At 38.8% G+C, this 144,179-nt stretch overlaps 3 protein-coding genes across 4 annotated transcripts; 2 read left to right on the top strand and 1 right to left on the bottom strand.

The window, feature by feature from the left end:
* The first annotated feature begins 52,907 nt into the window (after window positions 1-52,907).
* si:ch211-142k18.1 lies at window positions 52,908-95,573 on the top strand. Of its 2 annotated transcripts, XM_047388549.1 has the most exons (4): window positions 52,908-52,942; window positions 82,316-82,387; window positions 93,706-94,232; window positions 95,365-95,573. In XM_047388549.1, the coding sequence occupies exons 3-4, from the start codon at window positions 93,712-93,714 to the stop codon at window positions 95,501-95,503; spliced, it is 660 nt and encodes a 219-aa protein (XP_047244505.1). In that variant the 5' UTR covers window positions 52,908-52,942; window positions 82,316-82,387; window positions 93,706-93,711; the 3' UTR covers window positions 95,504-95,573. The 2 variants fall into 2 exon arrangements, with proteins under 2 accessions (XP_047244505.1, XP_047244504.1); XM_047388548.1 differs by lacking the exon at window positions 52,908-52,942 and having other exon boundaries at window positions 82,179-82,387.
* A 1,855-nt stretch (window positions 95,574-97,428) lies between these two features.
* On the top strand, window positions 97,429-112,743 carry chrna2b (cholinergic receptor, nicotinic, alpha 2b (neuronal)). Its single transcript, XM_047387635.1, has 6 exons — window positions 97,429-97,987; window positions 105,244-105,395; window positions 105,934-105,978; window positions 106,091-106,200; window positions 107,648-108,815; window positions 111,081-112,743. The coding sequence occupies exons 1-6, from the start codon at window positions 97,921-97,923 to the stop codon at window positions 111,204-111,206; spliced, it is 1,668 nt and encodes a 555-aa protein (XP_047243591.1). The 5' UTR covers window positions 97,429-97,920; the 3' UTR covers window positions 111,207-112,743.
* A 1,778-nt stretch (window positions 112,744-114,521) lies between these two features.
* On the bottom strand, window positions 114,522-141,505 carry ptk2bb (protein tyrosine kinase 2 beta, b). Its single transcript, XM_047387634.1, has 31 exons — window positions 141,358-141,505; window positions 129,522-129,757; window positions 129,081-129,259; window positions 128,884-128,971; window positions 127,505-127,584; window positions 127,342-127,404; window positions 124,965-125,019; window positions 124,704-124,844; window positions 124,512-124,586; window positions 122,858-122,959; window positions 122,620-122,737; window positions 122,473-122,515; window positions 122,358-122,389; window positions 122,215-122,259; window positions 122,026-122,123; window positions 121,854-121,935; window positions 121,665-121,765; window positions 121,427-121,542; window positions 120,044-120,144; window positions 119,827-119,916; window positions 119,472-119,676; window positions 118,910-119,018; window positions 118,751-118,810; window positions 118,554-118,676; window positions 118,288-118,440; window positions 118,013-118,048; window positions 115,868-115,892; window positions 115,753-115,787; window positions 115,497-115,631; window positions 115,280-115,360; window positions 114,522-115,122 (listed from the first exon to the last, which is right to left on the bottom strand). The coding sequence occupies exons 2-31, from the start codon at window positions 129,717-129,719 to the stop codon at window positions 114,904-114,906; spliced, it is 2,988 nt and encodes a 995-aa protein (XP_047243590.1). The 5' UTR covers window positions 129,720-129,757; window positions 141,358-141,505; the 3' UTR covers window positions 114,522-114,903.
* Between the last annotated feature and the right edge of the window lie 2,674 nt (window positions 141,506-144,179).

Genomic DNA, 144,179 nt, shown 5'->3' with positions numbered 1-144,179 from the left:
TGAAGCTACAGTAGCTCTCATATGGAGTCTGAAGGCTTGTTGGCCAAACACAAAGCTCTCAGTTTGGAAGCAGAATATTTCTTTTTTTATTGACTGGTCAGACAATTAACTCCCCACAAAAAAGAAATAAGGCTCCATATTCATATAGTAATAGCAGGTTTTAGAAAAAATATATATTTTCATTTGTGTAGCACTTTTCTTGTCTAATTTGACTAAGGAGGAACATGTGGTAATAAAAGATGCTTCAACTACAGTGCAGAAGTTATTCAGTTTCCAGTGGGCTCTGGAAAAGAAAAGTGAAGCAGTTCAGTTGGCCATAACAGCAGACAGGAGAAAATGGTGCAGGGTTGCATTTGCCTTTTCATTCGCCTACTTCAGCTTGTTGCCTTGTCTACCAGCTGTCAGGATTTGGAGTCAGTAATATTAAAAGTCAAGCTGAACAAGCAAGCATAAAGAAGCTACATGGATGTGCTTGCATCTGCTGAGAGTTTTTCATAATTCCCATGTTGCATGAAAAATAACCTCCAGTCACAGAGACATGTTAATTTTACACAGTGGCCTCCACATTATTGGCAATTATACAACAAGTACACATTTTTTAGATAAACCCATGAATTATTACAGCGGTACAATCTCATACCAAAAATATTTTTAACCTTTAGCCTTTAATTAAGGTGCATTTATTAAGCGGAGAAAAAAAATTGACCTTAGGAATTAATAATTTTGAACAAAATCACTGGTGCAATTTCTGTGAAATAAACACAACTGAAAAATGTATTTATGTACTTTAAATTCTTTGGAGATAATTATAGTGCAAATAAAACTTTTAATTAGTTGGTGACAGAAATTGTTTGAAATATAACAACTCTTGCAAATGAGCCATTTAGGACAGGTACATTTTGATCCCGTTTAGTCAGGAAATGATTCTAAGACAAAATTATTCACCACCTTTCAGATTTTTTCTGTTTTTGCTTTGTTTTGTGACACTTAAATGTTTCAGATCATCAAATAAATGTTCACATCAAATAAAGATAGCCTGATTAAATAGAAAAAAACTGTTTTCAAGTGACCATTAATTTATGAAGGTGAAAACAAATTAATCCAACCAAAGCTGGATGACAAAAAATAACTGTCATTGAGTATTTGAAACAACTGACAATGAGGCCATAATTCCAGTGGAGGAATTACAGGCCCGTTTAATGTCATAATATCAATCAGAAGCCTTCCTGATTTTAATTAACTTACTATCATTTGCAGTATGCAAGCAAAGCTAATTTATTGTCTTAAAATGTTGCAACTCAGATTTTATTCCACGTTAAAGTTTCTAAAAAAAAAAACTAAAACTTTTTTATGCTCCAACAGGCTCTCAAAAAGTCTGTCCAGCCCACTCTGTTTTGGCTTACTGCCATATACGGAGTTTACATTTGAGTTCCTCAATAGTCAGTCAGTCAGTCAGTCATTTTCTACCGCTTATTCCATAGTGGGTTGCGGGGGAGCTGGTGCCTATCTCCAGCAGTCTATGGGCGAGAGGCAGGGTACACCCTGGACAGGTCGCCAGTTCCTCAATAGTTTAGACTATATATATTTAGGCTTTATTGTTAGCTAGAGGGCCTTCGAGGGGGCTGGGAAAAACAATCTTCCTCACAAGGCAGGCTCAGCTGGAAGCAGAGGCACCACCAGGGACTTTGGGCCCCATGACAAGAAATCTTACTGGGCCCCCCCATAGCCATTGATACAGTTTTACATTAAACTATACATTATAATGATATTTTTGGTTATCTTGACCTGGCTCTGTAGTGCACATGACATACGAAAATTATATAGCATTTTGTATATTGTAATACCATTTGTAATAGTATAATCATTATTTCAGGTGGCCTCTCATCATTTTGTTTTACTTAAAGGTGTTTTTGGTGATTTCACCAAAAATAACATAGGGAAATGTGATTTTTACTACACCACTGATGGCTGGACCTTCTCCTCTCTTTATGATATTGTGGAAACAAAAAGAAGTCATTGTTCCATTAGTTATGGCAACAGTCCAGGTCGTGAAGTGATGTTCTTTTTTGAAATGATTTGTTAGTTTTAAGCCACATGTGAGGAGACAAAACCTTTCTTCCAAAAAATTTCGCTCTTCTCCTGTAAGTCCCAAGAATATGTTCCCAAAAGTTTTGGGGATCATCAAGATATTTTTAGGCCTTTGTGGTCTTTTTCGTCATTAGTGGTTATTTGACTTGGAACCTTCCCAATGAATGACAATTTTGCCTATTCTCTTTTTATTGTTGAATTCTGACGCTAAGGGAGGCAAGTGAGGCCTACAATGGATGTTGTTCTGGGTTCTTCTTCCTGGATGAGTCATAGATGGGTTCTTATTTTTTTAGGCAGTAGTGGCCTTTATTTTTCAATTTTTTATAAAAAGTGAGGAACAGGAATTGAGATGGAGAGAAAGGGAAGACATGCAGCAAACATCAACGGCAGGGGACTCAAACCAGTGACAGATATTTCAAGGGCTAAGGCCTCCATACATGGGCCACGCGCTTAATTCCTGTGCCACATCTACGAGGCCACCTTGACCTCGTAGATGTGTTCTTGAAATAATTTTGGTAGACCTGATCCCATAGAGAAGGTTCACCACTGCTCCATGTTATTTTCCATAGATAAAAGGTTTCTCTGTGGTTTGGTGGACTCCCAACATCTTAAAAATTACTTTATAACCTTTTCTGAAATGATAGATGTTGTTTACTCCCTTTCTCATCTGACCTTGGATTTTTCTAGATCTAGGCATCATGTGTTGTTTTTTGAGGTTGTCAGACATGTTCCATTTAAGTGATTGTTTGATTCTGTGGGTCCAGCAGCAATTGGACCTGTGTGTGGCTGGTGGAATAGAGCTCAGCTTTCCAAGAAAATTCGCTCACAATTAATGAAATGTTTAACAGGGAATGTGGAATATATTTTCATGGTTGATTTTATTTTGATCATTTATTTATTTCCTGAACATCAGAAACTGAAGTACTTTTACTTTTGTGGTTGCATATACTAAAAATGATTTATTTTGGTTGTTACTTTTATAACAATCATACTCCACTACCACTAACCAAGCAACAGGAAGTAATGGTCCGCCTCCAGGGTGAAAACTGAAACTGAACAAGTTGCCTCTGTAACTTAAACTCATTCAAACAAGGACTTCCGGGATTTAAACTCGGGTCGCCCAGTCGAAGTCTTGTACTTTTTCTCACTTCCGAAAGATGAAGATAACATCCCAACTCAAATCTCAATCCCCTCGAGCACATTTAATTCAAAATGTTCAAACTATTTTAAAAGGTTTATAGAATTTGAATCAACTCCTTACTGGACACCTCTTACTGCTTCACCATCATAATGTGGAAAAAAAGAGCAACTTGTATTCATAGAATGTTTTATTATAGCTGACAAAGCCTCTACCTGCTCCCACAGCACATTATACTGTCATTATATCAAAGGCAAATTGTAATAGATATTTAAAGCTCTGCCTACAGAGAAAAAGGTTTGGCATGGCTTTTAAATCTAAAATGAACTTGATTTAGCATAAATAAATTTAGCTCATCTGGCAGGCAGCTCAGTGTGGCACAAAAGCCGAAATTGTCCGTTTTCAGTACTGAAAAAAGGCACAGGAGAACTGAGCTCCCTGTCCTCCTTTTGCCAAGACTTGTTGGCACATTTGTTGCTTTTCTAATGGGGGTACTTAAACTAAATGCAGAGCCATTTCAGGGACTGAATCTATTATTGGCCCTTGGAGGCTATTAAGAGAAGAAAAATGCTTAACTTTGATGACTTGACAGGAAAGCAATAAACTAAATAAAGTTATAAAGCATTTGGCTCTGATTTAGGAGCTAACCAATTAGGGTTTTCACTAAAATTAATAGGCATGAATAATTTTCTGTACAGTATTTGTTCTTACTTATTTCTTTTCTATTCTTTTATGTACGTATCTGGGCAAGAGAAATGCAAAAATGTCCAACTATGTTTTAACATTGAAGTGAACTTTTATAATGATAAAGACATCACTTAAAATAAGTCTAGCATGCATAATAACAAAGCTGGTTTACATGGTGATGAAAAAAAGAATGAGAGAAAAGTTTAAAAAAAATCAAACAATAAACACAATGGTCTTTAATTAAAAAAAAAAACAATTTAAACAACATAGAGAGGATCTCATAACATGCTAATATTAATGGTTAATATTTGGATGTTATGGTATATGTGTTATGGTTTGCGAGATATAAGACCCCAGAATGCAGACGAGCAGGCAGCGTGATGGTAAGTGAAAAAGGTTTAATAACAAAAACTCACTCACAGCAGGAGGCAGGAACAAAACAACAAACAGGCAGGCAAGACAGGCATGGCATGATCAAAAAACAAGACTTGGTTTGAGAACAAGACATGATATGAGAAATGTTTCCCCCCCGAATGACAGAACAGGTGTGTATTTATGGAGTGTAAACCAGGTGGAGCTAGGAGACAGATTAGTTTGGAGCAGGTGAAATGGATAAAGATAATTAACAGAGAACACAACGTGACAGGAGCAAAACATGGCTTGAACAGAACGCAAATCCAAGGAAACAAACTAATAGAACTACAACTAGAAAAACATGAAACAAAAGCATAAACAGGAAAATAATAAACAGAAGCATGATTCAAAACTTGAGCAGTGAAAAACATAAGGAAAAAACCCGAAACCAAAAACCAAACAACCCCAAATCATAACAATATGACTGGTTTTACAATGATCAAACTATGTTCTTTAAGTTGTAAGAATTAAAAAAAAAATCTAACAATCAAATAATTAGTTCTGAGTTCTTAAAAAAATTAAAAACAAAAACGGTGATTGTATTGTTCGGTTATTATGGAAAAGGTCTCCAGTCTCACTTCAAATACCTCTGTTCAGGTATGTTTAATCACTTCTACTGAAGAATCTCTTAGAGATTCACTTTGAGCACTTAATTAATCTAAATGACCAGAAGGAAGGAAAATGGAAACATTCATACTTTTCTGCTAAATCACTGGTGGCACCATGGGCTGACCACCGTTTTCCAGGTTCTCCAGTTTTTTTTGCACAATCCAAATATTTGCATGTCAGGTTAGTTGGAGATGTAAAAAATTCCCTTTTAGGTGTCACCAGGTTTGTAAAAACTCAAGAAGCATGAATGCTAAAACTGACGCAGAAGGTGGTTTAACAAAGTTTTACTTTAAGGGTATACAGATTAACACAATCAGGTTATTGCAGCTTTTAATTTGTTTGCTTTTACTTAAACTGTATCGGATATATGTCAGATTATGGCCGTTTTAAAAGTTTTCTCAAAGTTTTCTTTTTTTAAATAATATAAGGGCATTTTCAAAAGGCAAGTTTTAACTTTTATGGGTGTCTGCAGATAATCTTGCAGATTCAAGCATGTAGCTTTTCAAAAGGCAGGCAAGTTAATGGAAAATAGCAGGAATTAGCATAGTTGATATTGACACTAACCTGTCTAAACAATTTGCGTAATACAGGATTAGCATCACTGTGATGTGCCTGTAGACAAATGTAATTCAATGAAGTTGGGCTCAAGGAAAGAAATTAAAGCATTCCAACACAACAAAATAGAAAAATAATTGAAAAAAAACAAAAATAATTTGAGTCATGCCCCATTAATGTTTTTTAAGATGATACTGCTCTGGCCAGTTTCAATGTTAACTTTAGCTGAGGTAAAAAACTGAAAGATGCTCATTTGAGCTGACAGAATAATGTGACTTTACATATAGACATACATTTCCTATCACTCACATCTCCCTTTGCCTAACCCAATATATTCACTTTCTGATTTTAAATACAGAAGCCACATCACTTCCATGTGAGGAATTCATTGGAGTGGAGGGTAGTGTAGTCTTCATTAATATATAATTATATAATTTAACACTTTACTTGAAAAGATGATTGCAGCACAGTCCTAGCTTTTAAAGTAACCATTAAGTAGGCCAACTTGATAGCTGGCTCCCTAAAAGTTTATCCTTTAGCTGAATAAAACATAACTTTTGGTCTAATTACACTAATAACACAGTGTCATGTAATATTGAGCAATCAGCATGATGTAATCAGAGTGAAATCAAGGATATTGTGACTCATCAGGTCTGTGCAAGAGTAAAATTACAAAGATGGTGTGAAAATCATAGCCAGGTTGTTAATGTGATAGTTCATAATAACACTTTGTGGAGAGTATTTATACATGATTTGGGTCTACACAAACAGCAAGTGTAATTAGGGCATGTTGGTTTAAGTTATTATGGGCGGCTTCTTTTAATGTATAGCCATTATCATAGCTATGACCACTAGTATTAATGCCGTTATTAACATTGTCTCCATGTGGGTCTGTAGTCAGTTTAAATAATGGCAAATCCGGATTTATCAGTGCTTTGAATAATATATTTTTTATTGTGCATTTTCTGCTTTTACAGTAGAGGCTGCAGTGGTGACCTTTAGGTGACATCCTCACTTACATCGGAATGTGCAGGAAAGACCTGGGTTCTGAATCCCAGGTAGGGCTTTTTGACGTTTCAGTGTTCTCCTCATGCATGCATGGGTTTTCTCTGTGTGCTCTGGTTACCTCCTAGAGTCAAAAAAGTGCATATTAGGTGAATTCCCATCTCTAAGTTGCCCTTGGGTTTGAATGTTTGTTTGTTTAGTTGTTCGCCCTTTGTTTCTCTGTGTTGTCATGTAATAAACTGGCGACATGTCCTTGGTGGACACATGTCCCTGCAAGGATTTAGCAGGTGCACATTTTTACCCTGCCTGCCTTGCTCTAGGAAAATATTTTTTGGTTTAGATTCTATGTGGAAATATGTGTTCCCAGATCGCAGCAGCCCTCCTGCAGAAGGACGAGTGGCTCACCATCCGGTGATCTAATCTACGTAAACAGCCGTGACCCAACAATGGGAAACACACCCAAAACACAGCCACGGTAGATAAAAAGCTTCTAGCACCCTTTATTATTATGGAGGCTGAATATTGGCTGAAGATAAGACATTGCTGGTAAAAGAGTCATGCTGATTTCTTAGACAGGTTCTCCTGCTGCTCGGATGTTAAACATGAGCTCTTTCTTTGGGAACTATATGTAGAGAAACACAATTTAGTTTCATTATATTTTTGTATGAAATTAAAAATTACTCACTTGTTGCTCTTTTTCCTTTATAATAAGACATTTGTTGGCTTTTTTCAATTGTTAATACATTTGAGTGTGACTTGCTTGTATCATCTTTAGATGTATTAACTAAAAAAAATAAATATTTAATTTAAAAACTATTTTTTCGTAATGTCTCTGAACCAACCAACATTTCACAGATTTGTTGCAAATTTGATTAGGACTGAAACTGCATCAGAATTCTAAGGATACATTCACTTGGGGTGATAAATGGTGTCAATATTTGATAGGTGGAGTGATAATAGGTCAGCAAGTGAAAAACATCTTTAAATCATCTGAACTATGAGAGGACTAGGTTAGAGATCCAAACTGATTGACAAGATCTTAATTCAGCAAAGTACAGTTATTCTTATGGTTGTGCTGTAATCTCCATCTGTGTGTAGGCCTGACTGAAACTTTACAGTTTGGATAATTCAAATTTCATTAACTACTTGATGTTATGATTCTGGACTGTTTGTCTGTACCGTTTCTGTCTGCCTGCTGATCATCTCTGTGCTGCAGCTATTAGGAGGATTGCATTCACCTACTCCTTCCCAACCAGCTTCCTAATTACTCCTCACCTGCTCCACCTGTGCACCTGGCTTCATAAGCAGCACAATGGCAGACAAACAGCACCAGATTATCAAATGCCTTTGTCTGAATAAATGGCCAGCGGTGCTTTCTTATCTGCCTGCCTGATCCTTATCTTGTTTTTGCCCCCAGGATTTCGCACTCTGCCTTACCTACGTCGGATATCTCACTGGCTTCTGAATTCTGGACATCGACCTTGCTTCTGCCTCCTGACTACAGCTTTCTGCCTAACCCTTGGATCCGTCTGCCTGAATCTCCTTCCTTGTTCGTTACCATACTTCTGTGCCCCGACCAAAGATTAAAGCCTCTCCCTTGGATCCTGTTGCCTGATTCTGCCTTCCCGGTTCTGACCCAGTTTCTGTCCCCTGACCATTGCATTCTACACATTCACTGGGTTTACAAACTTGAAAACCCGTGTGACATAGTCCTGCTGTCACCTGACGATCACACTGAGGAGCCGAAATTCAGTTTCCTGAGTCTCCGACAGATTTATAAAAGGTTAGTGGCTTTATCTCTGAGTTTGGGATTATTCTCAGTTCTCTGCTCAGCCGCTAGCCTGTCTGTCTGGCCTCAGAGGTTCCTGAGCCTGCCGCTGGTGGCTTCCTGTTGAACGTCATCCAGAGATTTCAATAAATCGTTTGAATCTAATTTGATATGTCCGGCTGAAATTTCTGGTCATCTGCACTACCTGTTACACTTGATCGCTCAACTAAAGAAGAATAAAGATACTGAATGTCCATGTTTTTACTAAAATAGGCTCACCATTAAGAAAAACTGATCTTTTTATAATTAGCTTGTCAAAAAAGAAAGGAGGCTTGCCTTAAGTCACTGATGTAAATTCTTTAATGATATAAGTTTAACCCTGTACATTTCTGTAAAACATTGCGCTATATTTAGGATGAAATACAGACTCAACATGAAAATACAGACCCAACAAAAAGTCCAGCCAATTAACTCGACAGAATATGCACTGAATCCGACTAATGCATTACAAAGTCTTATATATTACATCCATCCCCCACAACATCCGCACCAATGGAGATTTATCACTCCATAATCCCCATTGTGGAGATGGGAACTCAATTCAATCCTGCTGCTGATTTAACTGTTTGCCCACAAAGCTTTAACTCGCAGAAACAGTCGGGTTTTATTTCAGAGAAAAAGAATGACATCTAATTCTCCTCGATTGCCCAGTGGGGACGACCTTAAGCTGCTTTGAAAGGACACCGCCCTAAAGAGCTTCTGTGCTAAGGCTTATTTTCTGGTTTTCATCTATCTTGTGGTCACTGAGGTTCTCCATAAAGGGTTTTGTACATTGTTTGAGTTGATTGACCAAGCACTACGCCCTCTGTGTATTATATCATGCGACTCTAAGTATGCAGAGGAAGACTTTTTTTCTCGTTGACTTCTCTGAAATAAAGTCATATAAACTCTCATTTTGGCATATTTATTTCTCCAAGGTAAAAAACTAAAATGTTAAGCCAGGCTTCTTCTCTCTCACATAAACGTACAGTATTGCAAGCCTTAAGTTTTCTGCTCCCAAAGCAACAGTGGTGACAACAAAGTCTCTATAACTTCCACATGAATGAGAGCTATGCTTCTTGTAGTGAACTCATGCATCCCCAGGCCAAACCACATCAATGTTGTCAGCAGGTACAGCAAAGGCAAGAAAGGCAACAACTTTCCTGCAGTACACATATATTTTCTCTTACTCTTACAACGTAATTGATCAAATTTTTTTTTTCGACGGGAAGACAGGGTAAAGGAGAACCCTCTTGTCCAGATGGGACGTTCTTCTCTGGATACACAATGGATTCTTGGCAGCAGTAGAAGGTTGTGTGCCTGACTACGATGTCGGTCGCAGACATAGAAAATGTGTACATACTTGGACTTTTGATAACAGGATTTCTGCTTTTTGGAGTTGGTGGTTACCTGGCTTATCGAGTGATTCGCAAAACGTGGGCAGCTGCTCAAAGCTTTCCAAAGCTGCCTACGATGTTGGATGGAGTCTGTAGAGCGATCAACACTCAGACTGAAATGTTAAGAGAGCAGAATCGCAAGCTGGACACGAGTCTTGAACAGAATTGCAGCCTGGCAGCGGTTGGACTCAGAGGTTAAAGGATATAATCTTGGAGAAGTTGTATGCTCGAGATCTGTGGAAAATACCAGAAATTTGGCTATTTGGATTCGCAATTGAGACATACCAGTAAAACTCTTAAGGTGGTTGGAAATTCACAACTGCCTGAGCCACAACATTTATTGTTTTTCTAAATCTGTCGCCCCAATGTGGCCTTGGCAACTTCTGCTAACTGAAGTTGACCAGATAGTGCCTCTATCTGTCACCGCCTGTTAGCAATCTGTTCTATCAAACATTCTTTACCTTCCCTTTCTTTATCTTAGAGTTCTTTACTATAAAACCCTTTTTTCAACAATTACTAGCAACAATAATAGAGAAAAGTACACAATTCAGGTATACGTATTTTAGATTGAGGAATGCAGTTCAGGTTATTTATTTTATATTCATGATTACAACTTAATCTCCCTAACCCTAACCATTTCAGCAATCTATAATTTGCTCCAGGAAAATGGCTAAAGTTGCTGTCCCACTCTTTCTAATCTAGTATAGTGGAATCTAAAAATATGTTTTACATGGGTGTAATTGTAGAGAAATGTAGAGAATGTTACCAGTGGCCTGGTTGATATCCTGTCCCTCTGTGGATTGGAGGAGGAGCTGATAAAGGCTTGAAGTGTGTTGCGTCTGTTGATAGAGTTTATGCGTGTGGCCATGTGACGTATAAAGAGAATGTTTTATATCATCCATTCAGGTGCATGTAGAAATGCTGTCCTTGCTGAGTTGAGGGCCTGTATCCTGCATTTGCAAGATGCTGTCCTGATTCAACAGACCTGAATCAAATGAATAATTATTAGCATACCTGTGCAGAGATTAGTGACATACTGAGAAGGTAATTCAACCAAGCAAATCAACTGTTTTCGAGCGAGGACAAATCTAAAACATGCAGGATACCAGGCCTTGAGAACAGGAGTTAGACACCACTGGTGTAAATTGTTAGATCTTTTGTAAGTTTGTCTGGCCTTGCATGGCCAGTTGATGACAATACATGGGAGTGTGTTATGTAATAGTGGACTATATATTTTCTTTTGTGTTTTGTTTAATCTGTCTGATCACTTCCCTATTTTTTTACCACAGTTTGTAGCCTCAACACCATATCTGAGACCTGACTCTGCTGGTTGAATTAACACAGGAAGCCATTAGTGATAGGGAGGTTTGTCATGTCAACTGAGGTGTACTGCATAAAAGGTTTGCTGTGATGACTACATTTTAAACTGTAGTGCTATTCCTTTACGGTTGTGTCATGTTCTCATTTGCTCAGGATACTGTGGAGGATGTGACTTTTGCCAGCTGCAGGAAACAGCTCTTAAAGTGCCTTGATTTGATGATTTTTAATTGAACTGCAGAAAAAACACACTTTTCTTCCATAAAACATACTGATTTGACAAAAAAAGACTAAGAATCCAAATAAGACTTAGATAAATACTATTGAATGTGTTTCACAGAAACCAGTGTACATATAGAGCAGTAAATTACACTCTTCAACAGATAACCCTTATTTCTACTTCTTTAGAATTAGTTTAAACTGTTTTGTGTTTAGTTTATGTTCATGTTTAAATAGTAACTTTGCTTTTGATCTCACTTTTTTTTAGAATTAGAACAGTACATATCAATAATTAAAAGGTAAAAGCAAAGCTTTTTGAAGCTTCTCCATTTTGCAACTGAGGACAATTTTCACACACAGCTATGATTTATACCAAATAACTGCCTCATTTGTTTTTTTACAGCTGTGCTCGAGCTAATAAAAAAACCCTCTCTTCCACTGCAATTTAATTAATGTACATTCTGGATTTGTCAAGAATGTTACTTTATGTGGCTCATAGTAGCCTCACAAATATTTAATCACTGCTGTCTTTTCAAAGCAGAGACTTCAGATATGACAGCTTGAGGTTCAGTAGGGTAAATGCTAATCACTTGACTGCAACAATATATCTGACATGAGATTCAGCTTCTGTCATCCTATAAACGTTAAGAGCTCAACAAGGACAATGTATTGTTTTATCTGACCATTTTTTGTATTAGTATTGGTTCTGGCTTTGGCAGAAGTGGACAGTACTTCCAAACTGACTAACAGGTTTCCAGAAGTGGTGCTAGTGAGCTTCTGCTTCTCAAGCACCTTCCACAATCAACCATCTTCTTCTGACAGGAGAAAGGTGTGATCTCTTAATACACACAACTTCAAACTCTTTGTTTGATCACGAAAGGAGTGCACTACAACAATCAGTGTCTGACATGCCCACCTATTCTATCTTGGGTTTATTTCTATCCCCCCATGACAATGATTATGCATCGCCTTAAGTTAGACATTTGCTTCTGATGAAAGTTGTGGCACTGATGAGGTTTGTTATTTTGCTTTGTGATGTGGAGCTCCCTGCCTGCAGGACCTGATCAAAGCTGAGGCCTGTAAGACCAATTAGAGTATCCAGTAAAAACACTGAGCGCAGATCAAAGCGGAGGCTGCCTTACACAACAGCCAAAGGAATAAAAAAAAAAAGAACAGGATCACATTAAGAGTATGAGCACCTCCACTAAGATATTCATTATTCTTATTCCTAGGTGCTCCTGGTTACGCACAGGAGTGTGTTTTCCTTTTGCCTTGCAAAATGCTGTTTTGCTGTTAATATTTCTATCCAATGCATCACACAGGGACAGGTGCAACACATCCTGTGTTGTCATCGTACACGTCATTGTGAAAGACACAGCAGGTTCAGCCAAACAACTGTGCTACTGTGACATCACATTTAGTCGATGCGCACATTAGTTGACGGATGGAAAAATTGTTTGAGAAAAAGTCTGTAGTATTGTGAGAGAGTAAAATGACAGATGAGAGCAAAACACAAGAAGGAGCAGAATGGATTTTAGGGAACTGTTCTGCCTTGAAGCAAACAAACATACCAGTCAAATACATGAAGTGGTAACAAAAGAAGAATGGAGCAATGATCATATCGGTTTACTTTTGTTTGGACCTCTTTGGCTTCATTGTTCCATTTGTATATAGTGTACAGGTGATGACACAGCATAGTAATTTAAAATTTTTGAAACTATTTTATTCCATTTGACATGTAAGCCCTAAAGTATTCAGACCTCTGGCAGAATTAGATTTAAAGTTATTTTCAGTCATTGAAGAAGTTGTTTTCTGATTGGAAAAAAGTCAAGCATCTCCAAAAATGATTATGAGACAATGGGCAAGGGGTATCATTATGGGAAAAAAATATATATATATTTTTTTAACATTTTAATAAAAATTATTTATACCCTTCTCAATAAGAGGAAAATGTCTTTATTTATTATTACAGCAAACAAATAATCTAATCTAATAAAAGCTTTTCGCACATATCAGTGTTTTCTTTGTTCATCCATCTTTTAAGATAAGCTGGAAGTCTTAGAGATGAAAGTGCCTTTTTGCCATCATCCTAATGTTTAGCGTTTCTTCACAGACTCTTTAGGATTGAAGTCCTGACTCTGAATGGGCAATTTTTATATTTTTTGTCAGCTAAACAATATCAGCTAACTATTTCTTCACCACTTCAAGTGGCAGTTGAAAGGACCGCAGTGTAGTGAGAACTTGAACTTGAACTGGCATTGGCGATGCACGGTTCCTCCTGGTATCCCTCTGTAACACTGAGACCAGCTCTGTGCAGAGCTCCAAAATAATTGCCTTGGGCAATCTAAACCGGCTAATAAACCATGCATCATCATGTGCCAGCAGGTCAGTACGATCTCTGAAAAAAAGCTTCCTCTGACCTCTTCCATCAGCAATGTCCTCCAGCAGTGCCAAAAGCAACATCATTCCACAACGTGGAACGTGCACCTTTATGCAACTATTTATGGACATCTGTGATTGTCTCCAGCTTGTCCACCTTAGGAATCCTCACACGTAACTTAGGAATTAATCTGCTGATCCACCGTTTTCTTTTTCAGTGAGAATGAAAAGGTCCCCTTAGAAGATTCACATGCATTTTATGCTCCACTACACACAGACAGATGCACATTTCTATCTACAGGTGAAAAAAACAGAGGATGTTCCACAGTTTTTATACGACTGAGGTTGTTTCCATCATTTTCTGAGGTGTGTTATGATATTGTAGGAGGCTAAATGTGATTCAGTTTCATTTCTCGAGTTTAAACTATAAAATTCTTTCTTATCTAAAATTCTTGAGAAAATAGTTGCTAATCAAATGTGTGAGCATTTACACAACAATTACCTGTTTGAAGAGTTTCAGTCAGGTTTCAGAGCTCATCATAGCACTGAAACAGCTCTGGTGAAAGTCACTAATGATATTCTTATGGCCTCAGATAATGGACTTGTGTCTGTACTTGTCCTGTTAGATCTCAGTGCTGCATTTGATACAGTCGATCACAATATTCTCTGAGAAAGGCTGGAATATGCTGTAGGGATCAGGGGAACAGCGCTAGGCTGGTTTAAATCTTATCTGTCTGACAGATTCCAGTTTGTTCATGTAAATGATAAATCATCTTTAAACTCCAGGGTTAATTGTGGAGTACCACAGGGTTCAGTACTTGGGCCAATTCTCTTTACTATATATATGCTTCCAATAGGTAAAATTATCAGGCAGCATAGAATACATTTTCACTGTTACGCTGATGACACTCAGCTTTACTTATCCATAAATCCTGATGAGCCCAACCAGTTCAGATAGACTACAAGCATGTCTTGAAGATATAAAAACTTGGATGACTTTAAATTTTCTGTTTCTAAATTCAGAGTTGTTCTAAGTTCAAGTTGTCGTCTTTGGACCGGAGTCTTTAAACAAGAAACTGCTTAGTCAATCACTTAGTCAATTGCATTTGTTACTTCAAGGCTGGACTATTGTAATTCGTTACTATCAGGATCTCCACAAAATGCAGTTAAAAGCCTTCAGCTGATTCAAAAGGCTACAGCAAGAGTTCTGATGAAAATTAGAAAGAGAGATCATATTTCCTGTGCTTTAGATTCCCTTCATTGGCTCCCTGTTAAATCCAGAATAGAATTTAAAATTATCCTCCTCACATATAAAGCCCTTAATGATTTAGCTCCATCATACATCAAAGATCTGATTGTTCCATACGTTCCTAACAGAGCATTTGGTTCTCAGACTGCAGGTTTACTGGTGGTTTCTAGAGTCTCCAGAAGTAGAATGGGAGGCAGATCCTTTAGTTATCAGGCTCCTCTCCTGGGGAACCAGCTCCCAGTTTCAGTCCGTGAGCCAGACACCCTGTCTACTTTTAAGGCTAGGCTTAAAACTTTCCTTTTTGATAAAGCTTATAGTTGGAGTGGTTTAGGTTATCCTGAGCTATCTTCCTTATTTTTTACCTCCGTCTTCTTCCCTCCCTGTTGGATGGAGTAAGGGGGAGTCAGGTTTAGCCTAAACCGGCTCAGTTATGGTTGAGGTGCAAACACACGCTCCATTTCTGCTACCAGTATGACCCCCTCTCTTTTCCAATGGTTATGGTCAATCTGACAGAGAGAGGTATCCCAATCATTGTGGTTTTTAGTATAACAATGGCCATCAGTGGGCTCTAGATGGAGAAACTGTCTACTTTTAAGGCTAGGCTTAAAACTTTCCTTTTTATATAGAGCTTATAGTTAGAGTGGCTTAGGTTATCCTGAGCTATCTCTGTAGTTATGCTGCTATAGGCTTAGGCTGCTGGAGGACATATTGACCACTTTCACCCTCTTCGCTACATTCTCACACTACTCTCCAATTTTGCATTATTTGCTGTTATTTCAGCTTTTAACTTTGTTCTCTCTCTTTTCTCTTCCTAGAAGCTACACCTGGCCTGACTCTGTGTCTACCTCTGACACCTTTCTGGAGAGGAGCATCGTCCAAACTTCTGCTGGCCACAACTTCATGCTCACCCTCTACCGATGACCCACATGGCCCTGTCTTTCAGTGTTTAACCCTTTCTCTCTCCTAGACATGGCAATTGACTGAGCTTCTACTGTGACTAACTCTATGTGCTTTCTTTCAGACCTTGAAAACTGGCTCAGAGTTTATCTGTTCTTTCTTTCCGCAGGGAAGATTAAAAGCAGAGAAAAGAAGTTTGTAAATAGGCTATGAATTAAGGCCGAGTAATAATATGCCGAGAGGCGCAATGCGAGGTGATATATATGCCGTTTTGGCAATGCAAGGTGATAGATATGCCGAGAGGCGCAATGCGAGGTGATAGATATGCAGTTTTGGCAATGCAAGGTGATAGATATGCCGAGAGGCGCAATGCGAGGTGATAGATATGCCGAGAGGCGCAATGCGAGGTGATAGATAGGCTGTTTTGGCAATGCTTGATTATGCTTAGAGAGTAGAACAAGGTGATAGATACGCCTTGTTGGTAATGCAAGTGATGCAATGCTTGATGAATGCTTAGAGAGCAGAGTAAGGTGATAGATATGCCGATGTAGGCAATGCGTGATTATTTCAAACTTTAGAGAGCAGAGCGAGATGATAGATATGCTGTGTGGCAATGCGTGATTAGAGGTATATCCGCTCAGGATTTGAATAAAGAGATGAAGTTATGAACGGATCAGCTAGTAAAGAACAGATAGAACGGGTAATGAAGGAATAAAAAGATGAAGGATGAAGAAAAATTAGATGAAGAAATTACGGAAAGCTCGTACTCGTCGTCTTCCGCTTATCCGGGACCGGGTCGCAGGGGCAGCAGACTCAACAGAGACGCCCAGACATCCCTCTCTCCAGACACCTCCTCCAGTTCCTCCTGGGGGAGACCAAGGCGTTCCCAGGCCAGCCGAGAGACATAGTCCCTCTAGCGTGTCCTGGGCCGTCCCCTGGGCCTCCTCCCGGTGGGACGTGCCTGGAACACCTCCCGAGGAAGGCGTCCAGGAGGCATCCGGTATAGATGCCCGAGCCACCTCAACTGGCTCCTCTCAATGTGGAGGAGCAGCGGCTCTACTCCGAGCCCCTCCCGGATGGCCGAGCTCCTCACCCTATCTCTAAGGGAGTGCCCGGCCACCCTTCGGAGGAAGCTCATTTCAGCCGCTTGTATCCGGGATCTCGTTCTTTCGGTCATGACCCAAAGTTCATGGCCATAGGTGAGGGTAGGAACGTAGACCGACCAGTAAATTGAGAGCTTTGCTTTTCGGCTCAGCTCTCTCTTCACCACAACGGTCCGGCACAGCGCCCCCATTACTGTGGCAGCCGCACCGATCCGTCTGTCGATCTCCCGCTCCATTCTTCCCTCACTCGTGAACAAGACCCCGAGATACTTAAACTTCTCCACTTGAGGCAGGAACTCCCCTCCAACCTGAAGAGGACAAGCCACCCTTTTCCGGTCGAGTACCATGGCCTCGGACTTGGAGGAGCTGATCCTCATCCCAGCTGCTTCACACTCAGCTGCGAACCGCCACAGCGCATGCTGTAGGTCTTGGCTAGAGGTGGCCAGCAGGACCACGTCATCTGCAAAAAGAAGAGACGAAATCTACTGGTCCCCAAACCCGATCCCCTCCGGCCCTTGGCTGCATCTAGAAATCCTGTCCATAAAAGTTATGAACAGGACCGGTGACAAAGGGCACATCACGGAAAGCTATGTGCTGAAAATGCCATTAAAGAAATGCAAATGAAGATAAGAAATAAGGTTAAAATAAAGATCTATGATTCGGGGTTGAGTAATTAGAGAACGACAAAGTAAATGCAGGGAGTAAAGTAATTGCACAAAGCATGAGAAGACAAGGAATAATCAGCCTCCAATTAAGGAAGGGCGAAACAAATAGAAGTACTTTTTGAAGAACATAGGTGAGCTAGAGCGAGGGAGAAAATTAGACAAGACTGGCAGGTGCTGAGGGGAAGAGACTTGCACAGTAACATGACGATTGAACAAAGCCAATGATGGATAAAGGCCAACCAAAACCAGGAATTGTTGGGAGCTCTTACTTGAGAGCTAATAAAACATTGAGCAGATAGAACAGTATGGAAATCTGGGCGAACATAGGAAGAGAAGAATGAAGAAGACCAACGACCCAATTGCTGGAGAGCGGCTGAGGGAGAGACATTGGGTCACTGCAGTAGTGGCTGCTCCTATTCTGAAGGAATGGCGTGAAAACTGGATGGGGCGTCATGCATTGAACTGGGACATGCCTATAATATTGGGGAACAGGATGCGGACATGGGGCTCCTTCTAGCGTGAGAAATGGGGCATGTGAAGGAAAAGGATTTGAATGTAGAAAAAAGGTTAAACCTGATAAATAATAGAATGCAGGTTGATATTAGCAAGGATGAAGAGGTGGAATCAATCAACCTTAGACTTTAAAAGAGAAATTGTAATAGACTGATGGGGAGAAACAACAGAAGACCTAGGAACTAAATAGAATAACCTGGAACATGATGGGCAGGAATGATGAAGTTATGAGTTATGGCTTGCCAGGATGCACAGGAGGTAAGGCATAATGCCTTAAAGGACGAGCGGCTTTGACTAACGGGATTGACCACTGCTGCATTATCAGAAAAGCGGCGATGTGCTTCTTCCAGAAATGCCCCAAATGCAGCAGGCTATATTGATGGGATGATCTCATAGAAAACTGGGGATTCAGAACAGGGAAGAAAGAAGACCTTACAGCGGAAACGAATTACCCTGAGAAACCCCCCAAAACCTACGGACGGAGCTACATCCGTGTAAATAACCTTGCTAAAAACTGACTGTTCATAAATTGTTTCATAAGAGTTTGTTAAGCTGCTGTGTCAGCAGCATGATTAGTGCTTATGTTGAAACACATAGTCCGGGGAGATGCTGTAAACCACTGAACAGAGCAGCGCCATCCCTGTGTGCAGAGAGAAAGTGTGCTTTACAATCATCACGGGAAAAGATAGTTATGATGAATATCGTAACAGGAAATAGTTTTAGCGCCTGGTTGATAAGGGAACAAGGTTGAAATTTTATAATAATAATCCCTGACTGGCTGCTTGGGGTTCCACCATCAGGAGATAAGGGTCGGTAGCCAATGAGAGGCACATTGCTTAACTCTACCCCTGGCTGGTCATATCCACTTGTTCGCAGGTTACGGTGGAGCATGGTGCCAGTTGCCACAGACAGGAAGAAAGAAGAAATGTTCAATGATCTCTTAGACATGCACTAAGGAAACATCTCAACGTGTTACTCAGATGATAAACACCTAAATGAATTTATAACTGAACTCTGCTATTAAAATGACTCTCAAATCCTTTTGGGAATAAGACCATTAAGACGAGCCTTTCTCGTCAACTAAAAATCTGGCTGCTTCCGGCAAAAAAAAAAAAAAGTGCTTACATATTAAAAGCTGCGTCGAGGACAAAGATTTGTTGCTCAAGTACAATTTCCTTTTTGTTGAGTCACAGAGAAGGCTCTTCCTTTACAACTCTGTTTTTAAATGGAAGACAAACAGAAGAGAAGGAGTGCAGCAAGGTCATGTGCTGAGCTTATTTGACATGTGAATACCAAGTTGCATTATTTAATCAATTATTTTTTTTTTTAGTAGAGGGTGCCAATTTTCTTAGTACGGTATGCATGCTTAATCGCAATACGAAAGTTTATTAGGTTCGATATCATAAACTAAGTAAAGTCACAGACAGTTGAAATATATATTTTATATCATTTCATGGCACTGGGAAATATAGGGAGGTGAGAAATTTAATAAATATATGGCGAAACGAGTAAAAGCACTCAAGGGAAAGATTGTCAAGGGCGAAAGAGTTATAATAATTAAAGATAAATAAGTCTTTTATGGTAAGGTAATGAGGCAAAGAGGTTAAAAGCAGCATAAAGATTGAGTTATTAAAAGGCATTACATTCTGCATATCCTTAGATCTTACAATGTGATCACATGCAAGGCTCTTTCAACCAAAGGCTTGTGAATCATCTGCTGAGAGACCTTCTTTTAGACCGGGACGCTACAGACTGTAAAACTTAAGACGAGTCAGCCGATTGAACGGCGACGCTGGAAGAGAAGGAGATACCGTTCCAGTTAGAAAGGAGACTGGAGCGGAAAGCCCGGCAGAAGTTCTGGAAAAACGAAGAGAAGAGAAAAACACTCTGATGGTCAACCAAGCCACTGGAATCAGAAGGTGGCTTGCAATATAAACGTCAGTGGAAAGAACAGCACAGCCTAAGCGGGCTCTTGATTGAGCGAGGGTGGATGCAGCTAAGGCTGAGAAGGGCTAGAGATACTGATGAAAAACGAGCAGCCAAATAAGAAATAGGACAACGATGAGGGACAGAAGTATTGAATTATCTATGCTCGGGTGAAACTATGCAGCTGGCGACTCTGAATGCCTAGAGACGGCTGAGTGCCAAAAGAGGATCCTAAGAAATGTTAGGGAGAATCTTTAATAATATTAAGCATAGCGGATTTCGTCCATACATCCCATAAAGATAAGAATACATATCGACAAGCCTATGGGGAATAAATGTCCTAAGGTTTTGACATGAATGACTTGTGGCTGGGGCAATGGTTCTTTTAAAGGGAGTAGCCGATAACTGTTTAATTAAAATGCAGCAGCACACTTAGATTAAAAATGGACACCAGCTACTACACAACCTATCAGACAGACCCGGCAATGATGGCACGTAATCTCCTGATAAACACTAGGGAAGTGCACATCTATTGCTTTGGAGTGCCAGATAAAACCACGTGTGATCTTCTTTTGGGGCTCTTTGTCAACCTTTCACATACGGCGATGATCCGAGATAGGAGCCTCAGCGCTGATCTCTTTAATCATTCCTCTGCTTAATTTAGAATAAAAGAGCAGAAAGTTAGAAGCTGTTTGAGAATCGTCCTTTAAGAGCCAGTGTTAGATAGAGAGTGTGATCGCTTCTGGGGACCAAGGACTGGAGGAACTCCGAGAGGTCTGACCGACAGCAGGTTGCGGTAGTTCGGACAGAAAACCGGGGATGAGATGATTTAAACGAAGCAGAAAGTAATCAGAGGAAGCAATACATTTAGACAGCCTCGGGAGATGGTAAAATGAAAGAACCAGATAATAAGCTGCCTCGGTAGGATTTAGAGCTGAGCCTGAACAAGATGGTAAAATACATGAGAGTAAATGATCAACCTGAATGAAAAGAGGGGTGGGAAACCCCGCATGCTTGAAGAGCACATGAATGAAAAAGATAGAGAAGAGAGAGTGGAGTGATACATCTTACCTAGAGGCAAGCTAGGCTGGGCGCTAGCAAGGGCGAACGGTGGTGGGATGAGCCGAGGAGCAGGCAGCTACGATGGAGCGGGAAGGGGAAATGCTGATGTGGCAGAGATGACGGCGAACTCACAGAAGGTGAGTAAGGGATGACGTGGAGCGCTGGGGGGGAATCCATGAACAAGATGAATGAAGCATGTAAATTTGTAGGATGATCAGTTTGAGGGATGAAGATGGAAGGAGAAACTGCTGGAGAAACCAGGCCGGGTGACGCAGCGGCAGGAGCCAGTGAGGAGGCAGGGCTACCTCGGCGATGCTTAGCAAGAGAAGTGTAGGAGTTCTTGATGCGCTTTCCGCTTGCCCAGAGCTGAGACAAGGAAGAAATGAGCCGTGAAGCGAGGCAAGCGCTCCTATGAGCCGTAGGGGAGGAAGGAGAGTTTGTTACGAACAGTGCGAGGAGGCGTCAGAGTCATAGATGAGCTCAGCTGACAAGCGAAGATGAACACGGTAGAAGCTCCTTTAAAAGCAAGGCGTCAGAAGGTGATTGGATGGAGAATCAGACGGACAGGATACTGATTGGAAGGCCGGGAGACGCACCGAAGAGTCATTGAAAGGTGGAGGTGGTGAAGGTGAGTCTTTCATTCTGAATTTTCGTCGAAACTCCATTTCATTGTATTTAGGTGACTTTTAGCTCTCTGTAGTTTATTATTGCCGACTGAAAAAGTTTGTGTGGCTTCCGCACATTTTCATGGCATGTACAAAATTTGCGTGGATTTAAACACACTTTCATGCAACGGTCATTTTTGTACAAGACGAGTTTGCGTAAAACATTGTGCCGTAATGTTTTTGTGTGTAGGCACGCTTTATAGATGAGGCCCCAGGAGCCTTCTTCATTGCCCAAACGAGATTTTGCAAAGGTGGAGCCGGCTTTTGTGTGCAAAGTAGAAGAAGTGGTTTCTACTTGGTCTGCATCCATGGAGTCTAGCAGTCTGCTGTGTCCATGGGACATTCTGCCTTGAAATGTTGCCACAGGCATTTTTCAGGATTGCGTTGGTGGTGATGCTTTGATTGTCTTTCTTTGATTCTCTCAAGAAAAATATGCAGTGCAGGCGTTCCTTTTGACTTTGTGGAAAGTCTTAACAACAATTTGTACTGTGGCCACTGGAAACTGAAGAAATTTAAATATGCTTGTGTAGCTCTTTCCTGAGTTGTGAACAGCCACAACATGCATTTGCAGATTCTGACTGAACTCTTTTGCGTTATCCATGACTTGCCACAAACTAACTGCAGAGAGCTGCCGTTTTTCATCAGTTGAGTTCATAAAAGGTTTTTGCCAATTAATTAGGGTAATAGTCCGTGCTTTCCTAAGGCATGGACTATTTAGGATAAAAAACAACCTTGAATTTTCCACAGACTCCCATAATCTGCAGTGTGTGTGAATATTTTTGAGCATGTGCTTGTAAGTCAAACGTAAAATATTTATACGCCGTACTGTTGTCATATTTGTTACGCACATTTATGTTCTTTCCAGTCAGAATAAACACGTTGGTCAAGGTAAAAGATTACATTAAATCTAAAAGATGAGATTATGAATGATTTGTGTTTTTTTCCCCCCCAAACAATTTTTGTTGGCATGTATGGCAACTTCTAGTTATTTAATTCCTGTTTGGTATGGCAAAGCTGTATGGATAAAAACAATAACCATGGCGGATAAACAGATGGTAATTACTATTGTAGCAGCTTCTTTTTCTGATGCAGACCAGTGATGCATTAAAATTAACATCTGGCTCCATCATTAAGTTTTACACACAAGTGACAGAAAGAGAAAATAAGACAGCCAAGTCAAAGTTGTTACAAAAACTGACTGTGTCAAAATATACAATAAAAAAGGTCCAAGCTCATCACTTGAATAGTCCAACATCAGAAGAAAACATTTCTCATCTATCATGTCTGTGATGCAGTGACTGCAGCAGAAACATAAGCATCAGCATACAGAATGGTTTGTTGAGGTGAAAACTTCATGTTTTTGTTCAGCCAAAGTAAAACTGTACATTGCTTTTCAGGTCTCCCTGTTGCGGTTTTGTTTACACTTCACATTCCTCGCAAGTTTTAAACAATTGTTTTGCAAGAATTCATGTCAATTATTTCAGTACATTGCTCAGAAAGTAGAACAACCTTACATGGTTTTATCAACTATTCTGCTACGTTGAGATTACCAATATTATTTTATGGTGATTTCTCTTTGTACTCGAATGTCGGATTTTCAAAGTTCACAGTCAAAAACACAACAAGAATGCCCCCTAAGAACAAAACTCCTGATGGCTAAGTTAAAGCTCTCGGAGTAGATTTATCACCCCACTGTGTTTAACGGTAAGCAATTAAAAAAGTTACATTTAAAAGACAAAAGTGGTGACAGGAGAAGTTATATCTGGTGTAAAAGTCATATGGTAAAACAGTATTATCAATGCATTCATTTTTTATGAAGTCTTGATAAGTCTCCTGTAAGAAAAACATTCAAGTGCATTACAGGACCAGTACATCAGAGTAAAGCCAGGCTCTTTTCTCCTTGTCTGTTCTACTGTCTGCTCATCCTCAAAGCCTGTGAGATGTAAATCTTGTCACCTGTACCCACTTGCTAGAGTCCTGGCAACACAGACTGCGGCACATTATCAGCCCTTAGAGACTGTACTGAAAACAATATGTCTCTGAGTGTAATGTGGTCAACAGCAACATAAATATGTGAACCTGCTTATCTGTAAAGTCTAAGCAGCCCACATTCAGAGATATGAAGAGGTATGTCAGAGTCTTAAGACAAGCAAAGACTGAGCTATGGGTGTTGTGTATATCTTTCTTTCTTTGGAACAAAATGACAACATCATGCATAGTCCTTTCGTTTTAGGAGGCTTTATATTCTAATATTAGGATTGTAAATGATTTCTTATCCAGGGAGGATTGAATGTTTGCTTGCTTTAGAGGATTGAAACAAAAATAACTTGTGCATCATGTCTGTTTTATTGGGGAATTATTTAGACATAAAATGTGAACAATTTCACTAATCTTCAAATTGTAGCTGGAAGTTTAAGGTAAATCATTTTTCCATACTTATGTAGATTATGTTGTCACAGCTAATAGACCTAATTTGTCTTCTTTTTGTAGAGCTTTTTTTGTAGAGCTAACCAGATCCCTTTTATATAAGCCCCTAAATTAACTGAGCCAAATTACAAAGAATCTAATTTTTTTTATAAGGGCTTTGGTACTGAAAAGATTAATTACTTCAGTGACCTATATATATTCAATGCTACATTTTAAGAGTTTGTGCACTGTGATTTAGTGCCTGCTCATTCCATTGTTTCAAAATAAAAAGTAAGAAAGGGATATTTAGTAGCTCCAGTACAACCCCAAATAGGCTCTGTGTATGTGAGATCAAATAGTGAGTAAGAGTCAGCTTCAAATAATGGTCGTTCAGTTTGAAGAGCTCTGGCAGAGCCTGTGACAAGTCCAGACTGCCAGCACATCAACTGGCATGAAACACGCTGGCCACACTTAATGCACCACAGCCGCCACAGTCAGGGCACTGCCAATCAGACTGAGAGGTCAGAGGAGCCCATGAAATCTGAACCTTTTCAAGTTTCACCCATAGACAGTAATTAATAATGAGATCCCAAAGGAAATGTATTCCTCAATCAGCCTCTATCATTGTGTGGGGTTTATGATGGATTTGTCATCAAGCGACCGTGACCAACCATCCAAGGAGCATAATTACAATCGAGGGAAAACAACCTTTTGTTTTGATATGAACAGCACAGATGCTCTTGAAATTCAGAGGAGAAGCAACTGTCAGATCGGAAATTCCCACATTATTCTGTATCTCATAGTTTTACAGGAATCAAGCTGTTTTAAGGTGGAGACAATGATGGTCTTTACATAGTGTTGCTCATGGTTTTTTACACTTTATAGTTTTTTTCTGGAAAACAATTAACAATTTTGCCATTTTAATTTGAAATCTTAATTTTAGATTTAAATATATGTTCTTTGAAATACAAAATGAAAAGTTCACTAATTAAATTTCAGCAATTAAAAATAGGTTTTAATATGAAAAAAAAAAACATCCCATAATTTTCTTTATCAAAATGATTCCATTAATAGACCCCTTTTTAGTTGGTAAACATTGTGACGTATTTGTGTGGGGAGGGCATTCCCCTGAGCACTTCAACAACAGTAGTGAGCAAGTTTTACTAGCTTGTTTTATGTAATAATGGCTGTAGAAAATCTGAATTTATCTGAATATGTGTGGTTATTTGTTTTCCAGGATTGCAATAGTCATTTTACAGATGGAACCAGATTTGTCGACCCAATGGATGGACGATTTAACAAAATTACCTCTGGTTGAGTGGCCTGACATCTACACCTACCTGACAGAGAAACCAACCACCATTTGATATTGAATAAAAAAAAAACAAAAAAAAAAAAACCCACATTTGTTGTTTTCAGTTATGTTAGTTATCATTATGATTTGTTAGCTATGTTGGTAGGTTGTGTTGAACCATTTGTTTGCTGAATATTGGACCATTTGCATGTTGCTGGACGCCACTATGCATTCCGGCGTCATCAGCCATTTTGTACCCCAGGATAGTCCGCTACTATAGATCCCAGCGGACACCGCGGCTGATAGGACGGGGCGTCGCAGCTCTGATGTCACAGTGGGCTATATAACATACTGAGACTGCCCACCATTGCTTTTCACGCTGGAAACCGAGACGCGGTTACCACGCAACTGGAGCATCATTCTGGAGAAGAAATCCCATGTGGACTTTCATTCATTCTCCCCCGTTGGCCAACGAGAAAAATTCATGAAAGAAGTTTCTGGGATAAGAAGACCAGAAACTTCACTTTACCGATCGAGGGTGTGGATTTAACACGTAACCAAAAAACCACGGAGTTTTGAAGGAGACGCAATTTTTCCTCTTTGATTTTTTTTTTCCAGTCGACTAGTGACGGTCCGTCATATTTTTCACCTTTCTGCCAAGGAGGCCGAAAAGGACGAAGACAGACCGATCTCCTGAGTTACCCACGGACGCGTGGAAACTCTTCCCCCCCTCTTTCGCTCTCCCTCTGCTCAGAGGAGACAACATCAAGTAAAATCCGTTCTTTATTTTTATTTCTTTATTAGAAATAGCTTGGGCAGGATAGAATCGGTTTTTAGGGCGATTTAGAATCGGCACTTATAGTCTAATGTGTTCAAAGTGTATTTGCATGCCAAGTGTTATTGAATGTTGATTATCGCTGGACTGAAGCCGCCGAGCTTCTCAAGTTGTGTTTTTACTGTGTGACACCTGGCGCAGGTGCGCTGTAAAACTGAACTGCTATAATAACCTCATGGTGAAATTCACCATTTTCTTTGTCTTCAACTTTACTGGGTTTACTGGTTTGCCGCCGAAAAGTTTATGATACTTTGTCCACTGAGTTTACAACTTTGGGGGAGGGTTTATGACCCTGTGTGTGTGTTACACTGAGCTACATTCTGGCGGGCCGCTCCCAAAGCTTCATTCAACACCATATTCCCCTTGTATTTTTGCCATTACTGCTCGTTTGATTTCATACACACACAATGCTGTTTTATTTTGTTTAGTTAGATATTTTACCCTTTTGTGTAGAACTTTGCATGTTTGATTAGGTGAAGATTATTGAATCGGAAGAGCGAGTTGTATCAGGGCGGTTGATTTAATAAATATTCACGTAGATAAAGAGAAGGCGTTTGTGTTTATTTTGTGCAAGAGTGATTTGTCAGTCAAAATAAGGTTAAAGGTCCCCACGTTTCGGCAGAAACGGTTGATTAAACAGTGACATCTAATAATAGTTATCAACTATTACTGAGAATTTAATAATTGTAATTATCAAGGGCTTTGAGCCATAATTACAACACCAGAGGACATATCTGGTTTCGATTCATAAATGAGGATTTTTGGTTAAGAAATTCATTTTCTCAAATTATGATTTTTAATTATAATTTTTGATAAATATTAATTAATCAATAATCATAATCCCAACAATTGGCATCCCTGTGAAGTGTGTGTTGCATACACAAGCCTTTTTGATGATCGTTTCTGTTCATTGCACTTGTTTTTTGCGTTTAACCACAGCGGTCGTCGTCTTTTTGTCTAGCAGAGGCAGCAGGTATGCAATAACATTTCAAATTGCCTGTACTCCATCAATTCTGGCAACCAACAACACGATGACAAGATGACATAAGCTTCTTGCTGACCCTGTGCTGGTTTGGTTTGACGGCCATCTCCAATTGTCATTTATTTTCCCTCCAGCAAACGCTGTGACATAACTGTGATGTCATACAGTTGTACATAACTATTGTACATAACATTTTACACTTTTTTTTTACCCAGTGAATTTTAACAATGATGTCTTGTAATCACAACAAAATCTCTTTCACTGACTGATTGTAGAGCTCTTACCTTAGCCTATAGTCAGTTCATTGGATTATTTATTTGGATTGTAGTATTTTTCACACTTTTCTGGAAATTGAACTTAGTAAGCTGCTGTTACACTGTGTGTTATCTTGCCAGGTATGTGATACAACAGTGAAGTGCATTTCTTTTAGTTTTAGTCCTGTCAGTGCTATGATATGTGTCTGTAATGGTTTGGGATTCTTTTTGGAGTTCTTTTAAACAGGAATTTTGCAGCTCTGGAATTGGGACCTCAGGAACTGTGCACAGATCTGAGACAGAAAGGAGTGACTCAGATAAGAGAGGTTGGTGGTCTTGTTCAGATCAGGATTGACTAATCTGGCAGGGGTTATTCCAGAAACGAGAAGAAAAACCCAGGCGAGATCTGTGAGCAGATGATCTTTGGGAACTTGTAGAGCAACCAGTGAAACTTTGCAGGTGAGTAACTACCCCAGTGGATTACACTGAAGGGAAAGATAAAGAGATGGTTAAAACTCCTTTCACCATACAGCGACAGGGGAGTTGTGATCAAAGAAACAGTCCAGGTTTGGTTAACAGGGGGTCCACTGTTTGCCAGGTTCAAATCCAGCAGGCAAAGAGGAGTCAAAACTCAACTGAGGGTCAAAACTCTTAGATTCAAGTACAGAGATTCCAAGAGTCCAAGATTAACCAGGCAGGGGCAGGCAAAGAGCAGGGAACCAGATGGCAGAAACAGGGTTGTATTATCAATGACTTGGCTCGACAGGAAAATGCTGGATTTTGTCTGCATGAAGCTTCAGACAATCTGGCACCTGTGCTGTGACTGGAAGGGGCTTTCATCCTGGAGAGCACAGGTGGAGATAATTAGACAGGCACAGGTGAGCATGGTCAAGTGATTGAGTAGTCATGGGTAAGAAGTGCAGTGAAATATAGAAAACCATTCATAGAAACAATCAAGGCGTGACATGAAATGAAATCAGCCAGGAAACATTAATCATGGCAGTGTCATTTATGATGCTCCTATTAACTATATTTTGTTTGTATTGAGATAAAGGTTAAAACATTCACTGTATACTACCATAAAAGGACAGAGTAAGTAATGTCTTGCTGTCACTTGTTTTTTGGGTTTTCTTTTTCTTTACTTAACTGCCTGGTCATCTTGGGCTGAAGGTTTAATGTTTTTTGAACAGTTTAAGAATTACTCAGAAGAAAGGACCAACTCCCTCGCTATGTCAACAACGTTCCACATCCCAAGGAGAGTGAATCTTCAAAAGTACAGAGAGAGAGTCTGCAAAGCTTAGCATGGGATTAAATATTTTGTCAGGTTGCTACAACATTTATATAGCATTTTGTAATTTTCACAGCAATGGCCCTAATGTGAGTCTTGTGGTTGCTATGTTCCGGTCATTAAAGTTTTCAACAAGTCCAAACAATCTGTGTCTGCCTGGTTTAGCTGGAGATCACATTATGTATTTTAGCATCTAGCACACTACTTAGCACATAGCTTGTCAACAGCTGATACAACCATATGATAAATTTGTTTTTATTGTGTATGTTGTTCATTGAAGCTTTGGTCATGAAGCGCATAACGTGGTATGGCTGAAAAGTTTTTAAGTGGCGATATAAGTTATTGCTGGATTGGTTTTTATGTAAAGTTGAATTTTTTCATATGATATAGAAATGCAAGGTAAATATGCAACGGTGTTAGACTGGAGTCGGCAACTAACTGGCCATTTTTATAAATGAATGCCATCAGACTCAAACAAACATACACTGTATAGGGGCAGCCAGTAAGCAAATTGTAATTAACCTAAACATTTTAGTTGTATTTCTTTCTTTCTTCTGTCCTAACTTGTGCTTCACATGAAGATAGAACCAATTTCTTGTTAACTTTTGATAGCTTATTGACAACAAGATCTTATTCTTTTAGACTTGGGTCACTTAGTATTTATCTCTTGCTATAATTTCAACTATAAACTAAAAATGTTTGAATAATATAGCATTGCTATATTGACCCTTGTTTTCAAAAAACTGAGTGAATTCCAACACTTTTTTCCACACTTTGATAATCTCAGAGGACAAGTGTCTCAGCTGTGCAATGAAAGTACTAAATTTAAGTAATTTATTCCTCATTTCACCTGTATCAAGCCATCCATAACACAGTCACCTCCTATAAACACCTTGTCCATCAGAAGGAGTGAAGGGAAGTCAGGTTTATCACTCTCCATATATTACTTTCTTTTACTTCTATTATCTGAACACATTAAATTAACAGTGATCAAGATCAAATTAATCAAATTCACCCAGCAACATATAGCAAATCATTGCTTTTGCTAAAAATAATCTAAAGTTAAAGCAAATTACAACAAATGAGGAAGCACTAACAAAATCTGCAATTATGTCAAGTAAAGAGATGCAGAAATAAGAATTAAATTTTTCAAATAAAGTAATGAGAATGCATCTGGAAATTACATAATATATAGCACCCCATCAGTTCCAAAGTACAAATCAAATTCATTGTGTATTGTGTATTTTTATATGTTCTGTCTGAGTAAATTATTTTCTAAATGCGCACTGAGTATTCGGATCAGATTGCTTTTGTTTCCTCCACTTGCAGGATGTTTTATGAGTGTCACTTTGATTATTTATAAATCATAAAGATTTGCTTTTGGCTTTCAGAAGGATTTTCATTCCACACCAGTAACAACTCTGCTCTGGGTTGCAATATATTTTACTTCAGATAATTTAACCCAAATAGAGTTATTACCTGCTCCAGGGGGAGTAGGTATCAAATAATTTACTGGGGAGAATAATAATAAGTCTCAAGTGACTTTGAGACATGAATAACTTCCTTATTTGTCAACACATAATAAAGGCAAACCTTGGAGCTAATGGTGAAAGAAATAATACCTTTGTCCCAGTAGGTCTTCATAGATTGAATTTGTTGTAGACGTTGACATTTTGATAAGAATCTCTTGGACACATCTTTTTTGCTTGTTTTGTAGAACACATACTGTTTTTTCTGTAGCCTAAAAAAACAGAAATGATTAAAGTACATTCCCTTTAGGAATTTTAAAGGCTTGTTTCTTTTGTTATTCTCATAGGCATCATCTGAGCTTGTTCTGTATCACACATTTATTCATCTTGCTATAGAAGATACAGCTCATGAAGCGAAATAGCAGAAACCTTTCTGGTTTTACTATATGAATCAGTAAACAAATTAAACATTATACATTTGCTGCATCAAATAGTCATTTAGTCATGCAATAAAATGATACAACACTCATCAAGTAACAGTTGGACATCAACAAATGGATGGATGGACTCCATTAAAACACATTAAGCCCAGTAAAAAGTTCCAATGTAATGTTAATTAATTTGCCTTGCAAAACTATTCATACCCCTTAAACATTTTTGCATTTTGTCACATTACAACCACAAACTGTATTTTATTGGGATTTTAGGTGATAGATAACTCAAAGGAATACAGACAAGTGTAGTGATATGTCATTTTCCTTTTATTTAAAACATTTATTAAAAGTCTGAAAAATTATGTGTGCATTTGCATTCAGCCATCCACAGTCAATGCTTCATAGAACTACCTTAGTCTATTGTGGTGTGTCTCCACCAGCTTTGTGCATGTAGAAGCTGAAAATGGGCTACAAAATAGCACAAACTCAGTCAGATTCAATTTAGCCCTGGAATATGACTAGGCCATTTTAACACATGAATATATTTTGTTTTAAACCATCCCATGGCTCTGGATGCTTGTTTAGGGTCAATCATTGGCCTAGGTCTTTTGCAGGTTCTAACAGATTTTCTTCCAATATGGCCCTATGTTTATCTCCATCTATTTTCCTATCTCTTCCAACCTGCTTCCTCCTGAAGAAAAGCAATGCCACAGCATGACTGTTTCACCACTGTGTTTCAAAGTAGGGATGGTGAATTCAGGTTGATGTCCAGTGTTATTTTGGCCACTCATAGGTCTTTACATAGCTCAGAAATTTTACTTTTGTTATAATCTTCCATGTTTACTGTGTCTTCTACATTGTTTCTAGTGAGCTTTTAAGATACGTCTTGTCATGATCTGCACCTATTTGTGTTCCTATTAATTACACCCACCTGTTTCTGTGGCTCCTTTCACATGAGTTATATTTAAGTTTCTGTCTTCTATCCCTTTGTTGCCGGACCGTCTTTTGTAGTCTCTGTTGTCATCAATGTCTAAACCATGACAATTCCTATTGATGCTTTACAATATTAACTTACTTCTTACTACTTTTCCATAAAGACCAGATTGTCGGAGTACATGAAGCTGAAGAAGCTTTTATCACTCTCAAAACAAGCTTATCCCAAGCTGCACACTTGGCACACTCCGACTACACGCTCCCATTTTATTTGGATGTTTCTGTAACAGCACACACAGCCAATGGCGTGCTGTTTCAGAAAAAAGGGGGAATAAGAACAGTGCTCATGTACATAAGTGTTATACTTGACAACATGGAACAAAGGCATCACGAATGCACCAGACATGCAGCAGGGATGGCTAAAATAATCCAGAAAACAGCCCATGTAGTTATGGGACACTCCTTTCATATTCTCACATCACATGGAGTGGTGGCTTTTGTGAACTCAAAGACATTCACACTATTACCACTGAGACAACAGAGACTGAGCAGGGTGCTGGAAGCTCCTGACATCACATACACACATGAAGGCATAAACATGGCAGACAGAATGACATCAGGAGAACCACATGTCTGTGCAGAAAAAGTTGAGTTTAATGTAAAAATCAGACCAGATTTACAAAGCACATCTCTGACAGATGCTAGAAATCTGTATACAGATGGTTGCTGTTTCAGACATGACACAGAAGGACTTAAAGCAGCTTATGCAGTTGTGGAGGACACAGGGACAGACTTTGTGACAGTGAAAGTGGAAAGGCTGACAAACACACAATCAGCACAGAGAGCAGAAGTTTTGGCAGTGATAGTGGCCCTAGAATTAGGAGAAGGACGGAAAGTAAACATTTACACAGACTCAGCATATGCTACAAGTGCAGTGCATGTTGAACTAAAGCAATGGTTGAGAACAGGGTTTAGAACAGCAGGACAGAAACCCATCAAGCATGAACAGGAAATGAGAAGGTTGGCTGAAGCATTGTTACTACCACATGAGGTGGCAGTTATTAAATGCAAAGGACACGACAGTAGCAACACCAGAATAGCACAGGGGAACCAGGCGGCCGACCAGGCGGCAAAACAGTGTGTTGGTTACCAACCTAGAAACATATTGTTGTGTTCAGAGGTAGGGTGGACACCGGAACCCACTCTGGAGGAAGTAGTGAAACTACAAAAGGGGGCCTCACCAGAAGAAAGGTCAGTTTGGAAGGCGAGAGGAGGCAGTGAGGACCAAAATGGACTTTGGAGGAGTCCAGACAGACGTCCAATCCTGCCACCAGGACTCACTACAGCAGCCCTGGAAGAAGCCCATGGCATGGGGCATGTAGGGACCACACAAATGATAAAAAAATCTCGAACACTGGTGGCATCCTTATTTAAAACCAATGGCAGTGCATTGGATAAACACATGTGAAATTTGCAGACAGTTCAATGCTAAACCTACCCTGAAACCAGCACCAGGGAAATTCCCAGTGGATCCTATTGCAGGGAAAGAAATCATCATTGACTATACAGACATGACTGAGAGAGTGAATGGGTTCAGATATCTGTTGGTATGTGTGGATGCTTTCACAGGATGGCCAGAAGCCTGGGCTACAAAGAAAGAAGACAGCAAGTCTGTGGTAAAGTGTTTGATAAATCATTACATTCCCAGACATGGTTTTCCAGCTAAAATAAGATCAGATAATGGCACTCACTTTAAAAACGAGCAACTCAGAGAGTTGGAAAGGTTTTTGGGACTTAAACATTCCTTTGGGACAGTGTACCATCCACAGTCCCAGGGAAAGGTGGAAAGAATTAATCAAACCCTCAAAACAAAATTTGCTAAAATCTGTGCACAGACCAAAATGAATTGGGTCACACCCTTGCCATTAGCCTTGATGTCTGTAAGAAGCTCTGTGAATCAGAGGCATGGTCTGACTTCACACGAACTGCAGACCGGGAGACCATTTCCAGGTCCCCAAACCAGGCTACCTTTTCTAAATGAATGTGAACAATCTATGTCTCATCGTGATTATTACAGATCTCTCCACAGTTTGGTTGCAGCCTTCTCAAAACAGGTTCCAGAGAAACCAACCGAGGGACCCCGGCCAACCACGTCCGACGCTGAGTGGGTCCTGCTGAAGGTGATCAAAAGGAAGTGGTCAGAACCCAGGTGGACCGGTCCATTGCAGGTCACAGACAGAACCTCACATGCGGTGAGACTCAAGGGTAAAGGCGACACCTGGTACCACTGGAGTCAGTGTACAGCGACAGCAGAGATCCCTCGATGAGGTCCAGGAAAACCTGAGAGAGAACACGACAACAGAAGAGCCACCTTCTCACCCTACAGAAGGGGCAGAATAATCCCCTAGGGGTGAGGAAAAGTCATCATACCCATAGGTTAGTCTACACCTTGGGTTCAACAATCTGCAAAAGTATTCATACCCACATAGGGGCAGAATAATCCCCTGGTATGAATCCCAGGCTCCAGGTCAGTCTACACCTGTGAGTTGAAGACCAGGACAGCATACAGCAGAAGAGGCGGAAGTGATTGAGCTTCCCTCTCACAGGGTGGTTGTAGATGCTCTTCCACCCAGAACAGAACTGAATAAAAAAAAAAAAAACTTTCTATTTTTCTATTTACAGGTTTGTTCGCTCATTGTATATTCCAGGACTTGTATTAAGTACTTTGATGAAAGTATGAGCCAAAAGGCAAAAACCCTACCCCATATGGGTTGGATTTGGTAGGTTAATGCATTATTTTCTTTTTTATTGTTACATTGATCTTAAAAAATAACCTGTGGGGCATTTTAGGGTGAAGTCTTATTAAAGACTTCAAAAGGGGGAAATTGTTGGAAAATATTAATGCTATGCTTATAGGATCTGTATTGCTATACTCAAGTATGTTTAATAATGTGTGAAATAAAATGTATTGTGTAACTTAGAGGCCTGCTAACAGGCCTCTCTGTGTATATGTCTGCGAGATTTTTGCCTTGCAACAAGAAGATATTTCTGTATGTAAGATTTCTGCCTTGCAACAAGAAGATATTTGTGTATATGTCTGTAGATAAAGGTCAAAAGTGGAAAAACAGGAAGTGCTGAAAAGGCAGCTGAATGTCAGAGTGCCAGACAGTTCCGGATAGGAAATCAGACATACATTTGTATGTTTTTTCTTTGTAATGTACACGCCTTGCTTTTGAATAAAAACTGCTGTTCTGGGAGTAGTATTCAGAGGTTTTCAGAAGTATTTGGACGAGCTTCTCCCTGTACAGGCATCTAAAAGCTGTGCAGCCTCCGTGTTCTTTTTATTACTTTGTTTTTATTAGTAACAGTATAGGATGTCTTAGCTTTACCAAACAAACGAGCACGCAGGGGTTTAGGGACCAACTCCATCACTAGTAATTGTCCTGTCAGATTCTTCCACATAAGCTGTGGACCTCTGCAGCTTCTCCAGAGTTACCATTACCCTCTTGTCTGCCTCTCGCATTAATGCTGTTCTTATCCTCCCTGTCAGTTTAGGTGGACATCCATATCTTAGTAGGTTTGCTGTTATGCCATATGACATAACAATTTTAGATAATGGATTACACAATGTTCTGTGAGATTATTTTATAACGTAACCCTGCTTTAAAAGTCTCCACAACTGTCACAAAAGGGCTCTTGATGTAGGACCCAATTGCAGACAGGCTGGCGGGAGCAGTACGGTGAGTAGAAAAGATTTAATGAAAAACAAAAAAAGAACTTACTAAAACAGCCATGAGGCGAATGAGGCCTGGGGCTAGAGAAACATGGTCCGGCTTGGCATGGCAAACAGTATGTATCCACAAGGAGTAAATAGAACAGCAGAGTATATAAAAAGCACAGGTGAAATCAAGGAGACTGATTGGCAGGAAACAAGTGGACCGAATCAGGCTGATAATGGTGTCAGTGGCAGAGAGTGGAAACAAAACATGATTGGAGCTAAACAGAGATACAAAGACACAAACACCAAAGGAAAATTCGTACAGATGTAACAGAACCAAATGCACCGTAAACAGAAATACAAGAATATGCAAAAATCTATGGAATGAATTATAACGCACTACATGGGGAGCATAAACAATAGTGATCAGAGACAAAAGCCAGAACAAAACTCAAACATCTGTAAATGATAACAGCAACTTCGTCCCTGCTGTGTTTTTTGGTCTCCATGATGCTGTTTGTTTACGGATGTTCTCTGACAAACCTCTGAGGCCTTCACAGAACAGCTGCATTAAAATAACACACACTGGTGGACTGGATTTCATTAAGAGATATCAGAGGAAATTGGGCTTAATACAAATGCTTACCACACTTGTGTAAGTATTTGTGTTCGTAGGCGGCTCAGCAAGCAATTTGAATGTCTGAATGTGTGTGTGCGTCTTTAAATTATGTTGTTTGGGTCTTGACTTCCCTCCTTTTTTACAAGAAGAGAATCTGATAGAAAAATAAAACAAGGACAATGCAAGGAGAGTAGGGTCCCTTTTGTTTGCCATTAAATTGGAATGTGAAAAAATGGTAGGAATTTAAACTATACGGTTCAGCTCTGCCTGTCATTCAATCAAGGGCCATGGTTGTTTGAACAGCAGCCTCATTTGGTGGTCCCCTTTTCAATTCAAGCACAGACTGTGCTTTTAGAGGCAGCCAACTGGGTTGTCACTTTGAATATGTTTATTTATTGTCATCTCAAGAAGAGTGCAGGAACATGAAGACAGCTGGTTCAAATTGATTGTGCCATACAAATGCATCCAGAAACAGAACGGGAGCAAGCCAAGAGAAAGAGCAGCAGCTGCATGTTGTGGTGTGTTAGATTTGCAGCTCCACACTGATTGAAATCCTGTGTACAATGTTTACTTTTTGATTAATTTTAGTGATTATATAGAAGAAAAGTGCATTGTAAAATGCAGTCTAAACCTTGACATAAGAACATGTATTTATGATTTTAAAAAATCCATTCCTACTCTCTCTGATTAAAAAATAGATTATCATCATTTTGCATTGAAATATTTTGTCTCTGTTTAATTAACACAAGATAACCCTTCACAAAAATGTGTTCATTCCTAAATGTAGGACTGATATAACTGTATTTCTATTCTGATCTCTGACATACTACAGTTTTCCTCCTAGCGAAGAAAATACAAATCTGAAATAGTGACTGAAAAGCTTCCATTCAGAAAATCACAGTAAGTGTTTAAATTAGACCTGTTTGTCTTGTCAAGAGAGATGGCATCTGTTGTAAATTGCCTCAGTAAATTAAAATATGACTAAACCTTCATTCACATAAATTAAAGGCAATGTCTGTGTTTTTTTTCGCTACTGTGTAAAGATTAAAGGGACTAATCTAGATGCCATCTATAGCTAGAGATCACAGCAGCAGGGTGCAAATGCTTTCAATTTAATGGTGAAAACATTTCAATATTGCAGTTAAATTACAAGCATGAAATGCATGCATTATACCAAGAACTGATTCCAACGAAGTATCAGTAGTGTCAGTTATAATCCAAATATAATGTCCTTTGTGACTAAGTCCTTGAAATGTGTCAGTTTACAGAGGGCTTGATGCTGGAAATAAATCTTTTAGTGACCACAGCAATTGTCATTAATGTTTATCATTCTGTTGTCTCTGTGGCTTTTATTACTATCCTGCTCTCACAACCACTGAGTTTATAGTATCGTTATTCATAAATCATGACTAAATATCAATGGAAGTAGTTAAATTATATATATTTACCGATAAATTATATAAATATTGCCAGTTCATGGACACATCTCTCGTATTTATATCGATTATGATGGGTTCAGTTGAATTTGTTACCCCATTACGTTTTTTAACCTGGATTGATATAGTACTCCTTTATTTAGGGATAAAAAAGGTAAAAAAAATTAAAACCAGTGTAGATGTGAGAAACATGTTTCTTCCAACTACAGTGATGTCAAAAACTATTAACTCATGAGCTTTTTTTTGTCTAAAAGTTATTAAACAGTAAAAGCAGTTTTTGGACAATTTCATTAATTAAGGAGAAAAAAAACTATCCAAACAAACTTAGCCAACCATGTGAAAGTATAGAAATCCGTTAAATAGGACCTGTCTGACAACACGAAGTGGGAAAGACGATCTCAAAAAGGAACACATCATGTCCCAATCTAAAGAAATTCAAGAACAGATAATAAATAAAATCCCTTATATCTATTAGCCAGCAAAGGGCTACAAAGCCATTTCTAAGGCTTTGGGTCTGCAGTGAAGCATGTTGGGAGTCATTACTCACAAATTGAGAAAACATGGTGAGTGGCCGATCTAGCAAAATTCGTCCAAGAGTGGATTGATGTCCAATCCAGGAGGTCACAGAAAAACACCCAGAACATCCAAAGCCCTGCATAAATCACTTGTCTCCGTTAAGGTCAGTAGTCATAATTCAACAATAAGAATGACAAAATTGGAATCCATGCTAAAGTTTCAAGGTTATACACACTGCTGATCAGAAATATCGCAAAGGCCAGTCTTATATTTTCCTAAAAACAACTTGATGATCCTGAAGACTTTTTGGAATATTCTGTGGAATGAGGAAACAAAATTGGATCTCTTGGAAAGGTGTCCCAAGGTGTTTCAGTCCCATTAGATCTGGAATAAAACTATTTCAGCTATAAAAACATTTCAGAAAAATTAAATTACACAGCTAGTTAAACATGGTTGTGGTATGGTGATGTTTCAGGGTTCCTTTCCCAATGCAGGATGACTCGCCAAAACTGGTGGAACCATTAATTTTGCTTTACACCAGAAAATCCTAAAGGAGAATCTCTGACCATCAGTTTCTGACCTTACGCTCAAGCACACTTGAATTGTGCAATATGGCGATGATCCGAAGCACACCACTAAGTTTTGGAGAGGCCAAGTCAAAATCCAAACTCCAATCTGATGCTGTGCCAACATTTTTTATATAGATAGAAATGATTCCCTGTTATTCCAAACACTTGATGACTTAATGATAAAACTGACCTAAAAGAGATACAATACAACATTGCAAAAAAAGTTAGTTTTATGACAAACCTTTAATTTAATATTTAGCTTTTTCTCTATACATAAAAAGCTTTAAAGCAAAAAGTAAAACTGAACTGTGAAAACACATAACTGATTATGCACAACAGACTTAGCTTATTTCACTCTGCGAACTCAACACACTTAATACATTTCATGCCATGTCAGTGACTCAGCATGGTGTCTCCTGCTCAAGTGCATGTGTCTTTGTGTGGGTCGGAGAAGGCAAGGCATAAAGAAACAGGGACAAACAAACACATGTCGATGATTCAGGTGCACACAGACTGCTAAGTTACTGTAGCTTGAGGCAATTATTGATTACCTCCTGTAGTTACTCACTGAAAATGACCAGAGCTGTCAGTGTGTTAAGACAACCCACAGCAATAAATAACATGAGGTTCATTGAAAATTTTTGCATCATTACCTCCTCCCAATAAAATACTAATACCCCCCTTTTTTGCAACAATATATATTTTTAATTAACAGGTCAGAAAACATTACAATAATGAAATTATGAAAGCATAATAGGTCAACTATATCTCATCTAAGCATCAAGTATTTGGTATTTTTTCCCCCAAATTACTATAAGTTAGAACCAAATCATCCCTGCTATTATGTATTATGCATTGTGTTTGCCTAACAACTTTTATTTCAGTTACAATGTTTACACAGACTCTTGCAGAAAGAGTTTGTGTGATGTGTGAAATTAAGAAGAAATTAGCTTCACACCAACATATGATGACTGGCTCTTATCAGGGTAACAAGGTTGTTCATTTATCTTTGTAGGTGTTGCCCGACATTCAGGTCACAGGTCTTCAACACGTTCACTGTGATCTTTCAAACACTAGTGTTTCTGTGCACAGCTAAAGACAGTGACCATATGTCTGCATTATTATCCCAACACTGTTGAGCACTAATAACATATACTCTATATCTTTCTACTGTGTACACCAAGCCAATTAAATACAGGTCCTTCTCAAAATATTAGCATATTGTGATAAAGTTAATTATTTTCCATAATGTCATGATGAAAATTTAACATTCATATATTTTAGATTCATTGCACACTAACTGAAATATTTCAGGTCTTTTATTGTCTTAATACGGATGATTTTGGCATACAGCTCATGAAAACCCAAAATTCCTATCTCACAAAATTAGCATATTTCATCCGACCAATAAAAGAAAAGTGTTTTTAATACAAAAAACGTCAACCTTCAAATAATCATGTACAGTTATGCAGTCAATACTTGGTCGGGAATCCTTTTGCAGAAATGACTGCTTCAATGCGGCGTGGCATGGAGGTAATCAGCCTGTGGCACTGCTGAGGTCTTATGGAGGCCCAGGATGCTTCGATAGCGGCCTTTAGCTCATCCAGAGTGTTGGGTCTTAAGTCTCTCAACGTTCTCTTCACAATATCCCACAGATTCTCTATGGGGTTCAGGTCAGGAGAGTTGGCAGACCAATTGAGCACAGTGATACCATGGTCAGTAAACCATTTACCAGTGGTTTTGGCACTGTGAGCAGGTGCCAGGTCGTGCTGAAAAATGAAATCTTCATCTCCATAAAGCTTTTCAGCAGATGGAAGCATGAAGTGCTCCAAAATCTCCTGATAGCTAGCTGCATTGACCCTGCCCTTGATAAAACACAGTGGACCAACACCAGCAGCTGACACGGCACCCCAGACCATCACTGACTGTGGGTACTTGACACTGGACTTCTGGCATTTTGGCATTCCCTTCTCCCCAGTCTTCCTCCAGACTCTGGCACCTTGATTTCTGAATGACATGCAGAATTTGCTTTGATCCGAAAAAAGTACTTTGGACCACTGAGCAACAGTCCAGTGCTGCTTCTCTGTAGCCCAGGTCAGGCGCTTCTGCTGCTGTTTCTGGTTCAAAAGTGGCTTGACCTGGGGAATGCGGCACCTGCAGCCCATTTCCTGCACACGCCTGTGCACGGTGGCTCTGGATGTTTCTACTCCAGACTCAGTCCACTGCTTCCGCAGGTCCCCCAAGGTCTGGAATCGGCCCTTCTCCACAATCTTCCTCAGGGTCCAGTCACCTCTTCTCGTTGTGCAGCGTTTTCTGCCACACTTTTTCCTTCCCACAGACTTCCCACTGAGGTGCCTTGATACAGCACTCTGGGAACAGCCTATTCGTTCAGAAATTTCTTTCTGTGTCTTACCCTCTTGCTTGAGGGTGTCAATAGTGGCCTTCTGGACAGCAGTCAGGTCGGCAGTCTTACCCATGATTGGGGTTTTGAGTGATGAACCAGGCTGGGAGTTTTAAAGGCCTCAGGAATCTTTTGCAGGTGTTTAGAGTTAACTCGTTGATTCAGATGATTAGGTTCATAGCTTGTTTAGAGACCCTTTTAATGATATGCTAATTTTGTGAGATAGGAATTTTGGGTTTTCATGAGCTGTATGCCAAAATCATCTGTATTAAGACAATAAAAGACCTGAAATATTTCAGTTATTGTGCAATGAATCTAAAATATATGAATGTTAAATTTTCATCATGACATTATGGAAAATAATGAACTTTATCACAATATGCTAATATTTTGAGAAGGACCTGTATTCCTGTTCAATAGAATTCAGAATAAAACTGTAAAAGCAAAATATATAATTTATCATTATTCCAAAGGCAATAAAAAATGTGGTCAGCAGTGTTGTAGTTTAAGGCCACTTCTGGAGTTTTTCCTGAGTTTTATGGTGAAATAAAAGTTGATGCAGCCTGGTCTACAGTCACAGCCCTTGGCTGTATAATTATAAGCAACATCTGGGTCAACTGCTGAGGTGACTGAAGGCTGAAGCCTGACCTTGGGGCTAAGCGACTCTTCAGTTCATGTGACCCTGGCATCACTGATGTGATGGGTTATTTGTGTGCAGGCCATGGTGTTCCCAGGACAACCTCGACACCTATTTTTCAGCCAGGAATGCTCTGACAACTATTATTACATGCTCAAGTATTTTCTAGGTATTTGTCACATCTCTTGCCCCATTCAGATAGAATGGAGCAGCAAATAATACGTTTTTGAGTTTGTGGAAACAAAATTTCAATAGACAAATTTTAAATAATTTATTAAATAATACATTCCAACATTATCAAATGTGTCTTTGCAAAAGTTTTATATGTAAACTTTATGTTTTATTATAAAATACTTTTTCTATAGAGGAAATTTAAAATGTTAATACAAAATAATAAGACAAACTCATTAGGTAATTTTTTTCTTATATTATTTGTCATAGACAAATATATTCCTGGAGCATTGCCATCTCCTCCAATTTATGCAACTGTTTTGCACCTGCTATTTGTTATATTTCTGTTTTGGATTCATGAAGCAGATTGTACTAAATATATATAGAGCCAAACATGTCTGCACAGGGGAGCAATTTGTATCTGTTTTGAGTCAGTTTGCAGTTGTTTTCTCTTCAGCCATAAACACAGAAGGTGTGGAGAGGATGAAAAAGATAGCCGAATGAATGGTGTTATTGGTATTTTAATTAAGAGATGATGAGGTACTTCTAAAAACTGACTCAACATCTGACTCAATGAATAATGTCAGAACTGTGTTTCTAAAGCAGAAAGTGATTTATACTCCTCCACCACCTCCACTTCTTCTCCCATGATAGGATTACAATAGGACTTTTCTTGTAATTGACAGACCCTGGTAGCCTCCTGTTAACACTGATGACATATTTCTTTCCCCAAACAAGCAGGTGTATTACATTACAAGTGGGAATATGGCTCTGAATGAACAGGTGGAAACAGAGATAACTTCTGTCTTGAGCAGCCTGGCTCTGTGATTAATACTGGCTCTAGCATTGGTCTGGGTTTAGAAGATATTGGGTTTAACACAGTTTCATCTATTAAGGATAATTGTTTAGCGAGGACCTTTAGATCTCACAATGTTATTGTTACATAGTAAAATAAGTTTCTTAAAACAGAAGAAAATTATTTGAAAGTGTTTGAAAAGAAATGTTAGGTCACAAAGCCCAGGAAATTATAAATCTACCCCTGCCGGTTTTTCTCCTTTTTGTGACAGTCACACTGTAACACAGCACAGAGTCATTGATTGTCCTGTAATATACAACTCTTCTGGTTAAGCCATCGATTACTGTCTCAGCAGAAATGTGGGTGCAGGATAAAATATGCTGTCATCAACATATTAATTACTTCATCCTAAATGACCCTTCTCTCATTTAAGCAGTAAGTCACATCATATCTACCTCTCACAACTTCACACTGCTGACACTAACTGCAAACAGCAACTGCTTTTAGATTGATTATTATTTTGCCCTTTATAGGTTTACACTAACAGGTTTGAAGAAGATGGGGACTATTGTATAACTTGCAAAAGCATTCATAATAGATGAACATTTTTCTGCTTTGTCAAATTACAAAGACAAACATCAGCGTATTTTATTGGGTTTAAAGAGATTCAAGGGAATATTGTTGTAAGCTATTTTATTAATTAATGATAAATGATTTTTAGAGTATGTAAAATTGACAGCACTGCTCATAAATTGTGCTGGCTATAAAAGTTTAAAATTTTGTTTTGCAAGGTTGAGCAGGTTTAGCTTGAAGTCTCTAATTTTCTTTTTCTTGTGATTCATTTTCCTTGTCAGCATTGCAAACAAAAAGATAGCAAAACATATTTTGCTCTTGCAGGAACTGCAAAGGGCAGCACTTTTTTGCATATCCTTTATCCTGTTATGTTGTAATTACCACACAACCTCACCTCATGTGATGGTCGCTTGATAAAACAACTGTTGACCAATATAAAAGCTGTCTGGCATCTGTGACGATTAAACAGAACTGTAATTATTCTCCATTTGACCTCCAATTGACCAAAGCTGTCTGCATGTCTGATAGAGGTTGTTTTGAAATATAAAATATTCCCCTAGTCTATGTGAAAGCAATAAACATTAAAGGGGCTGGCTGAATTATTTAAGAGTGCCCTCTGCCAAGTGATGAGGAAGGGCAGACTGTACATCAATCATGTCTGTGACTGAAGCTATAAATTTGTTTGGATGCAACTTCAAGATGTCTGACAGCTGGGAGCATTTATAACAGGTCTTGCCATATTTAAATAATTTAAATAAAGTGTGAGAAATAATTGACATATCAGTGATGAGATGGTACCTTATCCTCTTCCGCTCCGCAGAAGTTAAGAGATTTGTGATGCAGTGATTTACAGATCTGTCATCATGCAATTTTAAGGGGGGAGGCAGCTCTCTATGCTACCCTCTATATGCCAATAAAAAACAAATAGGCAATAAAATGACAGCAGACAATACAATGTGAATCAGAAAACTACTACATTTACTTAGTCCATCTTATTTTTTGCAATTCAAATGTTAGGTTTTTTGGCACTTTTTGGATTTTAAACCTCACTTCTTTTTTAGAGGTTTTGTGACACCAGTGGGCTGTATTAATGAGTACCTGGACAGGAAGATTTACAGAGATAGAAGAAGAAGACATGGGCTGGGGCCAGGACTCAAACCCTGGACAGGTGCATTTGACATCATTTTTGACACTGATCTGACCCACATGCAGAAAGAACACAAGTAGAAAGCATCAAATGGTGAAAAGAAGTTTATTATTTCTAAATTCTACACGGGGATGACAGGGATCTGGTCTCTCCAACTGTACGAGAAAAAAGAACTGATAAGAAAACAGGACGGCAATGTATATATAAATATATAAATATAAATATCATGAATAATGATAAATGCTCTTACTAGAGAGTGAACGGAATCCGCCAGGGGAGACGGGGTTTAGGAGAACTGAAGTAGAGCTCACAGCGAAACGTGCTTTCTGTGGAAAGCGAGCGGAAGGTGAAGCAGGAGTTACGTAGGAGGGTGGACAGGTCTGCAGGAGAAGTACGCTTGTCGTAATGTAGCACAGATCCAGTAAAAGGTGAAGATTGCTCAGTCCAGAAGTGTACGTAGAATTCCAGACAGGTAATCCAAAAGGCTCCAAGCGCTCGAGGAATAGTTAGAGGATCGATGCACATCGAGGTTACTGATACCTAAGGCGAAAACACAAATGTCAGAAAGGAACAGAGCAGATCAAAACCCAAAAACTGGCTCGAGATGGTTACCACATAGGCTCAACACTCAGGCGATGAGTAGCAGGCAGCCACGGCTTAAGTAGCGTACACGGCGATCAGAAGATGGGAAACACCTGTCCACATTCTTCCTGTAGCTCGACACCCTCTGCTGGACGAATAAGGTTAGCAGCAAGCAGAAAACAGACAGGCTCCCAGAACCCGACAGCATTGAGCACTATAGGTTCTGCAGTCCTACTGCTTCACCAATAAGCCATGTGGAGCCCCAAAGCTCGCTCCTTTGACCTCTTGGCATCTCTGTTACCAAACAAGCTAACAGATGTTTTAATTATATGAGCATTAAGTGTCCTTTTTTACTTTTGAATTGATGAGTACTTTTTGACACTGAAAAGAGCCTGTCCTTTTTTAAAAGACAAAACAAATTAGTTATCAACTAACAATGTCAGATGGATGCATATATCCTGCCTGTTTGTACTTCATCAAAGGTTTTTAACCTTGAAGCCCAAGAAAACACACAACAATGCATAAACTAATGACGAAATTCTAGACCATTTAGCACACATTGAAAAGTGACTACTTTATGTGTGTTGAACATAATTTTTATCTTTTCTATTTTACTGAGAACAGAGCGGTATTTGAAGAATTAAACCTGTGTGATCATTAGATCAGTCTTTGTATGTAGGATACATAAAGTATCAGATTTTGAGCATGGTGTGACTTGTGGAGAGGAAAAACAGTAAGAAGGGAGAGGGAATGGGGAAGAGGAAAAATGATGTAGAAAAAACAGTAAAAATTAAACTATAAAAAGATGATGAGAACAAAAATAACAAAAAGAAGGATGAAAAAGAAAAGACAGCACAGTTTTTTAACAAAGGCATTAAACTCTCAACTTTTTTCCTTTCAATTTCTGATTTATTTCCGTCTGACCCAGTCAACCGAAAGGCACTGATGTGACCCAGAGTAATGTCACTCAGCCATGTCTCTGCGAAGAAAAGACCTTTCCATTCCTCACTAAAGCTGTTAGCCTGTCACTTTTATTGTTCAGCAATCTAATGTTCTCAGAAAAATTAAGCTCTTATCTCCTTTTCCCTGTCAGGCTCTGTCGTGTGGACCAAGTCCTCCTTTTCAGATTTCTGTTTTTTCCCTCTGTTGATTCCTGTGGGAGGTACACTAGTTGTTACACTCCTAATGCTGGCTTTATCAGCATGACGGCATGAGTGCGTCTGAACTGAAAACTCTGCAGGGTTGGTCAAAAGATAAATTGAATTAAAAAAAATAATAATAAAAACTCAAAAGGACTGGAACTTGCATCAGTAATAAGCATATGAGAATTGACTTTAAATACATCTAAGATTTTATCTGTCATGGTTTTACATTACTGTCACTGAACCCTTTATATTGTTATCCTCTACAGTTTTACACATTAACATGGGGTGTTTAATGGTAAAATATGATTTTGACACTTGTTAAGAATAAACATCACAAATTTTAAAATAAAATAAAAAATGACTTGATGTGGAGAGAGATGAATCCAAAGGGTTCAGATGATGTTTCATGGTGATGCAGGCCCGAAAGGCAAGCATAAATGCAAAATGGCCTTGTTAATGGTTCAGATCATTAAATAAACTTTAATAACATAATAACCTAAGCAAATTCAAGATGGAGTTTATGAATTTTTTTTTTTCAATTTGTCAGGAAAATAGTTATAGCTATCCAAACCATCTTTGACCTCTTTGTGAAAAAAAAATCAATCTAATCCTAATAACTAGTTGTGCAAATGTTGGCATCCACAACTGCCATCAAGTAATAACCAAAGTAATAACCAGAAATATTTTTTTTATATTGCTCTGGGGGAATTTTGGCCCCCTGTTTGTGGCAGAACTGTTTTAACTTAGCCATACTGGAGGGTTTCAGTATAAATGATCTGTTTAAGTTCATGCCACGGCATTTCAATCTGATTTAAGTCCAGAATTCTACTAGGCCATTTCAAAGCCTTCATTTTGTAATGGCCTGATAGCTGAACATCCGCCTTTAGGATTTTCTGCTAGAGAGAATAATTCATGGTTCCATCAATTATGGCAAGTTGTCCAGGTCCTGAAGCAGCAAAGCTGCCACTTCCACCACTTAACGGGACTCACAGATTTAACACTCCAAAATGTTTCACCTTTATCTCATTACTCCAAAGAATATTTTCCCAAAACTCTAGGTATCACCAAGATGTCTTCTAGAAAATGCAAGACAGGCCATCATGTTATTTTTGGTAGGCAGTGATTTTCACCTTCATTGATGTGTTTTTCGCCATTCTCTCTTTCTTATTGTTAAATCAGGAACACTGACTTTAATTAGAGAGGATTTTGATGCACTCTTGAAACAATTTTGTTTGGCGAGAGTGTATCCATGTAAGATAAGGCTGTTGTTTTGTTTTTGACTCGATTCCTTCTGATCTCGCTGACTGTAACCTATCTGAATGTACTATCAGTGTGAGCCGATGACATCTTTTTGTAGCATTTGATAAGTTATGTTATGTACATAATTATTCAGCATCATTATCAATCTCATAATCCATAAAAGTTGTCTGAAGTGCGAGATTAGGATCTATTAATCGATCAAGGATAATTAGACCCCAGTTAAGGAGGACATGAAAAACCACTAGGAAATGGTAATTAACATAATCAAGAATAAATTGTATTATAAATCTCATTAAGGACTACTTCCCTATGATTTAATTAAGTAGAAATACACACACAAACAACACTTTTCACTCTCTCAACTACTAACAGCTAAGAAAGCAAGTTTTTTTATGCTCTTAATAATATCTAACCTAATTAATCTATTTTTTATCAACAGCTCCCAGGTGTTTAAAGAAAATAACTTTAAACTGGGGAGAGAGTTTGGGAGGGAAAATAAAGATGAGAAAATGTAAAGCTTCTGAAGCAACTTTTATCCATTAGTTTATTGCACTAGAACAGCCAACAGTGGACAAGGATAGCACAGTGCTTACCTTGTGGATCAGATATACAGTTTTTTTTCCCTCAGAACCAACCATTGTTTCTGCTTCAAGGTTTTGTCACCTCCAGCCCTTTCTTGGCTGGAGGGATAGTCCACTTTCGCTCCAGCAGTGGTTCTGTCTGCCTGGAAGATTCCTCAGAGCTTGGTTCAGTTGGCTCTGTTGGCTCTGGTTCAGTTTACTTGAAATACCAGGTGCTTCCTCCCTTTGGAGTTAGAAACAGGGATGATAAGAAAGAAGCTAGCAGCTTTAGGGGGAAGAGGTCAGCCATGTCACACTGGACGTTAAGAAATTCAGATTCTATTGTTATATTTTGCAGTTTATGGGGTATTCTATGTTAAGCACTCCTGGTAGATAAAACTATGTCATGCTTGGAGCTTCTTTCACATTCAACCTTTCCAACATGCAATCATTGTATTGAATAGAAAGACACACTTCCACATTCAAAATTTACCACATTAATCAATATTTAAGGTTGGATTTTAAAAAATTCGTTCAGAATTTCTAAATTTGTAAAACAACCCTTTTCTGACCAAAGCACTTGTCGAGGCCATAAAATGTTATGGGTGCCATCAGCATTGGAAAACCTAAAAAGTACATCAAAGATTTTTTTAAAGAACAAGTGAAAGCAGTTCTTGTTGGTGAAAGGTCACATCTGTGTGTTTGTGCTCACTGCACTTTCATTCAGTCAATGAAAGAGTAGCTCTACTGCATGAGAGACTTGTGAGAAGCTAAGGAAAACGTACAGCCCAATAAAAATATATTGTAAAAGGTTTAACCTATTTAAAATGCAATAAACCTTTAAATATATGTTCATTCTTTAGGCTTATGGCAATTTTCCTTTGTTTTCTGTTGGAAAATAGTACATAATCTTTTAATATTTTAATAATCTGAACTTTTGAAAAAAAAAGTTAGAACTGTGTGCAGATAACAAGCATGTTAATATTTGTACATTAGCTAAATTATCTTTATTCAAGCTAGTCTGTTCCAGGGTTTTAAACAAGTCTAAAGCTGCAGTAGAGGAAGAAGCAAGTCAAATTTCCTAGAGAAAAGAATTTTCTACTCTAACTGATAAATGTCATAAACTGGTTGACTGAATTATGAAGTGATAGGAAAATTCAGATTGTACATCAATCATGTCTAGGTCAGCTGAGAAAAATGTGTTCAGGTCAAACTTAAAGATGCTGGAGATAGCTTTTTTTTTTTGCAGTCGTTATGAGGTAGCAATAAATAATATAGGTGGTGGTTGGAGTAATTGACATGTCACTTATGAGAAAGGACCTCATCCTATTTCTCTCTCTCGTAGCTAAGAAATTTATAGTGCACTCATTCAGGAATATTTTAAAGGTTTACTGTTGTCTACCATCAGGTATTGGCTCTACTCTGACCATGCTCCAAAGGCAATGTCCCACAGAGAATGTCATGCAACCAAATTGTTGTCAGACAAATGTGAGCAAAATGTAATTTTATTTCACAAGTTTCTCTCAAGATGGGCATTTAAAAGCAACCAGATTAACGCCACTCCTGCAATACGTTGAAATCTTGCATTCATGGTAACAAATAAAGCTTCCAAAAAGTCTTTGTCCTCTCATTTTACAGTCATTTTAATTAGATGGGCCCTTTTGGTGAGGAAATATCTGCTGACTTTACGTCCTTGTTTGAAATACAAAACCAATGAGTTATTCATTAACAGTATAGCAGCATGTATGTGTGTGAGCAGACATTCTGCACTCTGCCTAAAGTAAAACAAAAATCAATGTGATGAAAGCTATTATAACCTTCAGATCTGACAAACCCATTATTAAGTATGATTAGAAAACTATTCAGTGTCCACAGCAGCCATAAAATCAATTGGGGTAATGTCATCTAACCATATGACTGGAAAATATGGCCTTTTTTAATTATCCTGAATACTGGGTAGAACACATTAAAACTTTTAACTATAATCAATGCATCCCAATGGCACATAAAAGAGAAGACTGACATCAGGATTTAATGTCTAATAAAGTAAAATTACTTGAAAGTTTATTTATTATACACAACAGTCTTGGCTTCAGCCAATGCAGCACAGCTCCTATGCAAAAACAGATTTAAAGGATCACTTTCAAAAGACATCATGGTATGCCAGTACACTCACAGTAAAGGTTTTACACATCAAGACATAATGACAATGCTCAAGTTGTTCCTCAAGTGTACAGAAACACAGAACAGATTGTACACTGGTATTATTTACCATACATACGTGGCACATATTACAAGATTTGCAATAAATTTAGACAAGTAAATGTTGCTGACCATCTATCTGGGATGTTTTCTAAAGTATTTTTAAACTATTTCAAATGAAAGTCTCTCATTCTACTAGGATTAATGTTATTTAAGTGTATTTAATTTAAAACCATTCCTTCAGGAATGACTGTTGCAGCTAATTTACCTCAAAGTCAGACTGTGCAAAACACTTATCTCAGGCTTCTATGTTATCTTGACTTTTGTTTGCAAAATTGCCCCTAAATGAACCACAACACCTCTGGAGAAATATGTTTTGTAAAGATGAGACCAAAGTAGTGATGTTGTCTATAATGACCAGTACTACGTCTGGCAAAAACTAACGCAGAAAATCCCCACAAACACTGATACAAATTTGAAAAAGGGTGTACTTTCTTTTTTGCCATGACTGTATAGCAGCTGCTGCAGAAATGCGATGTCCATACCTGCCACAATAGATAATAATCTGTGCTTCTTTTGTGGTAAGGTGTAGCAACAGGCCCTCGACAAACTATTTGGCACCCCTCCTGTTCACACTGTTTACAGCACATCTTCATTGTTTAAAGAGGATCTTTTCACTTTTCCACTCTTTGATTGTTTTTATTATTCCATTTGGGTCTCTAATGCTTCTTCAAACAGCTCAAAACGAATATTTTTTTTATTATAGAAAATGCGTGGATATAAAAGCTGTGTATTTGTGATGTCACAATTACACTGAAACCTAGCGACGTTAGCTGAGTCCCGCCCATGACTAGCAACTGAAGTAGAGCTCCACCCTCTTGATTTTCAGTAGTGGATCCCGTCTCGCCAGCTGGTTTTACCTTACACGCGCTTTACAATGGCTACCACCAAAGGCAGACGTTCTGTTGTTGTCTGCAAAGACCCACATGTGTCCATTCATATTCTCCCGCTGTCAGATAACAGAGATTTGTGGTTTTATTTTGTATTTGAGGCAATGTTCCAGTCACACTGCAGAAGACAGTACTGATTTGAGCGGATCACTTCACCATGGACTGCTTTGAGAACTCACATCAGTACATGTCAGGATTTGCAGAAAGACTGAAGAAAAATACAGTCCCAACTGTTCATGGGAAATCTGCAGATGACAGAAATGTAAGTACTGTTTTTGTCTTATTATAAGTTTGTATGAAATGCTTGTTGGGGGCGTGGCCAGATACCGCTAATTTGCATAAAAGTGACAGAGCCCTAAAACAGCTAATTCTGAAAGGCGCTCAAAAAAGCAGAAACTGAGGAGGTGAAATCTCATTATCTGAGAATGATTTTGTGTGAAAAATGCAATTAACATGTGTTGTATCACCTATAGACATATCCCAAATGTTTGAAAGGAAGCATAATAGGTCACCTTTAAATAGTTTCTCTTGGTTGAAAAATGTGGTGCAACAAAAGGGTTTTTTGATTTTATCTCTTTCCATTCATTTAAAGAAGTGCATGTTTCAGGTTATGCTCCAGATGCCACTAATTACACTGCATTGCAGAATCACCCCAAATAAATTCTTATATCCTTCTGTTTATTGAAATTTTAGGGCAAATAACTTACCTTTGCTGTTTAACATTTTTGAGCACATTGTAATTTCTTTTATTTCGAAAAAAAAAGCACTTTTTTGAAGAATTCAGTCTTGCTTCAAATCAAATCATAGTACTAAAACACCATAGTATTTTTAAAGACCTTTTAATTGTTGATCCAAGGAACTCGAATAATACTAATCCCACACTGTGAATCATAATATTCTGTTATCAAGTGAATATGGATTAAAGGGTGTGCCCTATAGTGGTTCTGGTCTTACTTTACAGACAGTACTTTCACAGTCCAGAAAAATGTATACTCTTCAGCTGAAGCACCTTTTGCATCTTTTTATAGTAACAGTGGCTAATGTGGTGTAGGAATTGTTTGTTTTACTCATTTTCAAGTCAAATTGAATTATTTCCGTTTAATCGCAGGATTGTTTTTCACACTTTCTGTTTTCAGTCATATCAGGTGACAGCATTAGCAGAATAAGTTGCCCTGTAGCAAATATGAAATGTCATGAACCACTGTCTGCCTTATTACTAAACTATGAACTGTATTTATAATGTATAGATGTATAAAGAACCTGACTAAGACTGGTATGTTTATATAATACATTTCATTCAAAAAGATTAACTGAACCATGGTAACTCCTCTAATTCTCTGTTTACAGGAAGATATTTTGTACTCTAGTAGTCCTGATACAATATCTCACCAACTGACCTCAGTTTAAAGAAGCTTGAGTTGCTCAGAGATGATCTGTCTCATATTATACTGCCTAGAGATAACGACACTTTCGACAAATAAGTAAAAAATATTTTTTTATACAAGTTACCTACTGCAGCTTTAACACATAGGCAAGAATCATGTCCATATGGCATTTTTTGTGAGTTTGCATAAATCATTTTTATGTCATTCAGACAGTGTTAAAACATCAATATTAGTTTGCAATAAATTTTATCCAACATCTTTTGTTGACATTTGGAGTTAGCCATGAGTGCTACCATTCACCGTCATGAACATAACCAAAACAACAATTTAAAATTACATGAAATATATGTATGTTTTTCGTATTATTCTTTTTTTGTCCTTGACCTTACATGGCATTTATATCTTCTTTTGTCTTTGTCAAATAAACCTCTTCCTGGATGTTACATTATGGAAATATGGACCTTTGGTCTCAAACTACGGTTTGCAATATGTCAAGCTGAGAAATGGCTCTGAAACAGCACGTTGTCATTTCAGCTCCGTATAATAATATTATGTAACTTCTTTTTTTCCTCCTGAATGGTAATTATTTACTTGGAAGCTGTGTTAGTAATGGAAAAGACCCCCTGCTAATGAAAAACTGCTCTTGCCATTTTCCGTCTCACTGCTTGAGGTCATATTAGATTGGGTAAGTTTATGACAATTATGGGCTTTATAATTCCTTGGGTGTTTTTATTTTACACTTCAAATCACCTGACTGTAATAATCTCTAACTTTTTAAAACTTCTATTCAACTTTCCTGTGCCAGACTTTTTGCTGATTGGATATTTTAGTGTTTTACGGCCATGAAATTAACTGTATCATCTATAAGATATGAAGTTGCAGATAAATGAAAAGGCAATCAACAAAGCATTTACATTTTATTGAAGCATCATTCATGCCTACTAAAAACTTGCTGTGTTGGCAAAGCAATGATTGTATTGATCTTTGAATAAAACAGGCTAAATAAATAATACATATTTTTTGAATTAAAATTGTATTCCTATTCATGGTAAGGAAATTAAGCTTCAGCTTTGTTTTGTATTTTATGCCTGATGGTTATGGTCACTTCTCTTTTTATTTTTTATGTACAAGCAACAGAGAAAAATAAATGGTTCAGAAAAAATGGGTTTTAATGGTCTCAGATCTATATTAGAGAATACACAGCTTTTCTTGCATGTCTTATTATAAATGTGTGAAGACTCAGGGAAAGGCTCAGTAATGGAGAAAGCTTGCAAACTATGTCAATACAACTATTTCTATGCTGCTGAGGTGAGAAGATGTAGACCCTATTTAGTGACGTATATGCAATTAAAATAAAAATGTATTTTTATAGCATATTTAAAACAACCTCAGCCAATCAAAGCGCTTGACATAAAGTTGATTCATCATAGATAAAAATAGGTATAAAATGAAATAGGGAATAAAATGAAATTAATAATAAAATGAGTAATAAAATAAATGTGAAAGTAACAGAGCAAGATATACTCCATTTGAATTAAATTGCAATAATTTCCCAATTCTGGCATCAATAAAGTAAATCATTCTTATCTTATTTCAGCTACTGTTAAAGGCCAGGGAAAAGAGAAATGTTTTCAGTGTGGACTTAAACTGACCTAAGTACTGAGGCTGTTCCACAGTCTGGTAGCTGCTACAGAGGAGGCCCTATCACCTCTGGACTTTAGCCTGGCTTTAGGAACAGCCAACAGAAGTTGCTCAGCTGACCTTCGGGCTGGAATATGAGGCTGCAACAGCTTACTTAAAGGAGCCTGGCTCACAGAATTTAAACACCTAAAGGCAATCAATGAAACCTTGAATTTCACCCAAATGTTGACAGGAAGCCAGTGAAGGGTGCACAAAACAGGTGTGATAGATTCACACCCCTTTGTTCTGGTCAGCAGATGGACTCCAGCATTCTGGACGCTCTGTAGATGCTGCAGGGAACCCTGGAACAACCTCATATACAAAGAATTACAGTAATCCAAACGCAATGTATAAATGTGTGGATTGCTCTTACATAGTAAGCCCAAGAAAGATAAGATCTGAAGCTGAAAAGCTGGCCTTGATGACAGCGTTGATATGCTTGTCAAATTTAAACACACACTCCTCGCCCTACTCTCACAGTCTTAAAGGCGCAAAGTCCCCTTTTACCGTTGGGAGCTAAATGCACTCCTAACTCTTTTGTTAATGTACCAGGAACGGTGACCATGCTGGACTAGACTGTCCATCAGTAAGAGAGGAAACAGAGAAAAGAATTACCAGAATGATAAACAATTTCAGAGGAAATTGAGTAGCAGATATGATAGATACACGAACACACAATAAATTCATGAAATATTTACAATTTCAGATTTCCAATACAGCAAAGAAGGGGGATTTTAATGGAAAAGAGGGTTATACAAGACTAACTTTAAAAGTTAGTTCAGATTTCAGAGTTTTTACTCTTCAGACATTGCAACTGGATGTTTAATCAAGTTTCTCATCATGTTGAGAGAAATAGTGCAGAATTTCTTATTGTTTACAAGATCTGTAAGATAACTGTATCAGGTCCTGATTCCCAATACCTACGGTTCCTCTTCCCAAGCCTAGAGAGATGTGACTGTAGTACCAAATAAGAGCACTAAAAAGTTTGTGATGGAAAAGATGTGTGTTCTATCTTTTGGGTTGTCACTTCAAACAATAGTGGCATGTTGCTGCAGATGTTGTTGACCTTGTGTTAAACTTTCCAACACTTCTGCTCCTGTGTATGCCTGCACTGCCCAGTGGTCTGAGTTTATCTCTCATTTGCAGCAGTACACACACAAAGCAGCAGTGAAGCCTCCTGTCTGGCTGTTGTGCGATGACCCCAGTTAGATGGCCCTTAGTGTGCTGAGTAATCAAATCAATACGGCTCACATCACTTCACATTTTTCCAAATGCCTGTGTTCCGTCCACTGAGATTCCTGCGTGAGGGTATAAGCTCAGGTTTGATCATATTTCAAGAGTTCATGTTCCACAGAACAGTTCTTACAGTGTCAGTGGTTATTGTTGCAATCTTGGGAATGCTTTTGGTTGTAATTTCAGTGAGTAGTCTGCAAAGTGAAGTATTTTCTGGAAGTTGCAGTCTGTCGGTCCTTATAGTTAAAAAGTGAAGAGAGATTTCTGTGGGGGCACTTCTCATCCCCTCATCTGATCAACACTGGCTCATTTCAGCCAGACTGACAGCTGAACAGACCTTGCCAATGTGCTGTTTCACTACAGATAGATAACACATGGGGCGTCTGCAGCTCACAGGGCACAGGAGGAATGTGAAATTACCCACACCACCTGCCCATGGTCTTTGCCACGCTTGCTTTCAGGATAATGAATTCCTGCAGGCAGACTGAAGAAAGCACCACTTCACCACGCTGCACAGCTGCAGCCCTCCAGCAGCAGAAGGATTTCTAAACAGGCTCATTTGGCATAGGTACTGAAAAAAATGAATCATTTTGCCATGGCTCTTCAGAGCAACCTTATCAGAAGAAATAAAAATTAGAAAGGAGAACATTAAAGAGATTATTCAGGGAAATGTTTTGTGAAGTCACCTAATCTTCTTTAATCTTGATAATCCACACTAATCTTTCTTCATTTTTGGACAAATTTTGTAACTAAGAAACTCCAAACATGGCTAACCAATGACTTTGATTTTGCTACAGAAGCTGAAAAAAAACACTGTAATTAAACTGCATTTCTTTTTTTACTTATTTAACCAATAAAACATACTTCTGTTCATTACATTGTTACACAAGTAAACCTTTTCTCGTCCTGAGTATTTACCAGCGTATCTCTACTTACCTGCCTGTCTGCCCTCCAACTATACACCATCTGAAGATCAGTAAACTTCACCTAAACAGTAATAGCCATCAAGTCACCAACACTTATTCAACTTTAACCACACTCAGCAACTCTTGGACCCATGATACCTCCCCAGAGTTGTAATGACTCCACCTGCAACAAACATTTAATCTCTTGATTCACTCATTTCCTTCAGACTAGTTGGTTCAGACAGCTTCAATATTCATACCTTTTCTAAAAACATCATCATAGTTCAGTTCAACAGTCTGATTCCTGTTTGGTTTGTATATCACAGTCTATATCCAAACATGACAAACTATATGAAATCCCTTTCTATGCTGCACATTGGTTTGTTGCAGGCCCACTGACAACACTCAGTAGGAGTCTCTCAAACCTTCTGAATTTCACAGCCTGTACCCTGTGAAAATTGATTACACGCTGAGCCAAAAACAATCTGCATTAAAATGTGTGCCAGTGCCTCAGTTTCTCCATTTATGTCTTAGCCCTTTTAGGACAGATAACACAAAGCCTCAAATGCCTGCTTTGCTTTGCTATAAATGTTGCTTGGTTGTGGGAAATGTCTGCGTGTGTGTCTCACCCATTTGGATTGTTGAGAAACATCTGTATTAACGACAAACAGCAAAGAGTATTAAAAGGGTCAGTCACAAGCAAGACTTCTGGGCTAAGATCACTTTTATTCGAGCCCTATGGTTCTCAACACAAAAGAAAACAATTGTCACTCTGCCACGTCTTTCCTTGAAGTTGCATCTGTGTATAATTAGCACCTAATAGGTGGATTTGTCACACCAGATTAGTCATAAGGCATTTTATAGACTGTAATTAGTCTGTTTTCGTTGAATTGGAAGACTGATTTAGGACTGATAGTGTCAGTACAGTTGAAGTTAGTTTCATAAAAGCTGCAATGTCACCACTGTCAGTCAGTCATTTTCTACCGCTTATTCCATAGTGGGTCACGGGGAAGCCGGTGCCTATTTCCAGCAGTCTATGGGCGGGAGGCAGGGTACACCCTGAACAGGTCGCCAGTCCATCGCAGGGCTGTCACCACTAATACATTAATTTACATGTGACATTTTCAAACTTTTTTTATGACCTATTGTATTTAAGCCATTTCATTTGGACAGTTCTGGTTTAAATTGATTCTTTATTTTAAAATTGAAGTCTTTTACACCTGCTGCTGAACATAGTCTAGCTAGTTCTTTTTTAAATGACTGTTGCATCTGGTATAACATCATTGATATATGCTATAAGCTGATCGATGAGCCAGTTCTGATAGCAATCCAGTTTAATAATGACCAAACAGACTGAGGGGCAACCATGGACACTCACCTTAATACTTGAAGCTGTCATAATGTTAACTGCCGACCTGACCCACATGCAGAGAACAACCAGAGACAGATGAGATTAGTGAATGTTTATTTAAACAAATGATCCTGGGAACGGGAAACAAGACTGGAACCGTCTGGCCGCGGGAGAAGAGGAGAGTTACAAACTGGACCTCAGAAAACGCACCAGAACTGATTGTGCAGTTTGTTGAGACGGGGCCGACAGAAGGTGCTAGGAGGGCGGACAGGACTTGCTTCGCTGGTGGCTCACAGAACAGTCAGCCCGAAGGTTCAATTCGAGACTCGGTTCAGACCGATTCTTTAAATCTCTGGTCAACTGTCGGATCCAGAGGTATGGCACCTGAAAGTGTCAGGACAGGCAAAATCAGTGCAAGTTTACAGAAAATTTCAACAATAACTTTCATACTACGAGAGTAGATTTCAGGGGAGGCCAGTAGCTGTACCGCAAGGGCAAAACGCTCAGACAACGAAGTGCAGGCACGGCCTCTTCATATACTGCCCAGTTGATAAGCCTGATGAGCTGCACCTGTCCCTTCTCCAGCACCTCCAGGCAATGGCACCTGGCGGTAAAATGGTTAGCTGCAGGCAGACACACCACGGATTTTGACAGAAGCTAATTTGTAATCAAGTTTTAGCCTATCTCACCTTTGCACTGTGCTTCTGTAGTGTGTTTTCCACTGTGAGTGGAAACGGCAGCACCCAGAAAAAGCATACACAGACACAGAGAGAGCAGGCAAAGTCCAAATAGAAAAATCACAGTCAATGAGCAGGTGTGAATTCAGGAAGTTTTACCAATAAGTTTACATTGCTTTAAGATTTCTTCATCCTCAAAATACTTGGGAAGCAATTGCACAGGAGTTAGACTGCTGAATGTGTTAAATATTCAGTAAATAAACATGTTTTACAGCCTTCAAAAGTAGAGATTTGGACAGTTAACAAAATTAGAGCATTTTGTGATAGCCTTGGTTGTCCCTAAACAAGCCCCTATTATTTTGCATTCAACAACTTACATCAGTGGTGACTGGTCTCTGGCTGAAATTCAAAGGCACGATGCCTAGTGATTCTTATTCAACCTGTTCTATTCTTAAGAGAAACTATTAATTAAAGATTCCTAATATTTTCTGTGCCAATGCATTTTAGTATGATGCAGCAATTGGTGAGTTTATTTTTGTGCTGTACTGTGACGCTCCTGATTTGCATTGCTCTTTAGATCTCATCTCAACTATTCTGGATATTTTTCTACAAATGTTACAAAAGAATATCAAGCTCCAGTAGGTAATTTCTGTTAAAATGTATGTTTTACATATTTGTTAAAACTGTCTTTATGGTCCTGACAGTATAACATGAGACAGATGATCTGTGAAAAAATCAAGCTCCTCTAGCTCCTATCAGTGGTCTTATGCCATTTGCAGAAATAGACTGATCCCTTTCAGAAACAACCAATCAGAGCCAGGAGGAATGTCTTAGCACTGTCAATCACGCCTGTGTACGCCCTGCTCACACCCTTCTCCCGCACAGCGCATACCTTCGTTCAAGCTCAAGATTGCCGGAGTGCTGCAACTGTGCCAATTGCAGAGAAACAATCTAATATTACAGGAAAACTGCCAATTTCTCGAGTGACACCTGCTCAGAAAACAAAGACAGGAAAACAGAAGAAGACCGATGATGTTCACAGCAGGCTCTGCTGTGGGGGAGGATCCGTGGAGGGAGGACTGTAACACAGCAGAGAGGAAGTGGGAGGGACCTGTAAGGTGTGCTTGTTAAAATTTTCCAGCTAAGTCCACGGTTTTCCCAGAACTCCCCACTGGAGTTTTAGGTCAAGATGAATGTTAACAATAGCTTTAATTCATAATCTGAGAACACTGACGAACATCTTCTCTCAGTAATGAACTTTTTCATTACCATTGTATAAGCTTAATTGCTTCGGGATCGGTCCAAATCTTAGCCAACATGAAAAAAGAAAAAGTTAGTTGTCACAACAGTACTGTTGTTGTCTTTTCTCATACATTGTAAAGCAAGAAGCAATAGAAAACACACATGTAGTCGGCTGCTTAACGTTGCTGTTTTACGTATGAAGGATGCAAAAACAGGAACATTTGGTTACCAAAACATCTGTTAGTAATAATCAGGGCTTCTTCAGGGGTCTCTGGAATAATTATCCCCTTTGCCAATTTGTACCCCCATTTCATAGCTAAGTATTCCAATTTTGTCCCTTCAGACTTCCATTTCTATATCCGTGAACAAACAATTACATACCATTGTGATCAATTGGGTGAATAATTATAAAATAACTTAAATGCTATGTATAATACATTTAAAAAAAACTTCATTTTAAAGCCTAATTTCCATTTATTTTGGCTATGATCCCGGTTTGAATTAACTCACACCTATAAAATATGACAAACCAAAATAACTAAGCCACCTTGTGCTGGTTCATTATAGCTATAAACCAGATTTTGTTAAAGTACAATATGATGAAGGTATAGTAATGTACTTTAAATTGTCAGAATTAAAACGCTCTCCATCCAACCTCACTGAGCTCGAGCTGTTTTGCAAGGAAGAATGGGCAAGAATTTCAGTCTCTCGATGTGCAAAACTGATAGAGACATACCCCAAGCGACTTGCAGCTGTAATTGCAGCAAAGGGTGGCGCTACAAAGTATTAACGCAAGGGGGCCGAATAATATTGCACGCCCCACTTTTCAGTTTTTTATTTGTTAAAAAGATTTGACACATCCAATAAATTTAATTCCACTTCACGATTGTGTCCCACTTGTTGTTGATTCTTCACAAAAAATTTGAGTTTTATATCTTTATGTTTGAAGCCTGAAATGTGGCAAGAGGTTGACCAGTTCAAAGGGGCCGAATACCTTCGCAAGGCACAGTACATAAAGAAAAAAGTAGTTTATGAAATGTTTTGTTTGTGGATATGAAACAGTCAGAAATTGGATTGAAATGACAAAGTAAGTGAACAAAATTGATGTTTAATGCGATTTGAAGGCATAAGCCATTTCATAAGACATTTGTTTTGCAAGCGCTTTATACCTGATAAAAAATTTTTTTTATCAGAACAGAAGTTTATATTCTTATTTTACTTTTTTCTTTGACTAGTTTATTGCTTGTGTTTAAAGTTCTATAAAATAATTTGATAAAAATGTAAACTTAGCATAAAAACTGTTTTAAAAATGTTCTTAAACTACTTACCTAAAAAGAATATTGAAAATGAGCAAATATAGCAAATAAAATGTTATATATCAAAGCCTTTTAGTACTCATGGTTGCTGTAATTACTTTAAAAGCAGGGAGGGTATCAGGCATTGAGTGTCCATCTGGAGCTATTAGTGGCTGTAATTTACCACTGTTGGGAATGTAAAGAGAAAGCTCTAACAATTATCGAAATACTACATATTAAATAACACTTAGACCAGAAAGTACAACATAAGAGAGAAAAGAGACTGAGAATTAGATTTCCAGTTTATTATCAATTAGGTCTGAGATTTCAGTGATATAGATTTATTACATCATTCTGGTATTAAAACTGAGACAGGAATGCAGTCAAGTATTGATCCAAAGCTAAAATCATAGCCAGCAAATAGGATGCAATTTTGGAAAAGTGATTTATTCTGTCCACCAACTGTCTACTAGCACTGACCTATTATAGGAGCTAAATCATAGGTGTCTGCAGTGAAATGAAATTTGAGATGCATAGACGAACAGCTGTGTTTGACCCTGACTAAAGACATGCCATCAGCTTGTTTTGTAACCAAGCACAGTAATGTGAGAGGAACAAAACACCATTGTCCTAAGCAGGGACCCTGGCTTCGGAACACCAGAAAACAGTAATGCAAAAGTGCAAAGAAAATAAAGAAAAATGTCTTTTTGAATTAACTATTATTTTATCAATAATTCTTTTCACATAATTTCTTTCTTTCTTTGCAACAAATTTACAAAGAAAAAAATCTAAAGACAAACATACAGTTTGTTGGGGTCATCCATTTTGGTCGCACATTTTGACATGCGCAGCTCAACAGACGTCGCAGCTCTGACATCACTGGGAGCATAAACCGGCTGAGATGCAGAGTTTCGTTGCCATTTCCCACCTGTCTCACAGGACAGTGCAACGGAGGCGCATATCTGGAGACAAAAGCTCGCAGGCGAACTTTTGCTCCACAAGGCCATTCCGGAAGAGCTTGAAAGCTGGACATCTTTCTGATACACAGAGATCAGCAGATTTATTCACCGATCGAAGACTGCGCCGACACCCGGCGCAGGTGAAAACCTACAGAGGTTTTATTTCCAAGGAGATGAGTTTCCTCCTTGTTATTCAGTCAACTAAACGATTCCTCATCTTTTCTCCTCCTGGACGGATGAGAAGTTACCGTTCGTTTTTTTTTTCTTAATTTGATCACGGACGCGTGGTCCCCCCCCCCCTCCTTTTCTTCAGATCTGATCCCATCCTCAACTGGTGGAGAGAAGAAATCAACGTCAAAGTAATTTCGTTCTTTTTATATTAAACCAGATAGGTGCATTTAGAGGTCTGGCCAGGATGAGGCATAGTGAAGCTGATTTATAATCACAAGTAGTTAATCCAAGGTATCAACTTGTTGCATGCAATACTGGTTGAAGTGTTTTATGCTGAGTGGTGTTTTGATTTGCTGCGCAAGCGCTGCTGAATTGTGTGTGGTTAATGTTTTGTCCGGCTGATCTCAAATCAGCCAGGAGTTAGAAGTTGAACTTTTAAAGGTTTTCATTCAAAGCAACTGCGATCTGTACCTCGTGGTCTGACCACTTTTGTTCCAGTTTTATTGCTGGAGATTTTCCACTTAGTTCCCGCCTCAGAGTTTTATGACCCTTTGTCCGAGATTTTGTGCGATCAGCTGATGTTGACTAAGAGCACACAGCTCATCGTTTTATCAGCTGACCGCTGGAATCGAGACATCAACACACCTGGAGGACTTCTCTTTCCATTTAATCCAAATTACACGTTTTGTCCATAAAACTGCTGGATTGATCTTCATAGACTCTAAATGCGCATATATATTTTTCTTTTATTATTATTGTTAGGTAGTCATTTTTATTCCCTTTCTGTAGAACAGTGTTTGTTAGTTAGGTGAAGGTTTTTGGACCAGAATAATGGTATATCAGGATTATTTGGCTTCAATAAATCTTCATATATATGTATATATAATTAAGAGAAGCGTTTGTGTTTATTTCGTGCAAGAGTGATTTATCTGTCAAAACAAGGTCGAAGATCCTCCATCTTCGGTGAAGTGGTTGAATAAACAGTGACAGTTTGTGGTTTTGGTTAATAATTTGTAATTATTAAAGAGCTTTGAGCCCGTAATCACAACACCAGAGGACATCTCTGATTTCTATTCGTAAGTAATGATTTTGGTTAAGAAATTAATTTTGTTTTTAGAATTATGATTTTAAATTATAATTCTTGATAAATATTAACTAATCAATAATCATAATCCTTACAAGTTCAACTAAGATCAACATACAGGAACTGAAACCTATTTGTCCATTTTCGATGGAGATTGAAAAATTAGATTTAGTGGGGAAGAATCTATCCATGAGAAAGGTGACCTGTAAAATCTTTGCAATTAGGTTGACGATAGGGCTTACAGTGACCTCGTGATGACAGGGCTTACAGTGTGCCATGTGTTCAATTAAATGTAGAACTTTACTGCTTTAAATTAGTAATCGAATATACCATATAACAAATTCAATCTTTAAATTGGTTTTGCATCTCCCCAGCTGTTATCTTTTCAAATACTTTTTTTCTGGAAAAGAAAGCATAAACAGCAGAGTACAAATAGTTATTTGTGGTTGTAGATGGTTAATGCTTAACCTTTGCTTATTCATATTTTGCCATGTAATAACAATAAATATCTCTACTTGAAGCACAAGTTGAATGTGATTTTCACAAAGCCAAATGCAAATGTTTGGTTCCAACTTTTAAATATTCACTTTGAGGGAAAAGTGAATTGCAGTTTTAAGAGTTTGGTTTCAATGTTTTTAATTGAACTCACTCTATTGGAGAAAATGTAATGGATGTGTGTGTGTGCAATAACACATTTATGAGCGATGGCTAAAGGCTAAAAACTAAAGTTGAATGCTGGAACCCGTCATTAGGTTAAAAGGCAGAAGAGGTTACAGTGCAGCAGAAACTGTCGTGCAATCTGTGGGAAGACCAGAAGATGAAGTGTTCGGATCATTTAATTAAATGCTGGTTAAATCTATCAGAATATGTCACCTTAAATTAAATTACTCCACAATTCATATTAAATTTCAATGATACCCAAAGCTAATTTGACCATTCATCTTGATAAAGATAAGATTGATTAAGATAAGAGAGTTGAATCAGACTTTTAAGCTTTAATATTAATGTAACACTCTTGCCACATAAACACTCTTGACCCATAATCCAGCTACTGCAAAAATCACACACTTCTTTTGTTTTGGAAAGGAAAATAATGTTCTGTTGTTTGTTAAATTTTCTTTTGCAGATAAAAAAAACCCAACTAAATAAGTTAATATTTAAAACTTCGTAAACTATGCTTCCCTCCTAAACCTTTTCACATTATTTGATATTATAACCACGAATTTCAAAGTATTTTATCGGGATTTTGTGAAACTGATCAACACAATTTACCAAATAATTCTAAAGCAAAATGGAAATGATACTTGGGTTTCAACATGTTATACAAATAAAAACGAAAATGTGTGACATGCATTTGTATTTAGCCCCCCTTTACTTTGATAATGGTTAAAAAGGAGCATTATCATTGGCCATCTTTTCTCCAGAAGTCACATAATTTATAAATCCATTTATCTCTGTGTCATTTGATCTAAGTATAAATCCATCAGTTCTGTGAAGGCCTCAGAGGTTTGCTGGAGAACATTTGTGAACAAACAGCACCATAAAGACCAGGAACACATCAGACAGGTCTGGGATAAGCACTGTTCAATCAATCATTGCAAAATGAGTACAGCGCAATTGCAAACCTATCAAGGTGTGCCTGTTCAACAAAACGGACAGGCAGAGCAAGGAGAACATTAATCAGAGAAGCAGCTAAAGGACTCATGATAACTTTGGAGGACCTGCAGAAATTCACAGCTAAGGTGGGATCTGTTCATTTGAAAAATATTAGTCATGCACTCCACAAATCTGACTTTTATGGAGATAGGGCAATTAAAAAGACATTGAAATAAAGGCAAGTGTCAATGATAAGCTGGATGGAGCTAAATACAGGGTAAGCTTGTAAGAAAACTTGTTATAGGCTGCAAAATACTCCAGACTGTCATGATGCAACATTTTGGACTTTGTTGTGGTCTTGTGTTTTCAACCGTTTATTTGGTTTGGGTTTTTGTAGTCATGTTTGTTTGTTTCCTTTTGGTCCCTGTTAGTTTTGTTCCCTCTACCGCCTCCTAGTGTTTTGTTGTTTTCTTTCCTTTTCGTTAAGTTTTCTTTATGGTTGCTTTCTTATTGCTTTGTATGGTTTTCTTCTTATTATTATTATTATTATTGTTATTATTATGTTTTCCTATTTCTTATGGTTTTCTTATGATTATGACTATTATTATATTTGTTGCTATTCTAGTTCCCTTGTCTTCCTTGTAGTTTCTAGTTTAGTTTCCCATTTAGTATCTCTGTGTTTTATTTATGTTTTGGTATTTGTTCACTTGCGCTCTTTTGTTTATTAGTTTATTTTCTCTGTTCCTCCTCGTCCTGGTTTCCTTTCTGTGGTTTAGTTTTTGTTTATTTATGGTCAGGGTTTCTTTATGGGTTCTTTGTTAATTATTAGGTTTTGGTGTTTCTTCTATTCTCTCTAGTTTCTCAGTTTACTTTAGCTAATGATTATTCGAGGTTCTTATGTTTCTTTTGGTTTATTATCTTCGTCCATAGTTTTGCTTAGGTCTGTTTCCCTGAGTTTTGTTATTTATAGTTTTGTTTTTGTAGTCAGGTCCCTTTGGTTAAGTTATTGTCTAGCTTCCCTCATGTTCCCTTTTGTCTTCTAGTTTGGTTACTTTAGCAACCACCCAGATTCCCTCAGTTCTCTATAACCTGGTCCACACCTGATTTCCATTCTCATCTGATTACCTGCCCCAGTGTCTCATTGGTCCATACCTCACACCCTCTGTTTATTAGCTCTCTGGTTCTCATTGTACTTCGCTGGTTCCTTCCGTTCACAACCCCATTCTCTACCCTTGGCTATGGTCTAAGTATTACCATGTTTCCTGCTGAGTCTACTTTGTAAGTTTTGGATTTTGACTTATTGATTTCACCTGCAGTGCTTTTGCTTCATTTTTGAAACCCTTTGGAATAAAGCTGAAGATTTTTACATGCTGCTGCCAAGCTCTTGTCTGCGCTTTGGTCAACCTAAACCTCAGAACTCGACACAGACTGGGTTGAAGGTTTTTTTTTTCAGCAGGACTATAACCCTAAATACACGACCAAGATCACAATAGAAGGGTTTAGATTAAGAGTGTATTCACACAAAGAAAGTCCTTTGGTCCACTTGTTTGGTCCAGACCAAAAGCTGACTTTTTCTTTTTCTTTCTTGCAAGTGAACTATACTGTAAAATGAGCCATGCATGTGACAATCATTGCTCCCATTGGAGAGAAATGACTAGGGCGGGACAGAGCACAGACCCGGAAATGGAGGAAAACTATCATGAAAGTAATGCTTACTGCTTTTTTGTTTTGCATGTTTGGCCAGTTATTACTGCTACAGATTCGTTGTGAGCAACTCATTCAACACAGGTTTCGTTCTATTTCTAATTCTGCAACGGCGAATGCGTGCTTCAAACCAAAGGAGACGATGTGCTCTCCGTGCCGAGTCTATTTGTCAGAGTCCAGGGTCTCGGTTCGGTTGTTTGGTCCAGACCAGTGTTCATGTGACTGTATACACACCTGCACAAAAGGTCTGAAACAAGGGATAAAACATGTCCAGACCAGAATACTATCAAGAGAAAACTTGAAAATGGTTGCTCGCAGAAGCTATCCTTTCAATCTGACTGAACTTGGGCCACTTTGGAAAGAACTAGCAGAGATTTCAGCCTTTATTTGGGAAAACCAAGAGGACACATATACTTGGTGCCTATTGTGAATGATCACATGGAAAGCACTGTAAATAACTACCTTATATATGAGAATTTTCACAAAAAAATACTATAACATCTGCCTTTGACTTTAATTTGGATAAAATATATATGTTATGTCAATGTGTTTGACTCATTTTTATGCTTTTACCTTTTCAATCTGGAGAAGAATAAGCTACTCAAAATGTCAAAGACTGTTTCTCCAAACAGAAGCATAGAACTGGTCTGAAGTGTTTGGACACAGCACCAGCAGCCCATCATCATTTGCTCTTTGCACAGACAAAATTATTTAACATTACAGAGGGGAACTAAACCTGAAAACAATGCTGGGATGTAAAAGATGCAGGGACTATAGGCTCAATAAAGCATGATATATTGGTTGGTTTAGACTGAATGGGGATAATTTACATCCCCATTTCACATTTAAAAAAAATAACAAATATAAACAACTCTGGAGATTGAGCATCTCTTTAAAATGCATCACATAACTTTTATGCAGCACATTTGGAATGCTGTAGAATGTAACCAATGTCCATGTGTTAATGCGATCACCGTGCAAATTCAGCCGCTGCCTGGTTTCATAAAATTTTGTGTCAGCAATGATTGTGAAGCTGTCAGTGTGTGCATGTGGGAAAAGGTGAAAGAACAGGACTGGCGAAGGAAATAAGGAGGAGGAACCCAAAACATAGGAAATTCCAGACCCAGCACGCAGTTACATATTAGCCCTATAAGAGTTCAACAGCAGGACATTTACAGTAAGCAGTTCACAGATCTGGTGAGACCACAGCTCATGTCTGAGCTAGACTGAGATGCTGTGTGAGTGTGTGTGTGTCAGCTCGCTGTGAGCAGCATGATTTCCTGACCATTACACGTGTCTAAGCCAGCTTTTCTTTGGCAAATTCTAACATTTTAAATTCAGTTTTGAAACCACTCACACCTTATTCTGGAAATATTATTCTTCCCCATTAGTCCCCCACGAGATTGAATGTTAGGGGTGAAAATCCCATTATTAAGGTATATTTGACGAGAGCCTGAAGGGCAGCCTGATTTCTTCAGAGGGCCGTCTTGAATGCATTTGGCTGGTGTGATCTGAATGCCAATGGCACATACAGTTAAGCGGGGTGCCTACTTGAAAGTACATAAAAAAACATATGAAGGAAGACCTGAATTTTGAGTGTGTTTTTGGGTTTTTTTTGGCTTTTTATCTGCCAGTCTGTACTTTGAATGTTACTTTTGAAGTTTAAATGAATGAAACCGTTTTTTTTCTTGCAAACCTGGAGTCAAATTATACAGAACTAGAAGAGCAAAATAAATAAATTTTTATTTTTCATTTTAAGTCAGCATCCATAAACCCCCGACACACCTGGAACCTTGGTTTAATTTCACACCTTAGACTGACTGGATGTAGGTGACCCTGACCCTCACTATTTTCAACATGACTTTTTAGGGCTATTTAGGGTATTGATTAAGAGTTTCTATCAGGATGAGGGCACAGCTGGGGTCTTGATTCTCACATTTCTCAGATTCACCTTCTCTGTTTCATACGTTGGTATAGAGACACAGTTTTTACCTCTCACAGGGGTTTCAAAAATGCTTGCTTCTAGAAAGAGTATACACAGCCTGTAGGCTTGCATCTTTTTTGGAGTCATCTGCTATTTAAGGTGGCTCTAAAAGGAGAAATCCTTATTTATGTCAACATCACACTGACAGGATCATGCTAATATCGACTAATTTCAAATGTAAAATATTTACAATAGAAAAAACACTCTTTGCACACCTTCAGATCTATCAAGACATGCCTATCAACCTAAAAAAAAACAGCATGGCAAGGGGAGTTTTAATGAGAGAAGCGCCAAAGAGGCCAATGGTTACTCTGGAGGAGGTGCAAAGATCCACAGCTCAGGTAGAAGAATCTGTCACCAGGTTAAATACGATTACAGAATGGTGGCAAGAAACCAGCAGCCACTGTTGAAAGACAACCAAAAGAAGTACAGTTAAAGTTATGGAGGACACAGCAATCATGTGGAAGAAGAGGCTCTGGTCAGCTGAGGCCAACATTAAGCATAATGTCCCACTTGCAAAACACTATATGTTGAGAAAGACTAGCACTGCACATCACTGTAAACCATCGTCTCCACTTTGAAACATGGTGGTGGCAGCATCATGATGTGGGGATGCTTTTCTTAAGTAGGAATGTAGAAGAAGAAGGAGGGAACTGAATACAGCACAATGCTGGAAAAAAAAAAAAAACTGAAGATGCTGGAAAAGTCTTGAGAATGGGACTGAGCTTCATCTTCCAGCAGAAAAAAAAACACCAAACCAGAGCTACCATAGAATTGTGGCCTAGTCACACTCCAGAACTAATGTACAAAGCTGGGGGAAATATAAACCTGTTGCTGTAATTTCAACAAAATGTGTTGTTACAAAATATTGATTCAGGGAGGCTGAATATAAATGCACACCATTTCAAAAAAAAATTTTCAGAATCAGAATCAGCTTTATTGCCAAGTTCGTACATACAAACAAGGAATTTGACTCCGGTACACTTTGCTCTTTGGTTTTATTTTTGCATTACAGAATATACATATTTACAATGTACAATATACACATATATAAATAAAAAGGTGCATTTGCAACATCTGTATGCTGTTATTTTGTACTTTATTGAATGTTCATCAGAGAAACAGCCTGGGGGAAGAAACTGTCTCTGTGGCGGCTGGTTTTAGTAAACAGTGCTCTGTAGCAGCGGCCTGAAGGTAAAACTCTAAACAGTTTATATGTGTTACTTTGCATTGGCCGGTGCTTTTGAAAGGCGCTGTTTAATGCATTCTGGCAAAATAGCACCTCTACCATTCTTTTCTGTATATATGTATAAGTTTTTTTCCAGTTTTATTTTACTTACATATTTCTTTGTTTTATAACTGCATCATATAACCTTGGTGGTTTTGTCAAGGTTATTGTCAGAATCTAATGGATGCTCATGTCTAATCTTTGCATATTTTTCATTAAATTTGATGTTACAATAAAATAGTTCTTACTTTAAAAGAGAAATTACTTGCAAATCTTCCATTTCCTTCAGTGCAACCATAAAATACTATTTATATGTATCATTAAATTCTAAAGTAGCCTGTTCTGATGGGTGACAACATAGCATTAAGAGGATGGCATCAAGCAGTGACTTCCATTATGTAGTCATCTACTCGGTCCTCGTGGTCTCTAGGAAGCATACAAACTGACTAATTATGTTTGCCTGATTAAATTTTGGCCCGCCTTCTAACCACTTATCTTCTATTTATCCTGGAATAGTTAATTACATTTCACGTCAGCAAAGAGAACTGGGATGTTAAGGAACACTGCCTTAGATGCAGTGTGTGCAGACACTCTGATGTCAGTTGGTCTAAATCAGTGTCAGTCTGACTGATCAGTGTTCTCAATATCCTTTGGCTGGCTTATTTCCTGATCTTTGACTTATTTAACGAGGTCTGGAGGGAGGTCCGGGTTTCCTTTTACAGGGATGGTATGTATTGTGAAACACATAATGACAGTCTGTTCAGAGCAGTCTTTTTTCACTTAACTGCACTACAGAACCTCTGCAACAAAGAGGATTTCAGTTTCCACTTTGCAAAATACAAGTTGTGAAAACCTTCCAAAGTCAATGGAAATGTTGGACACTTCCACGTTTTCCTCATAAATATAAAATTAAAACTTGTGTTTATGATGTAGCTTTACATAACAGATAAGAAATAAGAAATTCGGATGCATTAGTTGAACTGAACAAAATGTAATCCATACCCTATGAGCTTGTGTGATTATTTATAAATACTCATGTAACGGTTGTTTTAGACATCAGAAAAAGCGAAGCAATTCGAAAACATAAACCCATTTAAAAATGTGTAACCCTAGCTCGGATCTATCTACTCAAAAAATAAAAAAGAACTCCTTCATAAAGATGTCAAGATGCAGCAGCAAGAGGACAATTAAATTATAGAAAGAGAGTAATACACTGCTAAAAAAAATAAAGGGAACGTTCAAATAACACATCCTAGATCTGAATGAATGAAATATTCTCATTGAATATTTTGTTCTGTACAAAGCTGAATGTGATGACAACAAAATCCCACAAAAATCATCAATGGAAATCAAATTTATTAACCAATGGAGGCCTGGATTTGGAGTCACACACAAAATTAAAGTGGAAAAACACACTACAGGCTGATCCAACTTTGATGTAATGTCCTTAAAACAAGTCAAAATGGCAGTCGGGGACAGTGCCTCTGGACTGGCAGACTGGGGTGGTGGTCCCCCTTCATAAGAAGGGGGACCGGAGGGTGTGTTCCAACTACAGGGAGATCACACTCCTCAGCCTCCCTGGTAAGGTCTATGACAGGATATTGGAGAGGAGAGTCCAGCCAATAGTCGAACCTCGGCTTCAGGAGGAGCAGTGTGGTTTTCGTCCCAGCTCTATACCCTCTACAGGGTGCTCGAGGGTTCACGGGAGTTTGCCCAACCGGTTCACATGTGTTTTGTGGACCTGGAGAAAGCATTCGACTGTGTCCCTCGTGATGCCCTGTGGGGGGTGCTCCAGGAGTATGGAATTGGGGGCCCTTTATTAGGGGCCATCCGGTCCCTGTACGAGCGGAGCAGGAGTTTGGTTCACATTGCCGGCACTAAGTAGGACCTGTTCCCGGTGCATGTTGGACTCCGGCAGGGCTGCCCTTTGTCACCGGTCCTGTTCATAACTTTCATGGACAGGATTTCTAGATGCAGCCAAGGGCCGGAGGGGGTCGGGTTTGGGGACCAGTGGATTTCGTCCTTTCTTTTTGCAGATGACATGGTCCTGCTGGCCCCTAGCCAAGACCTACAGCATGCGCTGTAGCGGTTCGCAGCCGAGTGTGAAGCGGCTGGGATGAAGATCAGCTCCTCCAAGACCGAGGCCATGGTACTCGACCGGAAAAGGGTGGTTTGTCCTCTTCAGGTTGGAGGGGAGTTCCTGCCTCAAGTGGAGTTTAAGTATCTCGGGTCTTGTTCACGAGTGGGGGAAAAATGGAGCGGGAGATCGACAGACGGATCGGTGTGGCTGCCGCAGTAATGGGGGCACTGTGCCGGTCCGTTGTGGTGAAGAGAGAGCTGAGCCGAACAGCAAAGCTCTCAATTTACCGGTCGGTCTATGTTCCTACCCTCACCTATGTACATGAACTTTGGGTCATGACCGAAAGAACGAGATCCTGGATACAAGCGGCTGAAATGAACTTCCTCCGTAGGGTGGCCGGGCACTCCCTTAGAGATAGGGTGAGGAGCTCGGCCATCCGGGAGGGGATCGGAGTAGAGCCGCTGCTCCTCCACATCGAGTAGAGCCAGTTGAGGTGGCTCGGGCATCTATACCGGATGCCTCCTGGACGCCTTCCTCGGGAGGTGTTTCCTCCCACCGGGAGGAGGCCCAGGGAACGGCCCAGGACACGCTGGAGGGACTATCTTTCTCGGCTGGCCTGGGAACGCCTTGGGCTCCACCCGGAGGAGCTGGAGGAGGTGTCTGGGGAGAGGGACGTCTGGGCGTCTCTGCTGAGTCTGCTGCCCCCTCGACCCGGTCCCGGATAAGCGGAAGACGACGAGTACGAGTACGAGTACGAGTACGAGTACGAGTACGAGTACAAGTCAAAATGAGGCTCAGTATTGTGTGTGGCCTCCACGTGCCTGTATGACCTCCCTACAACGCCTGGGCATGCTCCTGATGAGACGAGGGATGGTCTCCTGAGGGATCTCCTCCCAGACCTGGACTAAAGCATTCGCCAACTCCTGGACAGTCTGTGGTGCAACGTAACGTTGGTGGATGGAGCGAGACATGATGTCCCAGATGTGCTCAATCGGATTCAGGTCTGGGGAACAGGCGGGCCAGTCCATAGCTTCAATGTCTTCATCTTGCAGGAACTGCTGACACCCTCCAGCCACATGAGGTCTAGCATTGTCCTGCATTAGAAGGGACCCAGGGCCAACCGCACCAGCATATGGTCTCACAAGGGGTCTGAGGATCTCATCTCGGTACCTAATGGCAGTCAGGCTACTTCTGGCGAGCACATGGATGGCCGTGTGGCCCTCTAAAGAAATGCCACTCCACACCATTACTGACCCACTGCCAAACCGGTCATGCTGAAGGACGTTGCAGGCAGCAGATCGCTCTCCACGGTGTCTCCAGACTCTGTCACGTCTGTCACATGTGCTCAGTGTGAACCTGATTTCATCTGTGAAGAGCTCAGGGCGCCAGTGGCGAATTTGCCAATCCTGGTGTTCTCTGGCAAATGCCAAGCATCCTGCATGGTGTTGGGCTGTGAGCACAACCCCCATTTGTGGACGTCGGGCCCTCATACCTCCTCATGGAGTCGGTTTCTAACCGTTTGTGCAGACACATGCACATTTGTGGCCTGCTGGACGTAATTTTGCAGGGTTCTGGCAGTGCTCCTCATGTTCATCCTTGCACAAAGGCGGAGGTAGCGGTCCTGCTGCTGGGTTGTTGCCCTCCGACGGCCTCCTCCATGTCTCCTGGTGTACTGGTCTGTCTCCTGGTAGCGCCTCCAGGCTCTGGACACTACGCTGACAGACACAGCAAACCTTCTTGCCACAGCTTGCATTGATGTGCCATCCTGGATGAGCAGCACTACCTGAGCCACTTGTGTGTGTTGTAGAGTCCGTCTCATGCTACCACGAGTGTGAAAGCACCACCAACATTTAAAAGTTACCAAAACATCAGCCAGAAAGCATAGGTACTGAGAAGTGGTCTGTGGTCCCCACCTGCAGAACCACTCCTTTATTGAGTGTGTCTTGCTAATCACCAAAGATGTCCCCCTGTTGTCTATTCCATTTGAACAACATCATGTGAAATTGATTGTCAATCAGTGTTGCTTCCTAAGAGGACAGTTTGATTTCACAGAAGTTTAATTTACTTGGAGTTTTATTGTGTTGTTTAAGTGTTCCCTTTATTTTTTTGAGCAGTGTATTTAACATGATGTAACAAGCAGCAGAAATAGTATAGTATGAGAATACTATGGAGATATACCTCCTGAAATGCATGTGCATTAATGTCTGTCACTACCAGAGATAAAACTCAGGCTACTTCTTTTTGAGTTAGTATTTTGACAGCCAACACATAAACAAAAATGGCTAAGACAACTTACGTCTGCCAAGTTTACATTAACTACCCTATTTCATACACTTTAAAAATGTAATTGGTTTCCTGAAATTTTTTGCATTTATCTGTCAAGAAACAGTGAAAAACAGGACCCAAAAGCAAGGAGACAGTAGGCATAGATAAACAATTTCACTTAAAAAATTAAAATCAAAAACTCCCAAAAACAAACGTCCAGGGCGAAATAACTAAGTAGTATTTATACTGGACAGCTTGAGTGGTAAACAGGTGAGTTAATGAGCAGATGGGAGACAGCTGGGGAGTGCAGGGAGCTGAGACACTGGGGAAAGCAACTGGATAAATCAGGGAACAAAGAAAACCATCACTAACAACACCAACAGAAGTAAACACTAGCAGGGATGCAAACCTGGGAATACACAGAAATTCAATTACTAAAGATTGTGAATCAAGCGGTGACAACGAAACAGGAAATGAGGAACAAAAATCTATAGAGAACAAATGTAACTAAAGACTGTAACTCAGAGCAGAATATAAAAAATATGAAATACTAAAGTAGAGAACAAAAGCACAGGGAATTTTAAAACTTAGGAATGAACTAAATATGAAAAGCAAAGAGACACAAATCCTAAAATAAAGCAAAACACAAAAATGTTTCAAAGATTTTTAATTTTTTTATTTTGCAAGGCTGAAGTGCAGTGCATAACAGAAAGGGCTATATTGTAGCTGAGCTAATCATTAAGTCAAATGAGGATGAGTCTATTAATGTCTGTCTTCTTCTTTCTTTCATTTTTCTTATTCCTTTCTTTCCCTTTTTATTGCTTTTTTCTCTCTGTGAATGCCTCTTAGAAAAGGAAGGATTTGGGTATCCTGGATGTAGTGACAACATAGATGTTATAGCGTTCAAGAATGTTTGGTGCCCCACAGATATTAAGAAAGAAAAGAAAATTCTCCAATATCTGGATGCTGAAAAGGAGGGGGCCTTGTGTTGCTGTTTGTGATTTGTAGTGACAGAGTTCTTTGTGCACCTTTTTTTATCATTGAGTTTTTATTTTGTATTTTAAACAATATTTGTGTTGTTTTTGTAGAAATGTTGAATAGGGGAAACTGGGAAGGGTCTGAAGAGTCAAGACAAAGAGTTGAATGAGAAAGGTGTGAAAGGAGCATGTAGGCAGAGGTCGTCAAGAGCAAGTTTTTTGTTTGAATCAAATTAAACAACATTAATGCTTAAACAACATGCTTAAATTATTTTATAGTTTTCATCAAACATATTATTATCGTTTTTTTGTTTTTTTTTATCTTTCAAACTCTAAACTCATTTTGTAGACTTAAGTGTGAGAAGCATTTCAGAAAGTAAAACTATTTTTTTCTTGTTAATTCTGAATGCATTTCAGTCATCAGGAGAGAAACTTCTGCATTTATCATAGCTATTTTATAACATGCATGGCCAAATATAATACTCAAATCTGCATGTCATTCCAGCATGAACATGTGTTTTAAGCTGTTGTTTAAATGACATTTCACCAGCAGCTTTATATTGGTTCTAGTTACTTGAGGTCACCTTGTTGTGTCTGTTTTATAAACCAGACTGCTATAGTGTTGAAATTTCACACGACACCTTCAGGGGAAGATTTATTAATGACAACACAGAGTTTGACCAGTTGTAAATTTTAGAGCTCAATATTATCACAATTCCCTGCCTGTTAGTCACAAAGCAGTGCAATCTGTGCAGTTAAAGGAAAACATGGGACAAATAGGAAAAGCGGCCTGATTCTGGGCACTGAGAAAAGCCTAAACTGTATTTGGGTCCCAGAGCGGATTTGCAGAGTTTATCAGCCCCAGCACAGTGTGGCATGCTTTCCTCGTGCACAGTGCTGTGGATAAGAGGGTTGGAAGAAGACTGGGTCTGTCCTTGCCTTGGTCAATAAAAGCCCTAAGGGTGCACAAAGTGCTAGTCAGTTAGAAAACGCTCAAACAGTATTATTATTTTTTTTTTGATACATCCACAGCCACGTTTTGATTTGCAGTGTATTTAGTGAACACTAAATTGTATTATTTTGATTTTAAACAGAAATGTTGTCATGTAGCTGAAGCATGGAAAAGAATTAAAGGTAAAAAGGATTCAGGGTTGAAAGTAAAACAAACCTTGAGTTCTTTATTGGTTAAGACTGACATTATCTCACTATTATTTGCCATTGTGTACCTCTGTGTTTCTTTTTTAAATCCAAAATTGATACTAAGCATAAAACATTTAACTTCACTTTCAACTTTCTCCCCTAAAATGTTGTTTAATTTCTAGATAATGGGCTATAAAGTCATACACTTTAAACAGCTTTTGCTTTAAGAAAGACATTTTTTCTCACTTTATGACATAAACCTTTGCTGACCTAAAATTTTCCTCTTTGGGGCCAGTTTTTTAGGAAGTTGCATTTGAATAATGAGAATATTTTAAATTTTCTTCAAATTTTACCATTTTATTGGTAGAATTGCCTACTTAACTGTATGACTTGGGTCACACATTTTGGGTCTCCTTCCACAAGCTTCTCTCAAAACCTTGCTGGAATTCAGGTAACTCCCAGGCTGATGTCTTGAGATGTTGTTTCAGTCTTTCCACACAATAATATTTCCTCATGAGACCATCTATTTGTGAAGTGCACCAATCCCCCCAGCAGACGAATACCCACACAGTCATGATGCTGCTACCCCTGTACATTACAGTCAGGATTGTGTTCTCTGGCTTGCAAGTTTCCTCCTTTTACCTCCAAATGTAAAGATGGCCAAAGACTTTTAGCCAGATCACATTCCCCAAAACGTACGGTTATTGTCAATGAGCTTATATGCAAACTAGAATCTGCCTTTTTATGATGTGTTTGGAGTAATGGTTTCTTCCATGGTGAGTGGCCTTTCAGCCCATGTCAGTATAGGACTCTTTTTGCTGTGGATGACAACTCTTTCTAGCAATCTTCATGCAGCATCCTCACAAGGTCTTCTGCTTTTGTTCTGGGGTTGATGCACGCATTTCAAACTCATTCATTTCTGGGGCACAGAATCTCTCTCCCTCTTCAACAGTATGTCTGGACACGCTGTTTATATTGCCTATCATTATTTTGCCAGCACAACTTGGTATGATCCTTTATCAGGAAACTGTACCCAAGGATGACCCAGACGTGGGGAGGTCCACAGTTCTCTTCTTGATCTATTGGCTAAAAAATGTTCATTTTCACATTATGTCATAGATGGAAGCAGAGTTTCGGATGTAGGCCTACAATTTACTGTAAAATAAAAAATTTTAAGCTTACCAAACAATGATATTAATAGGTATAGGCTTTCCCAAATTGCTTGAAGGCAAAGTAACGTTAATGTATGTAAATGTCTCCAAATTTTCAAAAAAAAGTAATTTAAAGCTAATCCATATGCAACCCCAAAACTATTTTCATTATATTTTATAAAATTACTCTGCAGAAAAAGATAGTGGAGGAACAAATGTACTCAGCTGAAAATAAAGCTATTTTCCTTCACATTGAAAGGATTCTTCAAAGAACATACTTTTGTTACGTACTTTTTGTTGTCACTTTTGTTATCACCCAGGGCTTCATTAATGGAAAGAAAACTGCAAAAAGGTCTAGTTATAATAATCACAGAAAGCTTATTTTTATAAGATGCAAATGCAAAGCCTCATATTCATTCAGCCTCAGAGTGTATCAAGTCAAACTCTGAAGGTCAAAACAATGCTATAAAATTTATTTTCTTTCAGTGGTCACAGTTGTAATCAGTTCATAACTATCGTCTTTGCTTTGCAGGTACAGAACACTTGTATTTTATTTAGATGGCAGACTTAACCTGCGCTGGGAAAGCTGTGGTGGGGTTCGGTAGGGGAATTCAGTACGTTGCATCTCTCCTTGTACCTCCCTGACCTGTGGGCTGCAGCTCCTGTGTTTCGCTGCCTGGGGTTGCTTCAGGAGCCGAGACTTTCTGACCCTTGATGCTCTTGGGAAATGAGTGCTGTGAGGTTTCTAACCTCCTCAGCATTGTAGCATTTTTGCAATTCCAGGTGACAAATTAACAACATATGCATACATGCATACATATAGTATGTTCATACTCACACAGCCATAAATGTAATCCAAAAGGCTGAACGTCTCCAGTGATCTTTTTAGAAGAGCAAGGCTGTCCCGGCACATGTAGGCAACCAGCTTCCTAATGTGCTAAAAATGCCTCTACAGGTGACGTGAAGAAAAAAAAAATTATTCTGTCTCTCAAGGTGGCCTCTTGGTAAATTTGTAGCACTTACAAAATCATAAAACTGTAACAAAAATTCAGGTATTGACTCCTGGTTTGATAGGATCATTGATACCGTTTGATAGGCATGGATCTTCTTGTATTTTAGAGGCACGGCAACATCAATCTCACCTATGTTGTAAAACTAACAGCTACATTGTGTTTCATTCCAATAAAAAAACGAGTGAATAGTTGGTGCAATGGGAATTATTTTTGAAGAAAAGGATCTACATATATGATGCAATCTATTTAGATAGAAAAAAAAATCTAAACTAAACAAAGTAAGCTAATGGGAGCATTTTATGACAGAGGAGCAGAAAAGATACTTTAAACATGTTAAACTCAAATACTAAGTCCCATAGGCTGCATGGTGGCGCGGGTGATTGCACTGTTGCCTTGCAGCAATAAGGTTCTAGGTTCGTGCATGCGTGGGTTCTCTCCAGGTACTCCGGCTTCCTCCAACAGTCCAAAATCATTACTGTCAGGTTAATTGGTTTCTCTAAATTGCCCTTAGGTGTGAATGAGTGTGTGCATGGTAGTTTGTCCTGTTTGTGGCTGTGTTGCCCTGCGATGGACTGGCGACCTGTCCAGGGTGTACCCCACCTTCCGCCCGTAGACTTCTGGAGATAGGCACCAGCTTCCCTGTGACCCACTATGGAAGAAGTAGTAGAAAATGACTTACTTCCCAAAGCTCATTATGAAAGGTGAAGTTAGAAATGTTTGATTTTTATGTTTGAAACAGACACAACTACAGTATTTCTCCTATTCCACTTTGTAGGTGTGTCAGAGTAACTAAGAACTTCTAATTAGTTATCAATGACTTCCTGTTTATTCCAGTGTATACATGTGATCTGACCCACAGGGCATTTCCCTTAGCCACTGTTTAAAATAGGAAAAACAATAACACATGCCATTCAAGTAAGACAGCTGTGCTAATTTTGAAAAGTCAAGAAATAGCTGCTAAACATGTCCATATCTAAATTAGAGCAACACTTAAAAGTTTAAATCTGGAAAAAAAAAAAAAAGGTTTATCCTGCCACCACACAAGGATGGTAAGCATGTAAAATAAAATATCTAAAGAGAAGTGCAGAAAAGAGTGACATTGCGGGGGTCACGAAATCTATGTCACAGCAAATTATTTTGAGGGTTTTATACACATCTGAGGAGTGCCAAGTGTCAGTTGCTTCAAGTCTGAGGCCATGGTTTTTACCAGGATGTATGGCTGCTTCAGGTTGGGGGCAGTCTCTGCCTCATGCATAGGAGTTTAAAGTCATAGTGTCTCGTTCACATGTGATGGTTGGATGGTGCAGAAGATGGATAGTGAAGAAAGATCTAAAGCAAAGATCTCGATTTACCAGTTGCAGCCGCCCTCACCTACAATCATGAGGTACCGATCATGACTGAGAGGACAAGACCCTAGCAGTTAAAATGAGCTTCCTCCTTAGTAAGGGTTGACACACCCTTAAAAACTAGATGAATCAGGATTAGTGTAAAGCTGCTGCTCCTCCATATTGAAAGGTGCCAGTTGAGTTGGTTCATTCTTCTGATCAGGATGCCCCCTGAGCGCTTCACTCTGGAGGTTTTCTGGGCACATTTCCCTGAAAAGGGAACCTGAGGAAGAGGCAGCAATAGCTGGAGGGACTATATAACATTTCTATAACCTGGGAATGCCTTGAGATCCCCTAAAATTAGGATTTCTGGGTTTTGTTCCCGAAACTGTAATGCCATTGACCTAATTGCAGATAGGCAGACAACGATGGATGCTAGGAGGAATATTGCTTTGTTTATTTCTTTTAGAAAGTCTGTCATGTTTCAGATTGGCAAGGACTCAAACGCAGAGGAAAACAAACTGTTGTAAATACGAGTATTTTAATGATAAATAAAGCAAACTTACAAAAATGGTCTTGCACAAGGAGAATAGATGTAAGCTGAGAAAACACGGCAAGGACACAGGCAGGCAAACAGGAGAATCCAGCAGTTAACGATGAAAACCAGTGAGTTTAAATACAGAGGCAGGATGGGGAAATGACCAATGAACCAGAAGAGCTAATCAGATGTAATGTGAAGCAGCTGAGACTAATCAAGGCACAGTGAACCGAGAGAGAGAGAGACGAGTTAATGAACAGGAGCTGACAGAAAGGCAGACAAGAAAGAAATCTAACAGAGAATATCTAAATAGTACCAAGCACAAATATATATAGAAAGAAGAAAGCAATGAAAGGAACTAAAATGGCAACACCAAAAACATAACCAACAGGGAAATGAAGAAACAGAAACATGGAAGATACTCAAACACTGAAGGGTCATATCATTCTAACCCTAAGATAACTTTGTAACCTTTTGTGCCTTGATGGCGCTCAGTTTTTTATGTCACATCCCCTGAAAAAGACACACAAAAGAATCTCGTTGTGTGTCTTAATAGATTTTCACAGATCCGACTTCGTTTGCTTCTAAAACAAAATATCATGCTTTCAGTACAGCACAAACCTGAGCATAATCTTATCTCAAAAGGTATTTGTTTATATCGTGTCTTTTACTATGTAAAGAAAATGTTGTGGACCTGAAGTATGAAAGTTGTAAAAGACAAAAAGAACTTTTTAACGTGCCACAAAAAACTCAGACCCACATGTATTTAATATGGGTTAAAGAAAAATAAAACTTCCCCTGCCAGCCAAGAACATGAAAATATTTTATGTAATCTAATCTTTAGAACTATATTCAGAAAAATGCTATAAAAGTGTATGTACAGGGGTTGGACAATGAAATTGAAACACCTGTCATTTTAGTGTGGGAGGTTTCATGGCTAAATTGGACCAGCCTGGTAGCCAGTCTTCATTGATTGCACATTGCACCAGTAAGAGCAGAGTGTGAAGGTTCAATTAGCAGGGTAAGAGCACAGTTTTGCTCAAAATATTAAAATGTACACAACATTATGGGTGATATACCAGAGTTCAAAAGAGGACAAATTGTTGGTGCACGTCTTGCTAGTGCATCTGTGACCAAGACAGCAAGTCTTTGTGATGTATCAAGAGCCACGGTATCCAGGGTAATGTCAGCATACCACCAAGAAGGACGAACCACATCCAACAGGATTAACTGTGGACGCAAGAGGAAGCTGTCTGAAAGGGATGTTCAGGTGCTAACCCGGATTGTATCCAAAAAACATAAAACCACGGCTGCCCAAATCACGGCAGACTTAAATGTGCACCTCAACTCTCCTGTTTCCACCAGAACTGTCCGTCGGGAGCTCCACAGGGTCAATATACACGGCCGGGCTGCTATAGCCAAACCTTTGGTCACTCATGTCAATGCCAAACGTCGGTTTCAATGGTGCAAGTAGCGCAAATCTTGGGCTGTGGACAATGTGAAACATGTATTGTTCTCTGATGAGTCCACCTTTACTGTTTTCCTCACATCCGGGAGAGTTACGGTGTGGAGAAGCCCCAAAGAAGCGTACCACCCAGACTGTTGCATGCCCAGAGTGAAGCATGGGGGTGGATCAGTGATGGTTTGGGCTGCCATATCATGGCATTCCCTTGGCCCAATACTTGTGCTAGATGGGCGCGCCACTGCCAAGGACTACCAAACCATTCTTGACGGCCATGTGCATCCAATGGTTCAAACATTGTATCCTGAAGGCGGTGCCGTGTATCAGGATGACAATGCACCAATACACACAGCAAGACTGGTGAAAGATTGGTTTGATGAACATGAAAGTGAAGTTGAACATCTCCCATGGCCTGCACAGTCACCAGATCTAAATATTATTGAGCCACTTTGGGGTGTTTTGGAGGAGCGAGTCAGGAAACGTTTTCCTCCACCAGTATCACGTAGTGACCTGGCCACTATCCTGCAAGAAGAATGGCTTAAAATCCCTCTGACCACTGTGCAGGACTTGTATATGTCATTCCCAAGACGAATTGATGCTGTATTGGCTGCAAAAGGAGGCCCTACACCATACTAATAAATTATTGTGGTCTAAAACCAGGTGTTTCAGTTTTATTGTCCAACCCCTGTAGTAGTTTCCTTTGTGCTATGCACCCCACATGCTTGTACTTGCCATAATTCGCATATGTGAAGTAAATTATGTCCTTTATTTCCCCTCTGCCCATTGCAGAGAAAAGAAATCACTCATTTTCAACCTTTTCTGAAAACATTCCCCTTCCTTATAATACTCCACCCAGCAGACACGCAGAGGAACGCAGGCAACCAGACTTTCCAGACTCACTGTAATTGCATTTGCGTGTGTCTGCACTTTTCTTTTTCTGACATGAAGGGGAAAGCTGAGTTATTTTTTCTCTCTGCTTGTAAATGCTACTCTTGAAGATCCGAGTGGATCCAGTGCACTAAAGGAGCAGAAGTGGCAGAATCCAGAGGAGCAACAATTACTGGAATTAGGTAAGTCTGACATGAGGATTGAAAAATACTTTATATACAGAGTATACTCAGGTTTCTTCTCACATATTCCTCAGCTAAGGAGAAGATATTTACATCAGTTGCACAAACTTTTTATAAGATGTTAAGTAAATGCATTTCTGGTTTTGAGACACTTGTACTGATGTAGATGTTGTCAGTTATATTTCAAAAAATGGGATACATACTACACTATTACCATACACACTGAATTGTTAAGAACAATCCAATGTTAAATATTAATAATAACGTTATTTGCAGTCCTAGAACAAATACTTTTACAAGTCTAAAAATGGTAATTTTTGGGGTTAAGAAAAGTGTGTTACCAAAGGATTTATGAGGAAATATTGCCCCATGTAAGAGTTGAACTAACAGAAACTATAATAAATTTTCTTTAAGGCAGTTCATCAACATAAAGATGTAAGGTATTCCCAACTTTGACTAAACTACAGAGTAAATACAGTGCAAAGAATGTAAACAGGAAACACAATTAGACTATGGAAAAGTGAAAGGAGTGAAAACTTTAAACAATATAAAGTATACAATGCCACCCTGCAAGAAAAAGGAAAGTAAAATAAATCTAAAGCAATTAGAAGTAAACCTGATTTAATATTAGACCATGAACTATAAGAAACGGACAGACAGTGATCATTTTCACATACAGAAAAGGCAAATATGACCCATAATTAAGCCCTAAACAGAAGAAAAGGTGATTATCATGTGCTTTAGAGAAGCAGGCACGGACTGTGGCTCATTGGATGGAAGTATACATGGGGCACAAAGATAATACTGCTTTTTTGGTACAGGTTAAATGAAACATATAAAAATGAATGCCTGAAGAAAATCAGAGAGTTCAGACTGGGATTCTGAACATTGTTTTTCATGATTGGTGAAGAACCAGAGGAGAAAAGGGTTAATTCATCCACAGTAAATGTATATAACATCTTCATCACACTATTGCATATCTGCTTTGTGTTTCAGTGGTATACAAAGATGCACCAACATTGCCTTAAACATCTGATACTATGGAATATTTATTTTGATCTCCAGCCAATCCAGGCTTACATTTTCATGAACATACTAATTCAGAGTTACCATATAAACAGCACATGTGCACCACTGCTATGACATTCACATGCCACTCACTTGTTGCAGCAACGTCCCAGTAGTGACAATACCTACTCTCATGCTTCGCTATGCAGACACTCTGTGTGCACTGAAGAAAATGTATTCAACTCTGCATGTCTGAAGCTTGAGGGGCTACAATAGAAAAGCAGTTCAACCTATTTTCTAATTAATTCAGCTAATACGTCATACACGGTATATAGAAGAGTTCAGTGTGGGATTAACAGGCAATCAGGAAATATGAAAAAAAGGAAAACAGCATGTATTTCACAACCCTTATTCCAATTCACTTGCACAATAAAAAACAAGGGTACATCAAAAACGCCATAGACACTTCATACATGTGACAGAACTTGATGTTCTACAAAATGCACTTCGTTTCAAATTTTTCAGACCATCGAAGATGACCGTACACTACAAAATAAGTACTGATAGTACCTTAGGTTTTAGAACCATTTTTATATTCCATCTATTGATTGGAAGCTCAGTTATTGATGCCACCACTCTCTCAGACCTTAATATGCTTCATGATAGTCACTTGAAAAATGTTGGACATAACAATACTCCATCAAGTTGTCACCTGTTACATGACAAAGTTGGAATTTGATGGGTGAATATTGTTTGTCAATCTCTCATGCATGAAAGAAAAAAGCTGTCATGAATCAAAGGGGAGGTGCACAAAGTCCTACATGTAACAACTACATCTTTGTTGGAATTATGATGATTGATTAATTAATCTTTATCAATAATTATAATTAAAAATCATAATTTGACCAAATTTATTTCTTAACCAAAATCCTCATTTATGAATCGAGACCAGAGATGTCTTCTGGTGTTGTAATTGTAGCTCAACTCCTTTGATAATTACAACCGTTAAATACTCACTAATAATTAATAACTATTACCAGAGATGTCACTGTTTAATCGACTGTTTCTGCTGAAATGTGTGGAACTTCAACCTTATCTTGACTGACGAATCACTCTTGCACAAAATAAACACAAAACGCCTTCTGTTTATCTATGTGAACATTTATTAAATCACAGCCATGATACACTCGCTCTTCCGATTTAATAATCTTCACCTACTCAAACATGCAAAGTTCCACACAAAAGGGGTAAAATATCTAACTAAACAAAATAAAGCAAAACAGCAGTGGGTGTGTATGGAATCAACCAGCAGTTATGGCAAAAATGATAATATGACAAAGGGATGTGGTGGTGAGTGGAGGTTGGGGCGCAGCTCAAACTGTAACTCAGTTATACTCAGCCATAAAACCTCCCCCAACGCTGGGCGAGGTGAGCAGACAAAGGGTTATAAAACTTTTGGCAGCAAGCTAGTAAGCAGTAAGGTTGAAGACAAAGAAAATGGGGAATTTCACCATGAGGTTATTATAGCAGTCCAGTCTCACAGCGCACCTGCGCTGCCTCTCAGGTGTTCAACAACCCCGCAAAACACACACAAAGCTGGGTAGCGGCTTTCTGGCATCCAACACGGCACATCAAAGTTTCAATAAAAAGGTTACATGCACATAAAATTCAGAACACATTAGATTAAATAGCAAATCTCATCGCACTAAAACCTCCTGTACCCTGCCCAGACTTTCTAAGAAAGAAATAAAAATAAAGTTCGTCCTCTGGCCTCCTTGGCGAAAAGGAAAAATATGACCTGACCATCACTGTTTAGTTACGTGTTAAACTCACGTCTTCGATCGGCAAAGTGAAATTTCTGGCCTTCTTATTCCAGAAACCTCAGTTATGAATTTTTCGTTGGCCAACGAGAGAGAATAAATGAAATCCACTCGGGACTCTTCTCCAGGTGATGCTTCAGATGTTGGTCACTGTGTCACGGTCTCCAGCTGAAGGCAAATGGTGGGTCGTCTCATCCTCTGTTATATAGTTGACGGTGGCCTCAGGGCTGCGACGCCCCTGTCTTATCACCCGCAGGGGCCGACGGGATCTGTAGGAACGGAGTGTCCTGGATACAAAATGGCCGAAAACGCCAGGAGGCCTGGTGGCGTCCAGCAACGTTCAAATGGTCCAATATTCAGCAAACAAGTGGTCCAACATCTTGATTGATGTTTTTATATTTTATCTCTTACATGACCTTAAAAAACTGCAATCCACTAAAATTATCCCATGTTAATTATTTGACATGCATTCCATAAGGTTAGCCTACACCTAAAGCCTTTACAGTTTTATCAGTGGATGTTATTTGTCTGAACAGTCCCATCAATCTAAAGGGTGTATTGCCTTCTAATATCCTGTATTTGCAGGTCTGGCCCAGTTTATACATCAAGCAATGTCCAAAAACTTTCAATTACCACTATAGAGCAATGGTCAAAATCTCTTCAGTCTTTTAGGTCCCCAATCAGGTACGTCATATAATACATTTCCTTGCACCATGGTGACACCTAGTGGCATAAGTAAGACCTTACACAAAACTCTGAAGGCTCCTCCTGTTATGGTATGACATCCTTGGACTTGGTTTGTGTTTTTGTATTACCCGTTCTTAGGTCTATGGTTTCCTTTATTGTTAATTAGTTCCACCTGTCCCTTATGCCTCCATGTCTCCTTGCCACACCTGTTCTTAGTTTCTGTGATTACCTGCCTTTGTTTTCTCCTTGTATATTAGTTGGTCTGTGTTCTTTGTTCCCCGCTGGTTCCTCCGTCACTATTCCTCGTCACACCCTGGTTTAGTCTTTTGTTTTTCTATGTGCCTGCAGCAGTGAACTCTCATGTGAATTTTTTGTCTGGGCTTTTGTGATACCTGAAGTGACTTTTTGCTTAACCTGGAAATTGATAAATAAACCTCTTAACTCATTTAATCATGCGGCTCCCAAGCTCTTGTATGCGTATTGGTCCGATCCAAACCCAGAACGTGACATTTCCATTCTTTTCGAACCAATATCATTTGGAACCAGCCATAAACAGGACCAAGCAGACAGAGCTAAAGAACTTAAGATGTGGATAAAGCAGCAAGAGGAGACGCTACAAGCTATGTATGGAGAGGGTGTTGAGATTTTACCCTCGCCTTTGTTGCTGGAGGAGATGGAGTGTCTCGGTGTATCTGACCAGGCCTCCATGGATGTATTACCGGATCGGAATCATACCTCTCCAGCTTGTTCCTCCTCCAGGCGACGTCCTCCTCGCCGCAAGCTCTCCACCCCAGCTACAGCAGCTCCGGCCGAGCTCAACCTGCCCACAGCTGCTTTGCCAGAGCCATCCACGTCTGCAGCGGCACCTGCTGCGGCCAAATTCCCCGCTGGGTTCAACTCCCGCCCTGGACGACGTCATCGCCGCGGAACAGTCGCCATTGGGGAGGTTCGGATGGGCGCCTCCAACCCTTCTACGGAGGGTCCATCCGCCATGGCTTCCTCGCAGCTGCTTTCCCCGGAGTTGGTGGGTGGTCACCCAGCGCCCTCTGCAGGTCACCAGTCGCCGGTGCAGCTTTCAGCCCTGAATTGAGTTCAAGCCAGGCTGGAGAAAATGAAAGAGGATTTCATGAAGGGACGTTGCTGTGATTTTGTGCTTCGTCTAATGGATCATCCAGAGGATCTGAATCTGGTGCACTCTGTTCTATAGGCCGAATTCATTGCGGAGGGATGGCTCAACGCTCCAGCTCCTCTTTCTGCTGGAGGTCCTTTCGACCCTCTTCTTGTGGCCGTTAGAGCAGCACAGAGCTCCAAGGATTATGAGCCACAGCCGTCCGCCGTCAAGCTTCATGAGCCCCAGCATGCAGCCAAGCCTCTGGACTCACACCCTGCAGCCAAGCCTCTGGACTCACAGCCTGCAGCCAAGCCTCTGGACTCACAGCCTGCAGCCAAGCCTCTGGACTCACAGCCTGCTGCCAAGCTACAGGACCCAGAGTCCAGAGAGGGGTTCAATGGAGAGCTGCCTCTCATCCTAGTTCCTGAGTTTCCTGAGGGGTCCGAGGACGGACCGCCTCTCATCCTAGTTCCTGAGTTTCCTGAGGGGTCCGAGGACGGAGCGCCTCTCATCCTAGTTCCTGAGTTTCCTGAGGGGTCTGAGGACGGACCGCCTCTCATCCTAGTTCCTGAGTTTCCTGAGGGGTCTGAGGACGGACCGCCTCAGATCTTGGCTCCAGGACCCATTGACTGTGCTCCCGAGCTGACCTACTGTGCTCCTGGCCAGACTGACGCCAGGCCCAGGCCTCTGCGTGCCCTGCCTGGGCCCAAGTCTTTGCTGCGGTTCTGGCTTTGCCGCAGACCTCAGAGGCACCTGCTTCCACGTCGTAGACCGCCTGACTCCTCGCTTTGTGGGCCTCCTAGACGCCTGCATCTCTGTCGCCGCCGGCCTCCTAGACGCCTGCATCTCTGTCGCCGCCGGCCACCTAGACGCCTGCATCTCTGTCGCCGCCGGCCTCCAGATCGTTGGCCTCTTCGCTGGCTACATCGCCGCAGACCTCCGGATCGTCGGCCTCTTCGCTGGCTACATCGCCGCAGACCTCCGGATCGTCGGCCTCTTCGCTGACTACATCGCCGCAGACCTCCGGATCGTCTGCCTCTTCGCTGGCTACATTGCCGCAGACCTCCGGATCACCAGCCTCTTCGCTGGTTACTTCGCCGCAGGTCTCCACGGCTTCACCGCCGACCACTCAGAACTCTGTGGTGCAGGTCCGGTCGCCCGCCTGAACTCTGTGCCTGCTGGGGACGACCTCCTAGTCGCCAGCCTGAACTCTGTGCCTGTTGGGGACGACCTCCTGGTCGCCCGCCTGAACTCTGTGCCTGTTGGGGACGACCTCCTGGTCGCCCGCCTGAACTCTGTGCCTGTTGGGGATGACCTCCTGGTCGCCCGCCTGAACTCTGTTTTTTTTTCTGGCCCTCCATCCGAGGCCCCCCTCCACCCACCCTGGTTGGAGTATTTTTGTGTTTTCTAGTGGTCGTCTGGGATCCGACCTTGAGGGGGGGGTTATGTCATGGTATGACATCCTTGGACTTGGTTTGTGTTTTTGTATTAACCGTTCTTAGGTCTATGGTTTCCTTTATTGTTAATTAGTTCCACCCGTCCCTTATGCCTCCATGTCTCCTTGCCACACCTGTTCTTAGTTCCTGTGATTACCTGCCTTTGTTTTCTCCCTGTATATTAGTTGGTCTGTGTTCTTTGTTCCCCGCTGGTTCCTCCGTCACTATTCCTCGTCACACCCTGGTTTAGTCTTGTGTTTTTCTATGTGCCTGCAGCAGTGAACTCTCATGTGAGTTTTTTGTCTGGACTTTTGTGATACCTGAAGTGACTTTTTACTTAACCTGGAAATTGATAAATAAACCTCTTAACTCATTTAATCATGCGGCTCCCAAGCTCTTGTATGCGTATTGGTCCGATCCAAACCCAGAACGTGACATTTCCATTCTTTTCGAACCAATATCATTTGTTTTGAACAGCTGCGGTACAAGGCATATTATTGCCAGGTGTTAAATCTCATTATGAATAACTTTGTTTTTCTTTATATTTTTTTATTGTATTTTGCACTTGCAAAAGGAGAAATACAAATATATTCTTGCTAAAAATATTAAAATAGTTATCTTTAATCTGACTGATATTAAACGTATTGTATGCATACAAGTTCACATGGTACTGTATGTATCTTTCTTACTATTTAAAAAAAACAGCAACATCTCTTTGGGCACCACCTTCTTACCAGAGATGTTGTTGTCATGGTGCTGCTGAAGTAAATGTGTTTTGACAGCTGTAAAACACACTTGGTCAGGCTTTGACAGGAGGGGCCACAAAGCTGAATATATGCCACCTTGCAAACGCTCAGATTTGCTCCTAAACTCACAGTGAAAGAGGAAGATGTGTGCAGCCAAGAGCATTAGAAATCAACTGATCCAATATCTACCTGTCAGGGGAAACCAGATATTTACATGCACTACATTAAAACAACTGTTTTCCATTCCTTTCTTGTCTGACATTAAATCAGACTAAACTGTTCCTGGTTTAGGTCAGTTAGGACGGCCAGTTCTTGCTCTCACATGTGACATCTTTTAAAAATGAATAGAAAGCCGCCAATATATCAGGAAGAAAATTGTGGACCTCCACAAGTCGGGTTCATCTTAGGTACATTTTTCAAATCCATTAAGATGCCATTTTCATCTTTTCAACGGAGTTTTATCTGTGGGGCGGCGCTGGGACAGCAGGGCCGAGCTCAATTCGTGGCTGTGGCCGGCAGAAGCATGCCGGAGGGATTCTGCGAGGAATCCCTTGGTTCCCTCCCCTGGCTCCGGACGTAAAAGCCTGCCACGGCGGTTGCCGCTGTTTTTGTGGAAACCAATGCTGATTATCGGCAAACAGGATGTCATTATTGTTATAGCCTGTTACTTTTAAATGATGATGTCTTTATTGTTTTTTATTTAATAAACAGTGTTAGACCCATAACATAAGGTGGCTGTATTTACTTGAGATGGGAAATAAATAGCACTATGTGTGTGTATGACGTGCTGAAAGGATGACGAAGACTTATTGCACAAACTGTCAGTTTATTATAGAGCATGAGCGGCTATTCTGAATTGTACTCACAGAAAATTATAAATAAATGCTTAAAAACATGCTGGCACTCTATGGAAGTCCCTGGCCACAAGGCTGCCACAGGGTGCCATGGTGTGCCACAACACCAGACAAAATAAAAGTGTCACAAAATACAACTGCATTATGATATAAATAAATAAATATACAAATAAATAAATAAATCTTTAAGTAAATTAAATACATTTTGAAATTAATTAAATAAAATAAGATTAAAATTTATTTCAACATAATTATTTTGTTTTATTTCATGGGGATATTTATTTATTTCATGGAATATTTATTAATAAGTTATCAATAGCAGTATTTATTTATTTAATTTTGAATGAAACGGCTCTCCATAATTTTTTCATTTAGATGTAAAAGGGTGATACTTACAAACCTGAGAACACCATCCAAACTGTGAAGCATGTGGGTGGAAGTATCACAGTTGTGTAGGTGTTTTGTTGCAGGAGTTACTGGTGCACTTCACAAAAGACATAGCATATTACAGAAGCATCTCAAGAAATGCATCTTCCAAACCCTAATCATACCACCAAGTTGGTTTCAAAATGACTTAAGAGCATAGAGTTGATGTTTGTTTCCCATAGAAAGTTTTGAGCAGAGCTGTAAAAGTGTATGTGAACAAGCCGACCAACTAACCTGAATGGGTCAAAAGTGTGTTGTGAGAAGCTGATTGAAGAATACCCAAAACATTTGACACAAGCCATAGAGTTTAAGACATTTCTACCAAATCTTAAGTGAAATTTGTAACTTGAAGAAAGTTTAAAAAAGTTTTAAAATGCCTCTAATAATTTGGGAATTTAGCTAATAGAAATAACTTTGGTAGTCCTAACTGACCAAAAACTGGAAAAGTTGGTGAGAAGAAAAGGTTTTGTGTCTGTTTTACACTGTGTATTTAAATATCTGGTTTCAACTAAACAAATAATTAAAATAAAAGTTTTTCATGACATTTTTAATATGTATCTGGACCAAATCATTATAACAAATTCTATTTCAGGATTTAATCACTTAACCAGACATACGTATTTTGGTGTTTAAAAGATTACAATAAAGGACTAAATGGTTTGGCAAACTAATGGCTTTCTCTTTGTTGAAATGCTTTTTAAGCCAAGAGAAAAGTCAGCCCGTAAAAGTCACTTCACTGTGACGGATCCTTTGCAGTGAAGCGAAGTATAAATTCACAACACGCTGCTGAGAGTCCAACACAAACACAGTTTGTACCTAACTGAGTGCATCTTCACTTTCCAGACATTTTTCAAAGACAAAGACCACTGCTGCTGCAAGTCTGTGATACATTGAGGAGTGAATGTGCTTCTGGTTAGCAAGGCTTTGGAAAACCAAATTAATGTCAGCAAATGGCTTTTCAAAACACACAAATTACATTTTCATCTGACAACCCTTTGTCTTTGGGTCAATGTCACTGTGGGCCAACAGGGATTTGTTTTACTAGTGCTGAAACAAGTGAAGTCAAAGTTTAGAGCAATAAAAAGTTTTTGCATTGCCCCAATTAGGGGAAAAAATGCTCCTACCTTGAAACAGATTTTACATTGAATTTATATGACTTTTCTTCTGTTTATTGTTGACAAATTAGTTTTAAGACTTAAAATAATAAAAGCTATTCAGACTGGATCAAATAATTGCAGAAACAGACCTAATGCATGTCGTCATTCTGATTTGGAAAAAGTCTGGAAAACCCATTAAATCTGCTTTTATTGTACATGTTATCCCAACTGCAACAATACACACATATAAAAAAAGCATTACCATGATATTAGGATAAAAGTCTGATAGTCTCACAGTAACCTTATTGGAAAACGTCTTCACAAAACCACTAACATATTTGAAATCACCACCTACTGTAAAGAGGCCACAAACACAGGGAACCTACTGTGGGTTGAGTTGTGGTTACCTCTCCACACAATTTTTCTATGTTTGTTAGAAAAATCACATCTGCTAAAAACAGATGTGATTTTAGCATTCTGAACAAGACATACCAATAGGTAAAAGCTAACCTCAGCTTTGAGGAGTTGAAAAAGTGTTGAGTTAAAACCAAATGTGCTCTGACAACAGATATATCTCTGCAGTGCCTCTTCCTCTAAGGTCTGGTGGTGGCCTTTAAATATTTTCCATTTCCAGATGGAAAAGTGAGAAGCTTAGATAGCCACACAGGTTCACGGAAAACAGTAATCATTTAAAATAAAAAGCAGATTGGTCCTTTTTTTCCTCATGTCCTGTCAGCATTCACAAGATGTTATGAAAGATCCTTAGAAAACCACCAGAAACAACAGAAATTCTGCTGCAAGGAGATGTTTGAGCTTTCACAGCCTTGGCGTGACACAAATCACCACATTATCTAGCCACAGAATGTGAAAAGCTCATTACCACACAACCACTGCTTTTTATTTAGCAATAATATAAAACCACTGAAAGAAAAAAACACACGATAACTGCTGATGCATTCATTTTTTTGTAAAACTGTAATCTTCTTAGGAACCTAAAATGGATTTTATACACCTATTATGAAGGGTTGTTAGCCCTGATGCTCTGCAGTAAGAAGGTCCTGGTTTGGATTGCCAGTAAGGTTTCTTTCTGTGTGGAGTTTGCATTTTCCCCTTATACATTATAAATTATACTAAATTATATTAAAAAAGATCATCAAAAATAGGTTTCTCAAAAAATCATAAAGGAAACAAAACCACAAAAAGACAGACAGATAGTTTGTGCAGATAAAATTACATTCAGGTAAAATGCAGTGAAATTTAATTAGCAAATGGTATTTACTTACCTGCAATACAAGTCTTTCTAATATTCCCATAAATGTAAATTCACTCAGATAGCATGACCTGTATGTAGTTAAATAATACATACTGCATGTAAAATATTATATAATCTGCACATGACATTTCACAAAGGTTCAATTGAAAATAGTTACCTGATAAAATTAACATAGAATAATATGATCGCGCTAAAATATGCAGAGTGACATTCAGAGAGTCACATTTTTTAGCCATGTAAGCATTAGAGAAGAGTAGCAGCCACTTTAACTTCTCAGATGGTGTGTGGAACGGAATATGAATAAGATGAACATGTCTCGAAATGTCTCAAAATCACTTAACAGATTGTTGTCCTTACAACTTGATTTTGAACACTTACCTTGTTCTATGATAATAAAAAAAACTATTGTCATTTGGACAGTGGTGAAGGTACTAAAAGCAGAACTGAAAACATAAATCTTGAGTATAAGCTCTGCTGACAAACCAAATGCAAGTGTTGAGTGCCCAAAAGTCACAGTTGTGCCATGTGAATATTAATACGTTTACCCTCAATGAAAGCAGCAGCATCAGAGCTAGTGACAAATACTCTATATTTCCAAAATGTTTTTAAGCCCAAATTCATCTTATTAACTGTGCTTTGCAAAAGTGTCTATACCTCCTTGAACAGAACAGACATTTACACTTATGTCTGCTGGGCGTACTGGATGTTTATACAGTTTAGATGGGTCCCCTTAAGATACAGAAGAAAGTTTTAACAGCATACCTTGGATCCAAATCATGCCATCTAAATGTTTCACAAAACCTAGAAATCCTTTTCCACCTTTCAATGAAATTTAAAGTCACACACCGTTATCTCTTCAGGTTATCATGTGGCAGTTTTGGATGAAGCTCATCTTGGTCTGGATATCCTTGGCAACCCCGGTATTTGGCCAAAGTGGAGACAATGATTGGGGTTCAGGGTTTGACATCTACCCTGCCTTAATGGCCACCAGTGACACGTTGGAGGCTGCCGGTGATGCGCCTGTGAGTGTGAAAAACAACTATCTCTTAACCACGCCGTCACCGCCCCCCTTGCTACAATTTGAACCCCAACCAGATAACTGTTCTGTCCACTTCAGCACTAATGCAGCTGTTTCAGCTCAAAGGCTGAAGGCCAGGAGAAAGGAGCTGGACCATCTGCGGGCTATTCAGGGTGGAAACAAGGCAGTGGTGGAGAACTTGGAGCAGTTTGTGGGGGCACAGCTGGGAGATCAGAAATATGAAGATGTTATTAAAGAAAACATTATAGGCATCCAAGAAGACTATAAAGGCTGCAAGGAGCATTTGGAGAAAGCTGAAGAAGACTTGAAATCCCAGCTGGAGGGAGATGGCTTTGCAGGGATGCAGAAGTGAGTACTGTTAAAAGATAATGACTAATAATAGATGGCCATCAACAAGCTTCTGGTCCAATTCTGACTTAATGTTTGTCCACTTTTCTTACCAGAATTGGTCGAGATAATTGAAATAGATTGGTTTTCTGCCACATACCCAGCTTTTGAGCACAGTAGACACATTTTTAATGCCGTTGAGGTTGGGACTTTGGAAGGCCATTGAAGGCCCTGTTGGAACAACCATTTGTGTCCCAAGTTTTGAATAACAAGCTCTTGAATTAAATAACTCGAAGGTCATCCTCCTTTTTCATTTTTCATCTACTTTGTACAAGGATTAAGTATTACTGGTAGCAAAACAGCCTGATGCCATCGCCACCATATTAGACAGTACGAAAAGATTTAGGTGAATTTAGGTATATTTTTTATTTTGTATGTTAAATTAATGACATTCTTGACCGTGATAAGCGAGTGTTTGTAAACTTTTGACAGAAACTGTATGTTGCAAAGACTACACATTGATAGATCACTGTTTTTTAAATAAACCACGTATCATAGCACCTTTTTGTGATAAACAAAACACAGCATCTCAGTACAAAAAACTTATAGCATTTGTCAAGCATGGTGGTGGAGGAATTGTGATTTGGGCTAATGTATGTCCACAGGGCCTGGGCATCTTGTGATCACTGATGTACTTTTCTGTAAACAGAAGTATTCAAGCATCAAATATAAGGCGATCTGTCTGACAGATAACACTTAGCCCAAGCTGGATCATCAACAGGACAAACCTATAGCAGAATGACTACATATTCAAGGTCTTACAATGGTCTAATTAAAGTCCAGTCCTTGACCTAACAGAGGTTAGCTCTTTTTGCGTGAGACCTAAAAAGAGCTGTTGTTATTTTGTGTACTTGATGTTAGATTAAGATCATTTTAGAAGTGACAAAAGATGTCCTGAAATATAAAACACTGTGTACGTGATATGACTGTATCATACTTTTTTTAGTATTATAGTCTGTCTTTTCAATTACAATAAAAATCTATCATATTTTACCCCTGAATAATATACAGTAGGTCAACAGGGATTCCTTCACCTACCTTCCATGTTCTCATCTCTTTTCCTGCAACCTTTTGTTTTTGTATTCTGGAGCAGAGTAAGAGAAGAGTCTGTGGTCTTTGAAGAGACGCTTCGTGCCGCAGCAGACATTGCCAGCAGGTTGGAGAGGTCATCACAAGCCCTGCATGCTTCATTTTCTCGGCAGCTGAAAGACATTGTCAGAATCCACCACTAAGAAAATTATGAAAGGAGTTTCAAAACTTCTCAGATGTCAGTTTCCAATAAAATAATAATAACAACATGAATGGAGGCTGGTAAGCTGTTTGTCCCCAGAATGACAGGCCGAAATACTTTTGTGTTTTTGTTACTGAGAAGCAAAAATATGTGTAGTTAAACCTTAAGCAGAATCATAATAGTTACGGCAATGTATTGCTGAAGAAAAGGCTAAAAGCAGGGCCTAAAACAGCAACTTGTGAAATATTATCTTTGATTCAGGAATTCTTTGTGAAATAAAATTTGCAACAGTATGTGGTGTAAGTTTGAGCCAAGTCTAATATTGACGAACAAAGTAGGAGAGAGTTTAGAAAGCAATTATAATGACAGGGTAGTCTTCAGCAAAGAAGAACATTTAGAATGAGAAGAGTGTTCACATGGATTATGTTGTTACAACAACCAAAAAATGGGGGACAGACAATGGATAAATGAATGGGAGTTCTATATTCTGATGCTTGGTTTGAACTTTATGTTGTTGTCTTCATTACATTAACATGTTTTATAAAGTGGCCAGTGTATATATATCTAAGAACCACGATTTACAACATATTTACAGGAAATGACTATATAGTGCTTAGGTATATGTGTGTGCTGGAAATCCAGTCACCACAAAACCTTATGCAAAACCTCCTCTTAAACTGTGCATGGCTTCACTTAAAAGCCAAGTTGCTAATGGCTAACTAGTAAATCAAAAAAAGATTTGATCTGGATGGATTTAGATGGCATCATAATGACTGCAGTGCCTTGCAAAAGTATTCATACTTGTTAAACTTGGTCACATTTTCTCATTTTAAAACCACTAATTTAATGGGACTTCATGTGATAAACCAAAAAGGGGTTATACCAGTTTTCCTGTTAGAAATCTTTAAAGCGTACCATGCATTTGCGGAAGAAGTTGCTCGGGTCCGATGAAACCAAAATCAAACCATTGGACCATGCAAAATGCTATGTATGATGAAAAACTAATACTAGACACCACCCTGAACACACCGTCTCCATGGTGAAACATGGTAGTGGCACCATCATGCTGCTAATTGGGCCTACATTTTCAACCAGAGCTATGATGTAATGGTTCAGGTCAAATTTGTGCATTGGAATGGTGTAGACAAAATTTAGACCTAATTCTGAGTGGGAAAAATCATAAACTTTGATTTGTCCTACAGGTAAACAGTATTTTGTGTTGGTTCATCACCTAAAATACACTGAGGTTTATGATTTTAGCATGACAAAATGTGAATAAAATAAAGAGGTATTAATAATCTGCAGGGCACCGTGTGTTCATTGTTGCTAATTTAATGCCAAAATAACTCTGATATTAGGATAAGGACTTTAATTTTGAGGGGGTTTTTTTGTTTCGTTTTTTTTTTTTTTTATAGAGAATAAAAAAAAAAAAAAAACAGCACACGTGAGAAGCTGTAAAAACATGTTTTCCTATACTTTTCTGGAGTAAGAAAGTACCAGTCAAGGATAAACCGGTTGTGAAAGGATTCTTCGGGGTCTCAGAAAGATTGTGATGTTGTCGAGATAATAATGCATGGGTGTTCCAATGAAATCATCTTTGTATCCTGTTTTCAAATACCATTATAGTTTCTGTGTTAGTCCTTACGTTTGGAGAACTAACATATCCCCAAGAATATTAATTCACTTAGTCTGCCCTCTAGCTGCTTTCCACAGAAATATCCCACTTGAGTTAAACTGCGTATCTTTGTGTCAAAGAAGGTTGAATTAATAGTGCGACTATATGACATAAAACTACAATTAAACAGTAGTGTTTTTTAGATTAAAGTGGTAAAGTGGTATTTCAGTTTCCTTTGCATCACAAATGTATGGCAAACTATGAGGGAGAGAAAGAGAGAGAGCAAGAGGAAGAGAGAGAGAGAGATGAGCAGGAGGAGAAATAAAGGCACTGTCAGAGGTATCCTACCAGATAAAGACGCATGTTTCCTGCTGGTTGGATCTACCTCTGTCCAGATCAATATTTTTTTCAATCATTATAAATTAGGACGAGACAGTTTGGCAACGTGCGTAAAAATGAGTGTGGATTTGGCACCGGCGCAAACCTGGACAACACTCCGCGTCTTCTCATGGTCAGGTTTCTAAAACAGCAGCTTTCAACCACCACAGCAACACATTTCAGTGGGGCCTGGAGAAAAAATTACCCATGCTGAAAGACGGTACAGTAGTTGGGTCGGAGAGCTTCTCCGCCCTCTCCTCTCCTCTCCCTCTGATATAGCAGCAGTTGTTGTGCAGTTGTCTTGATATGTCTTCCAGCTGCGAAGATGACACATGTTTCTCTCACTGAGCGGACTCTGACGGACGGGACCTACTGCGCTCTCCTTTCTGATCAAGTTGGACTTATCTTTTCCAACAGAGCGCAAAATGATTCACAACCACCTGTTCCTGAAAGAGACAGTCATCATCTGGACTCTACTTGCGGGTCGGACAGGTAATCGGTTCTTTACTTTAATATAGTAGCCAACTCCACAGTTACAAGACAACAGACTGAAAGCATGTGAAGTGCAATTATGTTTATCTGTATTTATTCACAATAAACGTCCCACAATTCTACTGACGCTAAACGTCTCTAGTTTCAGTTAAAATCAATCAAATTACATTTCTTCTTTCTAAAGGCGTTTCCCTCAGTCTCACAGCCTTGTCTGAATTAATGAAATCTTTAAGCATTTTTTTTTTACATATTTTATGTTGAACCTATTTGTAAAATTTCATAAAACTCATGTCGTTTTTTATCTTCTCATCTTATGAGTTTGGGTTTATGATTCCATATTCATTTATTTATAAACCAATAGGGAAATATTAAGCAGGTTTAAATTTGGAGCACCTGCCCCTTTATGGCCCCTGCACCTTTTAAAGCCAGTTTTATTGTGGCACAGTTGACATAAAACAAAAGACAGCAACAGAGATTGGGAATTAAGTCTAGACAGCCACTGCAATACCAATCAATCAAAAATGCTTGAGACCATACTAGGATATCCTTGTTAGAATCAATGAAAGACAGTCATTCAATTTTAACTACTGGAGAGGATCAATTAAGGCTCATGATATTAAAAGTTTGTCATAATTTATTGCAGATCTAACAGACCTCCTGAATTTCACATACATTTATCCAATTGTAGCAGTTTGTTTTCTCTAAGTTAGATGTGATTGCAGCCACATACAGGGTTAATATTACTTTCTCCACATGCTGTATGTATTTCAGGTTACAGTGCAGATATTTAATTCATTAAAAAATATGCTGTTATTGGTTTGTCTCTTAATTGTTCCCTTCAGGTAAGAAATGCTGTGTCAGTCGTGGTTTACAATTGATTTAATTTATTTTAACAGGGGACATTGCACATTAATGAACATAAATCATTCTGTCATGTAAAAGTACCAGATTTAGCCAAAGAGGCAAATTTGTATTTGCAATTAAGGAGGGTTAATGGTATAGATCAGGTTTAAAACATTACATTGCATGATTGTTAAATGACAAAATACTGAGGAATTAATCAAACATAACATAAAAAAGTGATAATAACATGTTTAATATGTGTACCCCTCCTCTCGACCAAAGAACGCTGGAGATAGGTACAAGCTACGCCACAACCCTGCACGAACAGGCTGGTTCAGGCTGGATGGATGATGGATGCTTTATATGATACTGTCACTAATCTACGTACAATTGATCACAGATTTGATTAGTTACCAACAACTGTTTTTGGGATTTAGAAAACTGCCATAAAGATTTATCGTTACTCAATTTTGTAAGTATACCCATGTGAACTGCCCTATAAGAGAAGGCTGACTGTCCAAAGACACTTTTTCTACAGTCTCCTATAGTTAAAGCTCTTGTGCATTGATTTTTAGTTTGATTAAGAAAATTATTCAGTGGAGGAGGGACTAGAGCATGCAAAACTTTATATACTAGTAAAATATCCAAGAATTTAATCCTGTTTTCCTATGATACATTTTTTAACTAGTTCAAATTCTGCAGTGATAGTACTATTTTTCCAGAATTTCTAAAACTTGTTTATAAGTCTTTCTATTGATGGTCATGTAAACTGGGACCAATGGTAAATGATAAATGGCCTGCACTTCTATAGTGCTTTAACTAGTCAGCGGACCCAAAGTGCTTTACGCTACAATCAGTCATTCACCTTTTCATTCACACGTAGACAGTGGTAGGCTACATTGTAGCCACAGCTGCCCTGGGGCAGACTGACAGAAGAGGGGCTGCCATATTATCGGTGCCACCAGGCCCTTTGAACTTGTAGAAGCCTTTTCGATATAATGAGATTCACAGTAGAGCACAAGAATGTTATTTTTATTTATTTATTTAACCTTTCACTTGAATGCACTAACAAATAATTTGTAGAGACTTGCTCAATAAATGCTTGAAAAAAACATTTAAAGTTAGCATCTTCCTTCCCCGATTTTCCATTTAACTTTTGCAGTGAAAAACATAGATACGTGATCTTGAGCTGGTTCATTTGCCACTAAGCCAAAGATCAGCTCTTTGACTTCTTGCCCAGAACGTGTTGGATGTTGTTCCTTTGCAAACCTTCTACTATAAGCACTTGACAGGCCAATTTCACCAAGATCGCCTCTGGCTAAGGAAGCTGCTGACTCGAGCCTCCAAACAGGTCAGTGTTTTATAAGCCTGGCCAAGAGGTCTGGCTTGGGTCCAGCCTTCTAAGCCCAGTTTGCTGGATTTTGAAGGTGTCATTTCATTTCAAGACTCCACTGCCAGGAAGGTCTTTGATCTATGGTAACCAGGACCCTTTCTGTTTAGCCCTACATCTGGTCTTTCCCAGAAGTGTCGGGCCTGTCAAGAGACCAGATAAGCCATCTTATGACAGATATACTGTCTGAACAACATGCGCAGAAAAAAAACAAAACTTTAAGCACTGCATTTTATTGGGGAGCAGCATTTGGCTGTTAAAAGCCAAGCCATGATGTTAGCATTAGCAGTAAATCTCTGCATCAGATTTACATGTACAGCTCAATACAGCATTTAGCTTTTACGACAAGTGCAGCTCATTAGGTTGTTTTAAAGTAACAGGTTGTTAAAATATGCAAAATTGGACTAAAACCTCACCCTCAAATAGGTAATGTGGTGGCCTTGGGTAAGCTGCGGCATATGCGACCAGACGAATATCTTATTTAATGATCCAAAATGGTGGCAAACTCCACTGAGTTGCAAAGTCCTCTGCACTATTACAGAAAAATGCAAACATAGTGAGGCTTTATCTAAACTGCAATGGCATCCCAATAGATTATGGCTGTGGACTGTTTAACTTACTATTTTAAATATTTAATTGTAATGAAATATTGTCTAGTATTTGCTAGTATGCTGAATTTTAAATCAATGAGGAATACAATAAAACTAAATAATGAAAGAATACGTGTATCTCCATTTCTTTGGGGTGAAATTTAATAAGCCATGGTGCATGATCCATTGTAAAATGTCAGACTGTCAATTTAAAGCTTATGTTTTAACGCCAATGAAGTAAATGAGAAATTTAACAGTCTTCAGTTGGTAGAGTTTGACGTTTTTTGCAAAGTAAGGGCTGCTGTTACTCCTCCATACCTAAGCTAATCAACTGTAGAGCTGTAAAAATATAGTATCAGGCCTTAGGTGCACTAATAGTCAATGCATTTTCCACGGAAATTCATATTTGAAACCCTTTAAATGAAATGCACATGGATTACTTTAAAATTCTGCTTTGCAATCTGTTAGTACAGTGCATTGCAAAAGCATTCATACCCCTTGAATTATGTCACATTTGTTTATGTTAAAACCAAAAACTTTAGTGTATTTCAAAATACAAAAAAAAAAAAATAATAATAATAATTTTATTTGTATAGCCCTTTACAATAACCACTAGGTTAACCAAAGTGCTTTAAAGTGAGTAAAAAATAAAAACAAAAACACAAGCAATAAAACAGCTTTAGGATGCCCGATAAGTGTACCGGGAATTTAAGTTCAGCACCCAACCGAACCTCCACGCCCTATAGGTCAATAATATGTAGGAAAAGCTTTTGCTGCAATTATTGCTGCAAGTCTTTGGGAGTGTGTTTTTAGCATCTTTGAACATCTACAAGCTGAAATGTATGCCTTTATGTGCAACATATCTCAAGCTCTGTCAGATTTGGTAGAGACTATCTGTAAACATCTATTTTCATGTCTGTCTGATTGCCAATTAGATTTAGTTCTACATTTGTCTGAGCCAATCCAACATATGACTTCTTTGATCTAAACCGTCCCATGCCATATAAGGTTGTTGTGGTGATGGAGCTGGACTCAGACAACACAGGCGAGGGCTCATGCTGGTGATCATTGTTCATTAAGAAGATGATTTCCACAAAAGTGGACGGACTAACAGAGAACAACTGGAACACAGAGGAACTGGCCAGATGTAAACAGGAAATGGAAAGCAGGCAATGATGAATGGACACAGATTAACCTAGAATCTGGTGGGGAGGTGAGGAGGCTGATAGGCTTTTAACTACCGGGAGAGTTAACGAGCGGCATGAGAACCAGGGTGACTAATCAGGGAAATGTTGTGCAGCTGGTAAGAAGCAAATCAGGGAAACCGAGGGAATGTGACTAATAAACAGAGAATGAACACAGAGGAAGCTGAAAAAACATTAAAAAAGGAATTAATAACACAAAGGAAAAATGAAAAAAAAAAACGAAATCAAGAGTCTTAACCAAATAAAGGGCAAGACATAGAAATAGCATAGAAACTCCACACAAAGAAATGAACTAGTAAGGAAAGACCTTAAAGTCAACAATAAATAAATAAATAATTACAAAAACAAATGAGAACCAAAAACACAACATGACAGGTTATGACATCCTATTTTAGCTGTGACTGTATGTTTTGTGTCATGTCCTGATGGAAGGTGAACCTCTGGTTCAGTTTCAAGTCTTTTGCAGCCTCTAGCAGGTCTCTTCTAGAATTGCCCTGTATTCCCCAGCTGAGGATAAGCTTCCCAACAGCATGACACTGCGACCACCACGTTCCAACGTAGGGAAGGTGTGTTCAGGGTCCTGTGCACTGGTATTTTTCTTCCACACATAACATTCAGCATGTAGGCCAAAAAGCTCAATTTTGGTTTCATCTGACCCAACGCACCTTCTTTCAAATTTACTGTCTCCACTACCTGGTTTGTGCAAAATTGTATATGGGACTTCTTGTGGCTTTCTTTCTACAAATGCTTTCTCCTTGCCACTGGGCCCGGTGTGTGTAGTGCAGGAGTAATAGTTGTCCTTTCAACAGATACTCACACCTGACCTGTGGATCTCTGCAGCTCCTCCAGATTTTTCCTCTTAGCTGCTTCTATATATAATGTTCTCTCAGCTTGGCGCACCGGTTTATGTGGACAACCATGTCTTGGTTTGCAGTTGTTCTCTTCTCTCCTTCTACTTTTGGATGGTGGACTGAACAGTGCTCTGTGAGATATTTTAAGTTTGGGATGTTGTTTTAGAACCCATATGATGTGTTCCTTGGTCAGTGTGATGCTCTTTGTTTCTCATATTTTCTAACAAACCTCTAAGGCCTTCACAGAACAGCTAGATTTATACTAAGGTTAAATTACACACAGGTGGACTCAATCACAATAAAGATATCTGATAACAAATGCATGCCTTGCTATGCAGATAGTTGTTTGGAAAAAAAAGAAATCATGCATCCTTTTCTTTAAACTTTACAATTATGGACTACTCAGTGTTGGCGTGTCTTATAAAATCCCAATAAAATACAGGCAGGTTTGTGGCTGAAACATGGTAAAATAGGAAAAAGCTCAAGGGCTGTAAATACTGTACTGTACATGCAGACTATCTAATTCACTCCACTGCTGAAGCTGAAAACACTAACTGGTAATGCTCACATGCTTTCTATCCTTTAGCAAAATACCACAGTGACTCAGCTTGTACCTGTTGCTCAAATGAAGAATTCATTAAATAATCTACCTCACTGTGAAAAGCCACAGATTCAGCTGAATAACAACTTGGAGATCATGTGGCCTGCATGGTGTTTTTGTTAATGGAGAGCATATACTTCATCAGTCTCCTCCTGTTCAGCTAGAGAGGGTTCCAGCAAGCAATCCTCATGTGGAGCTCAGATAACAAGATCTGTCAAGACATCAAAAAAGCTGATAACACTTTGCAGAGAGACATCTTAGATGTTTAATGTAGGCTTCTGTGATGAAACACCTCCATGTCCCCAGCTTCTGAGCTTTCTTCCACAAGCCACAATGTGATGCCAGCCAGATCAACAGCTATGTGTTGAATGAGGATTATAGATTGTAATGATAACAAAACACCAATATGTTATCAACTAGTCTATTTAATTGGTATGTTTGTGTAAATAAAACATTGATTTGGGATTTGCATAGCATTTAAGGATTTTATTTACCGTATTTTCCGCACTATAAGGCGCACTTAAAAACCTTTAATTTTTTTCAAAAAATGACAGTGCGCCTTGTAATCCGGAGCGCCTTATATATGGATCAATTGGTTAATTGGTTGATCCATACTGGTTGTACACGGCGCTCTGTCAAAATGTTTCAGTACGACTGGTAAACTACAAAGCCGCACCGCTTGCAGCATTACGGCTACCGTAGTCAGGGGCGTCGGCGAAGTAATAGCGGTAAACACCTGTACTGTGCTTACTCCTAGTCCAACACCACTTGTGTGTGTATAACGTTTGAATGTACTGTTGCAGGAATTGCCTGAACTATATGTGATTAGAAGCTCAGTGTGTGGGGTGTATGTTTCGTGTGTGTGTATGGAAGATGTTGACATTACTCCTCCGGACAGAGGTGGCGCTGTGTGCTGCCGTAGCTGAGAATCAAGAGTGAAGGAGTGACGTCGGTATTATTGTGTGTGTGGGGTGGGTAGAGACGGCGACCGGAGCAGCGGTGTATGAGTCTGTAAGCCCTGTGTTTTTACGTGCTGCAAAGTCATTAAAAAGAACCCCGAATCTCGTCAACAACTCAGTGTTTTGATGCTGTTTCTTCATGCTCAACTCAGCAACGTATGAGTGAAGGAGTTAACCCCGAGGAAACTAGTAACTTCGGCCCTGGAGAAAGCGTCTCCCCTGTGTTATCAGACTACAGTCAGGGGACAGAAACAGGAAAGGTTAACAGTACTAACGTTTGATTTAGTGCATCAAACTGTTTCTTTTACGTGTTTACTGAATCAGGGAAAAGTTCCCTTTCACGTTTTAATTAACGTTTGATTTCAACTTCAACTTCATAGACTCCAATGCATTCCTAACGTGCGGTTGGTTCTATTCAATAGATTTCTATGTAGAGGAGACCTTACCATGAGAGTGAATGGAGTTATCAGAACGCTGGTTTGTAGTGTATTAATAAAGTTTGACTGACTGACTTATCTGACTGTTTTGTTGACATTCTCTTTAGCACAGCTCCATCTAGTGGATGCATAACGCAACCCCAGTCAAACGTTTGACTGCAGTAGCTTCTATTCTATGCGCCTTATAATCCGGTGCGCCCTATATATGAAAAAAGTTCTAAAATAGGCCATTCATTGAAGGTGCGCCTTATAATCCGGTGCGCCTTATAGTGCGGAAAATACGGGCAGTTGAAAATACCAAATAAATTATTATATGTGTTTATGAAGTTCTAACAAAAAGAAATTCTGGTTAAATAAACAACTTTTTTTTTTTACCACAGTTCTTGGTCATGTCAAGACCCACTCACATGCTGAAGATGACCTCTTCAAGACACTGTTCTCTGGTTACAACAAGTGGTCAAGACCTGTGCCAAACATCTCTGATGTGGTTATTGTCAAGTTTGGACTGTCCATTGCCCAGCTTATTGATGTGGTGAGTTTAATGAACAGATTATTTGAAAGAATTAGTGAAGATAGATGTGGTTGTTAAAGTATCCAAACACCATCGCTGCTTAAATGCAAAATATTTTTATCAGAGAACGTTAAATAGATATATCTAAATCGAGGAAAGCAATTAGTGTCTTATGTTAGTGTCGTATTCACAAGTGACTGTTCAGCTACAGACAATGTTAAAAGAAAGTTCCGGGGTTTCAATTTAGAAATTATTAAAATTGATTATGAAACTATTTAAATCTAACTTCAAACCAAACTTGAACACAAAATGGAAAAGCTTGTGAATGAAGTATATGTCAAAAACACTGGATGTGTACAAAATATGTAAATCAATAAACTTTAAAGATGTTCTTTCTTTTTGCCATTACAGTTTGTTCCATCACTTATTGTCATGAGATATAACCAGATGAACTAGATTTCATGCCTATCTCATTTAGCCTATAATACTTTGGCTTTACACTGACATCTTTACCTAATTTCAACTCATTTGTTCTCTCTCTTCTTTTTTTGCCTTTTAGGATGAAAAGAACCAAATGATGACAACTAATGTGTGGTTAAAACAGGTTGGGAACTTGTTATATCAAACCTTTTAAGAATTGTTTCTACCTTCTATCACCAAATATGTAGTGAGATAAAAAGTCAAGGATCACATCATTCCCTGTATTTTCCTCCCAGGAGTGGAACGACTACAAACTTCGTTGGAAACCATCTGACTATGATAATGTAACGTCCATTCGAGTTCCATCAGAGCTTATATGGGTACCAGATATAGTCCTCTATAACAAGTAAGTCTAACATATTAATAGTTTAAAAAAGCAAAGCAAATCATTATAAACAAACCTTGAAAATCCCTTTCTTTTCTGCTCATATTCTCAGTAATGTTTCTGCTATGTAGGGATTTGGACTTGCTTTTCAGCTTTTAGTAAAACGTAAAATGATCTCGTCATATTTCAATAATCCTAATAAACAGTTATGTTACATATATGGCTTAAAGGCATACTGGATTATATAGTAATAAGTACACATATTTTAGTTAAAAGCAAGATTTTCAAATAAATGGAAAATAATAATAATACATAATAATATATGTTTTTTCAAAATTTTTGAAAGGTGTGGGGAGCATTTGTATTCAGTCCCATTTAATGATCCTCCCGGATGAGCATGTAGAGACAGTGGACAGTCACTGGCGTTGACTTTGCAGTAATCCCTCATATTCTAGTTTATATAGTATCACAACCCTCAACATCATTCTATAAGCTTTATTGCCATTGTCAAGCTCAGGCTTATTGCAGACTGAGAGCTATAGGTGCCAGTCTTTAAAATCACATTTTTTATTGCAGCTATACACATGTATGGTAATATGGCTTTGACTTCCTATAGTGCAGGCAGCATTTGTTCTGACAGAAACAGACATAAAGTAGATGTTTTTTTCCCCCAGTGCAACAATTGTTTTGCAGGATTAATATCTGCACTAATTATTAGTTTGTCTTGTCTAAACAATAACCTTAAAAGTAAAAACCTCTTAATCTTTTTTATTCATATTTACTTTAGGATTTTTTTTTATTTCCATGTTACTTGTTTTTATCAAATAATATTTCAAAATGACATTGTGAACATCACAAACCACACAGACGTAAAGCTGTATATTCAAACTGCTTGTTTTAGCAATTTAATTCAAATGTCTGAAATTTTATTTTCAATTACTCACTTTGCAAACCAAATCTTGATTGGGTTTATGATGGGTGTATGGTTCCATCTAGTGGCATAATGAATTAATTGCTGTTTACATGTTTACCTTTATTTGAAGTGCTTCTGTTATAGTATGTTGGGGCAAGTTTCTACATTTTTAAATGCATGCAGCCTTTATGAATACACTATGCCCATGTTAAATCAGAGGCAAAATCCAGCATTTAGACTTGACTCCCTGCACCTAAAGTCACCTCACTGAGATGATGGAGCAAAAGCTCCATCATCAACCTGCTTAATGATGGAGTTATGCTCCATTGAGTCTGTTTAATCACAGTCTGTCAGCGAAATTAAAGTGGTTAATGTGATGAAAAGATAGCAGCTCATTAGAAATATTGACAGGGTTTTTAAATGAATAGCATTATTCACCACGTAATTTTTGCCACAAGTTAAAAGTACTTTTTTGTGTGCTGCAGCCCATTTTGCTCCGAATTTGCTTCTAAGGAACTAAGATGTTGAGTTTGCTTTGCAACATTTTTCCACTAGTGCTGATGGCGAGTTTGCTGTGACCCATATGACCAAAGCTCACCTGTTCTACACGGGTAAAGTACGCTGGGTCCCGCCTGCCATTTACAAAAGCTCCTGCAGCATCGACGTCACCTTCTTCCCCTTTGATCAGCAGAACTGTAAAATGAAATTTGGCTCCTGGACCTACGACAAAGCCAAGATTGACCTGGAGCGAATAGAAAACACTGTGGATCTCAACAACTACTGGGAGAGTGGTGAATGGGCCATTATCAATGCTGTGGGAACATACAACACAAAGAAATATGACTGCTGCCATGAGATCTACCCAGACATCACCTACTTCTTCATCATTCGAAGGCTTCCTTTATTTTACACAATCAACCTCATCATCCCCTGCTTGTTGATTTCATGTCTCACTGTTTTAGTTTTCTATCTGCCCTCAGACTGTGGTGAGAAGATCACTCTTTGTATCTCAGTCCTTTTGTCCCTCACTGTGTTCCTTCTGCTCATAACCGAGATCATACCCTCCACATCTCTTGTCATCCCTCTCATTGGCGAGTACCTCCTCTTCACCATGATTTTCGTCACCCTGTCTATTGTCATCACCGTATTTGTGCTAAACGTGCACCATCGCTCCCCCAGCACTCACAAGATGCCACGCTGGGTCCACTCCGTGTTCTTGGACCTGATCCCACGCTGGCTGTTCATGCGCAGGCCAGCGCCTGACGGTCGGCGCCGCAGGCTGTTGCTGCTCCAGAAGGAAATAGCAGCAGAGCGGCAGCAAATGCAAATAGCAGGGTATGAATCAAGCCGCTGCATCAGCACCTCATATACCTGGATGAGAGACGGAAGCACTCTGGAAAACCCAGAGAGAAGCTCTTATGAGGATTTAGAGCTCGGAACACTGACGTCATACTTCTCCTTCCGGCCCCCCTCTCCAAGACCCCCAGGTTCGACTCCTCCACTGCAACAGGAAAAAACCCAGAACAGCCAAAACTTGCAAGAAGGTGCTACAGGATTAAACAGAAAGCCAACTGGAGCCAGGTTTTATTCAACCCAGAAGCCACCTAAAGGGGACAGTTTAGTGTCAGAGTCACCTTTAATACTTTCGCCAAGTGTAATGCGTGCATTACAAGGGGTTCACTACATCGCAGACCACCTGAGGGCTGAAGATGCGGACTTCAGTGTGAGTATTGCTTGTTATATCTACCACAGTACTACTATTTTCCTGCTAAAACATGCTAAGATAGATAAATCATCTTAAGGTAACTAATAATCAAGTAATCTATCATCAACTAGCTTACAATACAATTTTTATTATTCAATAGTTTGATAAACTGTGTTCCTATTTGACAAAATATAGCAAAGTATACATTACTCATCTCTTTTAAAGTTAACAATTTTCCTCGCAGTGCATGATAAAGCTTGCGTGTTGGAGACTGTAGCACCCGATCTCGTGACTGGACTAATTGTCTGGTGACCTGACTCAGATGATTTCCAGCTTGACCACTACAGACCATTAACCAGCTAGTTTAAATCTATAAAATCATTTTTCAGTCGCTGAATGTTCCAATCTTGGTGCTACCTGTTTGCGCCAACAATAACGCTCTTCAGTGTGAACATTGCTACTGAGGCAAGAGGAGTTCATTATTTTTAGTATAGGTGAGGTGTCTAAAAATGAAGCCAGAGAAAACACAGAAACTATAAGATTCAGATTATTGTTGCAAGTTTTCCACAAACCACCTCAAAGCAATCGTTGATGCCTGTTCAAGCATATTCCACAAATGCTAACGATCATATTAGAAGCATTTTGCTGCCATTAGTAGTTATGCCTAATTTTGCTGTATTGCATACTAAATGCTAACATTTATATATTTTGTATACTACAATCAAATTAACAATTTTGACTTCGAATATGTTTGTCAACAAAAACACAAATAGATTGTTGTTTTTTTTTTTTTACATAATTGTGAATAAATTCAAGAAGAAAGGGGTTAAAGCGGCATATCAAAAATAGGTAGCCTGGAGCAACTTCACTCACAAGTTCAGATTTTGTCCATGTAAAACGTGAGGTATGGTAGATTTTATTTGATTAAACAAAAATATTTATCTGAGGGGGGTGGTAGGAACAGAGGATGTATTTCTTTTGATGTAATTGTAAATTTTAATCATTTTACAAAATGTAAAAAAAAGTAGTTTAATCAGCTGAAACTTCAATTTCATGAAAATACCAGAGGGGGCTGAGGTGGACCATGTGGGGGTGTGAAAACCCCAAAAAAGGATGTCAGCTGCAGAAAATAATCAATATGAAGATGTGTCAAAGATAGGACCTTTGTTTCACTCTTTTATCTGAACATAGATGAGTAAACTCATACTCAGCTAAACAACATTTATTGATGGTAATGTTTCTCTGTCTCATGGAGTCAAAACACAAATATGAACGCAGGTCTTGGCATCCGCTGCTGCTGGTAAGGAGTCGCCACTAGGTATTGATCAACCAATACGAAGCAGATACATCATGTTAGGCAACCAATAATAAGAAGATAAATTCTATATTTTTCTGTGTAGAGAGCAAGACCAGAAATGTCAAAAAACTATTACTGTAGTTAAACCATCTCCTGACTGAAGCTGATTTCACGTTCAAGGTTTACTGACAGGCAATCGTACAACATTCTTTTAAGCAGAACACCTATTAAGGTCATGAAAACATTTATTTTTTTAAGATACACAGTCCCATTGCTGTGGGTTAAGGGGTTTTTATGACTAGACCTATGGTCTGTCAAAGACAATTTAAAGGGTCTTTGAGGAAAGCAGTTAAATGTTTTTAAATGTCAGATGTGTTCTCTGGACTAGAATAAATACTTTAATTACTAGGACTTTTGGGGGTTAGACTGAGACTGTTCTAAAACCACAAGCAACTTGATGATGTTTATACAGGTTCAGAAAAGTTTCAACAAACGTTTGACACCTCTTAAACTTATGAAAGCCCTAACCTTAAAACATGTAGAAAAATTGCCAAATGAAGAAGATTGATTTAAAAAAAACAACTTTTTTCGTTTTACATTCACTGAGGTACAAAAAATAGATAACTCTTTGGCAAAAGGTCACTTTAGGGAGATTTTAGGTTATTGAACTAATAGTAAAGCGTAGGCATACATTTTCTTTTTGTGACTGCTTAGATGTATCTAAAGTCGTATTAAAACTCCAGATGAGAGTCAAGACCAAAGGTTTCAGAGAATAGGTCCTTGTGAGATGATTGATGCTCGCAGTTTGCAATAAACCCTTGAAGGAAAAATTGAGGAACGGTTACTAAAACGGACAGCATAGTGTTTGAGAATATACTGCAATGCTTAAAGTAGTTACTTAAAAAGCTAGTTTACAAGCAAAATAAACCTACCTCATAAGATTTTATTGATTTTCTTTCCCTTCACTTTTGCTCTTTTTTTCACAGGTGAAGGAGGACTGGAAGTATGTTGCCATGGTCATTGATCGCATCTTCCTGTGGATGTTCATTATTGTGTGCCTGCTTGGGACAATAGGCCTTTTCCTACCCCCATGGTTGGCTGGCATGATTTAGGTTTTTGTGGCAAAGTTTAAAGAAAAAACTGAAAAAATATTCGTCTACTGGACTCTGATTTGGTGTTATTCAAGCTTTTATTAAATAGTTCATCTTTTGTGGGTTCGGATGTCACCTAGCCTTACTAAACGTAATGAGACCACTGACATTTTAATTCAGATTCCCACCTCTTATTTTAAAAAGTGATTATTCTTTGTAGCTATAACGGCAGCTATGGGATCTAACATGTAGTTGGTCCGATATATTGAATAGATTAAACCATCCAGATTTGACACACCTTGCTTTGATGGACTTCAGTAGTACTGCAGCAGCCTCAACAGCAGAATCCTAACAAAATATTCACAAATATACATGGATGGGCCATTATGCAACAAATGTTAATTAACCTAAACCAGTTTGTATGTGAACCAATGAGGTGTCAGTGAAACATCAAATTCTGTAACTGACCAGAACCTGTGATCCGACTTCTGTAGGTACCTCGGTTACTCAATCTTGATCAATGTTATCACTGTTACTGTCATGAGGTATTGGACGTTGTTTTCGTGTTTTGTCTTAATCTGTTAGTTTGAATTGATTCCTGTATTTTGTTGTGTTTAGTTATTTTGCTCTGTTCAGTTATTTCTCTGGCTTTTCCCTGGTTTGATTCCTTCCCCTCTGTATTTGTTCTGTGTCATTTCAGCCATTTTCCCTCAGCTGTTCTAGTCACGCGCCCCACACAGCTGTTGATCATTCAGTAAAAAGACTCACCTGTTCCATCCTCCCAGTGTTTAGGCTTCGACTTTCCACTCATTCCTCGTTGGATTCTTGTGTTATACCCCATGAGGGTTTTGTAGTTTGCTCATGTTCAAGGTTCTCTACTATACTAGATAAATAAATATGATGTTTTTTAATCAATTAGAGAAAAACATGACATTTAGCAAAAGAATCTGGTCATTGAAATTGGTGCATCACCAGAGTTAGTTTGGACTTAATCTTTTACAGAGGATTATCTTTTTTCCTGTTGTAGCACTCAGCTTAAAATCAGTGTCACTTTGTATATTTGGTCAACAGTAGCAGTTGTCAGTAACTAAGTAGGGTGGGTTGGTAAACCATCTAGGCTGTCTTCAAGGCTTAATTTAATGATTAAATGTTATTTTAAGGTTATCTAATGGTCTCAGCAGGATATACATTTTCTTCAAACGCATCTTCTTCAACAGTCAGCTATTCTCTGGAATCAAAGCACTGATTTTTATTCCATTTTATAATAGATGATATGATCCTTGTAAATTCAGCATAGCTCACTTTGAGAGTAAAAATAACATTTATTTAGCCAGAGTATGAGGCAGATTCATTCAAGTTTGATTTACAACCCATGAATTTGACATCACGTGTTTTGGTTTTATTCGTAGCCAGTAATGAGTGACCAGACTGGTTACAGCAACAAGGTTTGAGCAGAAATGTTAATTGCATTGCCTTTTGTTACCATAATTACGCTTATTATGAATGGTTATAAAATAAAGAAACAGAGTAAAATTAATTAAATTCTGCTTCTCTCTGACTAGAAGGCATTTACTGTATGAAACTGTATATAAAATATACATGGGAAAACCACACTGGATGGGCTCACAGATCCCTACAAAAAATGCTTATAATTAGTTTGATGTAACATAAATGTATTCATGTGAGAAAATCAGGGATTAATCTGTTAAATTTACCTCTGTGGTTATCATACTCCTGTCCTACACTGTGCTTCTTAATACACACTTATAATAAAAATTCAAGTCAACACTAACACTAACCTCTTTCTCAATTTAGGCAAATATTTCTAAATAATTTATTTAAAATTTTCTTTTTTTAAAGTGGTGTGGCTTTCTATAAGATGCACACTTCACAAATCCACCTTTATAGAAGAGTGGCAGAAAGAAAGTCATTACTGAAAGAAAGCCACAAAAAGCCAGTCTGGATTTTCCAAGCCATGTAGAAGACACAGTAAACATGTGGAAGAAGGTGCTCTGTATAGATAAGACCTTAATTAGTTTTTTTGGCTTTCATGAGATAAGTATGTGAGGCAGAAAACTAACACTGTACATTACCATAAACACATCATCTTCACTGTGGAACATGGAGGTGCTAGCATTATGCTCTGAGGATGTTTTTCTTCAACAGGAACAGCGAAACTGATTAGAGTTGATGGGAAGATGGATGGAGCTAAACACAGGGCAATCCTGGAAGAAATAATGTTGAAGACTGCACAAGACTTGATACAGGCAGGGGTTCACCTTCCAGCAGGGTGAGTAACCTAAAGGTTCAGCCGTAGCTACATTGGAATGGTTTAGATGGTTTAGAGCTTATTCATGTGTTAGAATAGTCCAATCAAAGAGAAACATGTACGGGAAAATGCAACGTTTTAAGGATATCCAGCCAACTATCTGGTATAAAAGTAATGTGGTATAATAATAATTAATAATTAATTTACACTGGCATATATTTTTTAAAGGTCTTTGTGGTGCTAGTGGCCTTTATTCATTTGTAGGTGGACAGGAAGAATGGCAGAGAGAAAAGGGGAAGACGTGCAGCAAATAGCCCAGGGTTGGGAATAAAACTGGGCACAACTGCAACCTCTCCATATGGGGCACCTGCTCTACCACTGAGCCATGGGGCATCCAGATGTTTCTGTCTGGATACACTAAAGAGGTTACTTTGTTACGCACCATAACCTACCACGGTCCACTGCAATGTAAAAAGGGTCTAGAGGCTTTTCTTCTAAAACTGAGCCTGAAGACATGCTCAAAAACTATAATCTCAACAAAATCTGCATCTAAAACCTTTGCTGCCCAGTCGCATCAGTAAACATGTTACAGGCCAGGGCACGTAATAAATGACAAAATAAAGAGAGAGGTGCAATTAAGTAAGTGAGTGAACATTTCAAATGCAGCATTATAAATAGACTAAATTTATAATGCAGACATGGTTTAAATATTTATAACTTCTAAAACGTCTTTAAGATTGGAGTGTTGGCAAAAGTCCACTTTTGTTTCTTTCTCTATACTGTTGCCTGGTGAATTGATCTGTGGTTCATCAACTTTTAGACACTACAGGAGTTAGTACTGCAGGTAAATACTGACTAGTCAAAACCTCTTCAACAGAACAGCAACTTACTAAATTGCAACTATCCCTTTAATGAATTATTTTGGTCAGCTGCTGACTCATTTTCTGGTAGGATTATTTTTTACACTTTACATGTGATGTAGTTAGAAAAGTAAAACCTTTACTTCTGTTGAGAATTTGATGAATGTATTAATGTGTAGTTATCAATCATTAATCCAGGACACATTCTGTATTTACAGAGATTTTTATTTTCAGCAAACAAAGGAAGATCTCGTCACTGACTTTAAAAAAAGCCATGATCAGAGTGACCCAGATCAGGTGTGGCAGCAGCCTGATAAATCAGATCATTACACTTTATTTTATGGGACTGTCTTTTTTAATATAATATAAATGACTGTGTGCATATTTGACTTTTCTTTGACAGTCTCGCTGATCTAATCAGTAGCATCGAATTTAAACATGCCATTTATTTACACGCTGATGGTTGTCCAAAGAACCAGAGGCTGCAGCTGGCTCATATTTATCAAAGCAAAACTGTCTGACATGGTCCAAATGTTATTTTAAACAGACATGGGAAACGTCAGAAAAATCGGAAAAGAAAAATAGCAATTCACTCTGGGGCAGCAGGCTTGGCTAAATTAGCTCTGACTCTTGCTTGGTCCACAGCGTCCAAAATATTCTTGCTGTCCATGGCCAGGATGTGTGCAGCAGCCAGCATCTGTTTCTTGCACTCCTCCTTTAAAGAGGTGATGACGTTCTGCTGGGCCAGGCGCATTTTGCTGATCAGCTCGGCCATGTCATTGTTGAGCAGCTTCTGGGTACCTTCAATCTGTGGCGCCAATGAAAAGAAGGAATCGATCAGATAAAACAAAAGCTGGCCTCATTTAATGTTCGTGCTTTATTTACGGAGTCCTGCATTGAGATTATCAGTCCTAAAACACCATGCTTTTCCTGTGTTTGAAATCCTACTGTATATTATACTGTACCTCAGTCCTGACTGACTCATGTAAACTGGGCAGCACATCATCCACACTGCGGATCAGATCTCTTAAGGCCATCCCAACAGACTGTGAGCACAGATCAATAAAGAAAATGAATCAGCTGTATGACTCATGAGGTTTTTCTCCACATTTTAAATTGGCTAATAAAACAGCAACAATCTACAAAGTGAAGGTAGAGGGCACGTAATATGTCTCAGTGTACCTTGACAATGATGATGTACTGTTCTGGCTGCAGGTCAGTGATGTCATTCTTCAGTTGGACAACAACTTTGACCAAGTCCATAACATACTGATATACTTTATCATCAGAGCGGTCAATCTCTGCAGTGGGAGCAGCCTAAAGTGGAATTTTAATCATAAAACTATTTGTGGTTTTTACAAAAAGTAGGAAGAGCTTATTATTTAATTTGCTTTGAATGATCATAAAAAACTTAGTAATGGCACAATTGTCTAACTACCTGTGCTTTGAGTCGTGGGGGTTTCTCGGGCGGTGCTGCGTGAGAAGAAAGATCCATTACAAAACAAAAAAAGGAATCAGAGTTGTATGTGAACAGTAATTTTCTTAGTGCTTACCGTGCTCAGTTTCGGCTTTGGTTGGCTACAAAGAGAAAAACAAATATGTATGTTTGAGTACCAGATAATTCTAGAAAGTAAACCAGAAAAGTAAAGTCTAAATGGAAGCAGCATCTGATATATGCATTAGAGAAGAACAAAAACAACTTTTTGTGATGTTGTCACTTTTGTAATTATACTGGCTGAATCTATAGTTCCAGTCCTTAAAGCAACATCTCCACAAGTTAGTATATCGAGGAAAAGTTAAAGATTGGAAACTCATGGTGCCGCTCCCTAATCAGCTAATTAACTCAAAATACCTGCAAAGTTTCCTAGTCTCCCAGTCTGGGTCAGTAGGCTACACAATCATGGGCAAGAGTTCTGACTCGACAGATGTCCAGAAGGATTGTAAACCACAAAAGGCACTTGCTAAAGAAGCTGGTTGTTCACAGAGTGGTTTATCCAAACATATTTAAAGAAAGCTGAGTGGAAAGAAAAGGTGTGGTAGGAAAAGGTTCACCAGCAACAGGAATAACTGCAGTCCTAAGAGGACTGTGAAGCAAATTAAATTCAAGAATTTGGGGAAGCTTCACAAAAAATGGACTGAGGCTGGTGTCAGGGCATCTAGATCCACTCCGCATAGACGATTCCCACACCTGGCCTACAAATGTCTTACCTGGGCTAAAGAAAGAAAGAACTGGACTGTTGCTCAGTGATCCAAACTCATCTATGCTGATGAAAGTAAAGTTTGCATTTTCATTTGGAAATAAAAGTCCCAGAATCCAAGTTGCTTGAAGTCCAATGTAAAGTTTCCACAGTCAGTGATAATTTGGGGTACCATGTCATCTGCTGGTGTTGGTCCACTGTGTTTTTTGAAGTCCACAGTCAGCGCAGCCACATACCAGAAAGCTTATTACTTGTAAGTATCGGAAGAAATTTTATTTTGTTATACAGTGTTTGCAAAAGTAGTCACACTTATGAACTATTTTACATTTTGTCAAGTCACAACTACAAAATTCAATGTATTAATTTCAATTTTCTGTTGGAGACTTTCCAAATCCAGCACATAATTATGAAAAGGAAGAGAAATAAATGTATATATTTTTTAATCTGATAAGAATGGAAAGTGTTATGTCTTCAGCCTCCTTTACTCTGGTTATCCTAAATACAGGCAGAAGATAATGTTGTTGAGATGCATAAAGCGGGGTCAGGAGATAAAACTATTTTGAACTTTCACCAGAGTAGCCTACTGTTCACTCCATCATTCAAAAATAGAAAGATTATGGAATGAGTGCAAATCTACTTGGCTATGGCCATCCACCTAAACTGACAGGCCAAGCAAGGGTAGCATTAATCAGAGAAGCAGCCAAGAGGCCCATAGTAACTCTGGAGGAACTGTACAGCTCAGGTGGAAGACGATTTGCAAAGGACAACCCTTTTTCATACATTCCACAAATATTTACTTTATGGAAGAATGGCAAGAGGAAAGCCATTGTTAAAAAAAAAACAAAGAGTAAGAAGCCCCTGTTTGTACATTGCAAAGAGCCATTAAGGGGTCACAATAAACATGAAGTAGAAGGTGCTCTGGTAAAATCTAACCACAATTGAACTTTCTGGCCTAAACACTGCACATCAGCCTGAACACATCATCATTGATGTAAAACATGGGGGTAGCATTATCATGCTGTGAGGATGCATTAGCAGGGACAGGTAAACTAGTCAGAGTTGGTCTGATGATGTATGGAGCTGCACGCAGGACAGTCCTGGAAAAAAACCTGTTAAAGGCTGCCTAAGATTTGAAACCAGAGCAGAGGTTCACCTTCCGGCAGGACAAATCGCAGCCAGAGCTACAATGGAATGATTTAGATCAATATTGTTGTATTAAAATGCCCCAAAATCCAGACCCAAATCTAATCTGCAGTAAGATTTGAAAACTAGTTTTCATAAACACTTCACATCTAATCTGACTGAGCTTGAATGATAGTCAAACCAGCTGTAATTTTAGTAAAAAGTTATTTCTCTTCTTAATTATGCACTATTTTGTCTAGTATATAACGTTAACATACTTTCTCAAGGAACTGTAATTTCACATAAATATGATAATAGACCATCTGCTAAATTAATTTAATCTCACTGAAATTTAATTTTGTACACAAGGACACCTACCCCTGGATTGGCAGTGTCATCTTGTCCCATGGGGTCCTGCAAAAGAACAGGCAGGTTCATTTTACTCGTTAAAGACACGGGCCTCTCTTTTGTACTGTCATCAGGGGAACATTCAATTTAATATTAGTGGGGTGTCGAGGTAGAACACAAGTTTTGATTATGTTTAAAGGTGCCTTGTTCAGCTCAGGTTCCAGGGTAACATTGAATTGGTGAGCTGAGGTACACAGGGACACAGTGAGGGGCTTGACAAAAGCTAATGATGCTCTATTTCCCACCAGGAGTTTCTCCTCCTTCTCCAGCCACTTCTTATCCACTATCATCTGCTCCTTCTGCAGCCGCAGAGTGTCCTGCATGTGTTGTCGTTCCTTCTGCCACAGGCGCTGAGCGTCCTCCCTGCTGTTTGGTTCCATTCGCAGAAATTCACTCTCCTAATCCAGAGATTATAGAGTTTATTTTAATTCTTAATGAGTGACAATTAAAGTATGCCAGCTGACAGAAATAAGCTCAAAGATTTTGATCTAAATGTGATCAAAGGTCTTACCCCCATGCTGCGGCGACGGGGGGATATGACTGGCAGCGCAAGCGTGTTTCTGGAGTCAACTGGAGATTGGTATTCACATGGGCTGGCCAGGTCAGGTGAGCTGGCACACAGAGCTTCATTCAGCTGCACAGACACACAAACAGATCAGTCAGACTGAAGAAATCCTGTAAATATCTGAGGTTACTTGCCCTCCGCACCTGAATATGTAGACCGATACTGAGAGTGTTCCCAAACCGGCTTGGCATCGCCCTCGATGGCTTTAGTAAAAGTGAAAAAGGTAAGTAAATGTATTAAATCAGACCTGTGTTCTCATAATAAATACATTAATACTTAATAAAATAAACAAGGTTTTGTACCTTAGGAGGAGCTTCTGCAAAGTTCACCTTTGGTTCAGGAAATTTGATGACACGTGCTCTGTCTCGTTCTCTCTCTACATCCTGCTCCTTCTCCATCTTGTGGACGTCACTAAAAGACACATTTGGATCATGTCTTTATAAACCAAAAGGACCTCTCAAATTTTAACTTAAAATATTTTTTAAAAGATGATCAGATTTACACACAAATATACAACTGTTAAAATAAAAGATTTAAACTAAATGAATGAGTCAGTAAAATGAATTAATAATCCAAGATTATACCCAATAAACAGCTGCATCGATTATATTTCTTAAAGATTTAGCTTCAAGACACATATCTTAATACATTTTCCCATCGTTGATCTATTACTGTTTCTCTAAACTTATCTTTCATGCGCAGTTTTTTTTGTTCAAAAAATAAATATGTTTAATTGAATGTAATAAAACATATCTTTATTTTTATAAACAATGACAGGTATTAATATCAGTATTGAGAAGGAGATCATGACAGAATGAGTCTTTGTTTTTGGTAGGGTCTTTTATAACATTTTGAAATAAATACCTGATCTTGACCACAAGCTCAGTGAAATTGGGTCTCTCTACGGGGTCATAGGACCAGCAGCACGTCATGAGTGAGTAAAGAGCAGGAGGGCAGTTGTCTGGTTTGGGCAATCTGATGCCCTGCTCCAACTGGTTGATCACATCTCTGTTCCCCAGCCAGAAAAACGGTTGCTGCCCACGGCTCATGATCTCCCACATACACACAGCTGCAGAGCGGCATACAGATAAGACATAACTGAACACAAGCTCAGATATATAGACTCTGTAATCCATGAGATAGGACAACAAAGAAAATTGTTAAGGGTCAAGTATATAAATTGGAGGATTATACAGGAAATCTAAGTGTCTGAGCTCACCAAACATCCAGACATCGCTAGCTGAGGTAAAACGTCTGAAGTTGATGGACTCTGGAGCCATCCACTTGATTGGTAATCGAGTAACAGAAGCTTCAGGGAAATCATGTTTTGCCGCATTATGCAAAAGATAAAAGTTTATTTTGTACATTGCCTTCTCGAATCTTCAATAACCTCCCAGATCCCCTGATAGAAATCTTTATATTGTCTCTTCTGCTACCTTTGTAGTATTCTTCATCCTCGATGTATCTCGACAGACCAAAGTCTCCGAGCTTCACACAGTCTGGGCTTGCAACTAGCACGTTCCGAACCGCAATGTCTCTGAAAGCAAAGCAAAGAACAAAAGATGGAAATTCTGATTTATCTACAGTGCCTTATTGTCTCATTTAGAGATAATCCAGTTAGGATAAGAACTTTAGGGCTCTTTCAAGATCTGTTCATCTAAAATCTAATAGAATGTCGGACTTGAGGGACTGTGGACTGAGGTAAGGCCAAACACACATTTTTTTAATTTCCTAAGGTTATATATTATATACATATACAACAGAAAAACAGAGAGTTTTTTTTAGTGGCTATAGGGACTGATCAGTCTCTAGGCTGAAGCCACAGTGCCCTCTACAGACATAAATGGACAAATAATTTATTATGTTTTAATAAATTATAATTCTTTATTTAACAACTGCGTTTTGATAATTTTCTATTCTAAATAGGTAGCATGTGAAATAAACACTCCATAAAAGAAGATTTTAATATAGAATAAAGGCATCAATACTTGAGAATTGGTGGTTTTTATTTATTTATTAGATTTCATCCTGTAATTATTTTTCTTCTGTTTTCAGTCATATTGAGAAAATATTCATATCTTACAAGCTTGTGAGGTAAGAATACCAAATATAGACTACAATGTAACTATGTGAAACAATATATGTTGCAGGAAACCAGCACTGTATATCACCCTGAACACAGTCTCTCCACTGTGAAACATGGTGATGGCAACATAGTGCTGTGATGATGCTTTTCTTCAGCAGAGAGAGGAAAGCTGATCCGAGTTGATGGGAAGATGGATGGAGCAACATACAGGACCTGGAAGAAAACTTGATAGATGCTGCAAACTACTTGACTTGAAACCAGGGCTGAGAATCAGCTTCCTCAACCCCACATAAACAGCTGTGGAAAGAGTTAAATCAAAGCATAGTGATGTATTAGAATGGATCAGGCATTGTCTAGACCTAAATCTATTGTGAATCTGTGGCAAGACTTGAAAAGAAATGTGTGCTTAAAATCTGATAAAATGTTGAAAGATTCAATGGGTATGAACGCTTTGGCAAGGCACTGTAGGCAACTCTTAATACAATTACCTTTGATGCTGCTTTTCTCTTGTATAGCATTGTGGGTTTTATCCTATAGGTTATTGACTTTTTGACTTTCCAGTGAATTTTTTCCTGTCTTATTCTAACTTTCTGATATTCTGAGCATGACAGCATGTGCAAAAATGACACTTGTAAAAACGTTAAAATCCACTAACTGCATGCAGAACTAGACCTTTCAGACTTTTTATGAAGAAGAACCTGGTTTTTTGTTAATTGTTTAATCCTTTTCTCACCTGTGAACCATGTTGCACCCTCCGAGGTAGACAAGGGCTTTGCAGATCTGCAGGCTGAACAGCACCAGGGTTGTGTTCGTCAGCTTGCTTTGGTTCTGAGTAAGGTAGTTACCGAGCTGTGAAGATGTCCATTAATTAATCAGTTTAGATAACGTTCACCTATACAGCATCGTTGGCAAAACTCTGTTGGATTTAACCACACGAGCAGTTTAACAAAGAAGCACTGACTAGGACAAACCTCTCCATACTGGTAAAGCTCCATAACGATCCACACAGGATCCTCCTCTATGATTCCAATCAGCTTGACAATGTGAGGATGATCAAGGTTCTTCATAATAACTGCCAAACAAAGTTCATACTTAATAAATATTGCTCTCATCTGCACTGCTTCTTCTTTTGTTTTCACCTATAATTTTGGCCCTCGTACCTGCTTCACTCGTAAATTTCTCCATCACTTCGGATGAACAATCCTTGCAGGTCTTGACTGCCACATTAACCCTTTCGCCATTCTGTCCAAAACAACAATAATCAAATATGTTTCGTGCTCCAAATGTGTCCCCTTTTGCAGCCTCTGTTGTGAAGTCTGGAAAATTACTTACAGCTTTTTTGTACACTCCATCGTAGACTTCTCCAAAGAAGCCCTCACCGAGGATTCGCCCCAGAACGATGTCATCTCTATCAATCCCATACTTCACAACTACAGAGTGATACGAATATTTGTAATAACTGAAAAGAAGCTTCATCTGCTTTCATCCTAAAAGAGTCATGTGTAGCAGGTTCAAACAAACCTGGTTTAGACCTCTCGTCAAGAATCTCACAATAAATATCCGAACCTGGAAATGCAAAAAGAGAAACACCTCGAATAAGCATATTTCTAAAAGGATTACACAGAAAAATATGTGTTGGAGAAAATCTGAAGCTTTTGGCTTACCCATACTGTGTCTGGCCGAGCCGCGGTCTATGCTTCTCGACAGAATGAACAAAACAAGATAAATCATGTATTTTTAATAATGGCTCCTCAAAAGAGATCCAGTAAAACAGCTCACCTTGTAGGGAGTTCAGGTAGGGACACCCGTGCAGACTTGGGATCTAGTTTGGAAAGGATTTAAGAACATTTGTTTGAAGAGCTTGATTTACAGTTCATAGAGAAGGCTTTCATAATATCGCTGTTCCCTTGGAGACAATAAACACACCTTTGTTTTGTTGGTAAATAACACTGTCATCTGTGTCATTTTCCAGGCGGTAGTATCCATCAATGAGGTCCATCATGTTCTCTGCCATAGGAACTGTAGCCACACTGATAGACAGGCTCTGTTAAACAGGACAACATACAAACGCAAGCTTTGGTAAATATCCTTGGAGTCTTTCCCTGGTTGCTTTTTTACACAATAATGTGAGGAACCTTCAGAGACAGTTTTTTGCTGCACTTACTTGTTTGGCACCTTCAACGTTGATGTTTAGAAGTGCCTTACCATCGCTTTGTGACAAGCACTGGATTTTCTTAATCTGTTTGAAGTCAGTTAGGAACAAAGCCTATGGCACAAAATGACAGGAAGGCCCATTTATGATGAAACTTGCTTGACATTATTAATGAAGCACTTTAAAATAAACTAGGGTTCACAAAGTGACATACATATACAAATTAACGTAAAACAAAAGAAAACCAGATAAATTAAAAAGACAAGTTAAAGTAGACATAATTTCATAAAAATGTTAAAATAATTTTAAAATATGTTAAAATAGAGCCAACCTCTCATGATGTGCAAAAGGCTTTAGCAAATTAATGTGATTTAAGAAGATTTTTAAATTTAAAGAGTGACGAGGCTTGTCTGACATGCAAAGGCAGATCATTCCACATCTGTGGGGCAGCTACCACAAAACCCTCTAAGTTTACGATTAGTTTTTGGGACATTAAGGAGCTGCTGGTCAGCAGACCTTAGGGAGCGGGCAGGAGAGATCTCACAACAGCATTTATCTGGCTCTCAAGTTTTAGATGTGGATCCATCTTAACTCCTAGATTTTTGATGATCGGGCGAACATACTGAGCCAAATTCTCAAGATCTATGGTGAGGGCCTCAGATGTGCCACCAAAGACCATCACTTCTGTTTGTTGCTCGTTTAAGTGTAGAAAGTTTAAAGCCATCCAGGACTTTATGTCATCCAGACATTTAAACAGAGAATCTAGTCAGTAATCCTTATCGTTTAGACATAATTAGGTGTATACTGATGTCTGTAAACGAGTTATTTCTTCTTGAGATATTTGTAAGGTGTCACTTTTACAAATTTAGTCTGAATGTGCAGCGTTTGAGTCATAATTTCAGACTTTTTATCTGCTTTTTGTCAAAGAAAAGCACAACAATGTGTAAATAGGAGCTGATATATTAGGCTATATTTTAACATACTGTATATTAGTATACACAATAGGAGATAATTAAAAAATGGCCAAGATCTTACAAGAAATGCTACACAATGATGGAAAAAATTATGCTTATAGAAGCATCTTCCACCATCATAATGAGTATTTTTCAAAAGTTGTTTTTCACAAGAATTTGACAAAGGAACACCTAGTTTATGCTGTGAGTATAAAGTGACACCGAATTATTAAGTTGTGAACTGCGGCAATTAATTAATTCCCTTTTAATCTGTGTGAGCTGAGCCTTTAGTCACTTCTTGTGAAGTGTGAAGCAGTACATTACTGTTTCATCCCAGCAAAACTGAAAAACACAAGAGACACGTTTTGTTTGACTATTTCTTCAACCCTCTTTCTTTAATTAATAAAGCTTAGAGCTGCTAAGTTAATTTGGTTACAATTTAACAGAACACACAACCTAGTTGCTAAACAGTCGAAAATCTTCATGCTGGGACAGAAGAAACTATATTACTGTTTAGCCCCTAAACAAAGTCGGAATGGAAACTGCTTTCAAAGGATAAAATGTGTTGCCAAGCCAAGTCAAGAGAACTAACAGAACAAGCGACAAAAGTGAAAACAGTATGCTTACAATGACCTGGCAGTTAGAAAATAGCTAGATATTTATATTATGAAGCAAGTTAGGCATTGTAGAAATAACGTTTCCGTTTCCCTTACCGCTGAATCCTTTTGGGAACGCTGGCGAATACCCCTTCCTCCAATGACCAGCTCCACAGACAGACTCCAACCTTGCTGGTCATGAACACAAAGGTTTGTGATGTTAACTTTAACAATTTGTGTTTGGAGTAACTGACAAATACAGATTTTAGGACTTATAAGAAGTTAATTATAGGGGGCCTTACAACTCACCACTAGTTCACATGGAAAGACCTCCTCGTCATAGCTGATAAATGCCCTGAGGGTCTCGAAAAACTTTATCATACAGTCGTCCTCCTTAAGTGTTGCGTACTGTTGAAATGTTTGCTGGATCATCTTCCGTAGCTGCCTAGACTAGATCACAATCACAAACGATCGTTGTAAACATCTAGAGTACTTAATTTATGTAAATGACACAAATCCAATTTCCTGGTGCCTGTGTATAATGAGCATGTATTAGGTTATCAGGTTTACCTTCATGCTGTTTATCAGTTGCTGAGGGAAAAAAAGGTCCAGGCCAACTTCTTTTCTAAAGGAAACATACATATACTCATAAAAATGTAAAACGTTGACTTAGTAATGGACATAGCTGAAGTCTGGGTTAGTTGTTTTTTTTAATGTCTTTCAAGGATGTAAATGGTTTTGCAAAAGTAACTGTTTTACATTTTGTCAAGTTACAACCACAGATTTTAATGTATTTTGAGGCAATTTTATGGAAGAGACCAGCTCAAAATAGTGAAACTGATGTTTTTTTTAAAATTTGTTTTAAAATATAAAAAACAAAAAAAGTGTGTGATGCATTTTTATTCAGTGCGCCTAAGTACCAAATTTGTAAAACCACCTTTTGGTGCAAGTACAGCCAGAAGTTTTTTGACACACCTGGGAATGGGAGTTTTCACCCATTCTCCTTCACCAGCGCATCCTTCCTGACCAGCTCTCCAGTCCTTGCTTAACAAAAGCATCTTCACAGCATGACATTGCTGCCACCATGTTTTACTGTGGCATTCTGCATGTATGCCAAAAAGTTTTATTTTGATCTCTTCCAACCAGAACTACTTCTTCCAAATGTTAGCTGTGTCACCTATATCCCTTGTAGCAAAGTACAAATGATACGTTATATTTCTTTCAACAAAGTCTTTGTTCTTACCACTCTTCCTCAAAGCTCAGAACTGTTGTAGAGGCATAAAGCTGTGTTTGAATAGATTAAAATTGTTATTATTGTGTTTACCATTATAAGATGAATTCTGTGAATTCTTTCTTCTGTGCAAAAGGAAACAGGCCAGTCTGGAAACAGATTACATTAGGGAAAAGTTCTTGGCGAGAGGTAAAGACTAATGGGTTTGTTATTGCAGGAAATCTTGTGATGCCCTGATTCTGCCAGGTCAACGTGACATTAGAAGTTTTGCATCCAGATAAGTAATGAGAATGTTGTTATAAACTGTCCCATAGGCCAATCTGATGTTTTCCAGATGTTTGGCTGAATGTGTATTCTCGGAAAAATAGAGAAAGCAATGTTGTGGATGCCAGATGTATTATGTAAATGAATATGGTGTATTTCAATTGGTCAAGAGAATCCAAATACACACCAATGCTTTGTATCTGTATAAAAACCGTCCCGTAAAGACTAAACGGGGGGGGAGACTTCTGGAATTGTTGTGAAGACGTTGTTTGTGTGCTTTGAATAAAAGTTCCCCACGTGAGGACCGTGGGTTGAGAGAGGGATATTCCTGAGTACTGTGATAACTATTTAGCTCAGTGATTTGACCGCCCGCTCCTAAACTGTGGAGTGCAGGACCGAAAAGGTTAAGGGTATGAATACATTTGCTAGGCACTAGCTATTTGGCTTAAATTCCTATTTCTCCGAATATTTATTTTTCCTGGAGGTTTTCTGTTCATGTTTCTGTATACTAACCGAAGCAAGCTTGTCTTGTCTTTTTCTGGAATTAATGTTTTATTCAGTCTTCTCCAGATAAACTGTTTATTTTTTTATTTTAATTTAAAAATCTATGCACGTCTTATTCATCGCTTCTCTTCTTCTTTGTACTCGTACTCTCACACGTACTCGTCGTCTTCCCCTTTATCCGGGACCGGGTCGCGGGGGCAGCAGACTCAGTAGAGACACCCAGACGTCCCTCTCCCCAGACACCTCCTCCAGCTCCTCCAGGGGGAGCCCAAGACGTTCCCAGGCCAGCCAAGCGACATAGTCCCTCCTGGGCCGTCCCCTGGGCCTCCTCCGAGTGGGACGTGCCTGGAACACCTCCCGAGGAAGGCGTCCAGGAGGCATCCGGTATAGATGCCCGAACCACCTCAACTGGCTCCTCTCGATGTGGAGGAGCAGCGGCTCTACTCCGAGCTCCTCCCGGATGGCCGAGCTCCTCACCCTATCTCTAAGGGAGTGCCCGGCCACCCTACGGAGGAAGCTCATTTCAGCCGCTTGTATCCGGGATCTCGTTCTTTCGGTCTTGACACAAAGTTCATGGCCATAGGTGGCTTCTTCTTTGTATTTCATTCCATTCTGTTGATTAAAATATTTAGTGTATAAGTTGCACATTTTTCACAGTCTCCTTTGTTGTTGAAGTTTGTGGGGTCTTTGCCCCTGTTAGACCAGCTCTTGACCCTGTTTCAGCTAAGTAACACCTCTTTCATGCTTGCTTGCCAGATTTTTTCTTGGATTTAAGAAAATGTTTTTTCACTTGCCTGTCTCTGTTACCCATCTGAATGCACACGTTTCTAACATTCACAGGGATTTTAACAAACTGAAACCTTACTTTGGACAACTTCAGAGCCATTTTATCTTCAAATAAACATAACTTTTATTTGAGAACAGATACAGCACAGTGTAAATACTTACTCTAGCAGCTCAAAGTTAGATTTCTTTTCAAGGCCTTTTGCATTCATGTCTTTATAGAACCTCCTGTAAAACAGAGTGACATGTAAGCATCTGCCAGTTTTTTCAACTGAAAATAGTTTTAAACAACTCATGTACGTACGGGCTGAGGGATGCAGTGTCTCACCTGATTTCCAAACAGCCAAGCTGCAGGGCCATTCCATCGCTGACCTTGCTGGCATGACTCTGCATGTAGTCACTACGCACCTGTAATGAAACATAACCCGCTGTCACTCACAGATATGGAAACATGTACCCTAACTGAACAAATATCATATCAGCCTTACACAACACAAACATTGTAAATAATTTGTATTCTAATAATATTAAAATAATTTGTTGTTTCTTCCCTCAAGTGTAGGTGACGACATTAATTTCGTAAAAATACAAAATACAAAACCTTGTTTGACTAACTGACTATTCAAGCTCAGATGACAACGTATTGGCTTCCCAACCTTCAAATAGGTTATTTCACAACATCTGAGTTTTAAATGGCAGATGTATTTAGAAGTCACACCCCACACAGCTTCATCGTGTGACATAGGCTGATTGTGGACCTCGACAAGTCTGGTTCATCCTTGGCCACAATTTCAAGATGTCTAAAGGGGATACATTCATCTGTTCAAAAACTTATGCAAGTAAGAACATTATAGGAATGTCCAGGAAGGAGATGGGTTCTGCCTCTCAGGGAACGTGTTTTGAAGAAGCCAGCATAAACTGGTAAGAGAAGGTCATTAACCAGAGTGACAGACATGAGTTGAAAGGCCAATCAGTGAGGCAAAAGCCATTACTCCGGCAACAACTTAAAAATCCAGATTACAGTTTGCAGATGTGTAGGGACGAAGAAATAATTTTTTGGAGACATGAAATGTTTGATAATAATGAATATCTGTAATCTGGATGAAAAAGGGGGAAGCTTGCAAGCCTGGGCCCCCCTCTCATCTGTCAAGTACAGGGGTGGCAGCAACATGTGGGGTTTGCTTTGCTACAAGAGAAACTGGTGTACTTTACCAAAAGGAGAGCATCATAAAATTATGTGGAAAAATTAAAGCAACTTCTCAAGTTGCTCTACATTAACCAAAATGTTAAAAGGTTGGGTGCAATCTTCTAAACAGACAATGACCCTAAGTATAATGCAAAATTTGTCACAAAGTGGCCTAAAGACAATAAATTCAACGTTCAGGCGTGGCTGTCACAAAGCCCTGATCTCAACCCAATTGTGGGTTGTGATCAGCTGAAAAGGTGTTTGTGTGAGCAGGACAACCAACAAAACTGACTCAGTAACACCAGTTCTGTCAAGAGGAATAGCCCAAAGTTCCAGCAAACTATTGTCAGAAGCCTGTTGAAAATATTCAAATGTTTGAACTAAGTCATAAAGTTAACACTATCTTAAACTGTAAATATCTGGTTTTTCAAAATGCGTTTTCCTTTGAACTGAAAACTAGTTACCGTGTATTTTGTATATGTATTTATATATGTATAAAGAGAGAGAATTAAAATCAGTACCTGCTGGTAAAAATAAAGAAACGTGGATCTGTCCTTTTTAAACTTCTCCAGGAAGTTGACTGGAATGTATCTGATCCTAAGGTCGTACCTGCACCCAAGAACACAAGAAACACGCTAATATTAGACATTTGCTGGTGCTTTATCTCAAATCACGGGAAACATCTTTGCAACAATAAACCCTAAAAGTCTATCTGGACCTCCACTCAGCCTCCACATGATGACTCTCGTAGCGTTGTTCAACCTCACCAACAGTCAGAGCTGGATGCAGCCAGTGAAGTTCTTCAGACTTTAAGTGCTTCAACATAAGACCATAACATTTTGAGAGTTCAACGTTAGGCCCCAATCGACCACTGACCAGGATTGAGCGTATAATAGCCTGAGGGAAAATAAAGGAAATCACTGTTATTTTTTAGTACAGGTTTCAACAACTGTTAACACATTTAAATAAAATTTATAAATTAAATAAATTATAAAATTTTAACTATAGCAGCATAAATAAAATTAACATGCATGTTTTCTCATTTCTTATCTTTACACCTTCTACCAGAATTTGTTATGAAAGCAATTACAGAAAAATATCGATATCCTCAACACCACCTTCTGACACTTCTTCTGTACCTGCAATAGCACACTCTCACCTCTATTTTCCAGGAGCTGTCACATTTTACCAGCTTAAAGTTCTTTCCCAGGTTGTTGTTTGTGCAGAAGCACACTTTAAGGATTTTTACTGGCCCTCCATCCCCAGTGAACTCGGTTTCATGGCTGGGGTCTGTGCTACTTTGTCGTGGACTGGCTCCTTTCCAGGCCAGGGTGTCACCAGACATCACTTCGTACATCGTCACAAAAGGGTTGGTGTCGTCATGCACACATTATCCTTTCAACCAAATGAACAAAAGAAAATTTAACTAAGGAAATCTGAAAGGTATTTAACAGAAATAATGAGGTTTTTAAAGACTGCCATTAATAACAAAACAAACTGTGTCAACTTGCAACAACAAGGTCACCAGAGGACATTGTGTTTTGTGACTTTATCATACTACTACAGTCATGTTTCATATGCTTCACTTTATACTGTATTTATCATCTGATCTTGTGCCCCATGGGTGCAATGATTCATAACTTTTGATTCTAAGATCTGAAGATTGCATTCTTCTAATATTTGTCAGTGTGGACCTCCAATATTTATCAAAAACGGATTCAACAAGAAAACTTAAATCTACAGATGCAACTGATGCATCACTGTTGAAACTGCAATTAGGAAGGGGCTGCTTTTATTAAAAATAAAATGATGCACACTACAAAGATGATACAATAAACCACCAGCTACAGTGGTATTGCAACAGCAGTTCTACCATACAGTTCAAAGCTATTGTTAGCTTAGCTTACAGAGAAACAGCAAAAGTTCCAACGTGACATTTTTTTTCAAACAAAATACATGTGGTATACAGTCTCAATGGGAGGTATAAAACAGCATGTGCATTTAAACACTAAAATTGATCATCTGTGCATTTTTCTCAACATCAATCTGTAGTCATGCTGTGTTTCATTTGTTATTGGAGGTCTGAATTTCTGAATTCCACATTCAATCAACTAGAATGACTTTGCAATAAAAACATGACTGGGCTTTCAGGGCCAAAAAATAGAAAGCACAATCTACTGATAACTAAACTACTGACACTGTACTGCAAAGAGCATTGGGACACTGACCTTTAAACACACATGTACTTAAATGGTACCCAATTCTTAATTAATAGGGTTTAAAATGGAGTTGGCTTACTCCTTGAAGATATAACAGTTTAAACTCTTTTAGTAACACCTTCCACAAGGCTTAAAAATGTGTTTATCAGATATTGATGCTGGAGAAGAGGGCCTGGCTCACAGTCTTCAGTCTAATTCATCTGAAAGGTTAGATTGAGGTCATGGCTCTGTGCACACCAGTCACCTTCTTCCACACCAAGGTCACTCATCCATGTCCTTAAGGAACTTGCTTTGTGCACTTGTGCACAATCATGTTGTAAGAAGGAACCAAGCCCAACTCCTGAAAAACAGCCCTACAACATACAGGTCCTTCTCAAAATATTAGCATATTGTGATAAAGTTCATTATTTTCCATAATGTACTTTATCACAATATGCTAATATTTTGAGAAGGACCTGTAATCCCTTCAGCACCAAACTTTACCCATGACAGGATGTAGTCAATCAAGCACTGTTTGCAACTGCCAAACCCAGACTCATCCACTGGACAGCCAAGCAGAGAGGCATGGTTCAAAACTTGAGAAAACACGTGTACTGCTCTAGATTGTGATGTGTTTCGCAGCCCATTTTGGATTGCGCTTGGGGATGAAGCTGCTCGGCCACAGAAACCCATTCCATGAAGCCTACCATGCACCGCTCTTGAGTTAATCTAAAAGCTAAATAAAGTTTGAAGGTCTGTAGGTATTGATTTTACAGAAACACAAATCTCTTCACATTATGAGCCTCATTATCAAACGATCCTGCTTTGTGTTTTTAGGCGGTCTGAAACTTTGCGGCTGAGTTGATGTTGTTGGCAAGGTAATTGTTGTTAACGACGCACTATTGTTAGGGGAGTCTAATCTGTATGTGAATTTAAACGTACAGAATGGCACATCCCAAACAGCTTAAAACCTTAAAACCTCTCCTCACTAACTTCGAATTGAGAAAGACCTTCAGATGAAGAGTGAAACGTCCTTAACTACAAGAACTGAAGTCCATTTGTTTTGCTTTTTAATCTTTTTTGGATTTACTTACTCTTGTGTACAGAAATGTGAAGACAGCGCAGGTCTTGTGGGATAGGCACGTTTAATAGGTTATCAGAGGAAGAGATTCACAAAGATGGAAAATTAAGACCCTGCACAAGTTTGCAAGTGCCAGCTTATCCACATATTTAAATTCTACTTTAGTATTAAAACTAATTTTCAGCACACCAATAAACATTAACAATGTTTTGGAGAAAAACTAAATTCTAGTTCCTTCTATCATAAAATGAAATTGAAAAAGACATTACTATATCTAGTGTAATTTACTTTCATAAATTTTCTGTTTATTTCTGCAAATTTTATCACATGAAATAACTTGAAGATTTATTTATTTCCAGCATAGAATGACAGTAAACTTTTTGGCCTTAAACTCTGTTTCCACCAACAGCCTCTAAAGATTTCTGAACCTCTATTCCTGTAGGAGAAATGCATCCCAGCAACGCAAGATTACCCTCTGACCAACTGGTTTAAATAAACATGACTATCTGTGCCTATAAATGATCATAAATCTTTATCATACTGCTACACAAACACACATCTTGAAACCATCAGCTTGGATTGTTTTCCTAAGTCTAAAAACCCACCTCCACTGAATGCAAAAGAGAAATGCTATTAGAAAAACAGCAACTTTAGGAGTCTCTCTGCCTGAAAACTCCCTGCTACTCTTTGACTCAGCATGTTTAAAAACAATCTTGCAGAGATATGTACCCTGATCACGAGATTTCTGCCAATTACCCACCTTGCAACCCCGCTGGTGGGGAAGGAGCCCTTTTAATGTCATAACTGAGGAGCTCCATGCTGTTAGGCTGCTGTGAGTGTGCTGAATGTAGTTAGTTTCTCTCAGGGCTCTTCCACCACTGTTAGGTTGTGTTTGGTTAGCCTGAGGCCACAAATTCCCCAGCATGTAGGCGTGTTTTGGTGTGCGAGTGTGCGTGCAACGAGGAAGAGGGAAGAGAGAGAAAGGCTGAGAACATGGGAGTAAAACATGTTGCACCATCACCTGGGTGTGAGTGTGATTCAAAGTGTTTAGAACATAGACAAATCTGTTCTGTCAAAATATTCTGCATACTCAAAGAGAAAGAAAGATAAATTGTTTACACAGAGCAGAACAGAAACAACAAAAAAGTGGAGTTTATTGTATGAATCACTGGCCTTTTTAAAATTCAGTTTGCAAAACTAAGCATGGGCTGCAGTTGGTAGCACTGCTGTTTTGCAGCAAGAAGGTCCTTGGTTCAAATTCCAGCCTGGCGTCTTTCTGCATGGAGTTTGCTTATTCTATCTGTGCATGTGTGGGTTTTCTCCAGGTACTCCAGCTTCCTCCCTCAGTCCAAAAACATGACTGTTAGTTTAACTGATTACACTATAACTAGTGACCTGCCCAGGCTAGAGATAGGCAGTAGCCCCCTGCCACCCTGCAAGGATAAGCGTGTAGAAACAATGGATGGATGACGAAGGAACTAAAACTTGACAATAGATAAAAAGGTGGGTTCTAATGCTTTTCTGTACCTATTTATTGCTTATCAACAAATTTGCATGTCAGACAAAGATAACACGAGAACATGCAAAAAATAAAGATTTCAATTTTTTATTTAAAAAAAAGCTATCCAAACCAACCTTGGCTCTATGTGAAAAAGTAAATGTCCCCCTTCTGACGTAATCATTTACCAGTGAGTGACCACATTTATATGGAATGCTGAATTACAGTTCCTTAGCCAAACCCGGACCTGATTACAGCTATAGCTGTTAAATCAAGAAATAACTTCAATAAAACCTGTTGAAGACAAAACAAATCTCAAAAAGCAACACATCATGTCAGAATGTAAAGAAATTAAAGAAAATGTGAGAAACAAGTCATTCATATCTAACAGTCTGGAAAGGATTAAGTAATAATTTCTAAAACTTTGGGAGTCCATGAAACCACAATGAGTCATTATTCACAAATGGAACAACATGGAACAGTGGTGAACCTTCTCAGGAGTGGCTGGCCTACTAAAATTACTCCAAGAGCACATCAACGACTCATGGAGGAGGTCACAAAAGAGCCCAAAAAAACATAAAAACATATAAAGCACTGCAGGCCTCACTTGCCTTGGTTAAGGTCAGGGTTTATGATTCAACAATAAAGAAAGTCTTGGCAAAATTTGTAAGTGGAAGAGTTCAAAGGTCAAAACCACTGATGGCCAAAAGATCACAAATGCCTGTCTCACATTCGCCAAAAATAATACTGATGATACCAAGAAAATTATGTGGTGAGACGTAGGTGTTCATCCCCTAAAATTTGGTGTTAAACTATCACAGTACTTCAAAAGAAGAATATCATATTAGTGGTCCTTGTGTGAAGATCTGGGCCTGCTTCATAACTTGTCATAATTGATGAAACCGAGAATTCTGCTCTCTACCAATAAATCCTGATGGAGAATGTCAGCCCATTGGTTCATGACCATAAGCTGATGCTGTAGCCTGACTGTAAACCCTCCAATGTGGCTGAAGGGAAATATTTCTGCAAAGAAGAGTGGGCTAAATTTTCTGCACTGTCAATTAAAAACTCACACACTCTTTATGTGTGTTGGAAAAGGGCAAATACCCTAGCCTTTCTAAGCTGTTACAATAACTATCAAACTGAAGGACCAAAGAGCTTCATGGCCCTTGGTTACTACTTCAATGTACTCTATTGTGGTTATCAGACTGGGTTATACTTAAAGCAGTTTCAGATCACTTACAGGTGAAATTAGCAGTTCACAATGCCATACAGTTGTCAGGTTTCAGTTTTGTTTTGGTGTTATTGTCTAATGTTCAGTGTAACGTTCAGGATACCTTTACTTGTGAAGTGTTTTGTGAAGTCAGTTCTTAGTCAAGTTTATCTTCTGCAGCCCCTGCACAGCTAGTCACTCTCCCACCCTGTCAGACTGGGTGGTTTTCCTTGAAAGACATGGCTTTTTAATGGTGAACAAAACTATGTGTCTTGAAGTAAATTATGTTCCACCAAAACCTTCCTATGTGTCTGATACAGTAGTATATGTATTGTGAGTCATGTTTAGACCCACATAACACTTTTTTATGCCAACTTATTTGGGAAGATGAGAAACAGTGTGACACATCAGCATGTCTCTCCTTTACTTTGATCAACAGTTAAACACAAAACTGATAATGAACTTTATGGTGCAAACAACAATTTGTTCTGTTAGTATGCCATGTTTGGTTTTCAGTTCTGGTTTCTGTTTCAGTGGGTCAGCAATGTAATTTGGTTTTCCTTGAAGGAAAGTTTTTTTGTGTTTCTGTAATGAAGAGCTTCATTACTTATGCTGGTACACTTAAAATGCTGTTTTGAATATTGCTGAAAGAACAAATTACACTGTGAAAGAGATTGGAGTATTTTATTCTTAGTTTGTGGGTGTTTTAGGCAGCTTCTTCTCAGCTGGTACTGATGATGACCTGTCCTGTTAAACAAACCAAACAAATGGATAAAATACCAGTATTGTGACCAGTCTTTGGAATTAATTGTTTTCCAGTGTATTGTTAAACAAATGACTTACCTCTGTCTCCTCCTCTGTAGGGTGTTTGGGCTAAAAGATTCCCCAGGGGTCTGAGCACCTTTTAAAGGTTCTGAAAGAGACCATTATAAATTGAAGGGGAGGAGTAAACTGTATGCATTTTAGTGTTTAGTGTTGAAGACTTAAGCCTAGGTAGAGACTTGTTTTAGAGATGTTTAGTAATAATGTTTGTTAAATAAAGTGATGTTTTAGCTACATTGTATGTATGTTAGTGTATATGTTTGTTTCGCCTGTCATGGTAGGTCTGTTAATGGGAGAAGCTATAAAAGGCTGCCGGTTAACAAACTGACGGTGGCTGTAGCTGTGACCATGTGTGACTTGTGTAACAGGGTCTTGTACCTGTATGTCTTCAGTGTTGGTGAATAAACACCCAGTGGGCCTGCACCTTTTCTCTGCCTCCTGCCTTAATCAGCTGCCAAGGGCCATTCTAACAGTCTCCCTTATTCATCTGCCTCAGACATTTCTTATTTGTAAACATGGTCAATGTATTTTTCTTTTTCACGGATTTGGCAAGTTGTAGCATGAGACACGGGCTCATAGAAGGTAAATGCACCCTAAAAGAGAAGTAGAATGTGCTCTCACTTTCTACAGAAAATCAAGTTTTAAAATGTAATATTTAGAAAATACACAACTATTTTTATGTTCACTTTAATCGTTGATATATAGAATAATCACCCAAGTTAATTGGGAATAACTGACTAGAGTCTAGATTACTGTTTGTGCTCATTAAAAATGGATGTAAGCTTTTTCAACCCTTTTGTCAAAAATTGGTAAACAAGTATAAAAACGTGACCTGTTTTTAAAAGTAGCTGCAATTTCTTAATTAAACTGGATACCATTCCACTAAAAATGAAAATAAAATAGGATTTGGATAACTTGGCTTGACCTATGAAAATGTTCAAATGACACATGAGCTTTCTAAAGTATGATGTTCAATATACAAACGCGTGCAAAGTAACACTAAGCTGAACAGTTAACCAGCAGGAAAATACCACATACATAAAAGTGAAGACAATGACCTAAAATGGCATTTATGTCTGGATTTTTGCATATTTTAATTCTATCTTAATTTATTTTTCCATGGAAACAACAGCCAGGCACATGGTAATTTACATATCATTCAGTAGAGTAACAAATGTTCACTAAAAAAGTTTTTTTTTTTTCTTATGAGGCCGGAGTGGTGTGAGGTAACTCTTTCAACATCTCACTACTACACAAGCGTCAGCCGGAAAATGAGTGGAAATATTCATCATCCAGACATTTTGTATAGATAATACCTCCCCATGTACTTCCTCGCTGTATAGTCATGTTGTACTGAAACATGCAGTATCTGCTGGAGGGTAACTGTGACAGATGGGTGAAATTCGACAGGGGCCGATGAGAGAGGCAGAAACATTAAACAAGACAGCACTTGAGGAAAGAGGACGCTCATGTATACAATGTGCGGCAAAGCATGTGTTGGACCACGATCTTGCAACACACACAACTAGGCAACAATTGAGTAACTTTTAACATGTGTTTAAATGTAATTTAATAGAGCTATTCCATTGTAGCTCGGGCTGTAGTTTTAAGGTAATGTGAGACAGTAAAGGTTGAGACATAGTTTGATAACATTAATACTGCTTTAAACTTCTCCACAATTTTATTTTGGACCTGTCTCATCTGTAGTTAGAGGTAAAAAACTAAGGGTGCTAAATAGAAATGCATACCACATTTTGTTTTTAGATTTCTGTGTGAACAAAAAAGTTTAAAACCCATGTACTTTCTGTCTTTTTTTTTACAATTATGCACTACTTTGTGTTATAATAACACATATGACTTTCTGAAAATACATTAAAATTTAAGGTTTTAATTTTTAAAAACTTTGATAAAGTCAATACATTGCAAAGCACTGTAAAAAGAATGCATGTCTCATCTTCTTCATCTTTTCCCTCATGCGATGTAAAGCATCTATGTCTTTTATAGTTGCTCTAATAAACCTGCACTTAAGAAACCTTCACTTGATCAAGATAATTTACTAAATGTTTTTCTAAAATTCTCATAAAAAATAGTTGCTCATCAAGTTTGTGAGCATTTACACAGTGATCTGTTTGAAGAGTTTCAGTCAGGCTTCAGAGCTCATCATAGCACTGAAACAGCTCTGCTGAAAGTCACTAAAATATTCTCCTGGCCTCAGATAATGGACTTGTGTCTGTACTTGTTCTGTTAGATCTCAGTGCTGCATTTGATACAGTCGATCACAATATTCTCTTAGAAAGGCTTGAATATGCTGTAGGGATCAGGGGAACAACGCTAGGCTGGTTTAAATCTTATTAGTCTGACAGATTCCAGTTTGTTCATGTAAATGATAAATCATCTTCAAATTCCAGGGTTAATTGTGGAGTACCACAGGGTTCAGTGCTTGGGCCAATTTTCTTTACTATGTATATATGCTTCCAATAGTTAAAATGATTAGGCAGCATGGAATAAATTTCCACAGTTGTGCTGATGATGTTTTACTTATCCATAAATCCGGATGAGCTCAACCAGTTAGATAGACTACAAGCATGTCTTTAAGACATAAAAACTTGCATGACTTTCAATTTTCTGCTTCTAAATTTAGACAAGACAAAAGTTGTCGTCTTTGGACCGGAGTCTTTGAAAAAGAAACTGCTTAATCATTCAATTAATGTCGATGACATTAAAATAACCCCCGGTAATAAAGTAAAGAACCTTGGTGTTATTTTAGACCAGGTTGACCAGGGCATGTCAAGTATTCGGCCCCCTTGAACTGGTCAACCTCTTGCCACATGTCAGGCTTCAAACATAAAAATATAAAATTATAATTTTCTCTGAAGAATCAACAACAAGTGGGACATAATCGTGAAATGGAATGAAATTTATTGGATGTGTCAAACTTTTTTAACAAATAAAAAACTGAAAAGTGGGGCGTGCAATATTATTCGGCCCCTTTACTTTCAGTGCAGCAAACTCACTCCAGAAGTTCAGTGAGGATCTCTGAATGATCCAATGTTGTCCCAAATGACTGATGATGATAAATAGAATCCACCTGTGTGTAATCAAGTCTCCGTATAAATTCACCTGCTCTGTGATAGTCTCAGGGTTCTGTTCAAAGCACAGAGAGCATCATGAAGACCAAGGAACACACCAGGCAGGTCCGAGATACTGTTGTGGAGAAGTTTAAAGCCGGATTTGGATACAAAAAGATTTCCCAAGCTTTAAACATCCCAAGGAGCACTGTGCAAGCAATCATATTGAAATGGAAGGAGTATCAGACCACTGCAAATCTACCAAGACCCGGCCGTCCCTCTAAACTTTCATCTCGAACAAGGAGAAGACTGATCAGAGATGCAGCCAAGAGGCCCATGATCACTCTGGATGAACTGCAGAGATCTACAGCTGAGGTGGGAGAGTCTGTCCATAGAACAACAATCAGTCGTACACTGAACAAATCTGGCCTTTATGGAAGAGTGGCAAGAAGAAAGCCATTTCTCAAAGATATCCATTAAAAGTCTCGTTTAAAGTTTGCCACAAGCCACCTGGGAGACACACAAAACATGTGGAAGAAGGTGCTCTGGTCAGATGAAACCAAAATCGAACTGTTTGGCCACAATGTAAAACGATATGTTTGGTGTAAAAGCAACACAGCTCATTACCCTGAACACACCATCCCCACTGTCAAGCATGGTGGTGGCAGCATCATGGTTTGGTTCTGCTTTTCGTCAGCAGGGACAGGGAAGATGGTCAAAATTGATGGGAAGATGGATGGAGCCAAATACAGGACCATTCTGGAAGAAAACCTGTTGGAGTCTGCAAGAGACCTCAGACTGGGACGGAGATTTATCTTCCAACAAGACAATGATCCAAAACATAAAGCCAAATCTACAATGAATGGTTCACAAATAAACGTATCCAGGTGTTGGAATGGCCAAGTCAAAGTCCAGACCTGAATCCAATCAAGAATCTGTGGAAAGAGCTGAAGACTGCTGTTCATGAACGCTCTCCATCCAACTTCACTGAGCTCCAGCTGTTTTACAAGGAAGAATGGGCAAGAATTTCAGTCTCTCGATGTGCAAAACTGATAGAGAAATACCCCAAGAGACTTGCAGCTGTAATTGCAGCAAAGGTTGGCGCTACAAAGTATTAACACAATGGGGCCGAGTAAAATTGCACGCCCCACTTTTCAGTTTTTTGTATTTTTTTAAAGTTTGACACATCCAATAAATTTCATTCCACTTCATGATTGTGTCCCACTTGTTGTTGATTCTTCACAAAAAAATTGAATTTTATATCTTTATGTTTGAAGCCTGAAATGTGGCAAAAGATTGAAAAGTTCAAGGGGGCCGAATACTTTCGCAAGGCACTGTATGTTCCTAACATACAGACTGCAGGTTTACTGGTGGTTCCTAGAGTCTCTAGAAGTAGAATGGGAGGCAGATCCTTTAGTTATCAGGCTCCTCTCCTGTGGAGAGGCCCTGTCTTTCAGTGTTTAACCTTGTCTCTCCTAGACAAAGCTGCTGACTGAGCTTCTACTGTGGCTAACTGTATGTGCTCTCTTTCATACTTTAGACTTGAAAACTGCCTCAGAGTTCATCAGCTTAGCTGTCTTTCTCTCGTAGATGATGCAACTAAAGAAGCTACAACCAGTCATGTTTTACTTCTCTTTCCCATAGAAAGTACTCCTGGATCAGAGCTTCTTTGTTCTCTTTGTGTCCCTGCTCTGTTCTCTCAAACCCCCAGTCGGTCGTGGCAGATGGCCGCTCACACTGAGCCTGGTTCTGCTGGAGATTTCTTCCTCTTAAAAGGGAGTTTTCCTCTCCACTGTCGCTACATGCATGCTCAGTAAGAGGGATTGCTTCAAAGTCAATGCAAGTGACTGGCCACTGTCGCTACATGGTCATTAACCAGGGGTAAATGCTGCAAGTCATTTACTCGATGCAATCTGCTGAGTTTCCTTAGATAGAAATGCTTTTCAACCAATTTGAGTAATAAACTGAATATGACCGCACTGTTTGATAACGAAGATCAATTGGAATGTATGTACCTGAATTGGAATCTGTGTGATTGAATTGTAAAGTGATTTGAGACAACTTGTTGTAAATTGGACTATATAAATAAACTGAAGTGAATTGAAACTTTAGAATTTAAAAGTTGGCAGATCTGATTTTGAGAGAATCTTCAATTTAGGGAGGCGTAGGACAACCTAACATGACTGTTTCTGAGCAACAATATTTTTCTTCATCTGGTTAAAGTGTATCTTAATAATGTTAGTGTTATTTTAGGCATTGCAATGAAATTGATGATTCTTAATTATTTTTTAATTTCGAAATACCTATGGATAAAAATGCCAGAGACAAGCCCTATCTCTCTGTACTGCTCCTCTTTCTAGGTACAGTTCAGTGTTGCAAAGAAAAACACGTTGCAAAAATCTGTTAAGACATGCATTCCGGGTTGTACAAGCATCTGTTCCACCCTGACGTGGAATCAGATGGTGCTTCTTGGTACTGGTGCTGTTATTCATGCCTTATATCTCACCAATCAATTTTTACGTTTTCTGTTAAACCACATCTCTTCTGCTTGTACATAAAGTAGAAACTCGTAAAATTCTAGAGTTAACCCAGATTAAAAACCATGCATACTTAACTTTCAAAGCTAAATTCCTTATCCTTAAAATAGAGCTGTTATTGTGAATGCGCATTTCCAAACCCGGACAACCCATTCAGACACGCCTGCGCTTGGAACAGATAGCAGGGGGTCTGTGTATCGCAACATTACAACCCCAGGGCCTGGAATGCGACTGGCTGCCTCCTCACCTGCACAGACATGCTGTGCATATGAACAAAGTTCTCTCTGAGAGGAGAAGCAAGCGCCTTCAGGTTCACATTGTTCTGTTACAATAAATAATACTTTACCATTACTAACACATCACAGGCTGCAACGCATGATTCCGCAGTTTGCGATCTCCTGAATAAATTAACATTTAAATTAAAAAAAGAGTATAACAACAACGCATAAAACCAAAACATCTCAACTGTTATTCCTTTTTACTGGACGTCCATAAACTTGGGCCCATTTGTAAACAACATTAAGATGAGATTCTTTTCGTTGGGAGAAGCATAAACAGAGCATAATCTCAACACTTACCCGATTTTGCTGAACATTTCCCAGGATAAAAGCTTGATAAAAGTATAAATCCCTCCAGGAGCGATCAAGCCGAACAGAGTGTCTTCTACGCTGTCAGAAAGTGGAGCAGAGGGGGTCAGGTGGCCACTCCCTCACCTTCTGCAGTCTTCAGATAAGGTGACTCTACTTCCTTATTTCAGGAATCAGTTTCTTAACTGAACACAACAGGATGTGGCTTTATTTACACCGCAAAACTATCCAAGTGCAAATATTTTCATCTTACTCTCCCTATATGTTTTTCCTACGAAGGAAGTATTTCTATAATAAGTACGAATTATTTTGTAATGTCTCAATACTACATGAAAAAAAAAAATCAATTTCATTTAAATTTTGATGTTTATTCTAAAACACATAAAAGTGCTTACTAGTAAACATTTTGGTCTTCCGTTTTTTGTCTCGTCCATTGGTCCTACATCGTCACCTGTTATTTTTGCCAGACCATGAATTGCGATTACACGTCTTGACCAGCAGGCGGCGGTGTGTGCTTAAAGATTTGACGTTCATGGTCCAAATTTGTTTCATTCATTATTCAACAGGAAAAACAGATACCTTGGGTGGAGTTTAAAATGGTGACAAAGAATTATTCAGATGTCAAAGTTATTAAGGATTAAAAATGGAGTCATTTTTAAAACTACAAAAGGTTTGAGATGGAAGTTTGTTGTTGTTGATATAACAATGTCAATAATCTTTAGTGCATACTAACAGGTATAAGATCACAGTGTACCTATAGTCTTACTTAAAGCATGAAAGAAAAGAATTAAGCAATAGTATATTAAATTATACAAAACAAAGATCATAAGAACAGTAATGACAATAAATAAAATTAAAGCACTTTGCATCTTAAAACAATTTAATTTAACTTTTGATGTTGTGGTGCCTGATGACAGTTCAAACATTTACTGAAAAGGATGTGAAGAGTCTCTGACAGCACTAAGCGCCCTGTTTCTGCAGCAGCTCTCAAACAGTCCCTGGGCAGAGGGCAGGGTCAACCCAGTGCCAATTTCTGCTCATCTCAAGGTCCTCTGCATATACAGTTGAAACCAGATATTTATATCCACTATATGTTTTTTAGGTAAGCTAGGATTCACAAAATTATATCTACTTCCTAGAATTTTGAGAATTTTCTTTAACTTTCCTCAAAATCAGAATTTTACATATTTTTCCATAGTATTTTGTACAATAAATTGCACCACAGCTAAACACATAAATTGACTTGGGTCAAATGTTTTTGGTTTCCATCCACAAACACCTCAAAAGAGCTTGCTTGAATTTTTTCCCATTCCTCCAGATAGAACTGGTGTAACTGGTACAAAATTTGCTCACAAACAACTTTTCAGTTTGGGGCTGTATGGTGGAAACTCCAAAACATTACATTTGTTCTCATTTGTTGTCATTTGCAAACTTTAATCTGGCTTTTTATGTTGCATTTGGAGTAATGGCTTCTTCTTCTCTGAGAGGCATTTAAGTTCATGTCAGTACATTAATTGTTTCACTGGAGATAATAACACTCTCTCACCAGCTTCAGGTGGTATTTTGACCAGGTCTTTTGCTTTTGTTACCCAGATAATACACATATTTTACACCAAAACATGTTTATCTCTGGGACACACATCTCCTTCCTGAAGAGTATGATAGATGGTCCTTTTTTCAGTAAGATAAAAAGTTTATATATTTATTGTAAGGGTGTTGCCTCCATCAGCACAGGTCCTCCACCATACCTAACAAGAAGTGTTTTTCCACATTATGATCCTTTATTTTATACTAAACCTACCTGGAATGTTTGTTGCCATAAAGCTTTATCTTATTCTCATCTGATGAAAGCACACCTCTCCAGTGAAAGCCCCATTGTAGTTTAGCAAATTCCACATGTTTATATTTGTGATGGCAGGACAGAAAGGGTATTTTTGCCTTCATTGACAGTCCTTCTCACGGTGTGTTGTGATAAAACAAATGCTGGTCCTCATCTAGTTTAGTCCCAGTTGCATCCCGGAGAAGCAGAAAGTCAAGAAGAAGTTCCAAGAAACAGACGAGCTTTAAAAGTGAGGCATACAATAAAAACAATGCTTGACTTACATTTTATTTGACAAAGATTGTTAGGTGTACCAATAATGGTGCCACTGGTGATTTTGTGTAAAATATTTTTTTAACATAGGATTTTCCCCACAAACGTATACAACTAAAAGATTAGTTTTTTTTATAACCAACATACACAAAGCAAAATATTCACAAGTCCACATTTCACAATTCAACAAAAAATTCCAAATCACCACATGGTGTAGAAAAAATAAAATATTACATAAAATAATTTCTGTGCTGCTTCTTGTTGCCTGAATATTTTTCATTCTAAAATCGCAATATCTCCACTTTCCCAGAAGGGCTAGAGTAACAGTGACTCATATTATTTGCTCATTTACATGCTGCTATCACATATATACTCTTTCCCTGTATGCCTCAGATCCCCCAGCGCGGAGTGTAAAAGTAACGCAACATGCCAAAAAGCCATCTGTGCAGCCTGAGTTTATATTTCTGAATGCTGGCACAGCTTCATGCATGAAAGCGACACCCAGCAAGGCATAAACGAGGAAGAGGGAGGAGGGGAATGTGATGATGACAGCTTAGGAGGCGATTCAGGGTAAGAGAGTTCCTGAAAAGTCAGGGTTAATGAGCCTATTGAACAGTCAAACTGTTGTAACTGCTAAAGTGCCCACGCCTGCTACTGTGTGAACGGGTTTAAGTCAGAGATAAATAAGCACCTGTTTGAAGAATCCTGGCCTTGATGCTGC

Source organism: Girardinichthys multiradiatus, chromosome 15 (genome assembly GCF_021462225.1).
Source record: "Girardinichthys multiradiatus isolate DD_20200921_A chromosome 15, DD_fGirMul_XY1, whole genome shotgun sequence".
Lineage (NCBI taxonomy): Eukaryota > Metazoa > Chordata > Actinopteri > Cyprinodontiformes > Goodeidae > Girardinichthys > Girardinichthys multiradiatus.
This window is presented reverse-complemented; position numbering and strand designations above follow the sequence as displayed.

Coding starts and splice junctions, on each gene's coding strand:
- si:ch211-142k18.1 (XM_047388549.1), top strand. CDS start 93,712: ATGTGGCAGTTTTGGATGAAGCTCATCTTGGTCTGGATATCCTTGGCA. Junction 94,233..95,364: donor GGCTTTGCAGGGATGCAGAA/GTGAGTACTGTT, acceptor ATTCTGGAGCAG/AGTAAGAGAAGAGTCTGTGG.
- chrna2b (XM_047387635.1), top strand. CDS start 97,921: ATGATTCACAACCACCTGTTCCTGAAAGAGACAGTCATCATCTGGACT. Junction 97,988..105,243: donor TCTACTTGCGGGTCGGACAG/GTAATCGGTTCT, acceptor TTTTTACCACAG/TTCTTGGTCATGTCAAGACC. Junction 106,201..107,647: donor GATATAGTCCTCTATAACAA/GTAAGTCTAACA, acceptor TTTTTCCACTAG/TGCTGATGGCGAGTTTGCTG.
- ptk2bb (XM_047387634.1), bottom strand. CDS start 129,719: ATGTACGAAGTGATGTCTGGTGACACCCTGGCCTGGAAAGGAGCCAGT. Junction 119,019..119,471: donor GAGCTTGTGGTCAAGATCAG/GTATTTATTTCA, acceptor TGTGTCTTTTAG/TGACGTCCACAAGATGGAGA. Junction 115,893..118,012: donor ATGACACTGCCAATCCAGGG/GTAGGTGTCCTT, acceptor TTCTCTTTGTAG/CCAACCAAAGCCGAAACTGA.